Source organism: Perognathus longimembris, chromosome 1 (assembly GCF_023159225.1).
Source record: "Perognathus longimembris pacificus isolate PPM17 chromosome 1, ASM2315922v1, whole genome shotgun sequence".
In the NCBI taxonomy this organism is placed as follows: domain Eukaryota; kingdom Metazoa; phylum Chordata; class Mammalia; order Rodentia; family Heteromyidae; genus Perognathus; species Perognathus longimembris.
In genome coordinates, this window is record NC_063161.1 from 131297587 (window position 1) to 131441765 (window position 144179).

The 144179-nt window shown below is 41.3% G+C and overlaps 2 protein-coding genes and 1 non-coding gene across 3 annotated transcripts; 2 read left to right on the forward strand and 1 right to left on the reverse strand.

Moving 5' to 3' along the window:
- Nucleotides 1–12975: 12975 nt before the first annotated feature.
- Melk (maternal embryonic leucine zipper kinase) lies at nucleotides 12976–86527 on the forward strand. Its single transcript, XM_048334376.1, has 18 exons — nucleotides 12976–13090; nucleotides 18719–18814; nucleotides 20176–20261; nucleotides 22981–23097; nucleotides 25332–25475; nucleotides 26741–26809; nucleotides 29104–29196; nucleotides 35833–35931; nucleotides 47757–47825; nucleotides 49499–49597; nucleotides 59921–60007; nucleotides 64216–64335; nucleotides 68965–69075; nucleotides 72423–72654; nucleotides 75154–75250; nucleotides 76521–76689; nucleotides 83587–83690; nucleotides 86036–86527. The coding sequence occupies exons 2-18, from the start codon at nucleotides 18757–18759 to the stop codon at nucleotides 86211–86213; spliced, it is 1932 nt and encodes a 643-aa protein (XP_048190333.1). The 5' UTR covers nucleotides 12976–13090; nucleotides 18719–18756; the 3' UTR covers nucleotides 86214–86527.
- On the reverse strand, nucleotides 17213–18732 carry LOC125352879 (ubiquitin-conjugating enzyme E2 variant 2-like). Its single transcript, XM_048348279.1, has 2 exons — nucleotides 18703–18732; nucleotides 17213–17687 (listed from the first exon to the last, which is right to left on the reverse strand). Exons 1-2 carry the CDS (start codon nucleotides 18730–18732, stop codon nucleotides 17367–17369), a joined length of 351 nt encoding a protein of 116 aa, XP_048204236.1. The 3' UTR covers nucleotides 17213–17366.
- Nucleotides 86528–91134: 4607 nt separating the features above from the next.
- On the forward strand, nucleotides 91135–91238 carry LOC125341828. Its single transcript, XR_007209090.1, has one exon. It is a non-coding gene; the product is annotated as a small nucleolar RNA U13 (small nucleolar RNA).
- Nucleotides 91239–144179: the final 52941 nt, after the last annotated feature.

The window sequence follows — 144179 nt, forward strand, 5'->3', positions numbered from 1 at the left end:
GCACAGGGCGGGCTGCGGGAGCGACCCGGAGGGCCTGGCTGTGCCCCGGCGCCGCCCTCACCGCAAGCCCCTCTCGCCCTGCCCGTCCACGCAGCGGCGTGCCCTCATCATGCGGACATTAGTCCCCAGCTCCGCCAACTCAAGGACCTGGCGGTGGTCGCGCTCCGTGGAGGACCTGAGCGGCGGGCCCGCGGGGCTCACGTCCATTGAGGAGCGCATCCTGCGCATCACGGGCTACTACAGTTACCAGCTGCAAAAGCGAGTGAGGCACACACACACACACACACACACACACACACACACACACACACACACACACCTCTCCTCTCTCTCTCTCTCTCTCTCTCTCTCTCTCTCTCTCTCTCTCTCTCTCTCTCTCTCTCTCTCGCTCCCTCCCCCCTCCCTCCCTCCCCTGTCATTGTCATCGCGGGTTTAGGCGGGGAGCTTCGGTGGTGAGGGGCCCACAGCAGATCTCCGAAGTCTGCATGTCTAAGAGGCCATCAGGCGCTGCTGCTGCTGGATTGCACGCTACCTCTGCAGACTGCACCTCAACAAGGTTCTAGGTTGGCCTCTTGGCAAAGCTGAGCCAAAGGCCGCGTGTGTGTGTGTGTGTGTGTGTGTGTGTGTGTGTGTGTGTGTGTGTACTGGGGCTTGAACTCAGAGCCTGAGTGCTGCCCCCTAGCTTTTTCACTCAAAGTTGGACCTCTACCACTTGAAGCATATCTCTACTTCCAGTTTTTTGCTGGTTAGTTGGAGATAAGTGTGTCATGGATTTGTCTGTTTAGGCTGGCATTGAACTTCCATCCTTAGATCTCAGCCTCCTGAGTAGCTAGAATTATAGGTGTGAGCCACTGGTGCCCAAATTCTAAATTTACCTTTTACTAAAGCTAATAATACCTCTGTGTACCTCAGTTTGACAATAAAAATTTAACAAAAAAGCTAATAATATTTGCTTTCCTGAAAGAGAAAATGCTTTGAGCTGTTCAGAGACTGTGGCTTCTTCGACCCATCCACACACTGGTATTAACTGAATCAGGTAATATTTAAAAGCCAGAGCTGCATTAATTTCCCAGCAGAATTTCAGCAGACCTCAAAAGGGAGAGTCAAAATGACCTTGGCTGAACAAGATACGTTAGAAGATCAAACTGTAAGCCAGGTCTGGTATTTCATGCCTGTCATTTCAGCTATAAAGGGAGTATAAGTAGAAGGAGAGGGGCTAAGGCTAGACCGGGCAAAAATGCAAGGCTCTACCTGAAAAATAATGAAACCCAAAAGGGCTGAGATTGCGACTCAAGTCTATCAAGCATGAGCCCTGAATTCAAAACACACCAGTTCTGCCTGAAAAAAGGAAGTAAAGGAAAAGAAACATTCTAGACATGTAAAAGACTAAGAAATATATATATATATATACATATATATGTATATATATATAATCTCAAGCCACAGATGTCTGGGATACATTTCAATTTCTAGAAATTTAGCACAGTGATAGAAAAAGAATGAGTTTTAGAGTTGGAAATCCTGGTTTCTGCCCTCACAAGCTTGACCTCAACTTGACCCCACTCCATTTTCCTGGAATCTATAATGAGGGTGGGAGCCATTTTGCAAAGATCATATACATTAACATATGCTGTCCTTTTAACTATAACATGCTGTAATGATGAGGCAGTTATAAATTACAAATATTTGCTATTTGGGCAACTTCTTAACTCCTTCCAGCCCATGTATACAATATTTGCTATGGATGATTATTTTGTTTACTATAATTTTGTAGTATTTATGTATTTTTTAATTGTGGAAACTTCAGTCAGGCACACAGTGGGTGCTTCTCAAGTTTCAATGTGCTTATGGATCACCAGGGATCTTGTGACTGGATTTCTCAAAACCTCCCAGATGACACTTGGCTGCTAGTCTGCTGATATTTTGAATAGTAGGATATAATGAATTTCCACATAGCCACAACTCAGCTGCAATAATTATTCACTTTTGGCCAATTTCATCCCCACATTCTTATCCACCTCTCCCTTCAGATACAGTAAATAGCAGACATCCTATCATTATGTTTGTATCTTATTATGTATCTTTAAAAATGTTTGAAATCAATTCATTTTTCCAAAGACCCTTTTTGTGGTTTGAGTAGAAGTAATCTGGCACTAGGGTTTGCAGAATTCTAGGCATGGTAGTTAATGCCTATGAACCATATTGTTGATCATACATATTCTGTTTCCACTGAGGCTTGAACTCAGGGCCTCATGCTCTTGTTTTGAGACTGGTACTCTACCCGTTGAGTCATGTCACCAATTCAGCATTTTGCTGCTTAATTAGAGATGGAGCCTCTCAGGCTTTTCTGTCCAGGCTGGCATAGAACCTCAGTCTTCCAGGTCTCAGGCCCCTGAGTAGCTAGGATTATAGGTGTGTATCACCTGTGCCCAGCTTCCATAATGTTTTGCTTTTTAAAATTGATATAAGTACCAAGTACAATCCAGCCGTGTCTCTATATGTATGCTGTGTGTGTGTGTGTGTGTGTGTGTGTGTGTGTGTGCTTGTACTGCAGATTGAACTCTGGGTCTGGGCACTGTCCCTGAGCCTTTTCACTAGCTAGCACTCTACCCTGTGAGCCACAGCTCCAGTTTCAGTGTTTTGGTGATTAATTGGAGATAAGAGTCTCATGAACTTTCCTGCCTAGGTTGGCTTTGAATCATAATCCTCAGATCTCAGCCTCCTGACTATCTAGGATTACAAGTGTGAGCCACTGGTGCCCAGCATGTATCTTTTAAAAATCATTTCCAAATATTTTCTTGGAAGTATATAAGCATACTACCTACATCATTACCCTCCAAACTTAACAGTTCCTTAATGTTATCTAATATCCAGTCAACATTCACATTTTTCCCATTTGTTAATTTTCCTCTTTAGTCTTTTAAAATCTAAACATTCTTTCTTCAACTTTCTTGTATTAGCACAAAGGAATTGTGCAAAGGAATTCCCCAAGTGATGTTTACAGCAGGCATATAATGTACTTTGCTTACCCTATCTTTCTTTTTTTTTTTGGCCAGTCCTGGGCCTTGGACTCAGGGCCTGAGCACTGTCCCTGGCTTCTTCCCGCTCAAGGCTAGCACTCTGCCACTTGAGCCACAGCCCCGCTTCTGGCCGTTTTCTGTATATGTGGTGCTGGGGAATCGAACCTAGGGCCTCGTGTATCCGAGGCAGGCACTCTTGCCACTAGGCTATATCCCCAGCCCCCCTATCTTTCTTGATCCTGCTCTTCATTTCCTGTTTCTTCTCCTTCTCCTTTTGTTATTAGTTGTATCATATTCATCTTGTCACTCTCAAATGTTCCTTCCCTCATGTGCTGATTCCCCATAGTCTAATTGTCTAATTTTTCTTTTAGGTCTAGATTACCAAACATGGTAAAAATATGTGATATTTGCCTTTCTGAGCTTAATTTATCTCAGTTAACATGATTATCTGCACTTTCACCCATTTTCTTGCAAATGATATAATTTCATTCTTCTTGATGGTTAAATAAGCTCCATTATGTCTATGTACTACAATTTATTTATCCAATTACTGGTTACTGGGCACTTAGGTTAGTTTCATACCTTGACTATTGTAAAAAGTGTTTCCTATAAACATGGGTGTGGCTATAGCTTTCATATGTTGATTTTCTTTTTTGGGAAAAAATTATTTTGCAGTTACTCAAGTTTGAACTTGGCTTTAAGCTTTCTAGGTAGGGCTCTACTACTTGAGCCATACCTCCACTCCTTTTGATTTTAGTTTTTCTTTTTTTCAGATATAGTTTTGGATTTCTTCCTTGGGTCTACCTTGGACCACAGTCTTCCTACCCATGTCTCTTGACTAGCTGGAAATACAGGTGCACACTACTACTCCCAGCTTGTGGATTTTTTATTTTGTCGGTCATCGGGCTTGAACTCAGGGTCTAGATGCTGTCCCTACACTTTTCTGCTTAAAGCTAGTATTCTACCACTTTGAGCCACAGCCCTACTTTTTGTTTTCTGATGATTAATTGGAGATTACTGACTTTCCTGCCCAGGCTGGCCTTAAACTGAGATTCTCCGATCTCAGCCTCCCAAGTAGCTAGTATTACAGGTATGAGCCACCAGCACCTGGCATCCTAGTTTTTTGCTTTTTTCTTTAATAGTTTTTACTCACAAGGACAAAGTACAGCTACAAATAACTGCATGAAATATTAAACAGAAAATAGCAACATTTTGGGTTTTTTGGGGGTGGATTTCACTGTTGTTTTTTTTCTGGACCAGTTTTGAACTGGCCTTTTGAACTGAATCTTCTTGATCTCTGCTTCTTGAGTTGTTGGGGTTGCAGTTGATTTCAACTCAGGGTCATGTGCTTGTCAGGTAGGCACTTGACGACTTCAACCATGCCTCCAGCCTTTTGTACTCTGGTCAGTTTTTGTTTGTTATTTGCTGGTCCTAGGGCTTGAACTCTGGGCCTGGGAGTTGTCCCTGAGTTACTTTTGCTCTAGGCTAGCACACTACCATTTGAGCCACAGCTCCACTTCTGGCTTTTTTCTGTGATTAATTGGAGATAAGAGACTCACAAACTTTCCTGCCTAGGCTTGCTTCAAACCATGATCCCCAGATCTCAGCCTCTGAAGTAGCTAGGATTACAGGTGTGAGCCACTACAAGTTCCTGGCAAGTTTTTTTTTTTTTTTTTGGCCAGTCCTGGGCCTTGGACTCAGGGCCTGAGCACTGTCCCTGGCTTCTTCCCGCTCAAGGCTAGCACTCTGCCACTTGAGCCACGGCGCCGCTTCTGGCCGTTTTCTGTATATGTGGTGCTGGGGAATCGAACCTAGGGCCTCATGTATCCGAGGCAGGCACTCTTGCCACTAGGCTATATCCCCAGCCCTCCTGGCAAGTTTTTGAGATAGGGTCTCACTTTTTGCCAAGACAGCCTGGATCATGATTTTCCCATTTATACTTCTCATGTAGTTGAGACAACAGGTTATCACACCCACCTTTGTTTTCCCTGTCTAGATGGGGTTTTGCAAACTTTTATGTTTTGCCTGTGCTTGTTTGGAACTGTGATCCTCCTGATCTCAAATCTCCTGATTAGGTAAGATTACAGGTATGAGCCACTGGTACTTATCAGATGATTCTTCTTCTTCTTCTTTTTCTTTTTCTTCTTTCTCCTCCTTCTCCTCCTCTTCCTCCTCCCCCACCCCTTGTTTCTCCTTGTTCTTCACAGAAACAAACCAAATTTTGTGCTATAGATCTTTCCATGCTATAGTTTTTGCTAGTTATTTCCTAATGTTATTTACCACGTCTTACTTTCTCTTGTATTTCATATGAATGTATATTTAAATACAGAACATTAATCAAATTCAAGATTTGCTTATTTGTTTATCTGCATTATTATTATTATTATTATTATTATTATTGGGGTGTGTGTGCGCGTGCTAGCTAGCATACTAGGCAAATGTTCTTCTACTGAGGTACACTCTCAGCCTTTAGGTTTGATTTTTTTTTTTTAGGAGCATGGCAAAGTTACTTCAGAGGTGGTGCTGTATACTACTAGGAGTTATCTAATTAATGTATCTGGTTGTCTTTCTGTCCATAATGGTTTTAAAGTTCAATGAGATCTGTAGTTGGAGTATGCTGCCACCAAGTGGTAAGAGAATGTCATAGCTACAAGTAAAAAACAGAAAATTGCTGAGACCCTATCAAATGGGACCTGTCCTCATTAAACCTACAGTAAGTTATTGTACTCACAAACGTAATACATACATGATGATAAGCCAATGTTGATACAGGCACAGGAGACTCATGACTGTATTCTAGCTACTCAGAAGGTTGAGATCTGAGATTTGAAGCCAGCTCTAGCAAGAAAGTCCATGAGACTCTTATCTCCAATTAATCACAAAAAGTCACAACTGGAGGTGAGGCCCAGGTGGTAGAGTACTAGCTTTGAGTGCAAACGCCAAAGGAAAGCACCTTAGATTAAGTTCAAACTCCAGTACCAGCACAAAAAATTAATAGACTAAAAGACAAAACAAACTAATGCTGCATCTATGTTATTGAGCCCCCACAAGCTTATGCCCATGCCTTTATTTAATTCTCACAACATCTGGGGCTATTAAATCATGTATTTATAGTAAAACAGATAGCCTTTAATGGCAAGACTTGTTCTCATAAGCATTTCTGTGTCTGCTTCCTTTCTTATAGGTTTGTGGTAGAATCATCTGTACTACTTGTTCCCACTCCAGCTAATTTTCTTTTCTGTTTGTCTTACTCTCCTCTACCTATCTATTCTTTGTCCATCTCTGCCCTGGGAGATTAGCTTCTCTGCCCCCTATCACCACAGCTTCTTAAATTGAGTCCACTTTATTGTTTTTGCTTCTTCCAACTTTGCCGTTAATTTGAGCAGCCACTTTCTTCATGGCTTCTCACCCAGTTTCCATTAATACAATTTTCTCCACTTGTCCCTCAGATCCATCCTACCTACCTCACGAACTAAGACATTTCTTTTGGGCTGGGAATATGGCCTAGTGGTAAAGTGCTCGCCTCGTATGTGTGAAGCCCTGGGTTCAATTCCTCAGCACCACATATATAGAAAAAAGCCGGAAGTGGCGCTGTGGCTCAAGTGGTAGAGTGCTAGCCTTGAGCAAAAAGAAGCCAGGGACAGTGCTCAGGCCCTGAGTTCAAGCCCTGGGACTGGCAAAAAAAAAAAAAAGAAAAGATATTTCTTTTTTTTGTTGTTGGTTATGGGGCTTGAACTCAGGGTCCTGTCCCAGAGTTCTTCTTCTCAAGGCTAGTGCTCTACCACTTTGAGCCACAACACCACTTCTGGTTTTCTGGTGGTTAACTAGAGATAAGAGTCTCACAGGCTTGGAACCTTGATACTCAGATTTCAGCCTCCTGAGTAGCTAGAATTACAGGCCTGAGCCACTGGCCTCCCAGCCAGGAGGTTCCTTAAAGACCCACTGGAGAGTTGCCATCTGTTTTGTGCTCTGGGGTTCACTCATATGCTTTATTCCTGGTCTTACAGTTTCTCCTCAGCACTTCACTGAAGGGCAACATAGTCCCCACTTTTCCTCCACCCCTTGTGATTTTTCAGTCCATTAACAACTTTTAATGTCTTCCTCCTTGAAACATAGTCCCCACTTTTCCTCCACCCCTTGTGATTTTTCAGTCCATTAACAACTTTTAATGTCTTCCTCCTTGAAACATAGCCTTTGCCAGCCTTCCCCTGTGGTATCTTCTCATGGTGACATCTTTCTCCTCTTGTTGCCCACATCATGGTAACATGACTCATGTTCAATTCACAAATCTCATCTCCATCTGTATTCTCTTCCTGTTTTGCATGATAGGCAAACACTCTACTACCAACCCACCAATTCCCTATTTAACTTTTTATTTTGATATAATTTGAAACATTGGAAAATTGTAAGACTAGAGCAAGAATATATATATCCTTTTTTCAGATTCACTTAAATCACTTTTTTTTTAGCGACAGCACCAGAATTTGAACTTGGTGCTTCATACTTGCTACGAGGGCACTGTGCCAACTGAGCCATGTCATCAGTCCCCTTTTTGGCCTTTAGTTTTTTTCCTAGGGTGTCAAGTTTTTGCCTAGGGCAGTCTTAGGCTGTGATCCTCCTACCTGTGTTTCCTGAGCAGCTGAGATTACAGGTGCATGCCACCATTCTCAGATTAGTGAGATGGAGCCTTACTAACTTTTTGCCTGGATTAGCCTCGTTTCAATCCTTCCAATCTCCATCTCTTGAATAACTGGTGTTAATTTTGTCTGTCTGTTTATTTATCTGTTTTGTGTGTATTATATTTGTGTATATATTATATATGTAGAATATGTGTATATACATGTATAAATTATATCCTGAACTATTTGAAAATAGATTGTGGACAAGTGTGTTTCTCTCATGATTAAAGACATTCTTTTGTTTGTTTGTTTTGCTGGACCAGGGCTTGAACTCAGGGCCGGGGCTACTTTGTTCAAGGCTAGTGCTCTATCACTTGAGCCACAGCTACACTTCTGGCTTTTTGGTGTTTGAGGTAAGAGTCTCATAGATTTTGATCTCAGCTTCTGGAGTAGCTAGGATTACAGGCATGAGCTACTGGCACTCAGCTAAGGACATTCTTTTATAGTTACTATAGTTCAATTCTCAGAACCAGAAACTTTCACAACATTATGAAGTAGTTTTCAAATTCCTGAAATATTTCAATATCTTTTTTTTTTTTTTTGCTGGTTCTGGGGCTTGGACTCAGGGCCTGGACCCTGTCCCTCTTTGTGCTCAAGGCTAGCAGCACCTTACTACTTGAGCCACAGCACCTCTTTGGGCTTTCTTTGCATAGTTTGTTACAGATTAGAGTCTCATGGACTTTGCCCAGGCTGGCTTCCAACTGCAATCCTTAGATCTCAGACTCCTGAAAAGCTAGCATGAGCCACCAGTGCCTGGCTGTATTTGTTATTGTTGAGAAAGAGTCTCCTTTCATGTCTAGGCTGGTCTGGACTGCAATCCTCCTATATATGTTTCCCCATGTTGCTGGGATAACAGGCATTTGCCACCAGGTCCAGCTCTTGTGCTTTCCTTGTAGTCATCACCTAAGCATTACATTAGCCACTGGAGGAGAGATGGAATCTGGTCAATTTTTATGACTGGATTGGCCTCCAACCACAATCTTGGGCTGGAAATGTGGCTTAGTGGTAGAGTGCATGCCTAGCATGCGCAAAGCCCTGGGTTCCATTCCTCAGTACCACATAAACAGAAAAAGCCCGAAGTGGTGGTATGGCTCAGTGGTAGAGCACTAGCCTTGAGCACAGAGAGGCTCAGGGACAGAGCCCAGGCCCTGAGTTCAAGACCCAGGACTGGCAAACAACAACAACAACAAAACAACCTACAATCTCTGCTTTTCAGGTACATAGTAGTATGGGCTCCATACCTGGAGTTATATTATCTCCTATTTCTCTCTCTCTCTCCTCTCTCTCTCTCTCTCTGTCTCTCTCTCCCTCTTTCTCTCCTTCTCCCCCTCCCCCTCCCTCCCTTCTTCACTTCCTTTCTTCTTTCCTTCTGTTTTAAAATCACCTTTTTATAACAGGACTATGACCCAAAGCATTCTTTTGTATGGCTTCCTACTTGTAGTTGGACTGGATGTGGGCAGGTTTTATAGCCTGAGGTCAGCCAGCAAAGAGAGTTGCTGTAAGAGAAGCCTTCCAGGCTGGATTGCAGCCTTCAGTTTCCTGTTTCACTGATGACTCAGCTATACATAGTTTGAAAATTCATGGCCTCCATTCTGCCACCAGCCATGTACAGCTCTCCCCTGCCTTGGTAGACCTAATACTGTCCTTCCTGATGGAGTGGCTGCTCTGACTTTACTCTGAAATGCAAATCCATTCATCACCCTGTCCTGATCAGCAGGCCACAACTCTAGCTTGACACATAAAATTCCTCCCATTAAACCCCTGTATCCCAGAGCTTCCTTCCTTTTCACACCCCTCCCTATATCCTGTGCTCCACCCAACTTGCCTTTGTTCACAATTGTGCTTGTGTGTGTGTGTGTGTGTGTGTGTGTGTGTGTGTGTGTCTGTCTGTCTGGGTAATTGCTTTCTTCTATAATCAATTCTTTTTTAAAGGCTGAGTTCTAGATTATTTCATTCCCCTGGTCAGGATGGATTGTTCCTTCTTTTGAACTCAAAACTGCATGGCTGCATGCACTTGTATATAGCACTCTGACGTGGGTCTTTATTAGAGTTTGTTGTCTATGGGTTTGGCTTCTCTTGTTTTTGAGCTCCCTTGGGCAGAAGCTATGTCTTTTCTTCCTTTCTTTGGTATTGCTTTTAAGAGGGCCTGGGATAGGGTAGACATTGGTGACTGATGGTGGAATGAATAACATATATTATGCTGTGTGAGAGGGACAGGCTTTGGGTATAGAGATGGTGCTTGTAAGTGTATTTTAATCATTCAAAAAAACTGTTATGGGCTTTATTATTGCTGCTAATGGTATTATTGTTACATCTCATATGGCTTGACCGGCCCAGTTAGTGACTCTTGGATCAGGGAGCAGCAGAATCATAATCTAACCTCCTTATTGTTCATATGATGAGATAGGTTTACTTCAGACATCTTGGTTTGTGCTCCTGCCTGGATGAATTGGGTTGTTTTCTCTTGCTATATAATTACTGTCTTTAACTCAGCATATTCAAGCTGTTTTGAATATGCACACTCAAACTCATTCTGAACATTTTAAGTAAACATCCAATTTTTGTTTTTGTCTGACATGGGGCTTGAACTCCAGGCCCAGGTGCTGACTCTGAGCTCTTTTGCTCAAGGCTAGCACTGTACCATTTTGAGCCACACCTTCACTTCTGATTTTCTGGTGGTTAGCTGGAGATAAGAGTCTCATGGACTTTCTTGCCCAGGCTGGCTTTGAAGTGTGATTTTCAGATCTCAGCCTCCTGAGTAGCTAGGATTACAGGTGTGATTCACCAGTGCACAGTGACATCTCAAGTTTTGTTTTTGTGTTTTGTTTTGTTTTCATCAGTCATGGGGCTTGAACTCACCCTGGGCCCTGTCCCTGAGACTCTTTGTGCTCAAGGCTAGCACTCTACTACTTGAGCCACAGCACTACTTTGGGCTTTTCTGTGTAGTTTGTTAGAGATTAGGGTCTCATGGACTTTTCTGCCCAGGCTGGCTTCAAACCATAATCCTCAGATTTCAGGCGCCCAGATCAAGTATTTAAATCATAATTTGGAATTGTTGCAAAGACTATAATTTCTGTGTGTTCTTTTTAAAATAAAATCTTTCTATACAGCTCAGATCTGACCTGGAACTTGCTATATAGCCCAAGATGGCCTTGAATTTGTAATCTTCCAGTCTCAGTCTCCCAAGTGCTGGGACTATAAGCAAGTACTCAAACAATGAATTTATAATTCATGCCCAGCTTGCATTGTATATATTTTTAAAGGACTGTTGTAAACATTTTAAAATGAAGCAATGTCACTCATTGGAACTATGAGGGTGATTTGATACTTACCATTGTCTACTTCAAAATTACATAAATAAGGCAGCATGCCTGTAATCTCAATACCCCTGTAATCCCACCACTTGGGGATAGAACCAGAGGGATGTATGTTGGAGATGGACTGTACTTTATAGTGAGTTAGTTCAAGGCCAGAATAATCTACATAGTAAAATCTTGTGGAAAATTCAAGGGTTGTGAAGTATTTAATTAATAGAGCATATGCTTACTATGTGGAAGGGCCTTAGTTTCATCTCTCAACACTACAAAAAATTTCCCCCAAATAACCTTTTAAAATTAATTAATTTTGGTGGTGCTGATGATTAAACTTAGGCATGCCCATATAAACCCTCTACCACTGAGCATATACAGCCCCAGCCCTCTTTAAGCATTGACTTATTCTCCTCCTTCTTTCTCTTGTATCTCCATTCCACAGAATACAACCTCTCTCTCTTTCTTTCTCTTTCTTCTTCTTGGCAGTACTGGGGGGTTTGAACTCAGGGCTTTGCACTTAATAGGCAGGCACTGTATTGCTTGAGCCACATCTCCAGTCCTTTTGGTTTTAGTTATTCATTTTTTGCCAATCCTGGGGCTTGAACTCAGGACCTGAGTATTGACCTTGAGCCTTTTTTGTTCAAGGCTAGCACTCTACCACTTGAGCCACAGCACCACTTCCGGCTTTTTCTGTGTATGTGGTACTGAGAAATAGAACCCAGGGCTTCATGCATAAGAGCAAGCACTTTACCACTAGGCCAAACTGCCGGCCCTGGTTTTAGTTATTTTTGAGATAGGGTCTGTTTGTTTACTCCAGCCAGCATGTACCTTGATCTTATTTAATGTTTATTTTTATTTCATGTATTAGCTTCTTCTTCTTCTTCTTCTTCTTCTTCTTCTTCTTCTTCTTCTTCTTCTTCTTCTTCTTCTTCTTCTTCTTCTTCTCCTTCTTCTTCTTCATGGGTTGGGGGCTTGACCTCAGGGCCTGGGTGAAGTTGCTGAGTCCTTTTACTCAAGGCTAGCACTCCACCATTTTGAGCCACAGCTCTACTTCCACTTTTCTGGTGGTAATTGGAGATGAGTCTGATGGTGTTTCCTGCCTGGGCTGGCTTTGAACCATGGTCCTCATATCTCAGCCTCCTGAGTAGCTAGGATTACAGGTGTGAGCCACCAGTGCCCAGCTGTAATGTTAACATAATTTTGTTTGCTTGAAAATAATTTACCCAGCACTTTATCATAGGTCACTTCAATAAAAAAGTATAAATTCAAATTTTTCTTTACTGTAGCTGTAATTAAAAATTATTTTCCTCTAGTTTGAGCTGTCATTACAAAAATAAAAATTGATCAAAGTTACATGAATGACAGAATAGTAAAATGTGTCAGAAAACTTCTCTTGTGATGCAGGGTCAGTGTTAGAGGGCCCTGAGTTATCTAATTGACAATTCATTCGGCACTTTGGGGGTTTTACTCCTCGTGGCAACAGATTTTAGTTAAGATTCAGTTTTCTGAAAGATTCTGTAAGCAGCTTTCGGTAAATTCTCCAGTCTTTTGTAGGGTGGGAAACACGCCATTGGTCAGGGGGGGGAGAAACATTAAGAACTGTGCATCCTAGAGACTTTTAGGAAAGAAGAAAGCAGAGCATCTGGAAACTTTGCAAGTTAATCCACTTCGGAAAAAAAAAATCTTCACATGTCCCTGGAGACCGTCTAGGACAGTTGTAAGAGGGTGACATTAAGTTACTACCACGGCAACCCAAGAGGGCGGCACAGCCACACCACGGACTGCCCCAGAGCGACCTACTGTGCGTGCGCCCCGCCCTGCCAGAACACACCGAGAGCCCCGCCCCCAGCCCCGCCCGAGCCCCGCCCCTCACTGGGATTCGCCTGTGTACAGCCCGCCCCTTCCGGTTTGGGAGTTTGATTCCTTTGGCGGGCGGAAACGACTGGAGCGCGGCGATCAGGAAGATTTGCCGGTCTCTCCTCACGCCTCATCTTAGCTCCGGACGTCTGGTCGATTCCTCTGTTTTTCTGTTCAGCCTGCCCGTCCTTCCCCTGCCTTCACCCCTGCCTTCGCCCCTCAGGTCAGTCCTTCCTCCTGCCTGCTCTCTTCAGCCCTCGGTGACGGCCGGGGTTTGGGCCGTGCGGGGTGCGAGCAGCAGCCGCTTCATCCCGGGGTTCAGCGCTGCGGTAGCCGGAGTTCCCGGAGCCCCACCCCGCCATCCCGTGCCCTCGGTGGGGTTCGGTATTCTTTCCCACTCAGGTTTTCTTCTCTCGGAGGACAAACAGTGCCTACTCAGGGGTAATGATGAGGTATTCGGGCAGAGTATTTGCCACCCAGGAGGGCTGCCATCCGGGTGATTGCCATTCCCACTCCGTGACTCTCTCTGTATCAGGGGGGAAAAAGTTTAATGTCGGCTTTTGAGTTATTTTCACAGGGTCCTGAGGGTATTTAGCTTAGGGAAAACAAGAAACGTTATCAGTCCTTCTTCAGAGTCCAAGTCCTCTCCCTTCATTTCTTCAAAGTTACCTGCCCACATCAGTAAAAGGAGCACCCTGAAGCCTGTATGGCAGAGGAAAATACCCCTGAGAAGTCATCCCAAGACAGCGATCGTGCCCCTTGCACGTAGGATAAGCAATTATTTTATCTTTGGTTTTTCTCTATAGTAAGTTGAGTAAGAAGGGAGGAGGATTAAGATAGCCTTATATTCCTAACTTTTCTTTCTTTTTTTTTTTTTTTTTTTTTGGCCAGTCCTGGGCCTTGAACTCAGGGCCTGAGCACTGTCCCTGGCTTCTTTTTGCTCAAGGCTAGCACTCTGCCACTTGAGCCACAGCGCCGCTTCTGGCCGTTTTCTGTATATGTGGTGCTGGGGAATCGAACCTAGGGCCTCGTGTATCCGAGGCAGGCACTCTTGCCACTAGGCTATATCCCCAGCCTATTCCTAACTTTTCTAAAAATGTTTGTTTCTAGTTTCCTATGAGGTGTGGGAGAAATCCAAAAGCCCTTATGGCACTTTCATGGCTATCAGTGGATTTTTTTTCCTTGCATTCAGCTATTATAGACCAACTAGATAAGCATATCAAGTTCTTTATGCCTTTAGAAACGAATGAGTGCCCCTAGAAACCCGTGCAAAAGGGCAGGACAAGATGCCATTTAACTTTTTTTTTTTTTTTGCCAGTGCTGGGTCTTGGACTCAGGGCCCGAGCACTGTCCCTGGCTTCTTTTTGCTCAAGGCTAGCACTCTGCCACTTGAGCCACAGCACCACTTCTGGCTTTTTCTATATATGTGGTGCTGAGGAATCAAACCCAGGGCTTCATGTATATGAGGAGAGCACTTTACCACTAGACCATATTCCCAGTCCTGCCACTTAACTCTTTTGTAAAGCTACTTCACAAACCATTGTTTTATCATCTTTTCTTTTTCTCGTGTGTGTGTGTGTGTGTATGTGTGTGTCTGTACTCGAGATTAAACTTGGGGTCTACCACTTGAGTTACTCCTACCATTATCTACACCCCCCTTTTCCCTGCGCCCAGCCATTATGTGTTATTATTTGAAATTATGCTCACATTTTTAACCCTAGCTGCTCATGAGGTTAAGATCAGGGAGACTGAGGTTTGAAGCCATCATGAGTAGAATAGTCTTTAAGATTCCATCTCCAAAACAACCAGTTGGTGTGGTTAAGTGGTAGAGTGCCAGCTGAGCAAGCTAAATGAGTGTGAGGTCCTGGCTTTGAACCCTGGTACCAGCAAAGGGGAAAAAAAAATCTTTTGTAGACCTTGAAGTTCTGATAATTATGTTCAGGTTTTTCTCCACCAGATTTAAGAAGGTGACCTAACTACATTATTATAGGACCTACCTTATTACACTGTTTTCCTTTATGAGCTCACCACACTTCTGAGGGTATACTCTAGGTTTTCAAAATTCATGACCATCATTAAGGTTTGGTAATATGCTGGTTACTCAGCTCTGGAATAAGATAGGATGTACAGAGAACTTGAAGGTAGTGAATGTTTTGCCCTATCACTCATCAACCATGGGTTTTTTTTCTTTGTTAAGTGTATATTAATTATGCAAAGGAGTTTGTTTCATTGTGGTATTTCCATATATGCATATGATATACTTGGGTACATTTACTCCCTATATATTACTTTTTAATTCCCATCTCTTTTAAGAACATTTGTTTTAGCTTTTACTCATTTTTTTTCATTTTTTGAACTTCAAAAGTTGTACTAAGTAACATTTTAACATGTCCATTTAAGTGTCAGTGCTACTTGGTAAGTCATTTCTTCCATTCTTCTTTTTTTTTTTTTTTTGGCCAGTCCTGGGGCTTGGACTCAGGGCCTGAGCACTGTCCCTGGCTTCTTCCCGCTCAAGGCTAGCACTCTGCCACTTGAGCCACAGCGCCACTTCTGGCCGTTTTCTGTATATGTGGTGCTGGGGAATCGAACCTAGGGCCTCGTGTATCTGAGGCAGGCACTCTTGCCACTAGGCTATATCCCCAGCCCTCTTCCATTATTCTTGAACCCCCATCCCATCTGTTACTTTTCCCTAGACTCATTTCACATTTCCCACTTCTTTATCATGTAGGAACTTTATATATATATTTGGTCCAAGACTGGGATTCGAACTTGGTACCTGATACTTTTGTTTTTTTGTTTTTGTTTTTATTATGTGGTACTGAGGAATTGAACCCAGGGCCTCATGCATGTTAGGCAAGCCTTCTGCCACTAAGTCACATTCCCAGCCCTGTACTTGATACTTTTTATCACTGGCTTACCCACTGAGCCATGCTTCCAAACTGAATACGCTTGCTATATTTGTCCTGTTCCCTTTTTCATTCACCCTCTGCCATTAGACCCTCCCACTTATTTTCAATTTCCTGGTATTCATTTTGTTAAATTGTCAATTGCTTGAAAGGTTTACTCCATGGAGTTTTACTCCTGCATATCCTATACCTCAGTCAACTAAATTGTGCATGTAAGCATGTGTGTGGTTACATGGGAGGTTGTATCTTGTGTCTAAGATCCACATATGAGAATAAAACATTCGCCTTTTGTCCTTCTAAGCCTGGATTACTAAGGTTAGTACGCTATTTTCCTGATCCATCTATTTCTCAGAAAATGACACAATTCTTCCTGATGGCTGCATAAAAATTTATTATATATCTGTATCTTTTTTTTTTTCCCTTAGGACAGTTGCACATTTTATTTACATTTTTTTTTTTTTTTTTGGCCAGTCCTGGGCCTTGGACTCAGGGCCTAAGCACTGTCCCTGGCTTCTTCCCGCTCAAGGCTAGCACTCTGCCACTTGAGCCACAGCGCCGCTTCTGGCCGTTTTCTGTATATGTGGTGCTGGGGAATCGAACCTAGGGCCTCGTGTATCCGAGGCAGGCACTCTTGCCACTAGGCTATATCCCCAGCCTTTATTTACATTTTTAAGACTACCTTTAGGGCTGGGAATATGGCCTAGTGGCAAGAGCGCTTGCTTCCTACACATGAAGCTCTCGGTTCGATTCCCCAGCACCACATATATGGAAAACGGCCAGAAGGGGCGCTGTGGCTCAGGTGGCAGAGTGCTAGCCTTGAGCGGGAAGAAGCCAGGGACAGTGCTCAGGCCCTGAGTCCAAGGCCCAGGACTGGCCAAAAAAAAAAAAAAAAAAAAAGACTACCTTTAATCTCAAAATCACATATCCATACACTTATTTCCTTTTTGTTGACTTAAACATAAATGCATGGTTTATTAAACAAAGACTGTAAACAAATATTTGTCATGTCTGTTACATGTAACACACAGGAACAGCTTTTAACAAATTCATCGACCCCCCCATCATCTTTTTATTATAAATACAGGTATCAAAACAATCCTGAACATATTTGATACTACTAGTAGTCAGCACCCACACCATTTCAAAAATTAACACAATTTGTGACAATATTCACTGTACCTGCTACTTTAACCAATTTCAACTGTAGCTTTTTCACTAAGTAAGATGGATAAAGCATGCCACTTCCATTTTTCCTTCTGGAGATTTTGTTTCAGAAGCACACTCATTTTCCACCTGCCATCTGACTCTTCTCGCCATACCTTGAAAACCTGAGTTCTAATTCGAGTACTCCAGGTTCATGTTTAAGTGACAGTGCCTTAACAAGAGAAAGAAAAATTCTGCATTTTTCCTCCTGTAACCTGAAAATATAATGGGTGTACATATATTAAATATATTCTTACAAATGTCCAGGTCATGTTTACCAGCTGGAATTCTCTTACTTAATGTGTAGGTATTTTGCATTGTGATATTTAATCAAGACATTAATATGAGTAGAAGGTTGTTGATGTAAGACAAATCTGAGATTCACTACAATTAATTGTTGTATGTTTGTCCTTCGGGTGGCTGTGGAAGCGTCATATTCTCCTTGGACATCATTAGTCGTCTCAGCTCTTGAAGTACAACTTTGATGCTATAGGAATTTTGCCACTTTGCTAACACTGGTATGCTCCGTGCATCCACCATTCCACTGGAATTGTTTATTCCATTCATATTAATTTTTGTTACAAATCTAACTGATGGAGGAGCTTCTGGATATTTAGGCCCACATTCTACTTTTAGGCTATATATTCTGTTTTCATAATTTGTCTGTGGAGACCGCCATCTTCTCCTGCAGCCCTGCGCAGCCGCCCGCCCCTGGCGCACGGACGCACCATATATCTATATCTTGATCATCTCTAGCCCTGTATCTATCTATGTATATTCTCCCCCACCTTTTTTTTCTTCTTGCTTCAGGATTTGTTAATACAAATCCATTACATGTATTCTCACATTAATGGTTTTTGTTTTCTTTTTTGTTGGTCGTGGGGCTTGAATTCTGGGCCTGGGCACTGGGCTCTATCACTTGAGCCATAGTGCCACTTCTGGTTTTCTGGAGATAAGAGTCTCACAGATTTTCCTGCCCAGGCTGGCTTTGAACTGCGATCCTTAGATATCAGCTTCCTGAGTAGCTAGGATTATAGGCTTCAGCCACCTGTGCCCAGCCAATGGTTTTCTTTTCTTTCCGCCAGTCTGGGGCTTGAACTCAGGGCCTGAGCACTGTCCCTGGCTTCTTTTTGCTCAAGGCTAGCACTCTACCACTTGAGCCACAGTGCTACTTCTGTTTTTTTCTATATATGTGGTGCTGAGGAATAGAACCCAGGGTTTCATGTATGCAAGGCAAGCACTCTACCACTAGGCCATTTTCCAGTCCCTGATTTTCTTTTTGAATAGTATCTTTTGAATGTAAAGAATTTCTTAATGTACACACACACACCACAGACACACACACACACACACACACACACATATTTAGATGAAAGTCTTCCTGTGTTGCCTAGGTTGAACTGCTGGGTTTACTTGGTCCTTCTGCCTCAGGTCTCTCAAGCTACTGTGCCTATTGGTTTTTTAATGATTAGCACTGTATTTAAAGATCCTCTCATATTATGAAATCATATTCTTTTAAAAGTTTTGAAAGTTTATCTTTTATGTTTAAGACTTTATCTAGAATTAATTTGTATGTGTGATATGAAATAAGAACTCTTGTGTGTTTTTTTTTTTACTATGGCTAATCTATTTTTCTAGTATCATTTTTATCATTTATATGACTAACATTTGTATTTGTTACAAGTGGAGGAGATAATCTGGATAATATTCCTTGTTGACCATGTACTATTTCTGCCTTATAGGTTCTTTCTATCATTTTGCATAAACTTCTAAGTGGACTATGAAAGATTATGATGAACTTCTCAAATACTATGAATTATATGAAACTATTGGAACAGGTAATTGCTATTTTTTTTCTTGAAGACAAAGGACCATCAACTGTTTGGGAGTATTTGGGCTGTAATGAACTCTGGTTAACATAAACATATAACATTTTTCTCCTTTACTTGAGTAGGGAAAAGTAGAGCAAAGATAGAGATTAGTAGGAGGTTTGTAGGTCATTGCAAGGTATTTGGCGTTTATTGTAAATTCATCTCAGTACATTCTTTTCTTTTTTCTGGTATGGGGCTTGAACTCCGTGCCTGCACACTGTTCCTGAGCCTCTTTGTATTCAAGGCTAGCACTTTACCACTTGAGCCACAGCACATAGTTTATTGGAGATAAGATTTTCACAGATTTTGCTGCTTGGGCTGGCTTTGAACTGCGATCCTCAGATTTCAGCCTCCTGAATAGCTAGGATTACAGGCAGGAGCCACCGGCACTGGACTTCCCTGGTAATTTCTGAGCCAGGGTATCTGACCTATGTTTTCTTTCATGGGGTCACTCTGGCTGCTTAGTGATGAAAAGATTGTGTGGGAGAGGGTTAGTGTAGAGGAGAGGGAGAGATATTAGCGCTATTCCAGCAATTTAGGTGGCTTGGATAAGAGATGGTGGTGAAAGTGCTGTGGTAGTTACTTATGGAGGTATATGTCTATATATAACATATAGTAAAAGTATGCAAAGTAGGCAGATCTCAACATAGACCATATATAAATGCTCAGATAAGACAAGCTATTTCTTTATAGTTAGTACCTGCTTCCTTTCCCCCATTGTAACTAACCATTGGTTTGTTTTACCCATGGTAAGCCCATGGATTGGTTGAGGTTAAGGTTGGTTCCAGGGTTTGGGGCTGGGCATCTAGGAAAATAAAGTGGCTCCTTACAGAAATAAGAAAGTTCTCAGAGACAACCAGGAGCTTCTTTTTTTTGGTAATGTTAAATTGAAGATTTATATGTCAATATATATAATTCAGCTTTGACCTAATTTTGAAGTTAATTCCATATCTTTACAGTTTAAGAACTGGTGGAAATTTTTTATATGATTTGTCTTTTGTCTGTGCAACTTAATGTTGTAGCCTCTCATTGTTAATTATAAAGTAAATTGAATTTCATGGTTAATCATAGAGCATACCTCTAAAGAGTGAATACTGCTCTTCTACTTTCTTACAAAATTAGAGGAATCCTGTTTTGATAGGAAAAGTAATCTTCAGCTAGACACTGAATTAGAAGAGGTTGTAATCATGGCTAACACTTTTGGAACAACAAAAGAAAGTATGCAGACTTCTCAGAAAATGTGGTTCAGTAGAGCCTTTTTAGAAAATATGAGGTGTCTGTGCTTGGGTCATTGCTTACCGCTTTTTTGTACATTTTTCTTTACTTAGGTGGCTTTGCAAAGGTCAAACTGGCCTGCCACATCCTCACTGGAGAAATGGTGGCTATAAAAATCATGGACAAAAATGCACTAGGGGTAAGTTTGAAATTTTTTTTTTTTTTTGGCCAGTCCTGGGCCTCGGACTCAGGGCCTGAGCACTGTCCTTGGCTTCTTCTTGCTCAAGGCTAGCACTCTGCCACTTGAGCCACAGCACCACTTCTGGCCGTTTTCTGTATATGTGGAGCTGGGGAATCGAACCCAGGGCCTCATGTATACAAGGCAAGCACTCTTGCCACTAGGCCATATCCCCAGCCCCAGTTTGAAATTTTTATTAGTGTTCTTTTCTTTTCTTTTTTGTGCCAGTGCTGGGGCTTGAACTAAAAGCCTCAAACTCTGAGCTTTTTTTGCTCAAGGCTGGTACGCTATCATTTGAGTCATGCTTCTACTTCTAGCTTTCTGCCAGTTAATAGGAGATCAGAGTCTCTTGGATTTGTCTGTCTGGGCTGGCTTCAAGCCCTGATCTTCAGATCTCAGCCTCCTGCATAGGTAAGACTACAGGCATGAGCTACCAATGCCTGGCCGAGTTTTTCCATTATTTTTGTTTTGTTTTGTTTTGAGACAGGGTTTTGCTGTGTAGCCCAGACTAGCCTGAAACTATTGATCTTCTTGCCTTATTTTCCTTACTGCTGGGATTACAGGTGTATATTGCCATGCTTGACTTCTTTTTTCAATATTGAGTATTGTTTCACTGTGACATTTTCATGTATGTACATTATGAAACTTAAATCAGATTCATACCCAATGAGATTGTTTAACATTCTACTTGTGAGTCAATTTTGCTTCGATGTTTTAGTTACTGTTCTTTTCTAAGAGTAATTATTTAAAAAATGTAAAGATCTATGTTTTTAAAGTATTTTGGGGGAATGGTTATTTTGTCCTTCACATTTCATTTCAGGGAAATAACACATAATGGCACTGGGTAGCGTCCATTTTTCAGTGATTCTCTTACAGCCCTATAGATATTTCTGGGTATTAATATATTTCATCTTTACCTTTTCATAATACTAAATGATGATCTATTTTGTGTTATAGATAGGTTGACCGATAGGTGGATAAATCTTTGTCCCAGAATTTTATTCAAAGTAGCTTTAGAAGTTCTAATTCAATCCTTTCCCTCATCAACCTCTTTTTCTCTATGAAAATGCTTCTAGGATTGATTGTCTCCTAAAACAGACTATTCAATTTGTGCTTTTGATTAAAATGTACATAAACTATTTTTATACTGCAGTAAAACCTGGGTTAGTTTTCTAGTGTTGGAAGTCACTCTGAGTCATCTTCTTAATTCAACTATCCTTCCTGTGGTTTATTTTTTTTTTTAAGAAAAACATTAACATAGATTATACAAAGGCATTTGGTATGATATTTGCAACATGCATATACTTTGATCTCATGTGGCCCACCTATATTATTCTTGTTGTTTGTTGTTTTTTTTGAAGATAAACTTTAAAGAATTATTTTCCTTGACTAAAAGTCTCTTAAGTGTTTAAAAGGAAAACAGTTTTTCTTCTGGATTGAGTTAGTATTAGTAGTACACACTGTGTAAACCAACTTAAACATTTTACAGTTCTTAATTATCAAACATTAAAAACATTGTAGAGCTGGCAGCTCACACCTAAAATCTTAGCTATTCATGAGCCTACAATGCAAAGGATTAAGGTTTGAATCCAGTCTTGGCAGGAAAGTCCTTGAGATTCCATCTCCAAAATAATCAGCAAAATGCTGGGGTAGAGATTTGGCTCAAATGCTAGAGTGCCAGCTGAGCAAGTCAGGAGGCCCTGAGTTCAAACTCCAGTACTGACAAAACAAAAACACGTTATAAAATATTTTAATGATGGTGTTGAACACTAATTACTGCTTTGTTTTCATTTTTAAGTAAGTACTGATTGACACTTAAATCAAAGGACAAATAAGGAGTTATTGCAATGTCCTTCACTTTTTTATTGAAGTCTTTTCAAAATATATGCTAAAACTCACCATGACCTAATTTGTGAAAATGATAAATATTTTTAATTTAACAAATAGCTCAGATTCTTTTATCTATCTATCTATCTATCTATCTATCCATCTATCTATCTATTTACTTATTTATTTATTTATGGCCAGTCCTGGGCCTTGGACTCAGGGCCTGAGCACTGTCCCTGGCTTTTTTTTGCTCAAGGCTAGCACTTTGCCACTTGAGCCACAGTACCACATCTGTCCATTTTCTGTATATGTAGTGCTGGGGAACTGAACCGAGGGCTTCATGTATATGAGTTGAGCACTCTTGCCACTAGGCCATATCCCCAGCCCCTAAAGATTCTTTATTTTTTATTATTGCTAAATAACATTTATTATTCTCGTAAAAGATTATTATTAATTAATTGCCAGCGGCCCACATCCATAATACTATTTACTCAGGAGGTTGAGATCTGAGGATCACAGTTCAAAGCCAGACTGGGCAGAAAAGTCTGAGAAACTCTTATTCTAATTAAATACCAAAAAGACAGAGGTGGAGGTGTGGCTCAAGTGGTAGAGAGCTCTGTTCTTGAGTGAAAAAGCTAAAGTAAAGCACATAGGCCCTGAGTTCCAGCCCCAATACTGGCGAGTGTGTACACACACACACACACACGAAAATTCTGATGTTTTTTGTATGTTTTGAATAATTTGTTTTAAAGTTGTTGATAGCTTTTGCTGTTTACTCTTAAAGTTGTTGATATTGACAGTTAGAACAGTCCCAATAAATTTATTGCTCACTTGAAATGCTCTTTTGTCACAGAGTGATTTGCCCAGGATCAAAACAGAGATTGATGCTTTAAAGAATCTTAGACATCAGCATATATGTCAACTCTACCATGTGCTGGAGACCGACAACAAAATATTCATGGTTCTTGAGGTTAGTAGTATGTTCCTGAGGACTAAAAGTATTTGGTCATTTTATCAATTGTTAAGTGAAAATTATGTTTCATCTGAAAAATTGGAATAATTTAACTAGCTTATTACCTATTTTGAATTCTGTAATGATTTAGATCATAAAAGTAGACATCTATAATACATTGGAGACTGATTACAAATGAATATTTCTAAGATCCTTCTAATATAGTGGTATATTTTTTATTTTGTTTTGTTTTGTTTTTTGGCCAGTCCTGGGGCTTGAACTCAGGGCCTGAGCACTGTCCCTGGCTTCTTTTTGCTCAAGGCTAGCACTCTACCACTTGAGCCACAGCGCCACTTCTGGCTTTTTCTATATATGTATGCTGAGGAATCGAAGCCAGGGCTTCATGTATGTGAGGCGAGCACTTTACCATTGGGCCATATTCCCAGCCCCTATAGTGGTATAGTTTAATGGATAGAATCTGTTAGAATTTGTTTTAAGGGGAAGTTTCATTTGAGTTTTACATCCTATTGCTAATTTCCTATGGCTAACAAATGACTAGTTTAAACCACAAAATTTTATTCTCTCAGAGTTTTGGAAAGTCCTCCAAAATCAAGGCATAGACAAAATTGTTTTCTTATATCCATTCTGTAGGAGAATATGAATATACCTTTTTCAAAGCTCCTGGTGGCTGTTGGCAAGCTAGCCTTCCTAGCTTACATATGTATCACTCTCATCTCTTCCTCCATCTTGAAATGGCATTTTTCCTCTCTAAATGACTCTTTGTCTATTTCTCACTTTTCTATTGCTGATGATTGTAATTGGGTGTACACTTTCTAGCCCCCAGGACTAAGAGCAGTAAATTTTTACTGTTTTAAAGTTTCCTGTACTGGGAATGCGGCTTAGTGGTAGAGTGCTTGCCTAGCATGCATGAAGCCCTGGGTTTATTTCCTCAGTACAAAATAAACAGAAAAAGCTGGAAGTGGCACTGTGGCTTAAGTGGTAGAGTTCTAGTCTTGAGCAAAAGAAGCTTAGAGACAGTACTCAGGCCCTGAGTTCAAGCCCCAGCACTGGCAAAAAAAAATTAAGTTTCCTAGTGTAAGGTATTTGTTATATAGCACCATGAACAACTAAGAATTATTTCTAGTCTTTTGCTTTTTAAACAAGACTGCTTCAGTATATAACCATTAATGTGTTCCTTTTTTATGTTAAGTAGTTCTACTGGGACTATAGTGGAACTATGCGGTGCATTTATACTTTTTGCTACAATGAAATAAAATTTGAAATGAAAACTTAGTTTACAGAGAGCAGTGGTGTTGCTTTGGATGGGAAGCCTGGAGCTTTGTGCTCTGGTCCCTCTTTCCTCCTCACCATTGAGATACTTGTTTACCTGAGCCCCTGATGCAGAAGGGAAATTGGTGGTCTTTGGACAGTGACCGACAATAATTATTTTTTTAAATTAATTTTAGGATACTGTACTAAATGTGAGTACGTTAATTTGGTTTTTAGTGCTTTGCTATAAAAGTTTAAAACCCTGAGTAAGCTTTTTAAAATCACAATAGTAGTAGGCTCTTCTTCTGTTTATTAGTTATAAAACTGTTCTAGGTTAAGAGTTATTGTCCTCATTCCTGGAATAATTATTGCCTTGTTTGATCCTGAGAGTTTTGGGGTTTTTTGGGGTGGGTTTTGTGTTTTTTTTTTTTTGTTGTTGTTTGTTGTTGTTGTTTGTTCCAGTCCTAGGGATTGAACTCAGGGCCTGGGAGCTTTTTTGGGTCACAGTTAGTGTTCTACCACTTGAGTCAAAGCTCCACTTTTGGATTTTTGGGTAGTTAACTGGGATAAGAGACTCCTGGACTTTCCTGCCTTGGCTGGCTTCGAACTGTGATCCTCACATTTCAGCCTCTTGAGTAGCTAGGGTTACAGGTGTGAGCCACTGGCACCTGGCTGAGAATGTATATATGTGTGTGTGCATGTGTGTGTACACACATATATACATATATAGTTTATTAATTAATTTTATTGTTATTATAGAGGTGATATACAGAGTGGTACATTTACATGCATCAGGTAATGAGTACATTTCCTTTCGTATAGTGTCATCTGTTCCCTCAGTCTCTCAAGAGTATATTTTTTAATATACTTATGCAGTTCCTTTGCTTTTAAGTTTAGTGTTTGGTATAATTTTTTATTTTATTTTTCATAGAAGTGATTTCTGGTATGATGTAACAATATCTGTGTGCTTGTTATTGTTTAAGTACTGCCCTGGAGGAGAGCTGTTTGACTACATAATTTCCCATGATCGTCTCTCAGAAGAGGAGACCCGAGTTGTCTTTCGTCAGATAGTATCTGCAGTTGCTTATGTGCACAGCCAGGGCTATGCCCACAGAGACCTCAAACCAGTAAGTGATCGTACTACATTTAGATGTTTACCTGAGAGTTCAACAGCATCTACTTGTGTTTTCATTTCCGTATATGTTTATAATTCTTAGTTTTGCTGTTGCTGTGCTTTTTTCTCTTCTTCCTCCTCCTTTCCCCTTCCTCCTCCTTCCTTTTCCTACTTCTTCAGCTTCTGCTCCCTTCTCCTTTTTCCCATCTTCTATTTTTGTTCCAGTCAGAATATATCATATTCCTTTTTCTTTCCTTTTGACTTTGGTAGCCTTTTGGAATAGATTTTCATTCTAATCATCTGTCAATTTTATGTGATGTTATAAATGTCTTTGTAATCAGGATTTTATTTCTGGATCATTGAGTATTTTTTATTTAGCCCTTTTCCTACCCTCTTCCCTTTTTTCTTGAGCAGTGTCTCCTGTATAGCCAGGGTAGGCTTGTATCTCACTATCCTCTTGCTAAGTGCTGGAGTTACAGGCCTATGCTAATTTTAAATTTACTACTCTTTAAAAGAGAACTGTTCAATAGAATCTACAGATTCCACTTATTGAGGACTGAATAAAAATGTGAATACTTTTTTTTTTAATGTGATACTAGTGTTTGAATGCAGGGCTTTATACTTGCTAGGTATAGTCCTAAAAAGGTGAATACTTTTTAAGTCTGTAGGCTGTGAACTAATGTGGGTAATAGTGAATGTGGATCTAATTAATTAATGCATCAATTATTGTTACTACTGTGCTTTGAACTCAGGGTTTTGTGCTTTCCCTTAGCTTTTTCACTCATGGCTAGCAGTGAACTACTTGAATCACACCTGTACTTTGGCTTTATGCTGGTTAGTTGAAGAGTTGTTATCAGAGTTGGAGACCTAGATTTATATAAGATAGGGTGCTATTATTATCCCTTTTCATCTATTTATACCCAACTTTTCAATTTGAGCTCACTGTTTAAAGTTAAACTTGCCTTTAGAAGCAAACAATTACAGCTTACAAATACAAGCAGACAAACTGGTTTGTGCTAGTATGTCTTGAGGGTGAAATGCTATAGTTATCAGCATTCTATTTTCCCCCTTTTTACTTATTTATTTTTGTAGTACTGGGGATCCAACGCTACCAATAAGCCATGTTCTGATCTCTTTTCTTTTATATTTGTCTCTTCATTGGTTTTTAATCCAAGCTCTCAAAAATAAAAACCTTCAATCATTTTTAGAAGTGGCTATAGGTGAGATGTCCTATAAGGAAGTCACAATATGGTTATCAAAATGTCTTTGTTTTCCCAGGAAAATTTGTTGTTTGATGAATATCATAAATTAAAGCTGATTGACTTTGGTCTCTGTGCAAAACCGAAGGTAAGTGTAGATACTAAAATACCTTCATTTCTATATAAATGTACCTCATAGTGTGTTATCTTGTATTGGTTTCCACATTTTGTTTTTGTTTTTGTTGGTCTTAGAGCTTGAACTCAGGGCCTGGGTGCTGTCTCTGAGCTTTTTTGCTCAAGGCTTCACCACTTTGAGCCACTGCTCCACTTCTGGTTTTCTGGTGGTTAATTGGAGATAAGAGTCTCAAGGGTTGTCTGGCCTGGCTTTGAACTTCCATCCTCAGATCTCAGCCTCCTGAGTAGCTAGAATTATGAGCACAAGCCATGAGCACCTGGCTTCTACCTTGTTTTTTTTTTTTTTTGTCTTTTCCTTTTTGGTACTGGGGACCGAACCCAGGATGTTGTACTTGCTAGGCAAGCACTTTGCCACTGAGGTACATCCCAGCCCTCCACCTTGTTTTTATTGCGCTTGGTTGCATCTATTCTGAAGAATGTTAAATTTCATCCCTGGCACCAGTCATTTTTGTACATTCTCTACATGGTTCTAATATGTAGCCGAAATTGAGAGAATTGCTTGCAGCGTTGGTCATATTCAAGATTCCAGGGTTAAGCTGTGAGAAAATTTGTAGTATTGAGGTCCAGGAAGCCATTGCATGCAGTATGAATTGAATTGTCCTTGCAGTTTGAGTATGGTGCCACTAGATGATGCCTTTGTACATTTAGATAGGAGTTGAGAATCAAGTAAAAGTTATCCAAATGGTTATAGAACTAAGTTACATTTTGTGAGATAATCTTCCTTTCGAAGGAAGAAGGAAAATGTCCGTATACAGTTCTAAATTTATACTGTTGGGCATTTTCCTAATTTGTATTCCAGTTAAGTGCTGGTGTTTTCCAGCATAACTTCTCAGTGAGGTGACTTTGAACTTCCTAGCTTTGCTGTCTGCAGCAGTCTCCTGTGTGGCTGCTATTGGAGGCTTCCTCCTGAGTTCTCTAATGATGGTATTCAGAATTTCTAAAATGAGCTGTCTACACTCATTAAGAATGTTGAAATTACAGACTTGTCTCAGCCTTTTGTAGTCCCCTGATTATTTCCTGCCCCCATCAGGATCAGTTAGGTGCAAGGGGAAGCAGGTATTGCTTTTCAGTTCAATGTCTGATTCTTTTTGATTCTCTTCCTTCCATGATTCTTCAGGTTGTCAGTGGATCCTTGTGTCTAAGAAGCAAATGCCATAAGGCAATTTTGTCATTCCCAGATATACCAAAACATCAAGCTCATATTGGAGTAGATGAGCTGCGTTAAATCATACAGGAGGCAGTAGGGGAAATGTTTCCATTAGCTCAGCTTAGACTCCTAAGAAAAGGGTGGCCTGGGAGAGGATTGCCTCAGCTTGGTGCAGAGCTCACTTTCAACATGTTTCCGTTGTAAACGAAATTTCACAGTTTCTCAAGTCATTTGCTCGTGATAGGGCTATACATAGGAGTTAGACAGAAACTTCATTTTCAATATATCTTGGGTTTCTGTGTGTGAACAGAGAAGGATGAGTAGATTTCTCATTTTACCAGCTCTTGAAGCCAAGGTGGTGATTTTTCTTAGAACTGAGTCCAGGAAATAGCTTGTCGTGGCATTGTTCTATGTGCCATGTTGCTTTCTTCCCACTAAGAAAAAAAGAAGCTCCTCTGTATTTGTAAAGATTTGATATTAGTGGAACTTACAAAGAAAAAATCCTTTTTCCTTGAATACTCGGGACTGTGAAACAGGGGTACTTGGATGCATGCTAGGCTGATTGTTATGCAATGGATATCTAGGGCAGTATGAACCTGGCTTTACTGAACTAAGGGGATAAAGGTAAATTTTTTTTTTTGTCAGTTGTGGGGATTGAACTTAGGGATTAGGTGCTATCGCTGAGCTTCTTTCTGCTCAAGGCTGGCGCTCTATCACTTGAGCCACACTACCACTTCTGGTTTTATTTTAGTGGTTAATTGGAGATGAGAGTCTTATGGAAACTTTTCTGCTTGGATCAGCTTTGAACCATGATCCTCAGATCTCAAACTCCTGAGTAGCTAGGATTACAGGTGTGGGCTACCAGCAACAGGTGGGATAAAGGTTTTATTCACCCTCAGGTTATAGTAGTATTGGAAATGTGGAAATGAGAAGTCACCTGTGCAGGTATGCATGTAAACAAAGATTATTGGATTGGCCGCCGAAGTCTGATTATTTGGGGTGTCTCTTTATCTAGCTTTTTGTATTCAAAAAGTTTTTACCAAGATTTAATACTCCTAAGGGCTATAATTGATAAGTGTTCATTTTTATCTTATTGGCAGGGTAATAAGGATTACCATCTTCAGACATGCTGTGGGAGTCTTGCTTATGCAGCCCCTGAGTTAATACAAGGCAAATCATATCTTGGATCAGAGGTAATAATTCATTGATTAACTCAGTATGTAGTCAACATCCATTTATTAGAGACCTATAATGAATCACACTGTATATTGGGGATATAACATTACAATAAGAAATAATTTAGTTAAGTAAGGAGTTTATTATAAACTAATAGAGTAAATCACTTATGTTAAACATAACATACAGATTTTTTTTACTGTTGTTGTTGATTGTGGGGCTTGAACTCAGGGCCTGGGCACTGTTCCTGAGCTTTTCTGCTTAAGGCTGGCACGCTACCACTTTGAGCCACAGTTCCACTTTTGGTTTTCTGATGGTTAATTGGATTTAAGAGTCTCATGGACTTTTTTTTTTTTTTTGCCTAGACTGGCTTTGAACTGTGATCCTCAGATCTCAGCCTCCCGAGTGGCTAGGATTTAGGTATGAGCCACCAGTACCTGATATATATAGATTTTTTTTTGAGGGAGGGGGGAAGAATAGGGTCTTGCCATATAGCCTAAGATGTTCTCAAATTCACAATTATCCTCCCTCTGTCTCTTGAGTGCTAAGATTATTGGTGTGCACTACCATTGGCTAGATAAAAGGCATACGTTTCAAAGCAGGAATGTATTTCTTGGAATGTATTTCTTGTGTGGATATATGTATGTATGTACACAGACACATATACACACACACACACACACACACACACGCACGCACACAGTGCTGTAGTTTGAACAGGATAGTCTAGATCGAGTGCCACCTTGGCCTGACATCTTTGGTCTTGATTAGAACAAACCTACCCTTTGTCTATAACTGGCTCTCAGGCTAGAAGTCCTGCGTAAACATCCGTGTTCAGAAGGCGGGAGCGTACTCTCTTTCTACTACCTGTGGCTTCAAGTTGGCTAGCTCCTCTTCTCTGGAGTACTAGTGTTGCTAATGTTAAGGTCCTAAAGTGAAAACAAAACAAAAAAATCCTCAAACCACTGAATTGTCAAAGCTCAGGAAGTTCTGGGCTGAACAGTTTTCTTATTTTAGGACATCTCCAAATCTTTTATATGCTCTGGTACAGTTTGATCTTTTGGGCAGGGATATACCACAAGTAGCAACTAGTCCTGATTTTGGCTTCCTACCAAGTATATTTTTCATGCAGAACATCTTCTGAAACTAGTGCTATGTGGGAGAGACTTTGGGAAGTATTAGTTATACACTTGGTGGCATGAAAAGATAGGATTTAACTTGTTATTAGATAACAAGTGACCTCTAATTTTGATAGGATTTCATATTTAGAATGTAAAATAGAATGAAGAATTTGGATTTATTTTTGTTCAAATTCAGTTATTTATATTTTCTTTCTTTGCTTTATTTTTTGAATATATACATACATATGCACATATTTTTGAACTGGAAATGTCATATCTCTTTATACAAAACACATACATTTCTATAAACAAGGCCTTTCATAACCATTCATAACTTTAGTTATCCAAGTCAGGATTTAATATTTAACTCATATCCATACTGAAATGGCATTTCTTGTACCAGTGATATCTTATTTTCTCCTAGTCCAGATCACACATTTCATGTAGTTCGTATGTATCTTTAATATTCTTTATCTGGAAAGCTTCCTTAGATTCTGTTTTCCTTAACTGTAATATTTTTCAGTTACTTGTTTTTATAGTCTCAATTTGAGTTTAGTACTCCATTATGATTGGGTTTATGCTATACATTTTTGGCAAAAATACCACAGAGGTAATACTGTGACCTTCTTAGTTCATTATAGAAAAGAGAATGAACAGTCACTGTTGTGAAAGTTTATCATGATCATAATCATACTAGATACTTCTTATCTCCCCCAGAATTGGTGATAATACTGAGGGCCATACTCACACAATCTGGACAAGTGCTCCATCTCAGCTCACATTTTATTTTTAATTGTTAAATACACATAACATACAATTTCCTATGTTAACTGACCATTTTAAGTGAATAATCAAGTGGTATTGCAGTCACATTGTTATGCAATGAGCCTCCACAGTTCTTTTCATCTTGCAGACTGAAAATTCTACACCCTAAACAATAAGTCTACATTCCTGCCTACTCCATTCCCCTAGCTATTGTCTGTCTACTTCCTGTGTAATAGAAATAGAATTTTATGACCTTTGTCTTTTTGCGACTAGCTTATTTCACTTAGTGTGTCTTTAAGGCTTGTTTTTTTTTTTAACATAAGTCAGAATCTCTTTTAAGGCTAAATAATATTCCATTGTATGTATATGCAATATTTTGTTCATTTATTCATGTTGATAGACACTTGAGTTGGCTTCTAGCTGTTGTGAATAATGCTATAGGAATGTAGTTGTGTGAATATCTCTTTTATTTTATTTTATTTTTTTGCCAGTCCTGGGGCTTGGACTCAGGGCCTGAGCACTGTCCCTGGCTTCTTTTTGCTCAAGGCTAGCACTCTGCCACTTGAGCCACAGCGCCACTTCTGGCCATTTTCTGTATATGTGGTGCTGGGGAATCGAACCCAGGGCCTCATGTATATGAGGCAGGCACTCTTGCCACTAGGCCATATCCCCAGCCCTGAATATCTCTTTGAGAGCCTCTTTTTCATCCTTTGTATATAAGTGAAAAGTGGAATTGCTGGTAATTCTATTTTTAATTTTTTTTCAGTAACTTTCATACTATTTATCATAGTGGTTACACCATTTTATATTCCTATGAAGTAAATTCCATTATCCCATTCTGTAAGGGTAAAAAAGCAGAAAAACTCAGGTCCAGATTAGGTATGATTGCAGAGTCGCACAGCTAGTTCAAGATTTGAACTAAGAGAAGCTCTTTTTCTGTTGTTCCATCTAGTCTTCGATAAGGAATGTACAAGTAGACTGAACTCCCTAGATTGCTAGAAGATTGGTGAGAATGACTTCCCTGTTGGTCTGAATGGATCTGACTTTTTCCTATGTGATCTTTTTTCTTAAAATTGTATATTATCTTAAAGTAGTTGTACAAAGGGGTTACCATTCAATAAATCATTGTACTCATCCTTTTTTTTTTTTTTGCCAGTCCTGGGCCTTGGACTCAGGGCTGAGCACTGTCCTGGCTTCTTTTTGCTCAAGGCTAGCACTCTGCCACTTGAGCCACAGCGCCACTTCTGGCCATTTTCTATATATGTGGTGCTGGGGAATCCAACCCAGGGCTTCATGTATGCGAGTCAAGCACTCTTGCCTCTAGGCCATATTCCCAGTCCCTATTTGTACTCATCTTGATTGATGTCACCCCTTTATCATTCTCTTCCATCTCTCTTAGCTCAACCCCTTCCTAGTTTCATTGGATATGCATTGAATATTATGACTGCATTCCTCCTCTTCCCCCCTTTTTTGGCCAGTCCTGGAGCTTGAACTCAGGGCCTGAGCACTGGCCCTGGCTTCTTTTTGCTCAAGGCTAGCACTCTACCTCTTGAGCCACAGCGCCACTTCTGGCCTTTTCTATATATGTGGTGCTGAGGAATGGAACTCAGGGCTACATGTATATTAGGCAAGCACTTCCCACTAGGCCATATTCCCAGCCCCCATCCCTCTTCTTATTTGCGTTAGTTTGGCTTTTCATCCTTCTATGACTCTAGTTAACTTAGTATACCAAGAAATCATCTGGGACACTTTTCAGATATCTCTGGAGATTTTTTGTCAGTCCTGGGGCTCAGGGCCTAGGCACTGTCCCTGAGCTTCTTTTGCTCAAGGCATGCACTCTGCCACTTGCGCCACAGCACCACTTCTGGCTTTTTCTGTTTATGTGGTACTGAGGAATCGAACTCGGGGCTTCATGTATGCTAGGCAAGCACTCTACCACTAAGCCACATTCCCAGTCCCTTGGGTTTATTCTTTAAGGGGAGACTTTAAGAACCTTCATTTAAAAATAAGCCATTTAGGCCCAGAGCAGTGGCTTATTACCCCAGTAATCCTACATACTTGGCGGTAGAAATTGGAAAGATCATGTTTTGGGGGTAAAATATTTTTGAGACCTCATTTCAGCCACTAAAAAGTGGGATATAGTGGCAGAAACATTCCTGTCATCTCATCTATGTGGAAAGCATAAATAGGAGGCTCTTAGTCCATGCTGACCTGAAAAATAACTAAAACAAAAAAGGGTTAGGAGTGTGGCTTACGTGGTAGAGTACTTGCCTAGCAAGAGCAAGGCCCTGAGTTTAAACAGCTATAAAAATGGTTTAGATAATTCTAATATTTATTGTTTAGATCCTGCCTTAAAGACATGTTTCATATTACTATTTAATTTTGTAATTTCTTTTTTTTTTCTTTTTTCCAGCCCTGGGCCTTGAACTCCAGGCCTGAGCACTGTCCCTAGCTTCTTTTTGCTCAAGGCTAGTACTCTGCCACTTGAGCCACAGTGCCACTTCTGGCCATTTTCTATATATGTGGTGCTGAGGAATTGAACCCAGGGCTTCTTGTATATGAGGCAAGCACTCTTGCCACTAGGCCATATTCCCAGCCTGTAATTTCTTAAGTAATTTCTCATAGGAAATAATTTGAAGCCCTTTTTTTCCCTAGTTATTTTTATTTGGCACTTGGTAACTATGGATTTACTTGCATTTGTTTTGGCTTAGAATTTTACTGGTTATCATCTAGTTTGAAATGGTGAAGTAAAGGTACTTAATGAGTTACCCAAAGAATACTTATCTCCTCTCAAGATTAGATTTATAGAGATTTTTCTCTTTTCAAGTAAATTACTCTTTTCAAGTAGATTTCTTTTTCTTCACAGATTTCTAATGGAGTCTTACTCTTACTTTTTTCATCTTTTAGGTTTTTAAATTTTAATTTAAACCAGGGCTTTGGGCTGCAGGTACTTTACCACTTAAGCAACATCCTTAGCCCTTTTTACTTTTAATTATTTTTAAGATATGATTTTATACTCTTGCCCAGGCCTTGAATCATAATCTTCTTTTCTATGCCTTCTGTGTGGCTGGGATAACAGGCATGTAGCATCATGCTAGGCTTGTTTATAGAAACTGGGTCTCACTCTTTGCCTGGGCTAGCCTTAAGCCATAATCTTCCCAATCTCTGCCTCCTGTGTAGCTAAGAACATAGGCATGTATCACCATACCCCACCACTTAACTTTTTCGTTTATAGCCACATATATAATCTCTTTCTTGACCTCAGATGATATTTGGTCCTTTTTGTTCCTCCTCTTTGTTTTGAATTTAATATCCTTGCCTTGAGTATGGAACCATCATGCCCTTATTTATAGAAGAAATAGTCACATCTCTCAGACGTAAGTGGTTAATTTCTGATCTACGACTTGAAACAAAAATCAAGTATTGGCTTAAAAAGCAAATTATTCACTTTAGGTATTATAATGGAATTCTAGCAATTTGGTATGATTCTGTAGACAGGTCTGAATTACCTGAGTTATTAGTTTAGGTACTATCTAAATGTGCAGTGCTGCCTAAGTTATTTTAACTGTCCATACCTTTGTTCCCTTCAAAAATGACTATTTTTCTTATCTCTTAAAAATTTCCTAAGAGCGGGGCTGGGAATATGGCCTAGTGGTAAAATGCTCATCTCGTATACATGAAGTCCTGGGTTCGATTCCTCAACACCATGTATATAGAAAAAGCCGGAAGTGGAGCTGTGGCTCAAGTGGCAGAGTGCTAGCCTTGAGCAAAAAGAAGCCAGTGCCAGTGCTCAGGCCCTGAGTTCAAGCTCCAGGACTGGCAAAAAAAAACCAAAACCAAACAAAAAAATGATTCCTAAGAATAAAATGAGTGTAGGGAGCTATGATTTCTAATTTTGACCCAGGCCAAATGCTGCTTGACTAAATAGTTACTGCTTAGGACTCATAGGGCACCTAGATATCTCATGTAAAGGTTAAACTCCTTTTGGATTTTACAATTTGTAAGGCTGTTTGTGCTGGTAGGCTAATTTCTAGCCTTATACTTGAAAAGCCAATCATTGCATATTATTAAGATTTCTGTACCTAGAGAGGATTTAGCAGTGCAGCTTAGTCACATTTTCCAGGTCATCAAGTTGTTTTCACACCCCCATACCTGTTTATATACTAATATATAATGTAAACCTTTAGTAACCACGTAGAATTGCCTTTCAGAAGCAGAGACCTGGCCTCATTTCCTTATTATGCCCAATTTAGCCCAGCTAACTGGAAATTATCTTCTGTCATGTATTAGTGTGTAGCCAGAGTGTACTGAACCAGAAATGAACCAGGATGCTTTCCTTGGTGGCCTGCCATTGGCTGACTTTCAATAAGTCATCCTTTCTGGGCTTCATGTTCCTTGCCTGTAGAATGAACAAATTGAATGACACAGTCTCTAAGCATTAGTCTAGGTTTGTGAAAATTTGTGGTTCTTCTTCTTTTTTTTTTTTTTTTTTGTGATAGTCTTAGGGCTTGAATTTAGGGCCCAGGTGTTGTCCCTGAATTTTTCTGCCCCTGGGTAAATGGTCTGCCCCTTGAGGCACAGTTCTACTTGTGACTTTTTTGTGTGTGTGTGATTAATTGGAGATAAGAGTCTCATGGACTTTCCTGTCTGGGCTGGCTTTTGAACCACAATCTTCAGATCTTAGCCTCCTAAGTAGGATAAGTGGCATAAGCTATATTTTCCCAGCTTCTCTCTATTTTCTAATGAGTTCCCCCCCCTTGCCCCCAGGCAGATGTTTGGAGCATGGGCATACTCTTCTATGTACTTATGTGTGGATTTCTACCATTTGATGACGACAATATCATGGCTTTGTACAAGAAGATTATGGTGAGTAATATTAGGCATAGAATTTTAATATGAAAGTTTCCTATGCTGCCTACATATGCTTCCATTTATAAAGTGTAAACACAGGCAAAAGTAATCTGTGCTGTTACAAATCAAGACAGTGTGTGAGTGATTAAGAGGGAGTGGTGGTGGCTTCTGTTTCTTGATGTGGGTGCTATTTATAATTACATATATTAAATTTTTTTGTTTTGATGCCTATACTAGGACTTTGAGCTCTCTTGGCTCTTTGATTCATGGCAGGCACAAGAACCAAAGTGGCTGCTACTTGAATTATGCTTCCAGGTCCAACGTTTTGCTCATTAATTGGAGATAAAACTCTTACTGATTTGTCTGCCTGGGCTGGCTTTGAATATCAATCCTCAGATCATGGCCTCCTGAGTAGGATGATAGGCAAGCCACTGGCACCCAGCTGTATTCAAATTTAGGAAACTTAGTAAGGTGTGCTCTTCTGTGCATTTCTACATAGTTTTCAATTAAAAAAATAGAGAATATGTTTTTGGTTGTCCCAAAGTGAGGTGAGTAAGCATGTATGATCACTTTTTGGTAAGAGTTTTTGTTTTATAATCAAAAGTAATACCTTAGTCAGTTGCTGTGTTAAACTACATTTTCCTATTAAGGTTATGGGAAATAAGAATCTTAATTTCACCTGGTACTGGTAGCTCATGCCTGTAATCTTAGCTACTTAGGAGGCTGAGATCTGAAGATAGCAGTTCTAAGCCAGCCTGGGCAGGAAAGTTTGTGAGACACTTATCTTCAATTAACTACCAGAAAACTAGAAGTGACTCTGTGGTTCAAGTGGTAGGGAACTAGCCTTGAGCTGAAGAGCTCAGGAACAGCGCCCAGATCTAGAGTTCAAGCCTCATGACAGTACAGAAAAAAAAAAAGGAATCCCCATTTCTCTCAATTTTGGGGAAAATAAAATTTTGGCTTTAAGGTATAAGATTAGAGTTAAGAGTATTATTGTTGCTAGACTCATGGCTCAAGAGATAGAGTCACTACCTAATAAGAGTGAGACCTTGGGGCTGGGGATATGGCCTAGTGGCTAGAGTGCTTGCCTCGTATACATGAGGCCCTAGGTTTGATTCCCCAGCACCACATATACAGAAAATGGCCAGAAGTGGCGCTGTGGCTCAAGTGGCAGAGTGCTAGCCTTGAGCAAGAAGAAGCCAGGGACAGTGCTCAGGCCCTGAGTCCAAGCCCCAGGACTGGCCAAAAAAAAAAAAAAAGAGTGAGACCTTGAGTTCAAACCCTAGTTCTGCAATAGTAAAAAAGCTAGAAGAGTACTTATATAAGTATTGTTAGAATCATCTGTATATTAGAAACAAGTGATCACAATGCGAGGGGGTAAGGAGTGACTGCTCGTGGTAATGAGATTTCTTTTGAGCTGATGAAAACATTCTGGAACTATGTAGTGGTAGTGGTTGTCCACTTGTTTATTTTTATTTGTTGATGCTGCCTATTCAACCCAGGGACTTGTGTACACTAATAAGCATGTGTTCTATTGCTGAACTATAGCTCCAGGCTTGGCAACTTTGTTAATACTAATATCCTTTAAAAAGGGTAATTTTAATTGATATAAGAATTATATTCAGGTAAAAAAAAATTCAGAAAAATCATATATGGCAAAGAAAAACTCGTAAAGAGTTAATTCAGCATTGTATTATTTGCTTCTTAGCAAATAAAGGTTAGCCAGCCAGCAGACCTTTTCATTTTGAACATTTCAAGTTGATTTTTTGTTTCTCTCTCTCTCTCTTTCTACATATATACATATATATGTGTGTATATATATAGTGCTTGGCTTCAGTTGTGTCTCTCTTCCTCTTCCTCTTCCTCTCTTTCTCTCTCTCTTGTCTGTCCATACCTACTTCTCGGGGGAGTAAGGTGAGACTGTGTAAATCATAATTTAGGGCTGGGTGGGAAAGGTCTGCCCTATTTAGCAGTCAGCATGTTGAGCCAGGAGACAGGCTCTGGGCAAGTAAGTACTTTGCAAGCCTCAGACTCAAAGCTCTCATTGCTGTGACCTCAGGAGATTGGATTCTCTCCTGATCAGGGAGTAGAGGTATGTTCAACTGCTACACTGATGCCATCAAGGTTCTAGCTGCCTCTGATGGGGCCTCTGCCAAGTGTTTTAAGCCTCAACTGTGCTCTGTGATAGGTTCTTCTAATGTCGGTCACACCAGCATCTCTATGGCATGACTCAGCAGGGGATCTCTAGCCTCCATTGTTCCAGAACTGCTGCCTCTGGCATCTAACCTGACGATGTAACTTCCTGTAGTTTAAAATTTGCTGTGGGGTCGCGTTGGATATTCTTCTTCTTCTTCTTCTTCTTCTTTTTTTTTTTTTTTGCCAGTACTGGGCCTTGGACTCAGGGTCTGAGCACCCTCTCTGGCTTCTTTTTGCTCAAGGCTAGCACTCTACCACTTGAGCCACAGCACCACTTCTGGCCTTTTCTATATATGTGGTGCTGAGGAATCGAACCCAAGGGCTTCATGTATATGAGGCAAGTGGCATACTTTTGCCACTAGGCCATATTCCCAGCCCCTGGACATTCTTCTTTTTTTTTTTTTTTTTTTGGCCAGTCCTGGGCCTTGGGCTCAGGGCCTGAGCACTGTCCCTGGCTTCCTTTTGCTCAAGGCTAGCACTCTGCCACTTGAGCCACAGCGCCACTTCTGGCCGTTTTCTGTATATGTGGTGCTGGGGAATCGAACCCAGGGCCTCATGTATACGAGGCAAGCTCTCTTGCCACTAGGCCATATCCCCAGCCCCCTGGACATTCTTCTTAACCACCTTTTATGACTGATTTGTACCCAGATTCTATGGCAAGGTGTCCTGTGACTCCTGGAGCCATGATTGCTCCTTTTTCCAGACCTCCAGACTAACTGTTTCCAAGAAAAGGCATTCTTTCAAGTTGATGTCATATTGTTTCCCTCTGAGAATGAGAGAGAATACTTGTCTTTGCCAATGCTAGTTTCTTGACTCCAGAGCAGTTGCTACCTCACATATCCCTGTTCTGGGATTAAGGGTTGCTGATGTGTGGGTTTTTCTACCATTAAACTTGGCAGTCTGTCAATAGCTCATCTGTTTTACCTTGTCAAAGTGTCTTTATCTTCCTCTCCCCCAATCAGGGAACTGGAGACTCAGTTGGAACTTCTTGCTGCTATTTTTTTCTTCTTCAGGGTTTCTCTGTAGTTTTTTGCCTCCCCACTTCTCTCACCTTCTTCCTGATCTCTTTTTTTTTTCTCTCTCTTTCTCTCTCTTTTTTTTTTATTTTTATTTTTTGCCAGTCCTGGGGCTTGGACTCAGGGCCTGAGCACTGTCCCTGGCTTCTTTTTGCTCAAGGCTAGCACTCTGCCACTTGAGCCACAGCGCCACTACTGGCCGTTTTCTATATATGTGGTTCTGGGGAATTGAACCCAGGGCTTCATGTATACAAGGTAAGCACTCTTGCCACTCTTGCCATATCCCCAGCCCCCTCTTATTCTCTTTTTGAGAGAGTAGTGTTATGTTATCAGAATCTTCTCATTCATGGAGTAAAAATGGCAGATACTCCTAATGTAGTTTTTTGTTTAATTAGCTTTTCTGTGTTACCTACTGGAAAAGCCTTTAAAATTAATGCCTCAACCACAGAGAGTAATTTGGGGAAGATATGGAATTGCTGTAGTTTTGAGTCTGAAGATTGAGGAGCTTTAATTCTACCATGTTAACATTAAGTAGTGTTAGCAATAGCTGTTAGCACTGCCTTGGAAGCTATGTGCACAGTATTTTTATTGATCTTGAGGGGAGATAGATGGGCATGTAGCTGGAGGCCAGCATCTTAGATTCTTGAGATATAGCCAAGATAGACTTCCATCCTTTCTAGAGTCTCCTCTAAGCTTTCCAGATAGTAGTAGTTGCTTTGGTTCCTGCTTGTTGACTGTAACAGCAGTTCTTGTCTACATGGAGTCACACACTGTGCGAGCAGCAGGATACAGAGGAGAGTGTTAGGATTGCTCTGTAGCTTCAGCTTCTGCCCATGGGAAATGAAGCCGTGGTCTTTGGGCATTTTTCCAGTTTTACTTTTAATAAATATTAGATTAGTCTCTTGAATTCGTTCCTCTTTTTTGCTACTGTTTTTCTGTAAGGTAGAGCTGTGTTTCTTGTTTTGGGAAAATAATTTTAGTTTTATAAGTTACTAGGATACCTTATTTTTTAAAAGATTTAAAAGTTTTTTATTGTGAAGCTGATGTACAGAGTTGTTACAGTTACATAAGTCAGGTGATGAGTACATTTCCTTTTGAACAGTGTCACCCTGACCCTCATTCTCTCCTAGATTTTCCTCTCCCAACTTCCTTTGTTTCTCCCCCACCCCCAAATTGTATAGTTGATTTCCAATAATGTCCAGTAGGCTTCACTGCTGAATTGGTTCACCCTTTGTCCCACTGTTCTGTGCTTCCCCTTCCCAAATCAGATGAACGTATAGACAAGAAAAAGAATACAGAAATCAAAAATAGTGACAGAGGGAATAAACTGAAGAAAAAAAAAGGAAAATGTTTGTTGTAAACCAACTGAACAACTCATGGGGGGAGAGGAAAAGGGGGAGGGGGAAATGAGGGAGGAGGTAACAAACAGTACAAGAAATGTATCCAGTGCCTAACGTATGAAACTGTAACCTCTCTGTACATCACTTTGACAATAAATAAGAAAAAAGGGCTGGGAATATGGCCTAGTGGCAAGAGTGATTGCCTCGTATACATGAAGCCCTAGGTTCGATTCCCAAGCACCACATATATAGAAAACGGCCAGAAGTGGCACTGTGGCTCAAATGGCAGAGTACTACTAGCCTTGAGCAAAAAGAGGCCAGGGGCAGTGCTCAGGCCCTGAGTCCAAGGCCCAGAACTGGCAAAAAAAAAAAAAAAAAAAAAAAAAGAAAAGAAAAGAAAAAAACCCCAGATGTATCACAACTATTAAAAAAAAAAAAAGAAAAAAAGGAAAGAAGAAGAAAAGAACCACAAGCAGAACAATAAAAAATCTCTTGTTTAAGCTGGGCGCTCGTGGCTCATGCCTGTAATTGTAGCTACTCAGGAGGCTGAAATCTGAGGATTGCAGTTTGAAGCCAGCCCGGGTAGGAAAGTCCAGTGAGATTCTTCTCTCCAATTTAACACTCAAAAATTGGAAGTGTGCTGTGTGCTGTGGCTACAAGTGGTAGAGCACTAGCCTTGAGCAAAAGAGCTCAGGAACAGTGCCCCAGCCCTGAGGTCATGCCCTACAACAACAACAAAAAATACAGAACAAAAAAACAAAAACCTCAACTCTTGCTTCCATTTCTTGGAGTTCATTTTGAAAAGCATCATTTTATATGATTATCTGCACATAGCTATTGAGCCCTAAATAAAGGATACCTTATTCTATTGGAACTCCATATCAAATTTATAAAGATTCTCAAAAGATTAATTGAATCTCCTAGCTAGTATAATACAGAATTTTACACCCCCTGAACTCCCAGAATTCTAGGTAAATACTTCCTTCTAAGCTATATTATCTACTCTCACCTCCCAGAATTATAGGAAGACATAATCATAGAATTTCCCTGCTTATAATGATCATAGAAATCATGTTTTCTTATCATTTCTATTTGTTTCATTCTTAAATCCTTATTAAGAAATCTCCTGCCTTGGCTATGTGCTTGTAAACTCCTTTATTTACTGTGGGGGAAGCTTTAGGTAATGGATTTAGAGCTAATATTCACATTGCTAGTTGTATGGTAGAATACTTGGGGAACTTTAAAAAACAGTGATTCCTACTCTTAGAGCAATTGAATCAGAATATCACTGATTTAAACATATATATATATATTATTTATTTTTTATTTTTTGCCAGTCCTGAGACTTGGCCTTAGAGACTGGGCGCTGTCCCTGAGCCTTTTTGTGTCCAAGGCTGGCGCACTTGAGTCACAGAGCCACTTCTGGTTCCTGGTGGTTAATTGGGCATAATAGTCTCACAGGAACTTTCCTGCCCAGGCTGGATTTGAATCGTAATCCTTAGATCTCAGCCTCCTGAGTAGTAAGGACAACAGACATGAGCCACTGGCACCTGGTATGTCCCCGAGCTTTTATGCTCAAGGTTAATGTTCTACCATTTGAACCACTGTTTCATTTTGTCTTTTTGATAGCTAATTGGAGATAAAAGTTGCACAGATTTTCCTGCCCAGACTGGCTTTGAACTGAGATCTTCAGGTCTCAGCCTCCTTACTAGTTAGGTTTACAGGAGTGAACCAGCTCTTGGCTAAGTATTGGGCTATTCTTATATTTCTTAAATGTCTCTAAGTTATTGATTTAAAAAAATGAACTAATTTTTGCTTGGTGCTGCTGATGGATGTGGCAGTCACCTTCAGAACCCTTGTGAAGTTGAGATTGTCAAAAAGAGGACCAATCAAACAAATATGTCAAACTTAAGCATAACTTATAGAAAACAAGAAGTATTGATAACATGGGTTAGAAAAGAGTCAGGTGTTGGATCTTGATGGACATTAGTTATGAGTAAAAATAAGAAAACAAAGCACTCACTGCCTAGTGTCTTCCAAAGTTCCTAAATCACAGTGTCAAGGAGCTGGAATCACTGTGCTGAGGTTGCTCATTTCCTCTAAAAACTCAAAGCCACTGAACTCATCAGAGTGGCCATTTCCAATGCCAAACTGTATGGTGTAGAAAATGAATAGACAGCTCCTGCATACTTTTTATTATTGTTTAAATCAAAGCATAAAAACTGTTGGAAAGGAAAAATTGAATAAAATAGGACCACCCCTAGGTGTTTTGATTTGGCTTTTAGTCTATATTAAATATACCTATTACTTCTGTAGTCTTATCCTCAGATAAAATAAGCAATTCTTCATACTTTCCTGAAGTTTATATTATCCTCATGGTATTCCTGATTTACTTCATTAACTCTTAAGTTTTGCAATGGTTTTTACTTATATATGCTTTAAACTGCTATACTGTTTGTCTTCATTTGCATTTGCTGCAAATGTCATAGTCAAATGACATATTACTATTTCAATATGTAAGCATTTTAATAATGTTTCACCAATATATTTATAGGAATGTATTAGAGGGTCTTGAATTAATACTTTGGGGATAGGAGCTTACTTTAATATAAAAGTATTAAATCCTAATAGTAGATGTTAGATCCAAACTTTAATGTAATTTTTTTGGCAAATCTAGTATTTTTGCAGTGGAATGAATATGATGGAAAATGTCTAATTCTTGTTCAGTAGAGATTTGGCTTCCCTAATTAATATTATTTATTAACACTGTATATTCTTTGTTTCTCCTACTCTGAATTTCATTTTTTAGTTTTTCATGTATTTGCAAGTTGAAAATTGATTCAAATTAGCACTTTTATGCATTATTGTGAAATTTAATTTCACACATTATAGATTTTGAAATTTATTGTAATCTTGGCTCAGAACTATTGTTCCGAGTCACAGTGTAATACAGTCTGCTGGTTGAATCTAATTAAGGTGTCGTATCACTTGCATGCAGTATGTATCTTTGCCTAGAATGTTCTAAAATTCCTCACTTGGGAATAACATTTCCCTCGGTTCTTGGCTTGATTGAAAAACCCAGCAGTGTTTGACACACTGTATGTAACTCTTGTTTAAGAGGCACACTTCGTTTATCTTTCGCATTTGTTGACTATTTAAAAAAAATGCTCAACTTCAATTTCCAGCATGGTTACTAGTAGATTATGTATTGATCTTATTAATGTTACCTATATTCATTTGCTACCACTATTCAGAGGGAGACATGACCATACTCCAGTTCTGGTGTACAATATATAGAGTAGTGTAAATAATTAGTAAATGAAGTTGAGTGGCTTGAAGGTAAATTTTTTTTTTTGATTTGTTTTTTTGCCAGTCCTGGGGCTTGGACTCAGGGCCTGAGCACTGTCCCTGGCTTCTTTTTGCTCAAGGCTAGCACTCTACCACTTGAGCCACAGCGCCACTTCTGGCTTTTTCTATATATGTGGTGCTGAGGAATCGAACCTAGGGCTTCATGTATATGAGGTGAGCACTTTTACCACTAGGCCATATTCCCAGCCCTAAAATTGCTTTTTAGAGTTATTTATAATTTGAAAGAATTGAGCAAGGTGTCTCTGAGATTTTTACAGTTCCAGAGGTGACTGTAGTACTATGATTATGTGTTGGAGAGATCGCTTGCCTTTCTTAGAGCCATATGGAGGATGAACGTTTCGTGCCCCCTAGAATCCCTAGAATTATCTTGCTTAATTCCATAGATCTTTTTTTTTTTCCTTTCCTACTTGGCTTTTGCCTGCTGTTGTTCTTGCTCTCATTTGTAAGGTAATTTTCCCTTAAATAAAGAAACAAGAATTTGCTGGTGGCACGTACCAGTAAATCCAACAACTCAGGAGGCTGAGATCCAGAGGATTATAGTGTTAAGCTATCTCTGGCTATCTCCAAAACAACTACCAAAAAGTAGGGCTGGAGGCATGGCTCAAGTAATAGAACATCAGTTGAATGAGCAAGCTGAGGAAGCATGAGGACCTGTATTCAGACCATAGTACCGAGGGAGGGAGTAGAGATGCGCTTCTCCAGCAGAATTTTTCCCTGACATCTTTTCTAGAGACCTTTTTCATGTGTGCTATTCCTGGGGCTTGAATTCAGGGCCTGGATGCTATCTGTGAGCGTTCTGAAGGCTAGCACTCTACCACTTGAAACACTGCTCCATTTCTGGCTTTTTTTTGGGGGGGGGGGCGCTGGTTAATTGGAGATAAGAGTTGCACAGACTTTGCTGCCTGCCCTTGCTTCAAACATATTTCAGCCTCCTGAGTAATTAGGATTATAGGCTTGAGCCTGTAAGTAGCCCTTGTCTTCTTGTCAGCTTCCTTAGATCTTCTAATACAACATAGTAGAAAAAGTATCTCTTTTCTGGTCCTGTCTCTAAAGCTATTTCTGCTCTATAATAGTGTATTTCAACCTCATTTTGTTGTTGACATTTTAGACCAGATAATTCTTTGTTGGAGGTGGGAGAACGACAAGGCATTGTGCACTTGTACATCTTGAGCATTGTATGGACTTGAGCAGCATTTCATGACCTTCACACACAGTAAATGCCAGCAGTAGCCCCAAAATTGTAACAATCAGAAATGTCTACAGGCAGTGTCAGAGTCTTATAACATTCAATAAATGTTTAATCTCCTTTGCTATGCCTTAGTTTCCTCATTTGTGTAATATGGTTAATAATTCCTGCCTACTTCACAATATAAAATATGTATAAGAGTGTTCTATGCATTTAAAAAGTACTGTATTCAGAGGCTGGGAATGTGGCATAGTGGTAGAGTGCTTGCGTACCATGCATGAAGCTCTGGGTTCGATTCCTCAGTACCACATAACAAGAAAAAGCTGAAGTGGCTCTGTGGTTCAAGTGGTAGAGTGCTAGTCTTGAGCAAAAAGAAGCCAGGGACAGCTCAAGCCCTGAGTCTCAAGCCCCAGGACTGGCCAAAAAAAAAAAGAAAAGAAAAGTATATTGTTCAAATAAACGGTTGGGTTATGCCTGGCAGCAGAAGTCAGCACTGGTCGTTCTTTCTGCTGTTAACTTGGTGCAAAGAAAGAAGCTGAGAATGTCAGGACATAGTGATGAGTCCCAGGTTTCATGGCTTGCTTGTGGACAAGCCATGAAAAAGTGTTGTGTGCAAAAAGGAAATGTGAGTAGGTTTACTTTAGGAGGTTGTGTGGCTAATTGTGTGTGTGTGTGTGTGTGTGTTTGTGTGTGTGCGCACGCACGCACGTGTGATTACTTGGGATTAAACTCAGGGCTTGTCATTGTCCTTTAGCTTTTGTGCCACAGTATGCCAAGTGTTTTATCTGTATTAAATTATTGGATGTGCAATTTTTATCCTTTTTATTTTATTTTATTTTGTCAGTCCTGGGGTTTGAACTCATGGTCTGCAGTCTGTCCCTAAGCTGTTTTGCCCAAGGCTAAGTGCTCTACTATTTGAGCCACAGCTCCACTGGAGCTTTTTTGGTGGTTGTTGGAGATAAGAGTCTCATGGACTTTCCTGCCCACCTAGCTTCCAGCTGTGATCCTCAGATTTCAACTTCCTGAGGAGCTAGGATTACAATGTGAGCCATCAGTGTCTGGCTTATAGTTCTCTTTATAGAAGAAGAAACTAAGGCATTGCAAGGCTAAATAGCTTGTTCAAGGTCTCATGGCAAATAATTTTAGACTTTAAATTAGACCTTGGGGAGTCTGCTGAATCTCCTCTTAGGAAAGAATGTCAGAGAGATTAAATAATTCATGGAATTTAGTGAGAGGCAGAGCTAAGAGTCAGACATAAAACAGGATTCCCAATTCATTGCTGTTTCTAACTCCATACTTTCATTTGTGCTCTTTGATTCTTTCTGGACAAGACTGCCTGGTCTTAGCAAAGCACAATATCCCTGAAAAGGTACTTTGTGAATTCACAATGGAATGATAAACAGGGTTGGTAGAAAGGCAAAGAGGAATTGGATGTCACTTTAGTCAAGCTCTCTTTATTCATTGCTTTACACCTGTTTTTTATTGGAGTATTCCTACTGTTCTGGATGGTAGTTTCTGAATTTAAAAACATATTTCTTTTACTTTGCTAGGTCTGGTCATGGGCCTATTATATGTTTATTAGAGAGATCAGAAAGGGCTACAACCTGGAACTTGGGGTGATACTAATGGGAAGAAGTAATATGAGGGAGCCAAATCCTTATTCCTGGTTTATGAGTCTTCTTGGGCTGCTAGAGCCCTAGAGTGGTGACTTGAAACAAAAAAAGTCATTCATATTTTTTTGGTCATTTAAGAAAACGATTTTCTTCAATTTATTGTTATTCTGGTTAATGGTGTTTTGCAATACAGAAATGTCAGGTCTTTTGTTTGGTCTTATGTTAGTCTTTATAGTTTTGGTTTGTGGTCATGTCTAGAAAAATTCCCAAAACATTCTCCCTTGTTTTAAGTATTTTTATGGGTTTATATTTCCATTTAATTTGGATGAAGTTAATTTTGGTGTATACTGTGAAGTACAGTCCAGCCTTAATTTTTCTCAAATTATTAACTTGTTATCCTAGCATTGCTAAACAAATTGTTCAACAATTAGATCTCCACTGTGAGAAATTATTGTATCATTTCCTCTGAATTGAGAAAAGAGGAGTGTGTGGCAGGCTCTGTAAAAGAGTATGTTAGCATGCATTAGGATTTAACAATGCCCTGGTTTTATCTTTGGTTAATGGTGTAGTGAGCATAATTTTAGTATAGTAGGTTGTATACATTGTCTCCTAAGTCTCCTCTATACTCCAAAATTGAATTTCACTTAGAATGTTGCTTTTATCGGTATGTCTCAATGATTGTGAATTCTGCACTATGAATCATATGTTCTTAACCACAGTCTTGTCCTGATATTAAATATACTTTTATACTGCTTCATTGTGCCAACTGACAATTGCTCTAAAATATAAACTCCAGTGTTCTTTGACATACAAATTGGGTAAAATGATACATGTAGATATATGTGCTGTCCATGTAATCTTACCATGGATTCCCAAACCCTATAACTCATGTTTTGTATTAGTTTGTATTTTATTTAGTCTTTCTCTGATATATGAACAACTTAGAGATAATAGTAGGATTTAATTTACTGGATTTGTTTTCTTTTAGTTAGTAGATTTATTATTATAACAAAACACTCACTGAATCTTTTCAGATGAAGTCATCAAGCTTAGAACTAAATTTGTCTCAAGGCTGATTGAACCTAAATCTCTTAGATATTTTCTTTGCTTTTATTTGTAGAGAGGGAAATATGATGTTCCCAAGTGGCTCTCTCCTAGTAGCATTCTGCTGCTTCAACAGATGTTGCAGGTAAACTTTGTTATTTGTTTTTAAATCATAGAAGTCTGCTGTTATTGTTTGGTCCAACTTTTTTTTTTTTTTTTTTTTTTTTTTACTGTACTGGGGATTGACCTCCAGTTTGCAAGGCAAGGCACATCTCTATTCACCTTGGGCTGTGATACTACTTGTGCTTCTCTGTGTCACTATGGGTAGAGACACCTTCTCCCAGCCAGTGTGCTTCCCTTATAGCTGGGAAGACAGATATGGCCCACCATGCTCACCCACTGATTGAGATGGAGTCTCATGAATTTTTTTATACCTGGGCTGGTCCAATCTTTGCCTCCCAAGTAGCCACAATTACAGGCTTGAGCCACCATGCCTGGCTTATTTGATCCAACCTTTAAGGTATTTATGGGCCTTTTACGTTGACTATTTATCTGTTAGCTTGAAAAGGATTCCATTTATCCTGTCTATCTTGAAAATACCCTCTACTAGATCCTCACATAATTATGTTATAAACCTGTTTTTATTTTAGATCAGGATGGTATCTCTGTGAATATGAGTGTTTGGAGTTTTTGTTGTTGTTGTTTTTACTTTGTCTTGAGCATTGTCTATTTTCTCTAACTGGCTTATTCTACTCTCTCCCTTTCTCGTTACCATTCTTGCACATTAAGTGTAAAGTAGATACTGAATGAATTGATATCTAATTGATTGGGCATTTCTCAAACTAGCATGTGTCCAGAATTACCAGATGGTTGTTAAAACATAGCTTGCTAGACTCCCTCTCCAGATTATCTAGTTCAGTACATCTGGGCTATGACTGAGTATTTGTATTTCACACAAGCTCCAGGATGTTGCTGATGCTGCTAATCTTATGAGGATGACTCAGTCAATGGAATGAGGGTGAAAGGAAGGAATTCTGGAGTCTAGGTATCTACCTTACCAATCAGGGTACTTATGACCTATAAAATGGTAATGTTATGAGTATAAAATGAGGTTGATAAGTAACACTTTGAAAATATAAGTACCTTTTTAGATCAGTGTTTGGTCATTATGTATTCAGAATCTCTTATAGTTTTTCCATCTGTTAAGCTTTCTCTCCTTTTATTCAAACCTTACCTCAGGCTCACCCACCTCGATTAAGTAGGGCCAGACCACCAAATCTCCATAATGAGATTGAAAATGCCTCACTCTTTCTTCTTGACTCCAAAAAACTTAATCTTTGTTGATTAATTTTTCTCTCCTCACATTTGAAAAGTACAAATGGAAAAGAAAGGTATGCTTTTCAACTTGTTCTATGTGATTGTAAGCTCATTGGAGGTAGAGATTGTATATTCAGGATGAATGCCCTGCACTGTGGCTGCTTGAATATTAAATTGGTGAATATTTCCTGTGAATAGGTTTTCCAGCAAAAAGACTATTACATCATACAATAGATTGACTGAACTTCATGAATAATGTCCATACCAATGAAGTTCATGTTTGTTAAACATTTATCTTCTAAGCCTGTGTTGGTCGCTATAGTTTTCTTGCCCCTATTACCTTTTTGAAAGAATTTATTCCAAGGCCATTTTAAGGTCTTTGACAGCATTTTTGTGATGATAAAGTTTACATCTGTTTTGGTGTATTTTAAGTTCTTAGTAGGGGAAGATGTTCTGTTGTGTATTTGAAATGTTAATCTCCAACTTCTTAATGGCCACTAGGTGGACCCAAAGAAACGGATTTCTATGAGAAATCTATTGAACCATCCCTGGATCATGCAAGATTACAACTGTCCTGTGGAATGGCAAAGTAAGAATCCTGTAAGTAAAATGAAACCCAGTAAAATTTTGTTTCTAAAACTTGATGTTACTTGAACTTTAGGACCTATAATAATATGGCCTAAATATAAATGAAAATGCATTTTTTTAGACTTACTCATCAGATTGGTGTTTGGGAGATTTCAAACTAATCATATACTTGACTGTTAATCTCTAGGACATTGAGTGGCTGCTTTACCTGAGCCATGAGAAAATCACCCAGGATCTTAAAAAGCAATGCCTGTTCTCATCCTGAAATACTTACATGACTCCTTTAAAAGCTCCCAGTGTTTCATGTGTAGCTGTGGTTGTGAATAGGACTCTGAGAATTTTGGACAAGTGACTTAACTTTGCTAAACCTATTCATTCATCAGTAAAAAGTAGATTACATCAGTAGTCTAAGGATCCTTTCAAACACTTAATATTTATTAATTTAGTAACTGCTTGCTGTGGCTGTATACACCTGTAATCCTTAAACTTGGGAGATTTTTGAATTCAGGTCCAGCTTGGGCTACCTCCCCTCCCCCACCCCCCCCAAAAAAGAGTAGTAGTAAAATAAACCGTGGCAGTACCACAAATAAATATATTTATGAAAAAAATTCATTTGAAAATAAAATTAGCAAAAATAATGACATTTTTATCTTCTTCTGGTTTTGTTAGTCTAATTAGGTTGGGAACTCCACCTCAAGCTTGTTAGACAGGTACTCTACCAGTGACTAGAGCCACATTTACAGTCTGATTTTTGCTTTAGTTATTTTTCAGATAGTCTTGCATTTTTTCCCCCTGGGACTGGTCTTGAGCTGCTTCCTGTTTAGCTGCCATCACAAGCATATACTCTATACCTGGCTTATTTGTTGAGATCGTATCTTGTGGCTCAAGGTGTGGCTTAAGGGGCTGGGGATATGGCCTAGTGGCAAGAGTGCCTGCCTCATATACATGAGGCCCTGGGTTCGATTCCCCAGCACCACATATACAGAAAATGGCCAGAAGTGGCGCTGTGGCTCAAGTGGCAGAGTGCTAGCCTTGAGCAAAAAGAAGCCAGGGACAGTGCTCAGGCCCAGAGTCCAAGCCCCAGGACTGGCCAAAAAAAAAAAAAAAAAAGGTGTGGCTTAAGTGTTAGAACATCTGCTTAGCAAGGCTGGGGCCCTGATTCAAACCATAGTACTGGGAGTGAAGAAAAAAAGATGATGTCTTGCTAACTATTTTTACCTAGTCTATCTCTGAGCTATATTACTTGTGATCTCTACCTCTCAAGAAGCTGAGATTTATAGATATCACTCACTATGCGTGGCTAAAGCTTTCTTTGATGGGCTGGGGATATGGCCTAGTGGCAACAGAGCTTGCCTCCCATACATGAAGTCCTAGGTTCGATTCCCCAGCACCACATATATAGAAAACGGCCAGAAGGGGCGCTGTGGCTCAAGTGGCAGAGTGCTAGCTTGAGCAAAAAGAAGCCAGGGACAGTGCTCAGGCCCTGAGTCCAAGGCCCAGAACTGGCAAAAAAGAAAAAGAAAAAAAATAAAGCTTTCTTTGAAATCTGGTTTGGTAGAAGATACCTATATATGGTCAGTTGCTTCTGTATTATGTCTGTTAACTTTGATTTATAAACATGAATAAAATTCAGTGACATGAAGACATATAGTAGGAAAAGGGAGAAATATTTTAAATAAGTCATTAAAACTTGAGAAGTTTTTCTTCTTAAGGATTTGTTGCATGCAAAATCTGAAAACATACCATGGACTTATAAAATCTAGTCTGTCCATTAGCTATTTTCCCTTGTAACATTATGTGACTTGTTCATTTTGTTGTGCAAATCTTCCAGATGGTAATACATTTCACTATGTAATTCTAACAAACAAAAAACCCACATTATGTATTGGAAAGCAGTTGGTTTTATGGTGGCAGATACAAGTTTTCTAAAATGTAATTTTTGATTGAAAGACCGAACTATCTCTTTGGCAACAAGTACTGTTACTTGATTTCCTTAAGATGTCATGTTTACTTTGTTCCTCATTTACAAACTATCTGCTAAATATCCCAGTCTAAATAATCACAGCTTGTTGATATTCTTTCAAGTAAAAATTGTATTCTTTTGAAAAAAAAAAAGGCTAGTTGAGCTTGATTCTTTTCCTCTAGATTTCTATCATTCTTTGATATGCACTGTTGATATTTCCTATTTTGTCACATAGCATAGTAAGGGCACATGTACTCAAAGTTGAAATTTAATGAAATTACAATTGTTTACTGCTTCAACAAAGACTTAGAAATACCTGTGTTTTGAACTGTGAGTGCATGTGAATGGATACAATATCTTTGATACCACTGGATGGATTTGCAACAAAGTACCACTTTACTCATTGCTTTTCTGCCACCAGTATAAATGTCACCACTGTGAAAATGGAAAAGATTTATTTATTTATTCATTCATTCTTTCCAGTGTTGGAACTTGAACTTAAGGCCTTGCACTTCTTAAGTGTTTCACCACTTGAGCCATGCCCCCAACTCTTTTTACTTTAGTTATTTTCCAAGTAGGAAATACTTGGAAATAGATTCAGTCTATCCTATTTATACTTCCTATGTAGCTGGGATATAGTGTATGCTACCACACCAGTTTTATAGTTGAGATGCACTTTTTCCCTGGGTTAGCTTTGTAATATTTACCTCCAACTAGCTATAGACATGAGCCTCAACACCTGGCATGAAAATTAGTTTGTTAATCTTGGAAGCCCTCAGGAGCCTGTATACCATACTTTGAAAATGACCTAATACGTATGTGAAAGTACATATAAACACAAATACTATTTATTTAAGCAGTTAATTTAATATTCTTCCCACACCAATGTCTAGAAAATACTTACATATTACATATGTAGTAGTTACACAAGAAAGTAAATGGCAGTAAAATGCAGACATTACTAAAGTATATGTAAAAGGTATATACACAAAAGGTATATGCACAAAAGGTAATCTTGAAATCTAATGACTTAAATCAATGGTAATTTATAGTTTTGTGAGCTAGCAGTTTGGGCTAGATTCAGTTGGGCAGTTCTTGTGTGAGTCTTGCCTGGGTTCACTTATGTGTCTGCAGTCATCTGGTAACTTGACTAGAGGCGAATGTTCTAAGCTAGACCTAGAAGATGATTGGCAGTTGTGAACCATGTATGCAGCAAGCTACTCTGGAACAATGCATATGGTGTCCGGATTCCAAAAGAAGGAAGAAAGTGGGCAAGCCCTAAAACCAAGTATTATCCAAGTAGTCAAAAGTCACATGGCTGGGAATGTGGCTTAGTGGTAGAGTGCATGCCTAGCACACATAAAGCCCTGGGCTCGATTCCTCAGTACCACATACACAGAAAAAGCCAGATGTGGCACTGTGGGTCAAGTGATAGTGTGCTAGCCTTGAGCAAAAGAAGCTCAGGGACAGTGCCCTGGCCCCGAGTTCAAGTCCCAGACTGGCAACACACACATACAAAAACACACACACAGATGTCACATGGCCAAGGCCAGAGTCACTATGGAAAGTATATCCTTTGAGATCGCCATAATTCTTATCTTTTATTGTAGATGAGGAAATGGAGTCTGGGGTGGTACTGGGGAAGGGGGAGGTTGGAAACTAAGGCCTTGTACTTGCTAAGCAGATGTTGTATCACTTGAGTTATGCTCCCAACCCATTTTGTTTTAGTTATTTTTTTAATAGGCATTCACATTTATGTCCAAGCTGGCTTGGACCTTGATCCTCCTACTTACATTTAACACATAGCTAGGATAATAGCATGTTGTGCCCAGCTGTTGGTTGAGATTAGAGTCTGGTGAACTTTTTTCTAGGGCTAGTCTTGAATCTCAAGTCCTTGTATTTTTTACCTCCTGAGAACCTAGGCTTAGGTCTGAAAATTAAGAAATAAATTTAGGGAGAAGAGTGGTATTCTTTACATCTTTGCAAAATTCTTTTGCTTAATGGAAGACACTTGAAATCTTTATCTACTTCTTTATTCAACCTGTTTTGATTTTTGTCTTTTGTTGTTTTGGATCAGCATCTCACTGTATAGTTCAGGCTGACCTCAAACTTATAATTCTCCTACCTCAGTCTTCAAATACTAGAATTACTGGGCTGGGGATATAGCCTAGTGGCAAGAGTGCCTGCCTTGGATACACGAGGCCCTAGGTTCGATTCCCCAGCACCACATATACAGAAAACGGCCAGAAGCGGCGCTGTGGCTCAAGTGGCAGAGTGCTAGCCTTGAGCGGGAAGAAGCCAGGGACAGTGCTCAGGCCCTGAGTCCAAGGCCCAGGACTGGCCAAAAAACAAACAAACAAACAAAAAAAATACTAGAATTACTGGCATGAGCCACTATGTCTGACTCTTGATTTTTTTTTTTTCCTGGTACCAATGCTGGAACTTAGGACCTTACACTTGCTCGGCTCATAGCTGACTCTTTGCCTTTGCCACTTGTGCCACGCCCTCTAGCTCATCCTTTTTCTGGTTAACTGGAGTTGGAGTCTCACAGACTATTCTACCTGGGCTGGCTTCAAACTGTGATCCTTCATAACTCAGCCTCCTGACTAACTAGAATTACAGCTATGAGCCACTGGCAGCCATCTTATACATTGTTTTGTCTGAAGCATATTAAGACAGTAGTCTCACACAGATATATAACAGAAAAGAGAGAAGTATTTTAATAGTCATTAGGTAATTGGAGATACTCTAATATTCCATCATAACAGCGATAGTGGAGCGCAGTATGAACCAGGATCAACAGAATAATTTGCAGTTGTGTCTCAGATAGTGAGGTATTTCCTTTCCAAGCTAATCACAAAGAAACAAGTAATTTTCCCAGTGGCTACCTGGTCTTGAAAGAAGACTTTACTTGCTTCAAGTCTCTTCTTTCTTTTCTTCCTACTAAGAAAGCCATGTAACCTGAGCTGAAATCATTCCAAATCTCCTTGACTGCTTACCCCTAAAGCGTCTCTCCTATCCCTATTCCCCCTAGGCTTCCATGATGTACTTGTGTCTAGTGAGTACATAAAGCACTGAGAGTGTGGGTGTTTGAGTAGTGCAGTGTAAAGGCCAGGAAACTGCTGTGTGAGATGGGTGTTGCAGATGCCTGTATTCAACCATTGGGGGTCATTGTTTCCCCATGTGTGGAGGACTTTTCATGCCTTTTCAGCCATGATCTTAATAATCCTAAGGATAGAATATGCTATTGTGATAAAACAGAAATCCAGATGAAGAAAATCTGATTTTAACACGCCAAAAGGTTTTGCTTTGACCAAGGAACAGTATAAAGTTTTATGTTTTGGTATAGTATGAAGTATAGCAAAGTTTCAGTGTTTCTTGAGTGTACAGTTTCCCTTACATCTTTTTTTAAAATTTAATTTAATTTATTTCAAATTTTTATTATCAACCTGATGTACAGAGAGGTTACAGTTTCACACGTTAGGCATTGGATACATTTCTTGTACTGTTTGTTACCTTGTCCCTCATACCCCCCTCCCCCCTCCTCCTTACCCTTTCCCCCCTGAGGTGTTCAGTTCACTTACACCAAACAGTTTTGCAAGTATTGCTTTTGTAGTTGTTTGTCTTTTTTTACCCTGTGTCTCTCAATTTTGGTATTCCCTTGATGTAATTATTGCTGGATGTGGTAGCAAGTATCTCTGTTCTCAGCCATTCAGGAGGCTGAGGTAGGAGGATGGCAAGTAGTAGGCTAGCTTGGAAAATATAGCAAGATCTTGTCAAAAGAAAAAAAGAAAAGAATAATTAATGTAAGAGTGAATATTTGTTGCGTACTTAGAACAGTATACCATTATAGTAAGGGCTCTCTTTATATTATATGGAAAAGTAATATAGATAGAGCTGTTGGGATAGTACTTTGAGGAGGGCAGTATTGGGACTTAACTTGGAGCCAGGGCTCTCTGCCTTAGGAAACTATCACTGTACCACTGCGTCACAGCTCCACTTCTGGCTTTTTGCTGGATAATTGGAGATAAGAGTATCACAGACTTTATTGCCTGGGCTGGCGTGGAACCTTGGAACCACAATCCTTAGCTTCCTGAGTAGTTCAGGTTAAAGGCACATGAGCTACCAGCTCCTGGCTTAGGCCTTTAAGTTAGGCACTGGGTTTGATTTTTCCCCCCCTCTTCTAACTCATTTAATCCTTACTGTATCTCTGAAGTAGATACTACTGTCCCTCCATTTTACAGATGGAACAGCTGAGAGAATTTTTTTTTTTTTTTTTTTTTGCAGTTGTGAGGCTTGAATTTGGGGTCTGGGTGCTTTTTTCTGAGCTCTTTTTTTGCTCAGGTCTAGCTCTCTACCACTTTGAATCATAGCTCTACTTCCAGTTTTTGAGTGGTTAATTAGAGATAAGAGTCTCATGGCGACTTTTGCCCAGATTGGCTTCAAATGCTATTCTCAGATCTCAGCCTCTTGAGTAGCTAGGATTATAGGCATGAGCCACCAGTGCCGAGTGCCTGAGACAGAATCTTTAAGTAACTTGGTCACGGTTAAATGACTAGGAAGTGTAGAGCCAGGATTTGTATCCCAGCCAGTCAGGGATAGATCTGATAGGTCTTGCTCAGGGCCTAATCCTGTACATCCTCAGCCCTTTTAGCAAGCATTGTTTGTCTTATCCCTCCAGGAGCAGAGTCATAGTGAGGTGGCATTGTGGTGTGGTAAACAAAAGCCCTGGGCTAGGAATGAATCATGTCAGTTTGGAGAAGGTAACAGTAACTTCTGAGCATTTTATCACCTCTAATATGAGTATTTTACTATCAGTCTCCTGTGTATGTTTGGATCATGTCTTGCCTTTCATAGAACACCTTTACATATTGGGCCACTTACCTATTTTGCCTGCTTTACAGAGCTATTGCAGGATATGTTATATGTAGAAGAGCATACAGGATTATTGTTGCTTTTTGAAGTGCTAGCCTTTTTCTTTCAGTGTTTTGCTATAAAAAAGAATTCAGATTTACTTAGATATTTAAGGCATAGATGCTGTGATAACATTGCACAGTCTCCTCCTGTCATTTTCATGTACAGCTCTAGTACCCAAGTATTGTATCAAATGGAAGTAATATTCAGTTCCATTTTCTGCCCCAGTGAACAGGAAATGTAGCAGGCACGGGTAATCCAAAATAATTGGCTAGATTTGGGTATGCATTTTTTCGCCCTTAGCCTAACTTGAGTGGGTGAGAATTTAGAACTTACAAAACAAGTATTGAGCCCCTTTGGAAAACTCAATTTGAGATAGTCATAATTTTAAGACTTTGTCATGTTTGTTTCCCTACTCTTTTCAGTAGAACAGCTAGTACCTCTTTTCTACCTTTTCCTGCTTAAGATTCTACAGGGAACCCAAATATGTTTCTCTTCTTACTTGAGCAGTGATGATATCCAACTGAGTGTGAAAGTGGTCTTCTGAGGTTAAGATCATTCAGATGAGGGAATCTACAGTTCTGGGTCAAAGTCAAAGTAATGTTTGGAGAAATTTCCACAGTATAACCAATATAAACCTTTGTGGTCTCTACTTTCCCTGTATCCCATGAATTTGTGCTTATGCCAGCTGATAGTGCCTGTTTGTTTCAGTTTGTTCTGTCTGCTATAACACAATACTATAAATTGAATGGCTTAAAAACCTTTATTTCTTACAATTCTGGAGGATAGAAATTTCAAGATCAGGATACTGGTCTGTTTGCTGTCTGGTGATAACCATCATTCTTTTATTTGGGCGGGTGGGGGGGTGGGATCTTGGGGTTTGGGACTTAGGGCCTGAAGATTGTCCCTAGCTTCTTTATGCTGAAGGCTAGCACTCTACCACTTGGGCCACAGCACCACTTCTGGCTTTTTCTGTTTATGTGGTGCTGAGGAATGGAACCTAGGGCTTCATGCATGCTAGGCAAGCACTCTGTGGCTAAGCCACATTCCCAGCTCCAGTCTGCATTCTGATTCATAGTTGTTCCTTTGAATTATATTCTTCTGTGGTAGAAGGGGTGAGGAATCTCTGTGGATCTCTTTTTGTCAGGGCACTATTCCATTTGTATCCTACAGATAGATCCCATTCATAGTCTATAATCACTTGCTAAAGTTCCCTCCTAATACTACACCATTGATGATTAGGTTTCAAGATAGGGATTTTAAGGGAACACATTCAAATCACAGCAAGTTCATTAACTTTTCTAGTTTTTTCCCATTTTTATGACAGCAGGATGACTGTCTTGAGCGTACTGTTATATGTGTAGTGTCCTGAATAAGGGAACATTGTGATACTGCTCTGTCTTGTACTGTGTAAACCTCTTTCTTATATTTAGTTCTAAATATCTCACTTTGAAGGTCAATGGCAATCTGTGGTATATATGATCTATGGAAAGTGGCAGAATAGTGAGAGGACTTAATCATTAAAGCAGGTTGAAGAAACTGAAAAGGAGAATACTTGAAGAGGAAAGCTGCCTATAGTTGGAATATTTAAATATCAGAAAGGTTCTAATATAAAGGAAGAAACAGAATTTTGCATATTAGTAAAAATAGTTAACTATTTTTGAGGCCCTAGTTTGTTTAGATGTACTGTTTCTCATATTACATTTATTGCAATGCACAGAGCTCAGAGAGGTATGACATGCTCAGAGTCCTGTGGTTATAAAATGATGTTACAATTAAAACTGAGGTTTGTCTCTGGTCTCAAAGCCTGTTAGCTGTCAGGCTGCACTGATTCACAGTGGATAGAGATCACAGGGACACAAACCTCAGCAACAGGGAGAAGCTGGCCGTCCCAACTGTTCTGAGTTCCCTGCAGAGGAGGACTTGAAGCAGAAAGTAAAACATCACTTCCTGGGGCTGTTGTGAAGAGAATGTCTTACTTTGGAAAGGCGAACTTTAAAATAACATTCCTTATGATTATATTTTTGTGTAGTCTTTTGAACGCCTTTCCAGGTCCATCCTGCCATTCCTGCCATTTCTTCTGTGATCCTCACTCAGTTCATTACTGGCCCCATTTTTAGTGAGGTCCCATCATAGAGTGATCTGAATACCAGGATGGTTTCTATCCTTAAGTGCAATTAAATTTATATAGGAAGTCTCAGTGTTTTTAAAAATTACATTTTGTTATACCTTCTGCATAATGATTCTTGCTCAGCATTTATGGTTCTGTCATAAGGGCTCCTTGGACTGTGCTTCCCTGATAACCTGAGATGTAAATGCTGCAAGTCTAAGCTGCTCTTACAATTTGAACAGCCACTAATTTTCAAGACCTAGGTGACTAGTGTTTGGTGAAAGTGCCAATGCAGATTTTGTAATAGGGAAGGAGTAAGGGTCTCTTTTCTACACAAAGTCACCTTTAAATACAGATCAGGCAGTGTAGGATATGAAGTGGGAACACATCTTCTTGAAGTGATCATTGTCATCTAATTACATCTATAAAAAATTATGAGGAATATTGAATTGAGAATTTAACTCAGTGGTAGAGTACTTGCCCAACATGACAGAGGCCACAGTTATGTAAGTCTGTAAATTGTAGCTACTAGGGGCTGGGAATATGGCCTAGTGGCAAGAGTGCTTGCCTCCTATGTATGGAAAATGGCCAGAAGGGGCGCTGTGGCTCAGGTGGCAGAGTGCTAGCCTTGAGCGGGAAGAGGCCAGGGATGGTGCTCAGGCCCTGAGTCCAAGGCCCAGGACTGGCCAAAAAAATAAATTAAAAAAAAAAATTGTAGCTACTCAGGAGGCTGAGACCTGGGCAGAAAAGTCTGGGAGGCTCCGTATTCAAAATAACCTGCAAAAAAATTTGGCTGTAACTGGGTACCAGTGGCTCATGCCTCTAATACTAGCAACTCAGGAGGTTGAGATCTACAGATTATGGTTTGAAGCGAGCCTGGGCAGGAAAGTCCATGAGACTCTTATCTCCAATTAACCAGCAAAAAGCCAGAAGTAAAGCTGTGGCTCGAGTGGTAGAGCACCAGGCTTGAGCCCTGAGGCTTAGGTCCTGAGATCAAGCCCCAGTGCCAGCATACATGTGTGCATGTGCACGCGCGCATGTGTGTGCATGCACACACACACATACACACCCCTCCCTGCTGGAGGCAGGCCCAAGTGGTGGAGTGCTATCTAAGCAAGCAAGCTGAGCAAGTGCTGGGCCCTCAGTTCAAATTATAGTACTGCAACCCCCACCCCATAGTCCCCAAATAACAAAACACAAATATTATAAGGAATGCTGATTTGTATCCCAAAGTTGACAATCTAATGTTGTTTTTGAAGATTGCTGTTTGATTTTAAAAAGTAATTTTTTATTTTCAAAACAATTTGTGAATTTTATTAATAAAAATTTGTAATATTCTTTTTTTTAGTTTATTCACCTTGATGATGATTGTGTAACTGAGCTTTCTGTCCATCACAGAAACAACAAGCAAACAATGGAGGACTTAATTTCATTGGTAAGAAATACACATGAATTTGAGAGTAGTGTCTTTTGTTTTACTGTTCTTTATCAGTACATTACAAATAATATAACACTTTTCAGACTTTATTTTATCATGAATGTAAATATTGCATATTACATTTATAAATGATTTTAACATAATTCTTTTCTAAATTTTACTGCATGTCTTTAAACATAAATTCTACACTTAAGACATTGATGAAAGATGTTTATGACTGAGAAACAGTAAAGTAGTTACAGGGAATGGATAGTTTAAATTTTGACTACTTTCAAGATTTTGAAATATATATTTATAGATGTAATATTAATTTATACAATTCATATTGAAAATTCCTTTCTGTTACTTTTTATTTTTTTTCCTTTTCTTCTTTTCTTGAAATAGGGTCTTGATATGTTGCCCAGGCTGGCCTCAAACTCAGCATTTTGTCTCAACCTCCAGAGTACTGAGATTATCAATAGGGACCACCATATTTGGCTTGTAATTTCTAGTTGGTATAGCCAAGAAAAGCCAAATTTGTAATCCATGAGGATCAATTACAATTTTTTTTACGTTCTCTTGAGACCTCTGCCTTTATATTTGGGGGTGGTTTGATAGGACACAGAGGGAGATCAGCATACTTCATGCTAGAAAAATGCTGCTAATCTTTGTGCAGACAGAAATAATAAGATTCCCAAATATTCAACTTCTTTTAATATGTATATGTGAGTACTCTTAAATGGCCTTATTTATTTCTCTTTGTGGTAGCTGAATTTGAACTCAGGGCTTCATGTCTTTTGCTTGCTCTGTTGCTGGCATTATACTAATTGAGCATGCCTCTGGCCACTAAATTACTCTTTTCTTTTTTTTTTTTTTTTTGGTGCATGAGTGACGGGGTTGTGGGAGCTTTTTTTTTGTTTGACCATCCCTGTGATGTAGACACCAAGATGTTTAAAACTGAGTGTCTTGGGAGGAAGGTCAGGTAGGAGGATAGTGGGCTAATTTTGTTTTTCTAATCCTTTGGTACCAGTGGTTGCCTCTTTTCAGTCCAGGTTCCTATGGACCTAAGATTTAACTGAGTATCTGAAAATATTTTTCTTTTCTAGAAATGGAAGCTTTTCTAGAAATGGAAGTAAACCTAAGACACTTTAAAAAGAGGGAATTGCCTAAATGATAGGGGAGACATTAGTGTATTAGACTTGTGGACTGACCTTAACTGAAAGCATAACTAATGTGTTGATTTATTTGTCATTGAACACAAAATTCCCTTGTGCATCTTATTGTAATGAGAAGTACACAGTAACTATGGCAAAAAAGTTATAAAGAGGATGTTCCCCATTCTCCCCAGCAAGGGAATAAGGAACAATTTACTGGAGAACTTTCCAAGAAATAGCTCTTAGGAATTTGAACAGAAACAAAAAGCTCAATAGTAATGCTTGAAAATGATGTTAATGCAAAATCTTCCAGAAGTAGAACACAAAGACAGATGTAAAAATACCAAAGAGGTTGTTATAAAGGTCCAGCATAGAAATAATAGAAGTTGCAGGAATATAAAACAGAAGAGAGGAAGAAACTGTCAAAGAAATATTCCAAACAAGTATATGAGTTTTCAAGAATGAAACAGAACTTAAACAAGGCACAGTGAATGCAAATATATCTGTACCAAGGCCTCTTCTAAGCTGGATGTTGATAGCTCACACCTGTTACAAGGTAGCCTGTGCAGACAAATCAGAGAGACTATCTCCATTTAATCAGCAAAATTCTAGAAGCAAAATTGTGGCTCAATTGGTAAAGTGCTAGTCTTGAATGAAAAAGCTCAGGGATAACACCTAGGCCCTGAATTCAAGCCCCAAGACCAGCATCAGAAACAAAACAACAAAAACCCTGCACCTCTAGTAGAATTTCAGAAAATTGTGTGGAAAGATTCAGAAAGTTTTCAAAGATAATAACAAAAGATCATATACAAAGTCTTAAGAGTCAGAAAGACTACTTTACTTTCCCATACTCAAAAATTATTTATCTTAGGCTGGAAATGTGGCTTAGCAGAGAGTGTTTGCTTAGCATGTGTGAAGCCCTGGGTTCAATTCCTCAGCATTACATAAATAGAAAAAGCTGTTAGTGGCTCTGTGGCTCAAGTGGTAGAGTGCTAGCCTTGAGCAAAAGGAAGCCGGGCCCCGAGGTAAAGTCCCAGGACTGGCCCCAAAAAAACTCCAAAAACAAAAAAAATCTCATCAGAAAGTTACCGGAGGATATATTCCATCAAAGCAAAAGTAGGAATACTTATGATCTATTAAATTGGGGCTACATTATAGGATACAGGTGAAAGGAATTCCTAGATTGAGAGTTGTGTAGCTGGCTGTGTTCTAGGCTGAGAAGCCTGACCAGGATGGAGCATGGAATATAGTCATGTAATATCTCCAAGAAGGAGGCAGGTTAGTACTGTGAATATGTTAAGGGAGAGTGGAGTGGAGCCAGGGGAGGCAGAGACAACTAGGGAGGGAGGGAGGGAGGGAGAATGTGGTTTGAATTAGCAAGAATGATAATGGACTCCTTTAAAAAATTTTAAACTTCAGTAAAACAAAGGTCAAAAAGAAAGAAATGTGAGAATGCTGAATCTTCTTGAGTCTAGGACCTAGTTCAGGGCCTAGTTGCTATCCCAGAGCTTCTTTTGCTCAAGGCTAGCACTCTACCACTTAAGTCACATCTCCACTCCTGGCTTTTTTTGGAGGGAGAGGTAGTTTTTATTTGGGCATAAGAATCTCATGAATCTTCAGATCTCAGCCTCCTGAATAGCTGCGATTATAGTTGTAAACTACTGGTGCCTGTCTGAGACCCTATCTTAAAATAAACAAGCCTGGTGCTGGTGGCTCACACCTGTGGTCCTAGGTACTCACGAGGCTGGGATCCCAGGATAGTAGTTCAAAGCTAGCCTAGGCAAAAAAGTCCGTGAGACTCTTATTTCCAATTAGCCACCACAAAACTTGAAGTGGAGCTTTGGCTCAAAAGTGCTAGAGCATTAGCCAAAAAGCTCAGGGACAGCACCCAAATAATAGAGTTCAAATTATACAACTGACATCAAAAAACAAAAACAAATAAAACAAGTGGGATTCCAGTGGCTCATGCCTAGAATCCTAGCTGCTCAGCAGGCTGAGATCTGAAGATCATAGTTCAAAGCCAGCCAGGGAAGAAACTGTATAAGACTCTCCAATTAACCAACAGAAAGCTGGAAGCAACCAGCAAAAAGCTGGAAGTAGTGCTATTGTTCAAGTGGTAGAGCTGCCAGCCCGGAGCAAGAAAGCTTTGAGAGAACACTCAGGTCCTGAGTTCAAGCCCTAATACTCACACCAGAAAAAAAAAAACCCAAAACAAATGAATAAACAAAAACAACACATAAGAATGTGTGATCTTTTTAAACTTTTTTCTTCTGTTTTTTAATCTTTTGTCTTTAGCCCTGTGTCATTCAGCTGTTAGATTGATACTCAATCAGTATGACTGTATCCAATCACTATAACTGTATTGGTTGTTAAAATATTAACATATTTCGATAAGTATACTGTGTCAGTACCCTTCTTGTTGCCTCTATTAGTCTCCATTTAATTTTTTTTTAAATGGTAGGGTGTTGGGGGTTGAATCCAGGACTTTGCATAGAGCTGGACAAACACTCTACCACATCTCCTGCCCTACATTTTATAGTAAAAAATGTTAATAATTGACCTGGCAGAAGCCTTCTAGGACTTACTCATTTCTTGGCCTCTATTCTCATTATGTGTCAGAATACCAATTAAATATTTAGAACATTGCCCTACTTGGTTATAAATACTATTTATATACTCATTGATTTAGTTAACAGTTATGATAAAATTACACTTATGGTAAAAATGCGGGGAGGAGATGTGTAGGAAAGGAGGGAGTTTTAGGGTTAAAGTCTCATTTTCCATGCTAGAATTTCTACAGACAATATCTCGCTGAAAAACTTAAGGTTGTATGAGCAAGTGATGTAGAAATATCAGCTCATAGAAGAGATAGCCTTAGACATTCTTTTGGTGAAGTGGCAATTGTAGGTGTGGAAAGATGTTTAGAGGATTGCTTTGTCATTGTATGTTTTTGTAAAGCTGCTAATCTATAAGATTCTGAATTCTCTTATAGTGAGAAAAAAATAATGAAAACAATATTATTTCAACAAACAAGTTTAGCCTTCTAAGCAGATTGGTTTCCTTTTCCTCCAGTGGCAATATGATCACCTCACAGCCACCTATCTTCTGCTTCTAGCCAAGAAGGCACGGGGAAAACCAGTTCGGTTACAGCTCCCTTCTTTTTCCTGCGGACCTGCCAGTACCACCCCAAAGGTAAATGCTGGATTTTTTGGTCTGAACACTTGCTACTCTTACCAGGAACCACTGTGTTCTTGAGGGGACACATCGTCTTGAATGTTAACTTAGTGTCAAGGAGGCAAGGCAAGACATTTTGTCTTTTAAATATTTTGTTGTTATTAATTTGTTTAGAGAGAGTTTTGCCTGCCTCGGCCTTTTGAGGCCTGGGATTACAGGGGTGCACCACCAGGCTGATTTCAACTTTGTCAGTGAGAAAACTTGAACTCTAAAAGCTTGAATGGTTAATATGGCATTAAGTAAAATTCCTTTCCATTTTCCCCTTTTTATTTTTCACTAAAGTACTTCCTAGTTATTGTAGAAATAGATAAGCTATAAAAAAATTAGATTTGTCCACAAATTTACCACTTATAGATTACATAGTAAATATTTTACCTTGTCTTCCCAGTATTTTAAGTACTACTTCTGCTTTTTTTTTTTTTTTTTTGGCCAGTCCTGGGCCTTGGACTCAGGGCCTAAGCACTGTCCCTGGCTCCTTCCCGCTCAAGGCTAGCACTCTGCCACTTGAGCCACAGTGCCACTTCTGGCCGTTTTCTGTATATGTGGTGCTGGGGAATCGAACCTAGGGCCTCGGGTATACCGAGGCAGGCACTCTTGCCACTAGGCTATATCCCCAGCCCCTACTTCTGCTTTTTTTCTGAGTATGTATTGGAGGTAAGAGTCACATGGACTTTCCTGCCCAGGCTGGCTTCAAACCATGATCCTCAGATCGCAGCCTCCTGAGTAGATAGGATCACAGGTGTGAGCCACTGACATTCAGCTCTGTCATTCTTTTAAAAGTATGTATTAATTGTACCAAGGGGTTTCACTAGGGATTTATAAGCTATTTTAATGTCTGCTTTGATATTTATGTTAAAGGTTTTTGCAGTATCTGTAGCTCATGCAATTCAAATTCCTTCGAAGAGTGGATCATATACAAGTTATTAACCTTTACTTTGTCTTTATCTCCGTTTCCTTTGTCATGGGCTTTCTTCCCTACCCCTATAGGAACTGAGCTCAAGACTTCACATGAGGTATATCCTCAGTCCTTTCACTTTTAGTTTGTTTTTCAGATAGGATCTCAAGCTAAGTTTGCTGGAGCTGACCTCAGACCACAAGCATCCTACTTCTACGTCCTGGGTAGCTGGGATTACAATCTTGATTCACCATACCCAGTCTTGTATGAATATTTGCAATGGAGAAACTTTCTACATTGGGAGCAATATGTCATTCCTAAATGCTTGCATTAGTTAGTGTTCTGTGTGATTCCTTATAGCTCCCAGTGGCTTGAATCAGCTAACCAAATATTCTGTTAGAAGGGTATGGGAATTTGTAATATATGTTCCCTCAGATTAATTCAGGTTATAATTTAAAGAATCCAAAATATTCAAATGATTATGTGGATGAGGTGATTTTTTTTCACTCAAAACTGTGAAAGGTATTAAAATGCCACCTCTTAATGATCTTAAGTTGAAAAGCTCTCTGCCCAAATTCCTTTAACATCCCATTTAGATCTCTCTTGGGCTCTTGTCAATCACGTTATAGGTGTAGTGGGTCTTATGTCCCTGCCAGATCAAATCTAAAGGACATAATGTTAATATCCCATTTTCTCTCCCAAGTTGGTCTGTAGCAGTGCAAGTGGCTTTTGTAGAAGAAATCTCTTAAGTGAGATAATCTTATTCCTATAATGGTATTCTAACCTGTCCTTGGAGAGTTTTATGGGCTGGTAAATACCCCAGGCTCAGGAAGATCTTTTGCCCGTGGGCTCAGCAAATTAACCTATCACTCTTGTTGCCCCTAGTCTCTAACTTTTTAAACTTTCAGACTTAGTTGGGTTCAGTGGGACACAAAAGCATGTGCTTTGCTTCTGATCAAGGTAATTGAATAAAATTGGAAACTCTCAAGAATAATCACCTTAGCTATATTTATAACACCTCAGTTAAAAGGTCTAAGACATTTACCTGACCCTTTGGGTTTTCTTATATCTGAACTGATTTGGTCTCAATCGAACCACTTGTGTAATTTGTCTTCTATCTACTACATAATAAAATTTTACCTAATAATTTCATTATTTGGCAGTTGTGTTATTGAATCAACTTTGATAGCAGAAGAGAGACATTTTAATTTCAAGAAATGAAGGTAGAAGATTTTTAAATTTTAGGTTCTTTTCCTATCTTTGTGTAGGCCAGCGAGCTTTGAAACAAGCCATATGATGTTTTTATACTGTCCTCTCCCTTGATAGAGTCACCCTGTTTTTGGTGGGTATTGCTTATAAGAAAGTAATTCTGAATTATCAGTCACTTGACAGTGACTTCAGTGAAACAGTGCTTTCAGTGAAACCGTGTATCTACTCCAAGAGTCACAGAAGACCACACAATCATCAGCGGCAGCAGCATTTTCAGGCTCCATGCTGAATCTTGGGAAACAAATCTGTATAAAGTGGGGTTCTTTGGTCTTTTCCTAGTCAAGTTGAGATAATTCTTTCTCTTTCTCATAATAGATGATGGATATCAGAGAAGTGGCTAGTGGTGAGTCATATCACTGTAGAAAAATAGTGGTCATTGCTGGAGATGCAAACCAAACCAATAGTTGAGTTTAGAAAAATGGAATAAAAAGAGCATAGTGTTCAGAGCAAAATAAATGGAATTAACAAAAGGTGTGTCACTGAGTTGTACTTGACACATTCTGTAACCATGGATAGACTTGCTTGGTTAAAATGAAGAGTTCAAGTAGGGGAAGTAAGAGAGAGAAGAGTGTGTTAGAACAGTAGAGAAGAGCTACAGAGAACCTTGAAATACCATGTCTGAATTTTAGTCTTTGTGCTTTAGATAATGGGAACCTCTCATGTTTGAGCAAGAGAGAGAGAAGACTTTTGAAATGTTTCTTTAATGGTATGTGTGATATGAGTTCCTGCACATTGTCATGACCACCATCACTCATACAACACTGAACTCTCCTCCATCGAGTCTGGACTTAGCTTTAGTATTTTTCTCAGCCTACCACTCCATGCAGCCATTTCTGGTGGTTAGTAATGCTATAGAAGTGTCACCTGTGGTTGAGAGGGTGGGAATAAAGTGTCAGAGACCATGTATTCTTTGATTAGTTCAGGTATGAAAAGATTTGTCCTTTTAAGATCAGTGGCAGTGGGTCTGAAAAAAGGATGAGGTATCAGAAATTTTTGGTAAATTTTCTGTCTAGGTTAATAAGACTTTGAGGCAAAAAGAGGTAGACATTTTTTAAAAATCCAATAATATCCCACTGCCTTAGACTTCAGAGTATACAGAGGGGGAAGAATGAGAGCAAATAAATTAGTTTGGTGGTAGGTTTAGCACTGGACCTCAAGTGTCCTGTCTTTGGGAGGCTTTTATAAGGCAATTTTTAAATTTTATTGTCAAAGTGATGGCAGTTTTTTTTCTTGGTAGAAAGTTTGTATGTTCTTACAACTAAAAGACCTGAATTTCAAGTTATTTTCTTTTTATCTTTCCGCTTTGTGTGAGCTTTTTTCTTTGTAAATTTGTAAATGAGTTATATGATTTTTACTGAGTGATTATAATTAGCTAAGTATGTCATATAACATAAGAACGTTCCCAGATACACTTAAGAGTCAAAGTTTCCTGATAATTTGAACTAAAATTTTTTGACTTCCTGATTTCTGTACTAGATAGTAAGTTCAATTCAGTATCTTGTCTGTCATTTGCTTCTGCTATCAAAGCCTTGCCTTGTGCCTGTAATTATAAAGTCCACACCTGGGAGGGCTCCATGCAGATGCCCCCCACCTGTTTTAAGTCTGCACTCAATATCTGAGTTACCTAGGTAACTGGCGCACCTGGAGGCAGTTACCTCTTCCTTCTCTGAGGTCACATCTAATTCATCTGGTCATATCTCCCACCTTTTCCTGTATAATCTGGCTCAACACAGTCTCTGCTCTCTTTCCTTTTCTCTCTCACTCTTTTCTCTCTTTTTCCCTTCTTCCGTCTCCTCTTTCTCCCCATGCTTCCCATCTTATATGGGCTGGCAGTTTGCTTTCCCCCCAATAAACTCCTTTCTGCCTGAACCATGTGATGGGTTTCCTTTCTGGTGAACCTTACATAATATATTGTTTTTAAAAATGTGAATCATGGCGAGGTGCCAGTGGCTCACTCCTGTAATCCTAACTTCTCAGGAAGCTGAGATCTGAGGATTCAAAACTAGCCTAGGTAGAAAAGTCTCTGAGACTCTTTATCTCCAATTAACTACTCAAAAACTGGAAGTGGGGTTGGAAATGTGGCTTAGTGGTAGAGTGCTTGCCTAGCATGCATGAATCCATGGGTTCGATTCCTCAGCACCACATAAACAGAAAAAGCCAAAAGTAGTGCTGTGGCCCAAGTGGTAGAGTGCTGGCCTTGAGGAAAAAGAAGCCAGGGACAGTGCTTAGGCCCTGAGTTCAAGTGCCAGGACTGGCACAAAACAAAACAAAACTGGAAGTGGCGCTGTGGCTCAAAATGAAAGAGCACTAGCTTTGAGCAAAATTGCTCAGGGACAGCACCCAGCCCTAAGGTCAAGTTCACAACCAAAAAACAAAAAATCTTGGTGCTGTTTATCACTTTTTTTTGTCTTTTAATTGAATAGTCAAGGAATCTGAGTTTGGAAGATATGACAACAAGTGATGAAAATTATGCAGCTGGACTAATAGACTGTAAATGGTCTGAAGACAGTTTATCAACTCCACAAACAGCACAGGTTGGTGATGTTTATTACTATTTAAAACGGCATATATTATTCAACTACAGAAACATCTAGACTAACATGAAATCTAGTGTGGGCTTGCAAATTTATTGTATCTCTAAACCATTGGAAACATTGAGATTATTGGTGTGTGAATGAAAGGGAGACAACTATTTCCAAGTTTAAGAAAGTCAAATTTTTGTTTTGGAGCACTTTATTGTTCCTTTATAAAAACAAAACAATACATACAATTTACATGTAGTTAGTTAATCCTTTTTTTTTGTATAGTTCTCTGTATTTTGACTATATGTAACTCTCACAAAAATTAAGCTATAGTACAGTTTGTTGCCCCTTCCCCCAATTTCCTGAAGCTCTTTTGTGGTCCTGTCTCACCCTTCTTAACTCTGGAAGAAACTTTCTTTCCTTTAAACAATCTTTTAATCTTAAAGTTTGTTGAGTTTCTTGGGTTCTTTCAAATAGTCTCTCATCTTCTGGGACTCCTGTTACAAGTATATTGACATCCTCGATGGAGTCATTCCATTCTCTGAGGATCTTACACGTTTTTTTTTTTTTCATTTTAATTAACTATTTTCCAGTTTCTTCATTTTCTTTCTTACTGTTGGAAATGCTGTTGAACTACTGTAATGGATTTTTCTTCATAAATATTGTACTTCTCAACTTCAGAATGTCTGAATGGTTTATTTAATTTTCCATACTGACACTTTTCATTCGTTACATCATTGTTCTTACTCTTACTTCAGACATGCCTTTCTCTTGTTCTTTGGATATATTTTAAAATATATCCAAAGTACCACAGTGGTACTCACTAGACACTATGTTAAAAATGAACTATACAACTTATGGGTGAGGATAGGAGGGAAAATCTGGAGAGTGAGGGAAAGGGTAATGTTGAAAAAGAAATGTACTCTTTACCCTTGATTATGTAAATATAACCCTTCTGTATATCAAAAAACTTTAAAAATTGACTTAAAGTCTTTGCCCAGTCCAGACTTCAAGCTTTACTACAAAATATAACAAAAACAGCTAGCTACTGGCACAAAAACAGGCCCAAAGACTAATGGAGCAGAATAGAAGCCCCTGCAATAAAGCCATATATGTATAGTTATCTGTTATTTGAGAAGGGAGCCAAAAATATACATTGGAACAAAGATTGCCTCTCCAATAATTGATGTCAGGAAACTAGACATCCATATGTAGAAAACTAAAACTGGGGGCTGGGAATATGGCTTAGAGGTAGAGTGCTTGCCTTGCATGCATGAAGTCCTAGGTTCAATTCCTCAGTACCACATAAACAGAAAAAGCCAGAAGTGGCTCTGTGGCTCAAGTAGTACTAGCTTTGAGCAAAGGCACTCAGGTACATTGCTCAGGCCCTGAATTTAGGCCCTGAATTTAAGCCCTGTTATGGGGCCCGGGGTGGGGGGAGGTTCCATGTCCCCCCAACAGTCCTCCACTCAGAGACAGTCTCAAGCAAAAAGATGGGTTTATTGGGGAAGCAAGGAAGCCAGGGATGCAGCACAGACTGGGGAGCTGAAACTATGCCCCTGAAAAGCGGGCTGACCGGCCAGGGGCACAGTGCAGACTCAGGAGCTGCCACTGTGCCCCCAAGCAGCCATCAAATTGGGGTTTATAAAGGTAAAAGCGTAGCACAGATGTAGAGGCTTGACACAAGGGGTAGAGCACGCAATAAGTTCACAGATGTAGGAGGTTAATGCAGGGGGTAGAGCATGCAACAAAGCAAGTGTGGCACAGATGTAGGAAGTTGACACGGGGTAGAGGAAATAACAAATAAGCAAGTCATTTGCAGAAGCAGAATTTGGAGGTCAGGTTGACCTAATAATCAAGATGGAGTCAGCTCTATCTCCCCGCCCCCCACCCCATTTCCTACCATGTTTCCCTAATCAAGATGGAGTCAACTCTACAAGTCCCAGGACTGGCAAAAAAGAGAGGGTGGGGTGGAGCGGGGAGAGAAGAGAGAGAGAACTAAAATTGGATCCCTGCCTTATAGCCTAGTGTGGCCTTGAACTTGTGATCCTCCAGTTTTGTACTCCTGAATACTGGGTGTGCAATCCTTTTAATATTTTTTATAGGCTCATTTTTCTTTTCTTTTCCTCTTCTTTGTACTGGTCCTGAGCTTGAACTTGGGGCCTGGGTGCTCTCCCTAAGCTTTTTTACTCAAGGTTAGTGCTTTACTACTTGAGTCACAGATCTTAGCCTCCTGAGTAGCTAGGATTACAGGTGTGAGTCACCAGTACCTTGCTCAACTGAATTTAAAGAATTTTAAAAAATGTATTTATTTCTGTTGAAGAATATTGTTACATGTTTTCTGCCCTGGTCACTAAATAAACTTTTGTTTTTGCTACATACTAGAGGCAAACCATAACAGTCTAGGTACTGGAAGCATTTTTAGGAATTATTTGGGGCTCTATTTCTTAGGATTCTGGGTATGCTTAAATACTTAGTCAGAAATATGTTGAAAATTACCTGTCAACGAAAGAGACTAAAGTGGTCTACCTGTGTTAGAGAGAACTGAATATACGTTTTTTTTGTTTAGTTTTTTTGCCAGTCCTGGGGCTTGAACTCAGGGTCTGGGCACTGTCCCTGGCTTCTTTTTGCTCAAGGCTAGCACTCTGCCACTTGAGCCACAGTGCCACTTCTGGCTTTTTCTGTGTATGTGGTGCTCAGGAATCGAACCCAGGGCTTCATGCATGCTAGGCAAACACTCTACCACTAAGCTACATTCCCAGCCAGAAAGAAAGTTTTTTTTTTTTTTTTTTTTGGCCAGTCCTGGGCCTTGGACTCAGGGCCTGAGCACCATCCCTGGCTTCTTCCCACTCAAGGCTAGCACTCTGCCACCTGAGCCACAGCGCCCCTTCTGGCCGTTTTCCATATATTTGGTGCTGGGGACTCGAACCTAGAGTTTCATGTGTAGGAGGCAAGCACTCTTGCCACTAGGTCATATTCCCAGCCCCTGAATATACGTTTTAAAATTTTCTGACATTTCCACTAATATACTCTTTGTAGTATTCAATTTTGTTTTGGTTTGTTTTTTTGCCAGTCCTAGGGCTTGAACTCAGGCCCTGGCTACTTTTTGCTCAAGGCTAGCACTCTGCCACTTGAGCCACAGTGCCACTTCCGGCTTTTTCTATATATGTGGTGCTGAGGAATCAAACCCAGGGCTTCATGTATACGAGGTGAGCACTTTACCACTAAGCCATATTCCCAGCCCCGGTAGTATTCAGTTTTAATAAGAACAACTTAAGGTAATTTGCAAGTGATTAGGTATGTTATAAAGAAATTGACTTTTCTTCAGTGTGCTTTATCTAGTAACTTTATTTTTCCAGTTTACCAAGCCGTGGACAGAATCAAATGGTCTGGAGTCGAAGTCATTAACTCCAGTATTATGCAGAGCATCTGCCAATAAGTTAAAGGACAAAGAAAATGTATATACTCCCAAGTCTGCTGTAAAGAATGAAGAGCACTTTGTATTTCCTGAGCCTAGGACCCCAGTTAATAAGAACCAACATAAAAGAGAAGTACTAACTACACCAAATCGTTACACTACGCCCTCAAAAGGTATTGTATTTAATGATTAAGAAGCTTCAAATTTCATTCTTCTTACTGTATTGAATATCATATACTGGGTGGGAAATTACTAACAGTACTGTTTCTAGAAGACAGGTTGCCTTATTGCGTTAGTTTGAAGTATATTAGTTAGCTTTAAATTTTTTTAAATGAAACTTTTTCACATTGCCATAGTTGAGTCATAGCACCATGGAATATTAAAACTGAAAGGCAAGCTAGAGCTTATCTATTTCAACTTCTATATTCAACAGTTTAGAAATGTGAGACTCAGGGAATGCAATGACTTGCCCAATGTCATGTCTCCAGGTTTAGGTCTTGCTTGCCCATTTACCCCCACGTAGAATGACTCAAACCCAAGACTCTGCTTTAAGTAGTTGTATAAAGGACTTACCAGTCAACAAAGCAGTTCATGAATATAATGCATCTTGACCAATGTCACCCCTTTCATCATTTCCTCCATAACTCCCAACCGTATCCCTCCTCCCTTGTTCCTTTCATTTTAGATGGTTTTTATTTTTTAAGTAACTATGAAGGTTTTGAAATGTACATAGTTTGGATTTATTTTGTAATCTTTGAAGTACTATCAGTTTACATATCTTGTTCTTATAATACTATGTCAGCCAAAAGCAATTACTGGCCATTTTTCTTTAAATACAAGAGCTGCCTCAGGGAGCAAGTGTCTGAAGCTATAATTGATAGCTTTCATTAGTTCATTTTACTTTTTTCTTACTGTATTTTTTGCCATTCTGGGGCTTGTACTCAGGGCCTGAGCACTGTCCCCTGCTTCCTTTTTGCTCAAGGCTAGCACTCTACCACTTGAGCCACAGCACCACTTCCGGCTTTTTCTGTTTATGGTGCTGAGGAATCGAACCCAGGGCTTCATTCATGCAAGGCGAGCACTCTATCACTAAGCCACATTCCCAGCCCAGTACATTTTACTTTTGCTGTGAGGTTTTTTTTTTAATTTTTTATTTACTTTTTGCCAGTCCTGGGTCTTGGACTCAGGGCCTGAGCACTGTCCCTGGCTTCTTTTTTGCTCAAGGCTAGCACTCTACCACTAGGCCATATTCCCAGCCCCTGTGAGTTATTTTTGACATAAACTTTAATTTCATTTTTGTGACTCCTGTGTAACTCAGTGGGTACTAGTTGTATCTCTGTACACAGAGGTGAAGACTTTTACATAGGTGTTTCTGATTGCTGTTACTCTTTACATTTTTTTGCGGGGGGGCAGTCCTGGGCCTTGAACTCTGGGCCTGAGCCCTGTCCCTGGCTTCTTTTTGCTCAAGGCCAGCACTCTGCCATTTGAGCCACAGCGCCACTTCTGGCTGTTTTCTATATATGTGGTGCTGAGGAATCGAACTCAGGGCTTTATGTATACAAGGCAAGCACTCTTGCCACTTGGCCATATTCCCAGCCCCTTTAAAATTTTTGTAGTGTTATTATAAAGGTGATATACAGAGGGTTACAGTTACTCAAGTCAGGTAAATGCTGTTTTTTTATTGTTATAAAATTTTGAAGAACAGACTTTTATAGTTACAAACTAAACCCTCAATTTCCTTTTAGAAACATGATATGAAAGCTAGGCATTATTGGTTTACACATGTAATCTTTTTTTTTTTTTTTTTTGGCCAGTCCTGGGCCTTGGACTCAGGGCCTGAGCACTGTCCCTGGCTTCTTCCCGCTCAAGGCTAGCACTCTGCCACTTGAGCCACAGCGCCGCTTCTGGCCGTTTTCTGTATATGTGGTGCTGGGAAATCGAACCTAGGGCCTCGTGTATCCGAGGCAGGCACTCTTGCCACTAGGCTATATCCCCAGCCCTACACATATAATCTTAAGCTACGCAAGAAGCTAAGATCTGAGATCATGGTTCAAAGCCAGTCTGTACAGACAAACCTGAGTGAGTCTCATTTGTTGGTTGTGGGGCTTGAACTCTGGGCCTGGGTGCTATTCCTCAACTTTTTATCTCAAAGCTAGTACTCTACCACTTTGAGCCACAGTGCCACTTCTGGTTTTCTGGTGGTTGGAGATAAGAGTCTCATGGACTTTTCTGCCTGGGGCTGGCTTTGAAACGCTATCCTCTCATCTCAGCCTCCCCCCTCTGCCCCCCCCAGTAGGAATACAGGTGTGAGTCATCAGCGCTTGACAGAGCATAAATTGAGCCCTTTCAAATTACAAATTGACTTTAATTTATAGAGGAAAGCACTAATCATGAATTCATATTTATATGATCTATATTTATATAAAGTATTTATAGTATAGTATGACCTCAGTTTACAGTAGAATAAAAGAGTCCTATACATGAAAGGCAAAATAATTTTGCTTTTGCTATAATTCACATGGAAACATTTCTTTAAATAGGTCTTTTAATTTCACTGGCCAAATAATTACAGCATTTCTGAGTCATTGAATGAGGTGATGTGTTCATTATTGACAGAAATTTGGGGACTACAGTATGCCAACTACATATAGTTTGTATTTGTTTTCTAATAGCTAGAAACCAGTGCCTGAAAGACACCCCAATTAAAACACCAGTAAATTCAGCAGGAACAAACAAGCTAACGACAAATGTCATTAGCCCTGAAAGGCGGTAAGTGTTGTTTTTCAGACTCTTTGTTGTTTAGTATGTGTAATGAGATTTTTTTCTTTCACCTGATTAGAGGAGAACCATGACATAGCTGTTGTTGAAGACTAGAGAAATGTCTGTCTGCATGGAGACAGTCTGTGGTCATTACCAACAACATTGCCCCTGCTTTTAAAGGGTAGAATCATGAAATGGAGCATCAGTGCTTTTGGCATGTTAAGAAGTAGTCTTGCCTCCTCCTACTTTCTGCTGTATAGTATAGGCATCTACTTATAGACGACATTCCTTAAATAGTAGAGGCACTGTCCAGTTGATCTTGATTGGATTGAGAAGTGTCTAGATTAGAAAAGCGTACCCCTGACTATGTCTATGAGGACATTTCCTGAGAAAATTAAGAGAGAAAGAACCACCCTGAATGTGGACCATACCATCACATAGTTTGGAGGCCCAGATGGAATAAAAGAGGAAAAAGAAGAAACTGGCTACTGTAGGCTTTCAATGTACTTCCTAGCTACTAAGGTGAGCTTCTGTGCTATTATATCACACCCTCCCTGCCATGATGGACTGAAAACTGAAATCGCAAGCCAAGATATAATTCCTTTCTTCCTTTTCTCCCTCCCTCCCTCCATCCCTCCATCTATGTTTCAGTTTTTGGGGTTGTGCTTACTAGGAAGGCATTGTTCTAGTTGAGTCATATCCCAGTCCTTTTTGCTTTAGTTGTCTGCCACTTGAGCCACAGCGCCGCTTCTGGCCGTTTTCTGTATATGTGGTGCTGGGGAATCGAACCTAGGGCCTCGTGTATCTGAGGCTGGCACTCTTGCCGCTAGGCTATATCCCCAGCCCGACCACTTTCTTCTTAAGCCTTACATATTGCTAGGATGTCCGAGCCCCTTTCACTGTTTGGGCTGTTCTTGAACTGTGCTTCATTTTCACCTCCCAAGTAACAGAGATAGCAAGTATTAGCTTCTATATCCAGCCTTTCTCCTTTTAAATTGTTTCTTTCAGGTTGTCATAGTGATAAAAATGTCTGACTCACACAGGTACTAACTGTGTTAAACATGTTCCTTTTGGATGAAAGTTCCAAGGTATCAGTGATCCTTCCTTGTCTTTTATAACTTTTAAAGCATGATCCATTTTGGATCTACTCTAGTGAGAGATGGCTTTAGTCTTCCCTGAGGAGGAATGAGATGATTGAGTGTAAAGGGTCACAAGCAGGGTCTGTGAGGGCTCCCAGTAGGCAGAAGGCCCAGTGCTATTTGTGCTTTGTTGTTTTAAGGTGCCATTCAATGGAACTGGGTCTCAACCAAGCACATTTGGAGGATACTCCAAAAAGAAAAGGAACCAAAGTGTTTGGGAGCCTTGAAAGAGGACTGGATAAGGTTATCACTGTGCTTACCAGGAGCAGAAAGAAGGGCTCCTCCAAAGATGGCCCAAGAAGGCTAAAGGTAACTAGACTGTAGTTCTTTAACGTGAGTTTCAGAAAACCGCCAATTCTCTTCCTCCCTCTCTCCTCTCTCTCTCCCCTTCCCTCTCCCCATCCTCCCTTTTCTGTCCTTTCCTCCCTTCCTTCCTCCCTCCTTTCTGTCACCTCCCTCCACCTTCCAGTTATAATCTTGCTCCTTCTCGCTTCCTTTTCTCTCTCTTTTCTTCCCTTTCCCTCTCTTCCCTTTTATTTAACAAAAGTTGGTATTATTTTTAGTTTACTTATTCAGTTAATGTCCATTTGTGTGTGTGTGTGTGTGTGTGTGTGTGTGTGTGTGTACGCATGCGTGCTGTCTTGGGGCTAGAACTCAGGGCCTGGTCTATTGTGAGCTATTGTGCTCAAGGCTAATGCTCTGTCACTTTGGGTCACAGCACTATTTCTGTTTTTTTGGTAGTTAATGGGAGATAAGAGTGTCATGAACTTTCCTGCTCCATCTGATTTCAAACCTTGAGCCTCAGTTCTCAGCCTCTTCAGTAGCTAGAATTACATGTGTGAGCCAGAGATACCTGGCTAATGTGCATGTTTGCTGTTTGTTTGTGTTTTTTTTTAACATTACATATATGCCTATTCCTATGCAATGAGCTTTAGGAATGGTCAAGTAGTCTTAGTGTGGTGGTTCACACCTGTAATTGTAGTTACTTACATACTGAGACAGGATCATGGTTTAAGACCAACTCTGATAGAAATGTTAATGGGATCCAATCTTGACCAATAAAAATCTGAGTGCATGCCTGTCGTGTCACTTACATGGAAAAGCAAGAATCTATTTGAAAATAATGAATGCAGTAATGGATCTTAAAAAATGTGAGTGTAGGGGCTGGGGATATGGCCTAGTGGCAAGAGTGCCTGCCTCATATACATGAGGCCCTGGGTTCGATTCCCCAGCACCACATGTACAGAAAATGGCCAGAAGTGGCGCTGTGGCTCAAGAGGCAGAGTGCTAGCCTTGAACAGAAAGAAGCCAGGGACAGTGCTCAGGCCCTGAGTCCAAGCCCCAGGACTGGCCCCCCCCCAAAAAAAAATGTGAGTGTATGGCTCAAGTAAGTAGAGCACCTACCTAGCAAGCATAAGGCCCCGAGTTTAAACCATAGTACTATTAAAAAAAAAAAAAAAGGAAGAATGCAGCAGTAAATGGGCCACTCAGTTTTAAGAGTATGTAGTTGTAGTTCACATATTCAAGATCAGATGGAGGAATTAATCACCGAGGCAACATGGAGGTAAGCTAGCATTCAACATGTATGGGGAATTGAGAAGTGCCTTAAGGATGGAAACTTGAGCTTAATGTTTCTATCTGGCATGCAGAAGAGTTCCTGACAGATAGATACCTTTGTAGGCTCTTATAGAATATGTGCACACCTGGAAAGCTATTAATCTGTGTGTGAGGAAAATACTGAGTGATTGGGAGGGTAGCCTGGGAGGTCTTCAAGGACTTGGCTAAGAGGTTTAGATTTTGTTTAGTAGACTAGACCTCTTATGAATGAGTATGTCAGCCAAGCGCCTATGGCTCATGCCTGTAATCCAAGCTACTCAGGAGGCTGAGATCTGAGGATCCCAATTTGAAGCCAGTCCAGGCAGAAAAGTCCCCATGATTCTTAACTCCAATTAACCAGTCAAATACCAGAGGTGGCACTGTGGCCCAAGTGGTAGAGCACTAGCCCTGAGCACAAAGAGGCTCAAGGATAGCTCCCAGGCCCTGAGTTCAAGTAATATATTTGTTTGGGAAGGAGAGGAGAAATAAGGTATTGTGCCAAGTCACGAAACGACCACCAAGACGGCCTGAAATGCAAAAGCAAGGCAAGGCTTTATTTAAGCGAGCTGCAACTCAGGCCACGTCCTACCCACCGACACAGCGGAGGTTAGGAGGAAGCCCCCAGCTGCGATTACACAGAGCTTATAAAGGCAAAAGACAAAGTTACAGCAATCAGGTGTTTAAACAAGCAAGATTACAAGTACAAATCTGATTGGCTCAGGGCTTGAGGCATTCTGGGGCAGTTAGAGTTAAGCATTCCCAGTTAGAGTTCTTGACCGGCTGGGCCCTAATAAGCTTCTCTTGGGTTTGCTCACAGGGCCTGCTTATCTCAGGTCGTGGTAAAGTGGGGTTCGCGTGGTAAAGTGGGGCCTGACTTCAAAGTCTGGCTCTTCATTTCCCCCCTTCAAAGGTATTAGTAGATATATAATACTCCTTCCCTCTTGCATTCTCTCTGAGCATTCACTCAGTACTTAAATGAATGCCATTTTTGTTTGATGTAAGTGGAGGAAGTAAGAGGTAAATGGATAAATAAGATAAAGCTCATGCCCTTGAAGAACTCAGAGTGACCGTGAAAACAGACCTGCTAGGATGAGACATTGCTTTAACACTCTGGGCTCTGTTCTGTAAAAAAAACCATGTTCCAAGATGATGGCTTCCAGAGGAGAGAGAAGATAGTGGTATTATGATTTGGGGACTAGGTCTGTGTTTTTCCAGTTTTTAACACCAAGACTTGGAAAATTTGGAGTGGTTTGGGGAAAGGAAAATGCTGAGCTGCTATGTAGGGGAGTTAATTGAGAAGAGAATGTTGTGAGAGCCTACTTATTCCTTGTCTTGAAGTAGAAGATGGCACCTATCCATTAGTATTTGTTGCCTTGTTGGCTTACCCAGTGCACTGGGATGTCTTATATGTGGCTATCTATTGGGTATATGTTACCTTTATTTCTGAGATTTTTTTCCACTGGACACCTGAAGTATTCAAACCATAACATTGGGATTAATAATAAATAAAATTAAAGGACTTGTTGAACTGTGTACATTATTAAGAATGTAAGCTGAAATGCTAAAATGGTAAAAATGTTTACCTATGTAAATTGTTTCGAACCTGAATACATTGTTCAATACGGCCTGCTGTGCTGTTACGTTGGCTTTGTAGGTAGTTGCTCAGTGTTTTCCAAATGTTGGAGAAATGTCTAAAAGACTGAGAATCAGAAGGCCCAGAGCCTAGTTCCAGGGTTTTTTTGTTTTTTGTTTTTGCTAGTCCTGGGGCTTGAACTCAGGGCCTGAGCACTGTCCCTGGCTTCTTTTTGCTCAAGGCTAGCACTCTGCCAACTTGAGCCACAGCACCACTTCTGGCCTTTACTATATATGGGGTGCTTGGAGAATTGAACCCAGGGCTTCATGTATGCGAGGCAAGCACTCTTGCCACTAGGCTATATTCCCAGACCTAAAATGAGTTTGCCAGCATTTTTTTTTTTTTTTTTTTGCTGGTTTTGGGGCTTGAACTCTGGGCCTGGGCACTGTCCCTGAGGTGAAGAGCTGACGAGCTCAGGGTTAGCACTCTACCACTTGTGCCACAGCCCCACTCCAGTTTTTTATACTTGATTTTCATTTGTGAAATCTAGTGATACTGATGTCATGGTCTCCTTTGTATAGATAAGCCTAGAAATAAGCTCTGGAAATGGGAGGATGCCTTATTGATATAACGTATCAATATTAAGGATCATTATCATCAATGTTCAGCATTTTAACCACAATGTAGCAGAATGATAGTTTTAATTAGCACAGATTTAACATCTGAAACGACCTAATTGTTTATTTTTTTGGAGGGGATAAAGATTCAGCATCTTACTATGTAGCTGTCTGGCCTTGAACTTTATAATCTATCAGCATTCTGAATGCTGATGTCACAGATGTGCACCACCATACTGTGTGTGTGCACGTGTATGTGTGCGCATGTGTGTGCCAGTCCGGGGTCTGGAACTTAGAGCCTGGGCTCTATCCTTGAGGTTTCTTTCTTTCTTTCTTTCTTTTTTTTTTTTTTTTCTTCTCAAGGCTAGCAGTCTACCACTTGAGCCATGGCTTCACTCTGGCTTTCTGGCTTTTTTGATAGTTAATTGGAGGTGAGTATCTTATGGACTTTCCTACTTGGGCTGGCTTCAAACTGCAACCCTCAGATCTCAGTCTCCTGAGTAGCTAGAATTTCAGGCATGAGCCACCAAGGGCTGGCTTTACTTTTTAAAGAACTGAGTCTATAGAATTTATTAAATATCAACTTAGAATTATGCTTTGTATTGCACACACATGCACAAAAATCTTAACACAATCAAGAGAGCTAACTTTCTAAAAATGTAAACTTACCTTAAATAAAATTACATATAATGTTTTGCTAATTATATCTTTATGTACTTATGTACATTTATATCACTACGGCAAAGTCTATCTTAAGAAATTTACATCTTTTAGGGGAGGAGTCCAAAGGTGTAACTCCTCTGAACAACTAATGAACAGCTTATTGAAATGAATTCCAGAAAGTAGAAAGATGTTTTTGTGGAGCAATAAAAAGAAGAAGGCTGAGCAAATGCAGTCATTACAGTCAATGTGCATTATATAAACATTGAACTATATAACTTGAAGATAGAGTTGGGAGGGAGAAAGAGGGAGAACTACGGAAGGCATTACATTGATCAAGATGCATGGTACTTATAATTGACAAGGAATTGTAACCTCTTTGTACAAGTACTTAATATTAGAACTTAAAAAAAAAAGAAACATCTTCTTGAAGCCACAAGTTCTTATTTTTAAAAGTAAGATAGCAGGGTCCTTTCTTATCTTCACATTTTGTTATTTATAAAAGGAATTCAAATCTGAAAGACACAGAAACTGATTTTATTTGACAGTGAAGGAGCTACTAGGAAGAAGGAATATTTTTCCTCTAGAATTGAAACAGTGCCTGGCTCACAGTGAGTAGACAGAAAGTGGTTAGTGACTTAATGAAGGACGAAGACCATTAAGAATAAAATTAGAGCCATGCACTTGGTGGCTCATGCCTGTAATCCTAGCTACTCAGGAGTCTGATATTTGAGAATCACAGTTTGAAGCCAGCACAGGCAAAAAGTCCATGAGATTCTTATCTCCAATAAACCACTACCCCCCTCTAAAAAAAAGAAGGGAAGAAAGAAAAAGGTTGGAAGTGCAGTTGTAGCTCAAGTGGTAGAGCACTAACCTTGAGCAAAAAAATCTCAAGAGACAGGGCCTGTGCCCTGAGTTCAAGCCTCAGGACCAACACTTAAGAAAATATATATAATAAAAGAATAAAATTAGCTTAATGGGTTAGTACACATCTGAAATTCCAGTACTTGGGAGGCTAAGGCAGGAGGACTTGGAATTGGAGCAAGTATAGTCAATATCTGGAACCCTGTTTCAAGGAAAGGAAAAGGGAAAAAAATGAAATTATTTCTTTTTTATATTTTGGGGGTTTTTGACCAGTATTGGGGTTTGAACTCAGGGCCTAGGCACTGCCCCTGAGCTTATTTGTTCAAAGCTAGCACTCCCTTGGACCATAGCTTCACTTCTGTTTTTGTTTTCATTGGTTAATTGGAGATAAAAGTCTCCTGCTTCAAACTGTGATCCTTAGATTGCAATCTTCTGAGTAGCTAGGATTACAGGTGTGAGCCACCAGCACCCAGTATCTTTCAGAGTTGGTTGTCAAGGAGAGGAAAACAAATAGACATATTTTTTTTTACTTTAAGTTACTACATGTATTTCACAGTACACATTTTAACTTTAACAATGATGAAAATTACCATTCTTCTCTACATAGCTTACAAAGTCTGTGAACTTTAACAATAAAATCATTTCCTCCATTTCAGGTGATATATTACTGTCCTTTTGTTTAATAACATCTGTTCCCTCTTTCACTGATTCCTTCCTTCCCATCCCCACCCATGAATTGCTTAGTTCACTTTTATTAGTGTCCAATGTAGTGATGGTCCCTTCTGCTATATTATTATTATCAATTTCACATACTTTCTACTTATTCTGTGTCCTCTTTTCTTTTCACTGTATTTTGGTATCTTGAGACCTGTTTACTTTGTTCTGTAATTAATTCTAACACCCGTATATCAGGGAGACTATACACCATTTCTCTCTTTTATTAGCTTGTCTCACTCAACATGATTTGTTCTAGTTCCATCCATTTTTCCAGCGAATGCCATTGTTTTGTCCTTTCTAATGGCAGTGTAAAATTCCATTGCATATAGGTACCACATTTTTAAAAATCCATTCATCCATAGTGGGGCATCTGGTTTGTTTCCATATGTTGGCTATTGTGAATAGTTCAGCAATGAACATGGAGGTGCAAGTTTAGACATTGCTTTTAAAAAGGCATGCCTGTTACATTCATTCCCTTATAGAATTATCGAATCTGCTTCTGGAACTCTGTAATGGTCTTCATAAATAATCCAGAAAGCATTAAGGAAACATGCGGAACTAGATACAGAGAAAAAATTTTTTTTTTTTTTTTGCCGGTCCTGGGCCCTGGACTCAGGGCCTGAGCACTGTCCCTGGCTTCTTTTTGCTCAAGGCTAGCACTCTGCCACTTGAGCCACAGCGCCGCTTCTGGCCGTTTTCTATATATGTGGTGCTGGGGAATAGAACCTAGGGCTTTATGTATGTGAGGCAAGCACTCTTGCCACTAGGCCATATTCTCAGCCCGCAGAGCAAACTTTTTTCAGCATTTATTTCATGTTCCCATAGTTTCCATTTCAGGGCTACTACTGGTATGGGAAGAAAGAAAGAAGTAGAGTTCTAGCACATGGACAGGTTGATGCTACTTAGTAGCTATTTCCTTGAAAAAGATTGGTAGGAGAGGAAGATGAAAGTATAAAATAGATAATATAGGAATAGTTCCTACTAAATATTATTTCTCCTGACTTTCCCAATCACCCTAACCCAATTAACTAGCTGAGTTGGCTATCAAGTCTTTCAGTATTTCCTTGAACTTTTTTCTTTGGAAAGGTATTGTATTGAGGAGTTTTAGATCTGTAGGTTGGGGAGGGTGGTTTTGTGTGGCTATAGATTTACTTCTCATTTCTTCTTTTTCTTTTTAAGCTTCACTATAATGTGACTACAACCAAATTAGTAAATCCTGATCAGCTCCTGAATGAAATAATGTCTGTTCTCCCAAAGAAGCATGTTGACTTCATACAAAAGGGGTAAGAACCACTTTTTACTTTTTGCTTTGAAGAAATGTACACTGATTTGTTTTCTTCTCCTAACTTGCTAGTTTTTAAAAAAATTCCTACTACTTTCCAGAAAGCTTTTATAGTAATGTCATTGCTCATAATTTTTTTTTTTTTTGTCTTTTCTTTTTTGGTACTGGGGATCGAACCCAGGACGTTGTACTTGCTAGGCAAGCACTTTGCCATTGAGCTACATCCCAGCCCTCATTGCTCATAATTTATTCTCTTCATTTGGTTTGACTGTTAAGCACCAGTATTGTCACCACTAAAGGAAAATCTAGACTTTTAGTTCTCCTTTAATTAAAAAAATATTTTTATAAGAATATTTGTAAAGTATAATTAAATGAGTGAGACACTTGGAACAAATCAGTGATTTATAGATAATCCTTCTCTTTGTGACTGGCTGTCTTGCAGGATTAGGTTTTCAGTACATAAAGGAGGTTATTCTACTTAAACTTCCCTTGCTTTTGAGTGAACAGCCCTCAGAAGCTTCTTGGCGACAGTCTAGCCCGATCTCTTGTCACAGACTTTGGGTGATCTTTCCTTCAGCATGCAATTTCTCTTTCTGGAGATCACTAACTGGATACTAACCAGTACTTTGTCCTCCTGAGCAACCAGAGGACTCTGTCTTGACTTTTTCTTTTCCTTTACCTTGTTTTTACCTTCTTATGACAAAGTTGGAAAGCAAAAGTTGATTTTCCGTGGTTTGGTGTTGGTTTTTAAGGGATCATACCCTTCCTCAAAACATAACTAAATAAATGGAGAATATTTTGTTTGACACCTCCTTGTATATAACAAATACAAAGTAATTTCTATACACTTTTGAGAAAGAGTACCCAATTGAATGCTCTGTGTGTGTGTGCGTGCACGTGTGTGCGTGTGCATGTGTCTGTGTGTCCATGTGTCCCAGTCCACATTGGGGCTAAGGCTTACTCAGGACCTGGGCTGTCCTTAACTTTTTGCATTCAAGACTGTCATTATACCACTTGATGCTGTCCCTTAGCTTTTTCACTCAAGATTGGCATTTTACAAAGTGGATCTATACCTCTAATTTTGGCTTTTTGGTGGTTAATTGCTAAATAAAAAAAAAAAAGTCTCACGGACTTTCCTGCCCAGGGTGGCTTCGAACTGTGATCCTCATGCTTCAGCCTCCTGAATATCATAGGCTTTTAATTATGTAGAAACTGATATGTAAAATCACTCCTAGTATTTCTTGCTTGGGTTTGTTATTTATTTAAGATCAATATGACAAAACTATAATGTAAAATAATTTTATTTATGTGAATTAAAATTATGTAATTTTCCCAGTGCAAAATTTGTGTGTGTGTGTGTGTGTGTGCACACGTGCACATGCTAATATTGGGGCCTGAACTTGGGGCTTTGAGCTCACTTGGCTTTCTTGTTCTTGGCTAGTGTTCTTCTACCACTTGAGCCATGTCTTTAGCCCATCTTTTGCTTGGTAAATCAGAGATGTAATCTTATGGACTTTTTGCCTAGGTTGGCCTTGAACTAACTGAGATTCTCCAGGTTTCAGTCTCCTGAGTAGATAGGATTACAAGCATAAGCCACATGCTAAGCTATTAATCTTATTTCTTAAGATGAGCTTAAAGCTTCACTTGACTGGGCCTGCCCATTGTCAGGGGAGGTGATGTGCAGTTGTGACTATGAATGCCGTGTGTTACAATTATGAGAACTCTACCATCTTCTTGGATTTTTCTTTTGCTTTGCTTTCTGCTATAAAGTGCTCCAGTAATTATAACCTCTTACTATTCTTTTTGAAAAAAAAATGACAACAAAGATGCAAGAATAAATGTCTTTCTGATAGGGTAATAGCCTTGGCTTTGTTTACATGGAATTTATATTTCAGATGAGGCACATGAACACAAAATATTCTTAATCTCTGTTCTTTCCTTTGTTATGAGCATTGTGGAACTGGCCTGATGTTATTGGATTGCACTGTTAAAAGAGTCCCATCAGAAATGCCAGATTTCATGAGTGTGAATGGCATGTTCTGCTATGAAAGAAGAGCTGTCCTTTGGAGCAAGGGAGAATTTTGGCAACACCTTTCATCCGTACTCTTTCTTAGGATCCTCAGCTCAGCTTGTGGGACAACACTGGTCATACTTTGGTCACAAAAGCATATCTAGGCCATTTGGAAACTAAGCAGTAATACATTGCTTCATGTGAAATAATGGCTCATTTCCCCTACTGCCACCAAGAAGCTTAAAACCTCATCTGGTATTATCCAGAATATATTCATGGTTCTTTTACTAACTGGTATCTTATCTTGTTTTTTTTTTTTTTTTTTTCTTTTCCAGCTATACACTGAAGTGTCAAACACAGTCAGATTTTGGCAAGGTGACAATGCAGTTTGAACTAGAAGTGTGCCAGCTTCAAAAACCCGATGTGGTGGGTATCAGGAGGCAGCGGCTTAAGGGTGATGCCTGGGTTTACAAGAGATTAGTGGAAGATATCCTGTCTAGCTGCAAGGTGTAATTGATGGATGGTTTCCATCCTGCCAGGATGAATGTGGGGGTGAGACTGGGTGATTGGTTTGATTTTCAAAGTCCATTAGAACTACAAACTCGTTTCTAAAGACCAATGCCTTCTTGTTTTTAAACAAAAAGTATTATTTCCTGGGTGAATCTAAGGCAAGCCCATCTGTCATTATCTGTTACTGTCTTTTTTAATCAGGTGGCTTTGTATACTAATAACTGTTGACTTTCCTAGATTCACTTCTATAAGAGAATGTAAGCTCTTATCTATGTCTCCTTTTGATGTATGATTTCTTTCTGAAATAAAACCATTTGTGAATATAGCAGGCTTCTTTTCTTTGTATTTGATTTCAGTCCAAATAAAACCTCCAATGGCTTCCTGACTATTAAATAGAGACTATTTGGAGTATGTTTTATCTGTTATCAGATATGCCTTGGGCAGAAAAACAGATAAGAATTCATTTGCATAATTTTTTCCTGTCTCTGATTTAAGTAGGATTTATTGAGATCGTTAACTAAGTCACAGCTGTGGTTACCAGAGTTAAACAACACATTTAATATGTTGAATAAAAGAGTATTGACTTCAGTAAGTATGTTCAGTCAACAATGATAAGTATCTGAACTATGAACCCCCATGAAATGTTACTTTATGGTAATTTTCTAAGTCTCAATGTTGGCACCAAATTTGTATTTTTATTTCATTTTATTGGTCTCTAAAGGCCAGAACTCAAGTTACATTTGTATGGATTTTTACCAATTAAACTAGTTGGAGGAAAAACAGCACAATTTCTGGTCAGTAGTGAGGGAGTGTTTTGTCATTCATTTATTCAATAAACACTTACTAAGTGCTTTACAAGCATTAGATCATGGAGCTGAGGGTGAGACTGGCTGTAAATGCAGGGAGTTCAAGGGTGCTGGTAGGGCAGACATATAGATCAGTATTCACAGTATACACAAGATTGAAGGTAGAAATGGTTTCTTGGGAGGAACAGCAGTTGTTCTTGAACAATAGTAGTTTGCCAGAAAGAGAAGAGGGGAGAGAAACATTCTTAACAGTGGCAGGATTCTACTTAAAGGTCTGTGATCATCATTAAGTGTTTGAGATGACTTAGTGGTGTAGTCAGGAAATAAGAGATAAGTGGTTGCATTTATTTAGAAATGCATGACCCTCAGTGCCCAGTTAAACTAAGTGCTTTGGTAAAGGAGAGCTAGCAAAGGATTTCCATTGTTTAGTAACAGCTTCCCTAGTTACAATTCACATACTATATGATTCACCTTTTAAAATGCTTATAATTCAGTATTGTTCTTCCCCCTCCCCTTCCCTTCCCCTTCCCCTTCCCCTCCCCTCCCCTTTCCCTCTCCTCCCCTCTCTTTCCCTTCCCTTTCTCTCCCCTTCTTCTCCCTTCCCTCCCCTCCCCTTCCCTTTCCCCTCCCCAATAGCTTGAATTACAGGCATGAGCCACAAGACTCACCTGTCTACTCATATTTCTTGCCCATTTTCAGTTGGATTATGTTTTTATTGTATGAGTTCTTTAAATATTCTAAATGTAAGTATCAGCTATATCATAGTACATCATATACATGAGTGATATGACAGTAAATATGCATGCAAATACTTTTGCCAATTCAGTGGGTTTTAGGCTTGATTGGTAGCGTGGTATATTTTGAAGAACCAAAGCATTAATTATCTGAAGTCCATCTTCTCTGTTTTCGTCAGGCATAGGCAAGGATCACTTTTCTGACTACAAGAGATGGCATAGTCTGGACCAGTGAACCTCAGCTTGGTGGGGGGGGGGGGGGGGGGAGTGGCTATGGGCCACAGCAAGTGCATGTAATGTTAAGCACATGTATATTAATAGCACTTCATTTGGGTTTTTACTTGCATTTCCATATTGCAGAGCAAGGTGCTGAGAACATAAGGATAAGAAAGTGTTTTCAGTGCATGCACAATAATTTTAAGGATTCCAAGGATTTGGGATATACTTTGCAGTATTATAGACTATGGAGGAACATACCTAGATTGAACCAAGTCCAATTCCCAAATAGAACAATTATACTTGTATTTGCTCTCAAAATTTTATGGGTAAAATTTGTATCTTGTACAAATCTTTAACATAAAATTCATGTTGTACTATTTCATCTAAAGTGGACTACTTGTCAGACTTTGTGCATTTCTTGAATGGATTGACTGAGGGCTGGAAACACCTATGTAATTTCAGGATGAAGGCTGGTCATAGGAAAGATCAAAGAATTATTAAAGGGTTGAGATCTACCTCCAAACTTCAGGAAGGGAGAGTAGCTGCAGGTTAAATTGATCACCAATAGGCAATAAGTTAATGAAATATAGTTATAAAATGAAGCTTTCTATGAAAAAACGGACAATTTTGGGGGAATTTCCAACTCTTGAGTTGCCTTATTGTGCATACGCTTTTTTGTAACCTTACAAATGAATTGGTTAAAAAAATGGTCAAATGTTTTATAAACACAGATAATATAGACATTACCTAGCTGTACTATAAATTATATTGTTTTCTATATATTTACTTGAGACCTAGCCTCAGTCTATAGACCAGCCCCTCCTTCCTCAGGTCCTGAGTGCTAGGATTACAGGCATGTTCCACCATATCCAGCTAATGATAGCTTCTTTGTTTTTATGGTTGTCATTGCTATTGTGTGGTATAAAGGGGTTGAACTCAGGAGCTTGTGCTTGTTAGGCACCTGCTGCACTACCCAAGCCATATCTTAAGCTGAAAACTAATGATTCTTTTTCTATTTTTCTTTTAAAGATGCAGTCTCTCAATTATCTAAATTGGGCTATTAAAGTCATTTTAAAATTTAAAAAGTTAGTATTGGGTTTATTGAGATGTAACTTACATATAGTAGAGTTGGCTTTTTTTGTGTATACAGTTTAATGAGTTGACAAATAGGGGTAGTTGGGTAACTATCCCCATAATCAGGATTAGGAGATTGTCGTCACCCCAAAAGGTTTCACCTTGTTCATTTCCCCCCTTTCAGTACCTAGCCGTCTGATCTGATTTCCATCTCCTTAGTTTGTTCCATTCAGAGCATAATATAAATGGACTTAATTGCTATGTAGAATGTTATAGGTAAATCTTTCACTTAAGATGATGATTTTGAGGCTTATTCATAAAGTATCTCTATTAGTAACTTTTTGGTGGTACTTGAGTTTGAACTCAGCCTCACACTTCCTAGATAGGCACTCTACCACCGAGCCATGCCTCCAGCTCCTGCTAGCATTCACTGTTTTTGTAATAGAGTAATGCTTCTTGCCCAAGCGTGTACCAACTCCACTGTGCCCAGCTGTTGGTTGAGAAAGGATCTCTCAAACTTTTCTCCTTGGACTGGCCTCACACAGCAATCCTCCTGATTTCACCTCCCAAGTAGCTAGGATTTTAGGGGTGCCCAACTTGTTTTTTATTGTTGAATTATTGTCTACCCATTGGATATTCTAATTAATTAAGCACTGTTGATTTGAACATCTAGAATGGTCTGAGATCTGAAAAGTTTTTAATATCATTTCAGTATTTAAATAGTTTTGGATTTCAGAGCACTTCAGGTTTCTGAATTTGGACTAGGTATAATTATCTGTGTAGTCTACGCAGATATTCCACATACACCCCAGCCCCCCAAATATGAAAGGGTTCTGGAGCCAATCATTTCAGATAGAACTCTCAACTGGTACAAAAATGTGTTTATCTACTTGCACACTGAAAGACCTCTGAGCTTTCATTCTTGAGATTTTTATAGACTTCAATAATCATTAATGTGCAGGTTTTGACATTTCACTTGGGTATAGAGTTAGGAATGGATTTGCTGAATCTTGTGGGTCAGTGTACGTGTGTATAAGCAACCATCAAAAAATTACTTGGAAATATGAGATGAAACATAGTTTATAGTGGGAAAAACCACAAAGGACCCTAATACCCTGATAAAGTATTAGCAGAAGGAATTGTGACAGTGCAGTGTTATCTAGCTATAAAAAGGAATTAAGAAGATTTTTACTGATACAGAATAAATTCCTGAGATGTATTATTAAATGTGAAGAGCAGGAATAAAACAGTGCTGGTAATGTTGCTTGCATTAACTTTTTGAAGTTATGGAGACTAACACGCATATATACACAATCAAAAAGGAAGTGTAAATATAAATGTAACTAGACACATATTGTATGCATGAATAAAGCTGAAACAAACTAATTGGTTGCCTCCGAGGAGCAGAGCGAGGCACTGGGGACATGAGGATAAGAAAGTGTTTCCAATACATGTCCTTTCCCTTTTTGAATATATTTTTTCTAAAATGAACTATAAATTACAATTTACCTCAAAAGAGAAAATTTTACTGAATTGTTCATTCCCCAGTGATGATATCATTTATTTGCAGCTCTATCAGCAATGTATGAAAATTGCCATTATACCACATCCTTGTCAGCACTTGGTATTGTCTGTTTTATGCAGTTTACCCATTCTAGTCAGTATATAGTAGTATCCAATTCTGATTTTAATTTGTGTTTTCCTAATAATAATGTTGCACATTTGAATGCATGTAAGCTGAGTTCAAACCCTAGAACTGCCAAAAATAAAAAGTAAAAAGGTCATTCATAGAAAAAAAATATTGAAACAAAACACATATGTGCCACGCACTGGTAGCTCATGCCTGTCCCAGCTTCTCAGGAGGCTGAGATCTTGCAGTTCACAGTCAGCCCAGGCAGAAAAGCCTGTGAGACATTTATCTCCAGTTAACCACCAGAAAACTGGAATTGGAGTGCAAAGTGGTAGAGTGCTAGCTTTGAGGGGGGCAAAAGCTCAGGGTCAGTGCCTAGGCCCTAAATTCAAGCCCCACAACTTACAAAAAAAAAAGTGATAATAGCATATATAATAGAATAATTTTAAAAATAGGCAAGGATCCTTTTCCAATTCATAAACATTATGATTGGGTTCTCACATACCTGCAGGACATGTGCCTCCCTCAAACTTTGTTACAATGTGGGGACATTACTCATCTGCTGAGAGAAAAAAAATATTTTTAATGGGCAAAAGCTCTGAATAGATGGTGCTGCATCGAAGAAGATACATATAAGACAAACAAACATGATCAGATGCTCAACACCATGTGTCAGAGAAGTCCAAACAATGACATGTCATTGTGGACTTAAAATGAAGTCAAGACAAAACAAAGACCCAATGGTACCAAATGTAGACAAGGGTATGAAGCATCAGGTACTCATTGCTAGAGAGATAAAACTGTGCTTCTGTTTTGGAAGGCAAGTTTTAGAGTTCCTCACAAAGCAAAGCATAATTTAATCATACAGTCTGGGTATTGTGCTCTTAGATCTTTGCCTCATTGATTTGAAGGGGTAGGTCTGCAAAAGGTTTGTATATGCAAATTTTTTAACGAATTTAGAGTGGCTTTGTTTATAATTTCAAAAAACTGGAAGCAACCAAAAGTCCTTATGTTGGTGAATGGATAAGTAAACTGTGGGACATTCACACAGTGGAACAGTGCGGCCACTAGGGAAATCAGTACAGAGGCTCACCAAAAAGTCAAAAATAGACTCCCCTATGACTCCACTCTACCACTCCTGGGCATATATCCAAAGGGGTGTATACCACCATACAAGAGAGACACCTGCACATGCTGTTTATCACAGCACTGTTCACAATAGCCAAGCTATGAAATCAACCCAGGTGTCTAACAATTTATGAATGGATAAAGAATATGTGGTGTATATACACAATGAAGTATTAGTCAACCATAAAGAAGAACAAAAGTGTGTGTGTGTGTGTGTGTGTGTGTGTGTGTGTGTGTAACCACTAAATAGTTTTTGAAAGGGAAAGGGGAGAATAAAAGGAACCTAATAGAGGGGACAAACTTTTCAAAGTACATTGTAACAATGAAACCCTTTTGTACAATTAACATGATGTTTTTAAAAGACAAAACAAGCTGTCAAGTCACAAAAAGGCATGGGCAAACAAATTGATTACTTTAAAAAAATAGAAGTATTGAGGTTTTGACTTGGAGCCTTTCACTTGCTAGGCATGGATTCTTCTGCTTGAGACACATCACTAGATCTTAGGATTTTTAGCTCCTTTGTAGTTTGGATCACAGGCACCATACCAGGCTTCTGTGTTTGACATGGTGCTCTTACTAACCTTTTGCCTGGTTGGCCTTGTACCATGATCTTTCTGATCTCTTGAGTAGCTGATGTTATACGTATGCATCACCTTAGCTGGCTCTAAATGAAAGAAGCCAGCCTGAAAGGTGATTCCAGTTACTTAGTATTCTAGAAGAAGCAAAACGTCTAGACATTAAAAGATCAATGGGCTGAGGATGTAGCTCAGTGCTAGTGTTTGCCTAGCATACTCAAGACCTTGAGTTCAGTATCCAGCCCTGCCCCTGCTTTTCAGTGATTTTCAGTGATTCAGTGATTTTCAGTGGTGGTGGTGGTGGTCCATAAGTGATGCACAGGTACTTTTTAGGGTTGTAAAACTTCTGTGATACTATGTACATGGCATTTTTCACCATTAGATGGTAGATACTCATGTCAAAACCTATAGAACTTTATAGCAAAAAGTAAACCATAGTATACACAATTTTTTTAAGTACCTTAAAAGGTTGGGAGATCTCCCAGGAAGGAATGACAAGAGAACCTAGCTGTGTATAGATCAATTTACTGAAGGGGGAGGAAAAGATACAGATATAAGTAACTTTGGAAAATGAGTCTAAGGCAAAAGAAGCCTGTGGTTGATAACGCTTCATGAGAAGCCAGGTTAACAATTCTGACACATATCTAGTGGAACTGAGTGAAGTATACAGTAAATAGGCAGCAGATGGTAGAAGCCAGGATACTGTTAGGGTGGGAATTTATAGATAACAAGGGAAGAGGCTAGAATGTTCCCTGGGGATGATAATCAGAGTGTCCATATTACTAAGACCACATGTTTAGATTGATAGGTATATGTATGCCTATCTTAATATATAATATAATATATAATATATCTATCTATATATATTACACCCACACATATTTGCTTTCTCTGGCTGCAGACAGGGCTTATCAGACATCCCAGTAACAATAACCACAATAGCAATAATCACACCCAAGTGACTAGATGTTGGCTTCTAATACTGTTCTGAAAACAAAAGAAAATAGGGATCCTTGGAGAAATGGCAAATTCTAGGATTAAGACAGGAAATATGCCAAGTAAGTCTAAAATATCTTTTTGGGATGCCAGCAAGTAGGGAAGTGATAAAATAGCAGTTACAAAAGGACCCAGATTGGTGGGAATGTGTCAGAAGTGGAAGAGAACTTGGATTGTTGCCAGGTGTTTAACATTTTAAAATGATTGAAATACAGATAATGTAAAGGCTCTGTTATATCTTAGCAGGGTAAATGAGAAAGTTGTATGGCTTCTTAATATTTCAGATTATCAACTTTGTAATAGAAAAAGCAGTGTCTTCTTAAAGAGAGGTTGTGAGAATATGTGCAACTCATGGCACAGGGGTTCCCAGAGCTTGCTAGAAGATCACCTCTCAACTGCAGGATGGTCATTACCAAACAAATTGAGTATGTATTCCCATTTTAATCCTTTCATTACCAAACTTAACTGCCACTAAGCCATTAGCCATTTATTTAAAATTCCATTTTTTTCTTCCTATATGTCTCCCTTTCCCTTCCCTTCCCTTCCCTTCCCTTCCCTTCCCTTCCCTTCCCTTCCCTTCCCTTCCCTTCCCTTCCCTTCCCTTTCCTTCCCTCCCTCCCTCCCTCCCTCCTTTTCTCTCTTTTTCTGTCTCTGTCTCTCAGACAGATAGGGTCTTGCTATGTAGCCTAAGCTGTCCCTCGATCTTCTTGCTTCAGCCTCCTGAGTTTGGGGGTGGCAGGTGTATGCTAGTACACCTCGTTTGACTCATTTCTAGCTTCATCTATTCAGTCAACATTTATTGAATTTAAGGTGAGACATGAAAAGGAATGCTTGAATTATCCTGTAATCAAAATCCTTAAGAGCCTGAGAAGGAAAGATACTGGGAAGCACCAAAATATATGTATATTCCCACAGAGCCTGCTCTGCCTCCATTCTAAACAATCCTCCCTCTAAGCCAACTTTCTAAGAGATATTTGTCATAGTGTATATGCAGAGAACATTTTGGGGGTATGGCTTCTTACTTGGAGGAGCGGTAAAGAATTCTCCAAGATCAGCTGTTGTGTTTTGTCCATGAGATCGCAGTTTAGCAGGAAGAGCAGGATGTGGGGTCTCAAGTACATAGACCGTGAGCCTTGTTCTGCTACAAGACCCTGGATACACCACTGCTTATTTCCAGGTATGTTTCTATAAACATGACACATGCGCAAACACGTACACCATCTCAGGTGACACTGTACAAGACATCAATAATTGAATTCAGAGTAATTTGGAATGACAGATCAAAATTTCAACTAACATGAGCTCCAACAAGGAAACTCTAAGCACCTTCCAGGTGACATAAATATACACTCTACACAGGCTTCCTTGCAAGGACGTTCCGGCTGGGATGACGCACTTCCACATGTAGTATCCATTCTGCGGATATGCTTGCTATTCTGATTTCCCATTTGGGGTTATATACTTTGAAAACCCCTTCATGGAGAAGAATAACTCGCACAGAAGCACAGTCTAAGTCACTAAACATAGAGTCAGAGAGCAGAAAGATTATTTCATAGGAGACTTTCAAAGAAGTGTTATAAATGGGACATTTCTCACACTTGTCCTTACAGATAAGAGCTGTCCAGAAATTGAGGGTCTCCATTAAATCTGAAAAGCCAGGGTTTCCCTTAAAAGCTGAAAATTCTCTGCTTCAGTATTTTAATGTCAGAGGCACACAAAAAAAGGTCTTTTGTGGAGAGATCTATCAGGGTTTAATAAATAAATGAATTAACTAATTAATTAATTGTGAGACCGAGGCTTACTCTGTAGCTCAGGATGGCGGGGACCTCATGATCCTCCTGCCTCTACCTCCAAAGTGCTGGGATTATAGGCCTGCATTACCAGGTCTGAATTTCATTTAAATTTTCCATCTCACTGTATATTTAATGACAAATTTGGATTTGTTTGTGGCTAGATGTTAGCAGTAGGACTTCAGAGTCAAAAGGGACCCTTGAGATGAAAGTTGCTTTTCTCACTCTCTCCTGTCCCTGCCATGTCCTTAGCTGAGAGGAAGTCTTTCTTTCTTTTTTTTTTTTGGAGAGAGAGAGATATGGAAAGAAATCATAGGGAACATTGTCCGGGGTGACAAGAGCCACTATCCATCATGAGTCCTGACCACAAACAGTTGGAGCCTTTCTCTTTCCTCTGTGGGTTTTTTTTTTTTAATTAACCTTTTTTTCATTTTTCCTAGTTTAGAATTTCACATGATAGTCCTTTGTTCATTCTCCTCTTTTCTCTAGATAATGAAAATGGATATAATATGAACTTAAACTCACTTGCCCTGGGTCATTGCCAGTGCTTAATAAAAGTGTATTAGTATTTGTAGTAATGATAATAACCCACAGATAATGATGTCGCTAAAGACCAAAGGGTCCCCTTGCATCTGACGCACCCCCGCCACCCACCTAGCCTTGCCAGATTTAACGGAGACCTTGACTGCTTCAGATAGTCATTGTCCCCTTTAAATTATGAAGGCTTCATGGAGACGAGCATTCTTCACTTAAGGGTTTTCCAGACGTTCTGATATGCTGGGCTCTGCATAACCTTGTTCCTATGTCATCATATGTCATGCTGCCTCTCTGCAATTGTTCCCTGATGTTTGCAAATGTGAACTACTCAAAGGAAATGAAAAGCAATTCCCATTGTACACACACACACACACACACACACACACACACACACACACGGCAATGGTGGCACTTAGGTAAGAGGGGCAGCCTTGTGTAGATCTGAAGCTGTGAGGAAGGCAAAAAGGCCAGCATTCCAGAGCTGCGGCTGAGAAACATGTGGCCCCTTCCAAGCCTGAGGAAGTTTACAAGAGGAATTTGGCCTCTTCTATGCAGGCCCATTGGAAATAAAGAGGACCAAACACAAGGGCGGGGTGGGAATGGGGAGGGGCCAGGTTGGTGCAATCTGAGCTTTTCCCCAGAGCTAGCTAGAAAGGAAAGATTTTCTGGACTTGACCAGTCTCTGTCCCTGGTACTCACATAAGTGGGAGGGTCCCTCTATATGGGGTGTTGAGAAGGGTTTGTAAAGCATTAGAGGGTGTTTGGACTACAATCATTTGAGGTTTCCCTTGAACCTTAATAATAGTTATTTGAGGTTAATTTGGTTTTGTGTATGCTTTGTTTTGAGATAAGGTCTCCCTGTATAATTCTTCTTCTTCTTCTTTTCTTTTTTTTTGGCCAGTCCTGGGCCTTGAACTCGGGGCCTGAGCACTGTCCCTGGCTTCTTTTTGCTCAAGGCTAGCACTCTGCCACTTGAGCCACAGTGCCACTTCTGGCCGTTTTCTATATATGTGGTGCTGGGGAATCGAACCCTGGGCTTCATGTATACGAGGTAAGCAATCTTGCCACTAGGCCATATTCCCAGCCCTCCCTGTATAATTCAAGCTGGACTCAAAGTTGAGGTCTTTATGCCTCTTCCAAGTGTTGGAATTGCAGACATGTACAGTGGTACCCAGTTTACTTGAAGTATTGGGATTTGAAATGAAAGTCTTGCACTTGCCAGGCACGTGATTTACCACTTAAGCCTTGGTCCCAGCCCTTTTTGCTTTTGTTATTTTTCAAATAGGGTCTTGTGTTCTGCCAGGACCTTTTTGCATTAAGATCTTCCTATTTATGTTTCCCAAGTAGCTGGGATGATAGGCATGAACTACTAAGCTCAGATTTTTTTTTTTTGTCTTTTCTTTTTGGTTCTGGGAATCAAACCCAGGATGTTGTACTAGGCAAGCACTTTGCCGCTGAGCTATATCCTAATCCTAAGCTCAAAATTTTCAAATTGATTGACATGGAGTCTTGTAAACTTTTTGTCCTCAAACTGAAATCCACCCAATCTCAGCCTTCTGACTGGTTAGGATTACAAGCATCAGTTGTTGTGCTCAGTACTTTCACCTTCTTAACATTTCCAGGCAGAGTTTAAATCAAATCAAGGGGCTGAGTGTGGCTTAGTGGTAGAGTCTTTGCCTGGCATTCATGAAGCCCTGGGTTCTATTCCTCAGCACCGCATACACAGAAAAAGCCAGAAGTGACACTGTGGCTCAAGTGGTAGAGTGCTAGCCTTGAGCAAAAGAAACTCAGGGATAGTGCTCAGGCCCTGAGTTCAAGCCCCAGGACTGGCAAAAAATAAATAAATAAATAAAATCAGATCTTACAGAATCATGGTAACATGTTTACCTTCTTAACATTGTCAGACAGGTAAAATAAAATTAGAGTTCATAGCATATCAGGTGTTAAGTTTTTGTATGTGTGGTGCTGGAGATTGAGCCCAGGGACTTGTATATGCTAAACAAGTGCTCTAGTGCTGAGCTGAATTATATACCCTATAGTGTTCTTTTTTGTTTGTTTCCCCATTATGGGTGTTAAGCCCTGGGCCTTGCTCTTGCTAGGCAGGCACTCTACCACTCAAGTCATACCTCAAGCTTCCATGGTTTTCTTTCTAAACTAAGAAGCAGAAGTTTGCATGAAACATATGATCAGAATAGCTACATCTCAGTGGGTAGCCACAATATAATTCATTAATGAACTGCTTGCTTCATCTGATACTTGAGCATTGACAGATAGGAGGACTTAGGAAAGAGGCTTCTTCTGCCTGGTTGCTATTTTGTTTTTGTTTGTTTTGTTTTTAGAATACTAGATGTGGGCTCTCTCTCTCTACTTCCCCTCGCTTGGGGGGGGGGGGGAGAAGGGGCTTGTCCGCCCCTTCCTGGGTGGTCCTTTATTGCTCTCACAGGAGTGATGGCCACAGGTAGCCTCTTCTCTCTCTCGACTTCCTCTCGCTTGGGGGGGAAGGGGTTTGTCCGCCCCTTCCTGGGTGGTCCTTTATCGCTCACATGGGAGCGATGTGGTCGCAGGGTGCCCCAAGAACGACACGGACGCGTGGGCCCCTGGAGAAAACCTCTAGGGTTTCTGTTTATTCAAATGAGGAGCCTCCCAGATATACCCCAAAGGCGGGCACAAGAGAGGGGCCCCTGATTGGTCCCAAGGAGCTGTCCCTCAAGTGATGTCAGGAGACTTCCTTTGTGGGCAGAGGTCCAGCCCCTCAAGGATGGGCCCCTGGGGTACCCCTCCGCCATAGCATACGTGCTAGCCCCAGGAACAGGGGCTTCTCTTCCTGTTAAAGACAGGAAGGGGAGGGACAGGCCGAGGTCAGCTGTGGCCCCTTAAAGGTACAGCTGACCCCAACACTAGATACTTTCACGGCTGCTTCTATCCCTAAATACCAGCATATTAAAGTTTCTTTTCCCATTGTTTGAGAAAACTTCTACATTCATGTCCACCATTTCTATCTCTAATCTATGTCTACCTACCAATATAGATACCAATATATAATATAACTATCAAAATCTGTATCTCAGGCTGGGAATTTGGCCTAGTGGTAAAGTGCTCGCCTTGTATACATGAAGCCCTGGGTTCGATTCCTTCAGCACCACATATATAGAAAAAGTCAGAAGTGGTACTGTGGCTCAAGTGGCAGAGTGCTAGCCTTCAGCAAAAAGAAGCCAGGGACAGTGCTCAGGACCTGAGTTCAAGCCCCAGGAAAATCAAACAAAAACAAACAAACAAACCCCCAAACATCAAAATCTGTGTCTCAGCTTTGTTCTTGTAGAATATGTACCTATCCTCTTCTTACACTTGCTACTTCAATTCATCATCCCTTAGCTGGCAAATCTTTTCTCACTCTAATAAAGCTTATTATTTCACCCATTTATATTTAACATTAAACTTTAATCATGAAGTTGTTAACCATAGAAAATTATTAAATAAGTGAGTTTGGAACGAGCTAGAAAGAAATGAGTGAGTATTTCAGAACAAGCACTTTGGAAAAGAAATTTATGCATAGAAAACAATGGAGAATTACAATTAAGAGCTCTAGGGAACTCAAGCTGATTTGTCCAGCTATTACATAGTCATTTCAATTTAAATTAAAATTGTAACTATTTTCTAGTCTACTAAAAATATGAGGTGTCTAAGAGTTTTAATAGTGTATTCTCCAGAGAATACAAACACACAAGAATGTAGGACATAAATAACTATATGGTACAGAATGAATAAATTCTCTGCCAAAATGAATATGATAAAACCAGAAATGACAGTGGATTATTTTATTCCCTCTAGTGAAGTACAAGCCCACATATTAGAGCAAAGAAACAGTTCACAGGGTATCTAACTCCATATCATTTTGTGAGAGCTCATAGAAAGAACAATACACAAAAATTAACTGGCAGATAAACTCAAGCTTAAGTGAGAACAAACATTTTGTTCCTAAAGTATTTTTTATCACAAAAAGTAAGTTTATATTAATATTTGATATTTCTGATTATAAAGTTAAATTAGTCAAGATTTTAACCACTTTAGAACATGTTTAAGGCAATCAATTTTTCTTCACCTGAAGGAGAGGGGGAAAAGATAAAATAAAAAGCAGAATGTGGCCAGGCACTAGTCTGTAATCCTACCTACTGTCTGTAATCATAGCTACTCTGGAGGCTGATTTCTCAGGACTGAGGTTTGAATTCAGCCCAGGCAGAAAAATCCCTGAAATTCTTACCTCCAATTAACTAGCAAAAAGCTGAAAGTGGATGTGTAGAGTGAAAAGCTGAATGAGAGCATGAAACCCTTAGTTCAAGACCCAATACTGGCATACAAAAAAAGAAAAAAAAGGAATATATGGCTTTCATGAGTATGGAGGGGGAGGGGCATGTGTGTTACAGGGTGTTCTGATAATAAGACACAGACAATTTGGGATCCTTTTGGAATATAATGAACTAAGATAAAGCAGCATCTGAATATCTGGAGAAAGAAAAGATTAATTAATTCATGTAAAGACCTGACACAAAAGTGCAGAAATTCTATTTTGTGTGTGAATCTGCTTTATGTCCTAAAATGTCTAAATCCATAAAACAAATATAAAAATTGATTTTGTAGAAAGTTTTATGGGCTGTTGAGAAGAATGTGTATTGTGAAGCTGCTGGGTGGAATATTCTGTAGTCTTGTTTAAGTCCAGTTGATCTATCGTGTCAATTCTGAAATATCTTTGCTGGTTTTTTCTGTTGTTGTTTGTTTAAATGACCTATCTATTGAAAGAAGTTGGGTATTGAAGTCTTCCACTATTATGTGAGGTCTGTCTATGCTTATAAGTCTAGTCGTGTTTGTTTAATGAAATAGGAGATGCCAGCTTTGGTGTGTATACGTTAACAATTGCTATATCCCTTTGATGTTCCCTTTCTTAACATGAAGTGACTTCCTTTGTCTTTTCTGAGTAATTGTGGATTGAAGTCTGTTTTATTAGATATGAGTATAGCTACTCTCCTGATCTGCTATGGTAGGTATCCTCTCCTTCTCTTCCATAATACTGTAACCGTCATTAAGTGACTGTATTATCTGACAGCAGTCTTGTTCACTGCCTTATCTCTGGTGCCCACCACTCACTGCTGCTAGTTCTAGTAGGTGCTCAGTATGTTTTTTTGGGATTTGTTTTTGTTTTTGTTTTTGTTGGTCATGGGGCTTGAACTCAGATACTTTCATGGCTGTTCTGTTCCTGAGCTTTTTCACTCAAGGCTACTGCACTACTACTTTGAGCCACAGTGCCATTTCTGCTTTTCTGGTAGTTAATTGGAGATAAGTTTCATGGACTTTCCTGCCTGGACTGGCATCAAATTGTGATCCTTGGATCTCAGCCTCCTTAGTAGCTAGGATCATAGGTGTGAGCCACCAGCGCCTGGCTCAATATGTTTTTGAATGAAATGTATGTCTCACCACAGGCTAAGCTATACAAGTTTCCCAGCACTAATTCTCTAGTGTTCTAAAATTCTTCTAGGATTATTTCTAAGTTTCCTATTTTATGTTCATGGGTATTTTCAATGATAATTAGTCCTGAAGTGGGTACCTGGGCTATGAAAGAGAGAGAGAGAGAGAGAGAGAGAGAGAGAGAGAGAGAGAGCTACCAGTCGAAGAAAGGAAATAAAGTGGATATCCCTTTCTGAGATTTGCACCTTTTCTAGGGTTCCATAGATTTTCTTTCTTTCTTTATAATAGCTTTCTACTATTTGCTTAAGCTCATTCAAGTTTGTTTTCTATTAGTTGGGAATCTCAATACAACATAAAAAATAATATCATTATTGAGCATGGATCAAGTAGAGAAGGTAAAGGATGTAGGACATTTGGGTTGGTGAACATACATGAAGCAGTGAGCAGAGGGACTGACTGAGCTGAATTCAGACTGTGTGAACCAAAACTCAAGAACTATGTTCCAGACTCAAGAGAAATAAATGCTCAGTCTGTTTACATACAAGGTGGTTTTTGTTTTTTTGTGTTTTTTTTTTGAGGTATTTTCTTTTCTTTTTTCTTTTTTTTTTTTTCGTATTGCAAAGTAAGCGCTTTGCTGCTGAGCTACATCTTAGGCCTTGCTTATTTTTATTTGTTTTTGGTCGGTCATGGGGCTTGAACTCTGGGCCTTGAGCTCTTTAACTCAAGGCTAGCACTTTACCACTTTGAGCCACAGTGCCCCTATAGGGTGGTTTTGAGGATCGAATGAGTTAAGAGGTATAAATGTGAGCTGAAATAGAATAAGGGTAAAACTGAAACAGAGGGGAGTTTACATACACCTAAAGATTAGCTGATGTGGTGATGGGGAAGGAAGCAGCAAGAGTGTGGTTAAGTTCAGGGCCAGCCTGGGCTACATAGTGAATCCCTATCTCATAACAAATAAATAAATAAATAAATAAATAAATAAATAAATAAAGCCAAATAATCCTTCTAGGAGCAAAGACTATTAAAAGACCAAAGCACTAGCATCGCAAAGAACTGGATGTTCACATTCTGTAGCTGTCACTGTCCCCTCTAATGCTCAGACCCCCTCTGCCTTCTCCATGAAGAGCCCCATGCTGCCAAAGCACCTGCTCATCTGCATTCTGCAGGTGTGTTCAAAGTCATTCAGCTCCTTGTTTCTTATCTGTCCTACTTGGAGACACTCTCAGACAGTGTGAAGGACACTAGCAGGCCACTGTAGGGTGACTCTTGTGATTGAATAATGCATGAAACCAGCAGTAGCCAAGTGGGAGCCTCTCTAAGTGGGTGGTGAGTTGAGAAAAGGGTCTGGCCTCCATCTGTGGGGCCCCGACTTTCCCATCCATGGGATCTTTCAGATTGATGGCTTGGGCCATATGGATGAGTGTCCTTAGCATGCTTCCTCAAACGTTTCTTAGCTGGCTAGAAGGGAGCATGGACTGATGAATTAGATAAGAGAGTGCTTCATAGATTATGAAGGTTGCTTATGTGGGCCTTGTGGTAATGCAGGGAAGTAGAGGGACTATTACCTACTATCAATGGATAAAGATACTGGGACTTCAGAAAGTATGACCTGATTACCCCCCCCCCATTTGTCTATCTCTATCTTTCTATCTCTATCTTTCTATCTCTATCTATCTATCTATCTATCTATCTATCTATCTATCTATCTATCTATCTATCTATCTATCTATCCATCTATCTATCTATCTGTCTGTCTGTCTGTCTCGTCTGCCTGCCTGTTTATCAATCTATCTCTCTCTCACAGACACACAATCTTCCACTCAGCCAGCCCAGGCTTGCTTCAAACTAGATATCTTTCTGACTCTTTGCCTCCCAACTTCTTGAATTACAGGTATTTTGCATCATACCCAGTTTTTGTCAGGTGAGGGGCTTGAACAAGGCTAGTACTCTAGCACTTGAGCTACAGTGCTGCCATTTGCAGTTTTCTGGTGGTTAATTGGAGATAACAGTCTCATGGATTTGCCTTTCCTGGCTGGCTTTGAACTGTGATCCTCAGATCTCAGCCTCCTGAGTAGGTAGGATTACAGGCATGAGCCACCAGCACCGGCTAATAATACTTTTAAGGAGATTGATTACTGTGATCCATTTCTGGACATTCGAGTATGGTCTGGCTAGGGTCTTGGAATCTGTATTATTAGTAGTCTCCCCAGGAATTCCTAATGAGCAGTATGGTGTGGAAACCACTGGAAGCTGAGGGAGACTCCTAGAAGCCTTGGCTCTCACTTGCTTTGTTCATGTAATAAAGGGATCAGCATGGAGTAGGTGACCTCCAAAGTCTCATCTAGGTCTTACATTCTTTTTCTTTTCTTTTTTTGTCAGTCATGGGTCTTGAACTCAGGGCCTGGGTGCTGTCCTTGGACTTTTTTGATCAAGGCTAGTGCTCTACCACTTGGAGCCATAGCAACATTTTCTGGTGGTTAATTGGAGATAGAGTCTCGTGGACTTTCCTGCCGGGGCTGACATTGAACCATGATCCTCAGATCTCAGGCTCCTGAGTAGCTAGGATTGCAAGTGTGAGCCACCAGTGCACAGCTGAGTCCTTACATTCGACGTGTCTTTTAAGAGTTGCTCACCTCCACAGAAATGCAGGTACAAAAGGTGAACAAGTGCAGCAGTGAAACTCACTAGATACTATGTTGAAAATGAACTATACAACTTGTGTGTGGGATGGGAGGGAAAAGCTGTGAGAGAGCAAGGGAAGGGGTGACATTGTTCAAAAAGAAATGTACTCATGGCCTGACTTATATAACTGTAACTCCCTCTGTACATTGCCTCTGTAATAACAACAAGCAAAAAGGTTGCCCATCACTTGGGATCCAGTGGCTTATCACCAATTAACCACCAAAAAGCCAGAAATAGAGTTGTGGCTCAAGTGGTAGAGTGCTATTTTTGAGCAAAAATGCTCAGGGACAGTGCCTAGGCTTTGAGTTTAAGTTCCTGGACTGGCATGCACACATGTGTGCGCACACACACACACACACACACACACACACTCTACCAAAGGGTGAACTTTTCAAAGTTCTGAGCCCTTGAGGCTCTAGAATAAAGAAACCCCTGATTAAATTGTTGCATTTTAATGTCAGTTTTTTCTTCTCATGTCTAATGAAATTCTAATTTTGTTCAGATGTTTCTTTCTGTCCATGTAGCCATGTGCTCAGGACATAAATTGACTGGCTCTGAGCATGGGGCTGACAGTGGTCATGTGACCTATTTCTGGCCAATGAAATAGGAAGGGCTTTGCCAGGGGCTTCTGGAAAATGAAAGTTCCCACTGTTCTTGGACAGCTACTGCAAGTGACTCTCTTTATGAATACTGTAAGGAAGGAAGCAGACAGCCTTTGCTTCTCTCAGCAGGTGTCCTGCAACCAGCTTTCAGATGTAGCTCACTGGACTTCAGAACACAGTAACAGTGCATTTGTCAGGGTCATTGTTCTTAACTATTTAACAACAACAACAACAACAACAACAACAACAAAAATCCCCAAACTCCAGTGTCTTAACAGGAGTTTATTTCTTTTTTTTTTTATTTTTTTATTTTATTATTATTATTTTTTTTTTTTTGCCAGTCCTGGGCCTTGGACTCAGGGCCTGAGCACTGTCCCTGGCTTCTTCCCGCTCAAGGCTAGCACTCTGCCGCTTGAGCCACAGCTCCGCTTCTGGCCGTTTTCTGTATATGTGGTGCTGGGGAATCGAACCTAGGGCCTCGTATATCCGAGGCAGGCACTCTTGCCACTAGGCTATATCCCCAGCCCCAGGAGTTTATTTCTTGATCATAGAAAGTCTAGAAAAGTCCTGTCATGTGGTGGTGTAGACTGAGCTATGTTCTCAACAAATTCATGTTGAACTCTTTTTTTTTTTTGTGGGAGGGGTGGGGGGTGGGGGCGGTCAGTCATGGGGCTTGAACACAGGGCCTAGGTGCTGTCCCTGAGCTTTTGTGCTCAAGGCTAGCATGCCACCACTTGAGTCACAGTTCCACTTCTGGTTTTCTGGTGGTTAAGAGTCTCAAGGCCTTTCCTACCTGGTCTGGCTTTGGACTGTGATCTTTAGATATCAGCTTCTTGAGTAGCTAGGATTACAGAGCCACCATTGCCTGGCTCTTCTGTAGAACTCTTAGCCTTTAATACTTCTATATGGGAGGTCTTACATATAAGGTCTTTAAAAGGTGATCAGTGGCTGGGAATATGGCCTAGTGGCAAGAGTGCTTGCCTTGTATACATGAAGCCCTAGGTTTGATTCCTCAGCACCACATATATAGAAAAGGCCAGAAGTGGCGCTGTGGCTCAAGTTGGAAGAGTGCTAGCCTTGAGCATAAAGAAGCCAGGGACAGTGCTCAGGCCCTGAGTTCAAGCCCCAGGACTGGCAAAAAAAAAAAAAAGTGATTAGTTTAGAATGTGGCTGTTAGTCTGGATTCTACCCTGTATAGCTGCTGGTGTGGGCACAGGAGGGAAGACCATATAAAGACAACAGTGAGTGGGCAGTCATCTGTGAATGAAAAAGAAACAAATACTCCAACACTTTGATCTTGAACTTCTAGCCTCCAGACTACAAGAAAACAAACTTCTGTTTTCTAGACCACCCTTGTGTGGCGTTTCATTACTCTAGCCATTGGTAGCTAATGCATGTGGTGATCCAGGGAATCAAGCTCCTTCCTCCAGGGAGTTCTCCCACTCCCTGGAGTGTGGGGTCTCTGATCTGGCTGGCAAACAAGGGAAGGCAAAATGTATGGGGAGGTTTCTGTGTGCCAGGCAGGGAGGTGGTGCACTCTTGTACCTACCCTGTATTTGTTGGTATTCAGTCTCAGGACCACACTCAACCACAAGGGAGACATGTCCTCTAGCTGTGTGGAAAAAGAGAAAATGGATGAGTGATTTCCCACTCTCCACCAAAGATAGATATGTCTGCTGCTCTAAATCAACCTCTGTTCCTCCTCCAGATTCTAGTGTTTTCTTGTTCAGCCTGAGCCAGCTTCCCTGTTCTTTTTCCACTGAAGAATCTGGACTCACACCTATCCTCCCTTCACTGTTTTCCTCTTCTCTGTTGGCCAGAATAGGTTTTGTGGCCACATTGAAGGACTGGGTGGGAGGGGATTGGTTAGAGATCCAACAGTATGGGCTTTTCCTTCCCTAGTAAATTCATAAGGCTATGCAATATCTGACAAGATCATAAAGCCAAAAAGAGGAGAACTTACTTATAAGTTTAAACCTTTATTTTTTTATATCATTCTCTCTCCCACGAATCAAATATCTGACACATCATTGTTAATGAATATTTCTAGAATATTTCTCTTCCTCCTTTCCTGTACCATCCACTCCAGCTAAATGGTGTTTGTCAGACCAACCAGGATCTTCCTTTTTGTCTGCATTCTTTCTCTGTAGGGAGAGCCTTTCTCTGCTCATTTAGGCCAGGTTTTGCCTGTCCTCTCTACATAGCTCAAGGTTCAGATCCTCTCTTTCAGCCCCTCCTCAGCATGTGGAGGATACCTTCTCCCTTTCTAATGCTGCCTTCCTGGTTCTGCAGAGTCCTGTCATTCTTGATGTTCTTTAGGCATGAGCTTCCTCTAGGAGAAGAGGAGGGCTGGGTGACTACATTTTGGGTTGGAAGCAGCAGATGGACTGGAAAACCTTTTTTTTTTTATCATTCCACATAGATACTTTATGCTGATTAACAATCACTTTCCATTCTTGTTTCCTTGAGATCATTGGCAACTAGCCTTCTATTTTTTTGTGTCTTTGAATTTGACTACTCTAGGTACCACATGTAAGTAGAATCTTACAATATATGTGTTATGATTGGCTTATTTCCCTGAGCATAATGTCCAAGTTCAGCCACATTGTAACACCATGTGTCAGAATTCCCTTCTTTTATGTAATGCTGAATATTCCACTGTAACGACATACCATATTTTGCTTATTTTTTTTGTTTGTTGAGGGACACTTGGGTTCCTCCTATTTGTGAATATTGCAAATAGTGATCCTGTGAACATGGGTATACAAGTATTTGTCTAGTCCCTGCTTTGTATTCCTTTGGGTTTATACCTAGGAGCAGAACTGCTGGAGTTATGGCAACTATGTTTAACTTTTTAAGGGGCCACCATACTGTTTTCCATAGTGGGTACATATTTTTCCAATTCTAGTCTCCTTTTCCTACTTTTAAGCTAGAACTTACCTTCTGCCACAGCAATCCAGCATCACCCACTCATCTCCACCCCCACCCCACCCCCAACATCCACCCTGTGTACAAAGTGGATGTGCCTGTCCCACTTACTCGAGGAAAAAAAAGTTGCATTAATAGTTAAAAGTGTGGTATTATGGTTGGGTCTGGCAGTAGGTGATTGATGGCCTCCATTACACCCCATTAGATATTTTATTCTTGTTAAATGAAGAGCAGCCAACTTTGTCAAGTATTTTTAGTTCCCTCTGGTCTTCTTGGTCCGATCTATTCTTCAGGATGGCCTGTAAATGGCCACATATGGCTGAGTGTCTGCAGGACGGATGGTCGTGCAGCTGGCGTTCATTGGCCACCAATTTACCCCGGCCCCCTTCATTGTGAGCCTGACAGCACTGGGGAGCCTTGTAGATCTAACCAAATATATCTATTTTCTAATTGTCTATTTATCACCTTCTGGGGATTTGTGGGCCTCCCATCTGAAGGCAAAGGGGGGGTGGCCTTGAACAATGATCCTTGTCAAGGTTCTCGCTTGCTCTAAATTAGGGCCTAGTTGCTAAATAACTAATTTAGTCCTGCTATCAAGCTGAAAAAGTGGGTATTCAGCGCAAAGTGCCAGCTGGGGAATTGATTATGTCTTCTCTCAGCAAGCGTGATAAACCTGCGGCAGAGCCACTGTGTAAGGCTGGAGACGACTCCCGCGGGGCGTGGGTTTCATCACTGAACAGTGCCAGGCCCGTTTCCTATGTGGCAGCTGAAGTCTGGGGGCAGTGGCCTGTCCACGACAGCAGCCATGGGAGCCTGCCCCTCCTTGCACCTTCCTGTTCTGTAGCCTTTGCGTGGAGCTGTAGGGGATGTTTGCATCTGTCAGAGATGAGGACCAAGGTGAGGACTGTGGAGGGAAGATGAAGGTCATCCTGACAAGCCCCAATTTCCAATTAAGAGTCAGATTATTGAAGGTGGCCCAGGCCTGAGGCTGGGGGAAGGGATGGAGGAAATAAATGGGACTAGGAGGTGCTTCAGAGCCTATATTCATAACAACAGCTGCCACATTTTGAGCAGAGTAGAAAGGTGGTAGCTGAAAATAGAGAGTTCAGGTTTACTGCTTGAGGAATCTCATAATGAAGACAGCAACCATCGTTACTCAGCCCTCCCCCCTGCAGGCACTGGTACAGCATCCCCAGGTCCCAGGTCTCCTCTCAGCCTCCAGGCCAATCAGGATTCTGTGCGGATTTGTGCTTAGGGAAAAGGAATTTCAGAAATGTTACCTAATCACCTTGTCAAAGACTGAACTCTCCCCCACTCGAATTCTTTCACAAATCCCAGAATGTAATATCATTCTTCACCCAACTGAGGGCCAGAGGCCATAATGGTGAGCACACAACTAGACCAGGCTCTGCCTTCATGGAGCCGATCTGGAGCCCCAGAGAGACTAAACAGTTGGTTCCCATAACCAATTGGACCACTGATAACATAGGTTTTTTTTTTTAATTTCCCCTTTAACATTCTGAAATTAAATTCATAAATGCCATATTAATGTAAAAAGGAGATTAATTTGAATCAAAGAATATGTATTTCAATAGTTCAATGCTTGGTTGTAACTACATAAGAGAGCACAGTGGAATACTCAGGGGGTGACCCTTACTCACAGTGGATGTTTGAAGTTAAGAAAAAAGAGACACTATCTACTGGCATAGTGATGACATTTTCTCTTCATCTTTGACATTTGGAAATAAGGACTAAAAAAGTATATTGGTAAATACGGATATAGAAGTAGTATCAGTGATTTAAAGGCCATGAGTGGTGTTGCCAACAATGGTGATATTTTCCAAAATGATGAAACTCCAAGTTGGAGGAAATAAAATGATTTCGGGGCGGGGGTGAGGTGGGGGTTGTGGTGGTGGAGAGCCAGTTTCTATGCTGGTTGTATTCCTACAAAAGTCATTATAAATGAAATCAACCATACTGAAATACCCAGTCGCAAGAAGACCACCAAGGAGACCATTGAGAGCCAGACGTTCTAAAATGCAAAAGTAAGGCTTTATTCAGGCAGGCCGCAGCTCAGGCCTCATCCTACACTCCGACACAGCAGAGGTTAGGAGGAAAGCCCCGAGCTGAAATTTCACAGGGTTTATAAAGGCAAAAATTACGAAGTTACAGTAATCAGGTGTTCGAACAAAAGCATGTGGGAAATCTGATTGTTTCAGGGCTAGAGACATTCCGGGGTGGTTAGAGTTAGCAGGGGGCTTCCTGTAAAGTTACAGCAATCAGGTGTTCAGACAAGAGGATACGGTAAATCTGATTGTCTTAGGGTAGAGACATTCCTGGGTGGTCTGGAGGCTTCCTGGCCAGTTGGGTCCTGATAAGCCGTTCTGCTAGCTGGGACAATTGTATCACAGGGCCTGCTTATCTCAGGCTAGCATAGTCATGTCTTAGAATCTATGGGAATCTAAGTCAGCCATAGTACAAAGTGGAGCCTGATTTCAAAATGGCTTTGTCAAGTAGTTTATGGTTAGCAATTTTAGCACAAACGGTTTAGATTCAGCACAACCAAGTCAGTTACTGGAATTCGGGGGGGCTCTGGGTTACTCCTAGGTTGAATAAACAACCAAATGGTTGCTGTCTCGAGTTGGGGTCATTTTTTGGCTCTATACATACTAGCTGTTGTGTGTATGTGTAAGATGGAGCTATAGTCTAAGTTTAGATAATTATATATCATTACTTATAATTATAAAAGATCTTTAGTTTTTGGTAGTGCTGGGGTATGAACTCATGTGGTTGGTTCTACTCCGCTGGAAGTAACTGAACTACCTAAAAGACAAGTAAGAAAATAAGTAGTAATAATTACAATAATCAAAATAAAATTGCCTTCGTTCGCTGCAGATGTAGCTCTGTGGTGCAGCCTAACTTGCCTAATATGTGTGAGAGAAGCTCATCCCCAGCACTGAAAACAAGAGAAAGAAAACAGAGAAAGAGAAGAAAAAAAGAAAAGAAAACAAAGACTGGGTGGTAGGCTAGAGAGAGGATGAGGAGCTGCTTTGAAGGGGAGGCCAGTTTCTGGTTTGGGCCGATGGTGTCCCCTCTCTCCCCCCCCCCCCCCCCCGGCTGAGCTTGAGAAAGAAGAGTCAGTGGTCCATTCCTCCATGAGAACAAGCAAAGGGAGGTCAGAAAGTTGCCATGCTGGGGGCCCAGAACACTCATTGTTCTTTTCTTGGCTTTTTTCTTTTCTTTCTCTCTCTCTCTCTCTTTTTTTTTTTTTTTGGTCTGAGACTGGTGTTTGAACTGGGTGCCTGATTGGCTAGCACTCTACCAACCCCTGGGTTGAACTTAGGGCCTAGGCACTGTCCCTGAGCTTCTTGAACTTAGGGCTTGGGTGCTGTCTCTGAGTCCCTTTTAGCTCAAGGCTGGTGCTCTATCACTTTGAGCCACTGCTCCACTTCTGGCTTTTTCTGTTTAAGTGGTACTAAGGAATTGAATTCAGGACTTCATGAATGCTTGGCAAGCAGTCTACCACTAAGCCACATTCCCGGCCCTGTATCACTTTTTAAATAAGAGAAGTCACAAACATGGCTCTGTCTGTCTGTGTGCATGCGTGTGCTGGTCCTGGAGCTTAAACTCAGGGCCTGGGTGCTGTCCCTGAGCTTTTGTGCTCAAGGCTAGTTCTCTACCACTTGAGCCACAGATCCTTGTCCAAATTTTTTAATAGTCAATTGAAGATAAGAGTCTCATGAACTTTCCTGCCTGAGCTGGCTTTGAACCATGATACTCAGATCTCAGCCTCCTAAGTAGCTAGGATTGCAAGTGTGAGCCACCAGTGCCCAGACAAAGATGGCTTTTTTGAGATAGGTTTGGCAACGTTGTTCAGGCTGACTTTGAACTCTCTACATAGCCCAGGTTGGCCTTGAATGCTCCATCTCCTTGTCTCAGTCTCCCAAGTAATGAGCAGAAACTCAGAACCAAAGTGTGGCTAGTTGACTGTAGTTTTACCTGCACAAAGGTAAAAAGATGGTTTCTCACTGTCCTCCCAAGGAACAACAGGCTCCCTTTTTAATATTATGTTCTCTGCTCTCTGTTCATGAGTCATGGGGCTTCAGGTTCTTGCAGGCGGTGCTTATGATGTAGTGACTGCCAGGCCACACACGTGTCATTGTCTTAATGATTATTTCTGGGTGTGGTGGTGGGGATCAAATCCAGGGTTTCATGTGTCCTAAGCACTTCTCTTTCATGGAGCTATACCCCCAGCCTAGGTATCACTATTTTAATCCTTATGACAACTTTATGATATGGGCATTATTACCCCCATGTTATAGGGAACAAAAGCAGAGCTGGGAAAGATGAAATTACCTTTTACTGACCATACATTTTGTAAGCCAAAGAACAAGGATTTAAACCCAAGATATCTCACTCCAAAGCTAGCTCTGAGACACTGGGCAGAACTTTGTAATCACTTGGGAGACTAATTTTTGGCCAGTTTTTCATATCTCTCTAAAGTAGTTGAAAAATGGCAAAAAGCAGAGAAGCAGTGTCTTAGCAGGGTGGTGGGTCAGCAGGCTCCGGTGTACTACATGTACAGAGGAAGCTTCAGGGGACCACTGCTGTTTTTCCTTGGTTTAGGGCTGGGTAGAGACTTCAGCTCTCACCCCTGGCCTCTGCCCAAAGCTGAAGTCCAGTGTGTGCTCAGGATAGGCCACTGGGGGGACAGCCCTCACTAAGCCCTATCCTTGGAGGGCTGTTCTACTCTTTCCTTATCTCTCAGAAAAGAGACATTTACTGCCTATTCAAGTCCTTACTAAATCTCATGTTTCTGGGCTTATAGTCCATCACTTAATTTGGACTCACAAATACCACTATTGGGGGGAACAACCTCTTAGTCCAAAATCACTTCAATCAATGCTATGTTTCAAATCCTTAAAAAGGTCACTTGCTGAAGCAGAAATGGGGACAAGAATGCTAAGCACAGATTTAGTCATTTTTCCTTATAATTGTGAGTGTTAGATGTTGTAAACAAACCTTTTAAAGTTCCCTTTAAAAAACAATACGCTAAGTGGTTAGTTTGCAGAGTTCATGAATAGAGAATGGGTACTTGGGGCTGGGAGTATAATTTCCAGTGACAGCATCATCGAGGGATGTAAAATGTCTGGTATCCTAAATGGCTTAGATGGAGGCCAAGATGATGCACTCAGAAAGCTGTGCTAGATGACTAGCAGCGGTTCTGGTGGTGACAAGAATATATTGTCAAAGATGAGAGTGAATAAATTACTTCCTGAAAGTTTACACATGCAAGTTGGTCAGAAGCTTTATTTTGGAATTTTCCATTGGGAAAGGTCAATCTGTCTATATTTGGGGCTGTTACATGGTTAGGCATATTTTCTCTAGACCTACTATGTGCCAGGGGTTGCATCTGATTTACAGCAAGAGAGCTTGGGTGAAGGAGAAATCAGTGCTCAAACTGACATATGAATCCTCTTTGGTCATTGTGGAAAGAGGTCTGATGGGTCTGACCCCCTTCATATCTAAAAGGGAAAAGAATGTTCATCTAGGGCTGGGAATATGGCCTAGTGGCAAGAGTGCTTGCCTCATATACATGAAGCCCTGGGTTCAATTCCCTAGCACCATGCATATAGAAAACGGCCAGAAGTGGTGCTGTGGCTCAAGTGGCAGAGTGCTAGCCTTGAGCAAAAAGGAGCCAGGGACAGTGCTCAGGCCCTGAGTCCAAGGCCCAGGACTGGCAAAAAAAAAAAAAAGAAAAGAATATTCATCTAAGACCACACAGAAGAAAGGCCAAGTTTTCTGTCAAGTAAAGAAGGAAAACAGGGTGACAGGCAAATCTAGTCTGGTAGCCAAAGCCCATCCTTCCCACAGAGCCTCATTCCTTCCTATAAGCCTGAGCTTGGCCAGAGAAAAGCAGAGAATGACTGCCCCACAGGAGACCTGTGCTCTGTGCAGAGACTGTGGCCGCTGCTGGGTTATGCTGGGGTTTAAAATAGGGTGACAACATCAGTGGGGTTAACTCCTCTTGCTCAGTGCTGTTGGAAACACTTTTGAAAATCGACATCACTTCTTTTTTCCCCTCTTAAGAAAGCATCTTGCTAAGTACCCCAGGCTGGCCTTGAACTTCCAGTTCTTCTGCATCAGCCCCTAGTCCCCAAGTGCTGGGAGTATAGGTGTCTACCACATGTCTTGCTCAATGTCCATTCTTGAACATTTAAAAACTGACATCTGGAATATTTTAGACCATTTTAAAACAATTACAAAGCTGTAGTGTCTAGTGCATTATGATATAGACTTTAGAACATGCTTCTTATATAGCTATCTTAAAGGTATCCAGTGATATACAAATGTCAGAGTAATTTGACACCATCTTTAAAAAAATATACAAATGAGCTCTTATTTAACAGTAGGAAATTGTATTTCCAATCTACTTCCCCACAGAATTTTATCCTAATGTAATGTATTTTTATGCTTGAAAGTCTTTTATTGATTTTCCTATCATGCCTCTCTACAACAAAAGGATGTATATAAATTGGATTAAAAAATTCCTCTAACCACAGGTCTCTCAATATTAAAACAAATTCTTCTGGATTGAGTTATCATCTCAAGAATTAGTAATACAAATAATAAAAATAGCACAAAGTTACTATAATTCTTGACAAATAATTATTAAACAGTTAAAATTTAAACCTGGGCTGGGGATATAGCCTAGTGGCAAGAGTGCCTGCCTCGGATACACGAGGCCCCTAGGTTCGATTCCCCAGCACCACATATACAGAAAACGGCCAGAAGCGGCGCTGTGGCTCAAGTGGCAGAGTGCTAGCCTTGAGCGGGAAGAAGCCAGGGACAGTGCTCAGGCCCTGAGTCCAAGGCCCAGGACTGGCCAAAAAAAAAAAAAAAAAAAAAAAAAAAAAAATTAAAACCTATCTCCTTATGAGATGAATGGGGGAGGACATCTCATATAAAAACACAGACTGTGAGCTACAAAACTCAAGAGAAAGCCAGTCACAAAGGCTTTGATGTAAATAGTGACTTCTGAAGTGTTTCAGTGGACAGCCTGCACAACTGTATGTGGCGACCTTGGATTTGAAGAGTAGAGGTTATAGTCTCTTAGAAGTAACATGTAGAGCTGTGCTCCAGGGGCTCATGCCTATAATCCCAGCTATTTAGGAGATTGGGATCTGAGGGTTGCAGTTTGAAGCCAGCATAGGCATGAGTCCATGACAGTCCATGAGACTCTTTCTTTTGGTTAACCACCAAAAGAAAAACTAGAAGAGCAGCTGTGGCCCAAGTGGTAGAATGCTAGCCTTGGGCACAGGAGCTCAGAGCCTCAAGGCTGCCACATACACACAAAAATACCATCAAGAAATGCCATTTGTGTTTCTCTCTCTCTCTCTCTCTCTCTCTCTCTCTCTCTCTCTCTCTGTCCTGGGGCTTGAACTCAGGGCCTGGGCACTGTTCTTGAGCTTCTTTCACTCAAGGCTAGCACTCTACCACTTGAGCCACAGCGCCCTTCTGGCTTTTCCTAGGTAGTTTATTAGAGAATAGAGTCTTAGGGACTTTCTTGCCTGATCTGGCTTTGAACTGTGATCCTCAGATCTCAGCTTCCTGAGTAGCTAGGATTGTAGTCATGAGCTACCAAGGCACAGTAATGAGTTGGGGTGAAAAGGTGGAAAAGATGTAGGACTCTCTGTATAGTAGAGGAAGGCAGGCATGGAAAGGGAGCTATAGTACAAATAATGAACTGGAAAAACTGGTCTGATGTTTCCACCACAGACAGATCAGCTTTAGGAAAGAATTCAGGTGAAAGTTGAGAATCAGGGGATTGATTACTTATGTCCTCTGTACTAAGTGTCCCCTGAAAATGCTCTGTGAATGCCTGGAGCAACTCCACAGCCAGGGCTGGTGGAGCTGTCCCTGACGCCAATCAGACCAGGGGCAGGGCGGGGCTTTCCACCATTAGCAACACCCTCTGTTTCTTGGTTTTGGCCATTCCTCTGACTCAGAAATGCTCAGAGCCCACCACAAAGCCTGACCTTCATGTCTACACCCCATCTCAGGCTAAGGGAGAGAGCATGGTAGCAGTGGTCATGAGTGTAGACTGAATGAGAACTGGGGGACCTCCTTGGCATTTTGGGTTAATCCTCTCGAAACAATTTAAAGTAGTATTCTTATCTCCAGTCCATAGTGGAGAGAAAAAGAGGCTAGCAGACATTAAGTAATTATACAAAATCATTCAAGAACTTGTGGAGAAAAGAGCTTTCAAAACTAGTCCCGCCCAGTCTAGCATGGAAGCCTGAGAACTTTTCTGTGTCTGTGTGAGACCTTTTTTGCACTGTGTCTCCTTAAAATGTGAAAGGGGAATGAGCCTATTATGATCCAGGTGCCTTCAATATGGGTAAGTTTGAATCTACTCTATCCTGCAAAGTTAATGCAAGTATGTGCTTGTTGCACAGGAGGAAACCGAAGCCCATGGCTGTCAGCCGTAGGGCTGGAATTGGGCCCAACGTCCGTCTATCGCCACAGCCAGGTCTCCTCCCTCCTGGAACCAGCCCTGCCGAACCCATCACTCAATTCAGAGCCCAGGACCTTTTGCTGTACATCTCTTTGATGAAACAACCTTGGATTTCTCCAGGAGGAGTATGGGATATTAAAGCAATAAAGCTTCTGAGTCCATTTGACTCAGCTCCATATTTCCCACAGTTATTTCACTCCAGGAATGCTCCTGAGCCTTGGTCATGTATCAGGTAGCACCTATCCCCTGCTACTGCTAGGTAATGCTGAAGGTGCTGGCTGCCACTAGACATGAAGCTACATCTTAAATTCTGGAAAGACAATGTGACCATTGCCTCATAGAGTCCTGTAGAGCTGAAGAAGCTGGAGGAGGCAGGTCAAGATTTAGCTTGTACTATTGGGAGAATATCCTACAAGATGGCACGATTGGAACTGGAATGTCACTGCTCTTTACATGGCCCAGTCACAAGAGGAAGCTTAATCTGAAGGGTTAGACCTCAAAGCCAGTGTGCAGTGCAGAGCTTGGGCCCATGTGGGTGGCTGACAAGGTGAGTCCTAGGCTAGGACTCTGCAGATCTCTAAGCTTAACTGTTTACTGGGCAATAAGCAATTAAGCTGTTCATGTATTATTTTGTGAAGATAATTCCAGCTGAGCACAGTTTGGCTTCTAATCAGGTTAGAATACGTCTTGACCAGGTTAACGTCATTTCCCTTGCAGGCAGCAGAGCTTAGGGTCACTGCTAAATGGAGACACTCCTGAGCTACTGACAAGGAGACTGAGGCTCAGAAAGGTAGAGTGATTTGCGAGGTCACTGTCAGACCCAGGATTGGAGCCCAGGTTTCGCTGGATGGTCTCTACATGGTGGACTTTGAGCAATCTCTAGGTCTCTTCCCTTCCTTTCAGCACCCTCTAAAATGCAGCACTGGTCACTAAAAATTCTAGACCACATAAACGTATGTGACTCCCATCTTTCTGTTCCATTCATGCAGAATAAAGTCATGTGCCCACTATGCTGTGTGGCCTTGGCCAAGTCACTTAATCTCTCTGGATTGGAGGCTCCATTTCAATAGACAAATCTCATGGAATGGATGATTTCTCAGAGACTTTGTGCTTCAAATGCCTCAGGAAGTGAGGGTCTTTGTTGGAGCTGCAGCTTATCCGATTTTCTCCCCAACTTGACCTTTTCTTAAATTCATTTCATTATTCTCTTATTCATAAGAATGCATTTTCATTTCATGGTTCCTATGTTTAGTGCTTTCTCCTGATGATGCTCCTCTTCCCCGGTATAATTTTTTGTTCCATTAATTTCCAAGGACCATTTTGCCAGATCAGAGTGTTAAGAATCATTCACACCTCTTCCATTTGTCTAACCAACCGCTCATCCATTTCTCTCCAGAAATAATTGTATATGGTTCAATAAGTTTATTGTTCAAATCTGTTTACACTTCAGGATGCATCTCATCAGGATTTTCTATAAAGGGTGGGAGCCAATTTCCAATGATCATTATTATATCTATTTCTCTAAGATTTCCAAATATCCATTTTATCTTCAGGAGTATTTTAAAATATATTTTTCTTAGTTATTTCTCCTTTCCCTTGAAGACAGACAGAAAAGAATAAAGCACTACTTATTTGAAATATTTTTTGCCTCTGTTTCCCCACTCTACCTGGGCTAGTGAACCATGTTGGCATGATGCTGGGCCTTTTCTGTTTCTTGTATGAGTCTGTCTTTATTCTGTGGTGTTTCTTGCCTGTCTTTGTGATTCTATCAGTCTATGGACATAATGGGTGGTAAGAGCTGAGAATGGGGAGAGGAAAGAACAGAAAGAATCAGAAATGTAAGTCCAGGAGAGATTGTCCTGTACAGTTTCAGGACAGAAAGCAATGCCCCTGCCAAACCAGACTCAGGTCTGCTCTTGAATTGCCAGGGGACTCAGTGGCATGGTGGATAAGAGCTTGGGGCTGAGGGGCTAGGATAAGGAGGTTTTCCTGTTCAGTTCTACTAATTAGTAGCTGAGCACTGTGAATAAATGTCTTAATCTTTCTGTGCCTCAATTCCTTGACTATGAAAACAGAATAACTATAGTTTCTGTTTCTTGTGGGGATTTGTTTTTCTAGTCATTGATTCTGTTGTTCATTAGGTTCCTAGAATAGGCACAGCTGCATATGAAACACTGGGGATACAATAGATGGCAAGGCCTATGGTATAAATACAGACCCTGTCCATATTTCTGGGGTTGTGATGAAATTAGGGTGACAGTGCCATTTACTAGCCATGTAAAAATGTACAAGAAAGAGAGGCAGAAAGGGAAATCCAAGATGCTGTTAATTAATAGGTGATGCTATCAATTGTATGTTGCACCATGATTGATCTACTGCTAAGAGGAAATACGTTGCTAATTATGTTTGGATTTGTCACATACCAATCTGCAATCCTAATTTCAGAGTTGTTAAAAAATGTCACCTTAGAATCAAAGAACCAGGTTCGATGTTGGAAACGTCAGGGGCCACAGTAGTGAATGAGACTCTCTACTCCATCTTGTTTCAAAAAACTCCTGAAGTGTATGTTCTCAGGCCTCCTGGCTGCCAGCTTCAGGACTCTGTGGGTGTCAGGATGGCAGCGGATGCTCCTTTAGTTTCAACAAGAGCTTCCAACCAGTCACTCATCTGACAAGGGGACAGTGCTACTCACTGCCAGATGTGTGGCAGGGGTAGGGCAGGGCAGCTCACACACTGTGAACGCTGCTGGCACTGAGTGGGTACCAGTGACAATATCTTGCTGGCTCACTCTCTTCCATGTCCCCTCCATCATGGTTTCCTCACTCTCTTCTGTGTCCTCCCCCTCTCCCATCATGATTTCCTTTGTGAGAAAAGACCCTTTGTTGAGCCCCAGTTACTTTGAGCTCCACCTAGTGTTCTCTTGTGTGCAACTCTTAACAGCTTCTCCTCCACTCCGGTTGTGCTCAGGTCTGCTCCAAAAGAGGCTCTGGAAACATCAGGTTGTGGGCTGTTCCCATCCTGGGGTCAGGGGTCAGAGCTGGTTTCTACCTAGTGCCCAGAAGCCTTGTTGAGCTAAGTGCTCAGGGAGCAAACCCCAAGGCCGAGAAGATGTTCACTAGAGATCATTCCCGGGACCCTCAGAGCTGCTTTGAGTATCAGTACTAACGCTGAAGCCTGGAGGAGCTGCTCCGGGAGCCACTTAGTGTGTGCCGAGGGTGGAGCTGTGTCCCCCAGGTCCCTTGTGACACAGGTCTGCGTTTGGTTGTGGGGGCCTAAACAGAATTAGAAATGTGTCCCAGAACCCTGGTTGAAGGTGGAAAGTCATTCCAGGTTAAGGTGGTGCTGATGATTGATCTATTGTGAGACTTGAAAATAGGCATTTATTGGTGTACAGAATCTAGAAAAATACAAAGAAAAAAAATTAAAGAAAATGAGTCCCATAATCAAATCAACCTCCCTTTTTCTCTAAACATTGGCCCAGGCAAGAATATATAGTTGGAGTTCCATGTACTATACATTAATCATTTAATATCTAACTCTTCTTTTGTTGTTGGTGGTCATGGGGCTTGAACTCAGGGTCTGGGCATGAGCCACATCACCACTTCTGGTTTTCTAGTGATTAATGAGAAATAAAAGTCTCATGGACTTTCATGCTCTGCCTGGCTTTGAACTATAATCCTTGGATCTCAGTTTCCTGAGGAGGTAGGATTATAGGCATGAACCACCAGTGCCAAGCCTAAATCATTTTTCTGAAGGGCTGTTTTAAAACAGTCAACATTTATTTATCAAAGTGAAAATACAAAATTAATATTACAATCAATAAATATTAAACAATTAAATCAATGTTATTTCAGTAAAGTGAGATTTTTACATTTGTGTTTAAACATTTTATTAAACCTGACAAAATATTAAAAATACAAAACTATACAATTTGATTGCCAGGGTCCATCTGGTTTACAACATAAAGGACTGGTATCATACTTCATGCATATTAGCTCTAGATCTACGTGTAGACAAATTTAAGAGTGAAATTAATTGTTTACTATTGAAAAATATTCCTCAGCTGTTATGTGCAGCTGTTGCAAATACCCTGCTAATTAGGGAGTACCTTTGGCACCAAGCATTGGAACTTGAAGAAAACAAGAAATGGACATTTAGCTCTACTGGGAGATGCTATTTTGTTATGCAAAGAAATCTTGCATTTTACACTATGTGAGAGGAGGTATTTGACAAATTAAATTGTCTTTTAGGTACTTAAGCACATCCACTGCTCAAGTCTTCTCTGTAATCTGAAGCTACATTCATCTCTGATGTCATTAAAGCTCAAGCCACACAGGGCTGTGGCATTGGGATTTGGTTCACCTTTGTCTGGAGAGCTGCAGGCACATTTGTCGGGGTGGTGGTTATTCTTGGTTGATGTTTAGAGCTAATACTTTGCAGGGTGACACCAGATCTCAAATTGTAAAAGGGCCCCTGTTTTCTGTAACACTATGAGCCTTAACACCCTAAGCAGGAACTGTACTTGTCCAGGTCTAAGGACTAAGGGAATATGAATATGCATACATATAGTTTAAAATACACATATATAGTTTTAAATACATATCTGTTTAAAAATCCTATGGGTTACATTTTAACTAGTGCTAATGAATATATCTGGATACACACACACAAACACATATAGACAAAAATACACACACATATATATAAATACTTTGAAAAGAATTGGACTGTGCTAGATATATTTCCCCCAAATTTCTAGTGTGAATATTCTCCTTATAAATGTTGTTTAAAATTTTTGTTTAATGAACTGTGCATGATGGTTTATGCCTATAATTCCAACTACTTAGGAGGTAGAGGTAGTAAGATTGAGGTCTGAGTATGGACTCTGCATGAGATCCTTATCTGAAAAACAAACTAAAAAGCCAAAAGAACTGGGGATATGGCTAACGGGGTAGAGCAATGGCTTAGTAAACTTGAGGCCCTGAGTTTAATCCTCAGTAGGGTTCAACACGTTTTGTTTAATGATTGTACAATATTTCATAAATCAGATATACCACCATTTGTTAAGCCAGCCCTGTATTGTTTCCAAGTTTTAAGTTTCGAATTTTCCTCTCCTATAAACAATATCACAGTTAACATCCTGGGCCACATCTGGAAGGCACATCGGTAAGTCAAAGTAGAGGTACACTGTGTACATGTAGATACATCAGAGTGGGGTCTCTCTCCCCATGCTGAACTGAGAAGCTCTTTGTATACTAAGGTAGTTAAGAGTTGGTCCCGGGGAGGGTGTCTCCTGCAGGTAAGCTTTAGGACTAGGGGATCAAGTCTAGAGGTCTGGGTCCCAACTCTGTAGGCTTGGCAAACTCTTTCCTGTATGGGCCTCAGTTTCTCCAGCTGCACAAAGAAGAATTAGAATAGCCATTTCTTTAGCATCTTTGCAATGAGAAATGCTCCGATTCTGGCAATCTGCTTGATGCGAGTGGAGTCAAGTATCTCACTGGTACTCTGTTCCTGAGCCCACTCTGCCCCATTCTGATGCCAGATACCAGCTGGTACCGGATCCCAGCCTTGTTCCTGGTTTCCTCCTGGGGAATCCCCAGAAACCTGCTGGACTTAACAGCAAGTCAAATGTTCACTGAGAAACCAGCAGTTTGAGAAGTGAGGGCCACCATTGCTACCAACTGCAGCTTCATTCCCCAAAGTTACATTCTTTTTTTTTTTTTTTTTTTTTTTGCCAGTCCTGGGCCTTGGACTCAGGGCCTGAGCACTGACCCTGGCTTCTTTTTTTTTTTTTTTGCTCAAGGCTAGCACTCTGCCACTGAGCCTCAGCACCCCTTCTGGCCGTTTTCTATATATGTGATGCTGGGGAATCGAACCCAGGGCTTCATGTATAGAAGGCAAGCACTCTTGCCACTAGGCCATATCTCCACCAAAGTTACATTCTTCCTGCTGCATTCTTCAATGTCTCATTTCATGGTGCTGTTGTTCTTGTTGTTATCAAATGTTTCCAAGCTTTTCCCAAGAGGGGCTGAGGACTCACTCAGGTTGTGTTCAAACTACAAGGGACAGAAGAACTAGCCACAGGTTAATACTATATGGTACAGAAAGAAAAACATGGAGACTAGGCTTCAGATGTTTAGTTATTTCACTGGGCTTACAAACCCATGCTACTCATTGTTTGGATAAAAGTCCCAAATAGCTATGTACTGGGTTGGATATTGTCCTCCTACCCTGAAATTCTTTCCCACCTAGAGTCTATGGATGTGATGTGAAGCCATTGCAGATGTAATCAAGTTAAGATGAGGTCATACCAGGACCCTAATCCCATGATTAATTACTCCTCTCACGAGAAGACAGGGTCATGGAATGATACAGGGACGAAGCCATGGGAGGACCAACGCAAGAAGACTGGAGTGACAAAGCCATAAACTAGATACACTAGGAGCCCTAGAAGCTAGGAGAGACCAGGAAGGATTCCTTCCTTCATCAGCTGGCTGACACATTGCTTTTGGACAACTGAGAAAAAGCTTCTGTTGTTTCAAGCTGCCTGGCTGTGGTAATTTGTTACAGCTGCCTACAGAAGTAATAAAACAAGGACTTTCTGAGGATTCAGGTTAGTGAATTTGCCATACTATGAATCTGGGGGGGTGAAGGGAGGGGAGGGAGTAAGGCCTGAGTGGAAGCTGGCCACGTGGTTTGGGGTGAGTCTTTCCCCTCATTAGATATTGGTTGTTGGTTTTTGCCTTCATGTTTTAAGGTGTATTTTATTTAAGTGCAATAATGCATGTTACAGACAGTAACAGATGATACAGTTACAAATAGTAGCTGATAACTCCATTTTCATTAGACATTTTTAAAAGTCTGGATAGCAAGGCATTGGATTAGCCCAGTGGTGGGGGGAGTTTGAATTCAGGGCCTGGGTGCTGTCCCTGAGATTCTTTTGCTCAAGGATAGCCCTCTACCACTTGAGCCACAGCTCTGCTTCTGGCTCTTTTGGTGCTTAGTTGGAGACAAGAGTCTCCAACTTTCGTGCCTGTTGGTTTCAAACCTCAATCCTCAGATCTCAGACTCCTGAGTAGCTAGGACTACAGGTGTGAGCCACTGGTGTCCAGGTATCCCAGTGGTTTTTTTTTTTTTATTATTTATTGCACTGCTAATTAACTTCCTAAAGTGACATTCTTTATGATGATGTCAAAACCAAGTTCTTTATTTTAAGAATCAGGATGATGGTTGTCAAGCAACAATAAATATAAGGCTCTAGATAAAAACAAAACAAAACAAAAAGCAAAAAACCAAACTACAGATACACTGTACCAGCCAGAGGGCTTTGGGTTTGGCAGAGCCCTTTTGAGAATTCCTAACACTACTATAAGTTCTGGTTCTCTGGCATCAAGTAGAATGGAATTTTCTGTCACATGATTATGAGCACCAGTCCAAAAGCGTAAGTCTGGAAGCTTTGCACCACTCTTGTGGTTTATGGAACTTTCACATGGGCTCAGAGACTGTGGATGTATTGGTTTTCTGTGGCTGCTGTAACAAATGGTCACCATCCTGGTAGCTTCAAGTAACAATTCTAGAAGCCAAAGATGCAACAACCTTAGCTTCACTAGGTAGAATTTAAGGTATGAATGCAACTTTGGCCCTTCTGGAAGAGACTCTCCTTGCTTCTGCCACCTGCTTGTGGCTGCTGGCATCCCTTGGCTTGTGGCTCCATCTAGGCAGCCTGTATCTCTGTAAGCACTTTCCTTGTTTTTGTCTGTGTTTTGTCTGTGTACTTTCCTCTTTCTTATATAGACACTGTGACTATCTTTAGGCCAACTCCAGGAGGAGCTGAGGAGGCTCAAAAGCTTAGCCAAAAAGGTTACTTTACTATGTAAGTTAAGATTTACAGTCTTAGGGGATAGGGGTTTGGGAGGGGGAAAAATGGGAGATGAGGGAGTGGGTAACACTATTCAAAAAGAAATGTTCTCATTACCTGATTTATGTAACTGTAACCCCTCTATACATCACCTTTACAATAAAATTTAAATTAAAAAAAGAAAAAATACTCAAAGTCTGGCCTAGAGATGAGGATTTGATATTTGAGGGAAAAGGGGCTCTTTTCAACCTATTATAGAAAATTATGCATCTACCTGGAATCTTTAGCAGATACCTGTTCCATTAGCCTCTCTCTTTCTTAGTGTTAGTCCCACCCTCCACGCTGTCCAGTAAGAAACTTCTAGAAGGAATCTGAGGTCCTTTTGTGGGTGAGGAGATAGGAGGTAGGGAGGAAGGAGGAGCTTCCATTGTCTATCAACCTTCTGGGCTACTCTATGAGCTCAGGGCACATGGAAGGGAAAAACGTTCTGTGGATTAATAGGACCCAGCCGGTAGCCATGTCTCAAGGAAACCCTTTGCCAAAGGTTCATCCAGCCAGAAAGAGAAACTAGATTCTGACCTGAGTTCCCATAGAAAGAGATTTCCCTCTCTGATAGATCCTCTCCATGACCCTTGGAGACAGAATGATGACCACTTTTTCAGATGGATAACTCTGAGACTAAGAGGCAGAGAGTGACTTCCCCAAACCTACACAGATAGAGGCTGGCAGTGCTGCAATCAAACTCAAGAAGCACTGTCTGAAGGCTTCTGAACCCACTTGCTTCTGAGATTCTACTGCTGAGTTAGGAGTCTACTATAAGCTCAGAGTGGTGTACTTGAGTCAGAGAGCACCTCGTTCCAGTTCTCAGAGCTTTTAATTTCTTATCTGTGTCATGTAGCTAAAGTCCTTGACCTGCCCTTGCTTAAGAGGCTTCAAGAGTAACAGACCTAGAGAGCCTTTGAGTACCACTGACCATGGAGGAGGGGAGGAAGTTCAGGTATTATTGGCCCAGCAAGGCCGCAGGTGAATGAATGATGCTCAAGAGCAGAAGCTATGGATGGCCTGATGCCTCCAAAGGTTCCCAGCAGGCAGGGGTATATCCAAGGCCACCTAGCTTTGTGGATAGCTATTTGAGCAGGTATTCTATGGGTAGTGATGGAATGAAGGCAGGAGATGATGGCGAGTACAAAGACTTCCAATTTCAGTGACCTCCAAGGCCATGAGGAGAGATGGGGGCATAAATGACTCTAAGATAAGGCAGTACCTAGACACACGAATAGGGTCACAGGAAGGAGAGGGGAGGGCCAGCGGAAAGCTAAGCCTGTATGGGCTCTAGTTTCCTCAGCTACTCACACTTACCCTCAGGAGACAGAGAAAGAAAAGTTAGTATTACCATCAACAATTCTCCTTCTTTTATAAATTAAAGATGTAGTGGTCATCACAGTATGCAGACATGATACACATAGGCAAAGAAATAAATGAAGAGAAAGAAAATAAAAATGACTTAGAGGATAACTAAAGGTGTGGCTCAAGTGGTAGAGTGTCAGGCTGGAGTGAAAAAGCCAGTGAGAACACAAGGCCCTGAGTTCAAGCCCTCATACCAACATGCACGCACGCACACACACACACACACACACACACACACACACACACAGAGAGAGAGAGAGAGAGAGAGAGAGAAACCAATCCCAATGCCCAGTTATCAACCTCATTCTTCCAATATTTCAGTATATTTCCTTCTGGTAAATCTCACCCCCACTTCCCTATTCCATTCCACATACTGTCTTTTTTTAGTCTGCCTTTCAGGAAAAAAACGATGAATATTTTTGTGTCTCTACTGGTTTTGGAAAACTAAAGATTTAAGTTATACTTATAACATTACATTCAACAAGCTGTGACCTGCATGAGCTATGGGCCAATCTCCAACAGTGAGATGCTTTGCTTTTTTTTTTTTTTTGTGGTGTTTGAGATTGAACCCAAGGTCTAACATTTTACCACTGAGCTACAGCCCCAGGCCATCTTTTTTCCTTGGGGTGGGGGGGGGGAGGAAGCCAAAACTATAAGTAAAATCTGGGATATTCCCAGAATTCTTATACATTTGTTTACACAGTTCATTATGTTCTTCAGATGAATTCTTGGATTTGGAATTGTAGTGGTAAAAGGTCATGTTTATTTTAGCCACAAATCTGTGCCCACCAATGTTGTTATGGTCTCTGTTCCCAGCCGTGGTATTTGGGATATCCATAACTCTCCACGTTCATCAAGGCTGGCTTGGATCATTTTTGAACCTCTGTCAATTTGAGTAGTAAAAATGGTCTCCATCTGGTTTCCTACAATTGTTAGGAGTTTGGCATATTTTTTTTCTGTGTTTACAGCCCATGTGGATGGTTCTATTTCCTAGGGAGAGTTTCCTTTTTCCATATCAGTGAGTTTAGATGTCCCTGATGGGTTTACCTGGTGTGCCAGGACAGGAAACAGTGACTTTACTTCCTTGATGAGGAAGCTGAAATGTAATGAGGGCAAAGGATATGTCCAAGGTCACTTGGGCAAATCAATGCTGGTGCTGAGACCTCAACCCTGATAGTCACCCTGCTTGAGTCACCCTGATAGATGGCCCTCTGCGTTGGCCTGCCTGGTTTCCATTTAGTCTTGATTCCTAAAATAATCTATCCTGTAACATACAGTAGAGTTAGCAGAGAAAATATGTTCTGCCACTTATTGCTAAAAGAGTTGGGGATCTACGGTGGGCTGTGACCCTTTAAGAGCGTGCCCTCCATTCTGATAAATCAGGTCCTGGAAGGGAGATTAGTGCTGACGTGTGTGGAGTTGGTTAGTTAGGTTATTAACAGGCCAACATGGGTCGACATGAGCACCTGGATCCAAAGGAAACAAAGGTCTGGCCTCTGAGAGCAGCCTGCACTGAGGGTTGTCCACCTACCCAGCCACAGGCCCCTAGGATAACTCGGTGTGCCATGCTCTCTACCCCACTCTGTCCTGCAATGCTTGGGGTGTGTGTGTGGCATGTATAAAAAGAACTGGGATCTAACTTGGCTCTGCATAGGTTTATTTCCTGTTTTGCTCTGCCTCAGCTTCCCCACTTGTCCAGCTAGAAGGATACAGTAGTCTCTGAGGACTCTTCCAGGTTAGGTCTCCCTGGCCTCTCTATCACTCTGCCTCTGTCTTGTCTTGCTTCTTGGCTGCCTGAATATCTGGAAGACAGACCCTCAGAATGAGGTGTTCAGGGAAAGCTCCCCATCCTGTTACCAAGTTCTGGGCCACAGACCTAGATTTGTGAGAAGGTGTTTCACTGGCAGGCCTCCTTTTCTCTTTTGAGACCAGCACTGCAGCAAGGTCTTCTCAGAACTGCAAGTGATCTCATTGACCTGGGAGAGGGTCTTGTCCCACTCTTCATCTGCTGCATTGTATCTCAGTTTTAGGTGTGATTACACACTTGCTGTCTTAGCAAGAGAGCCAGGGGCCTCCTGTGGTCTGGGAGACCACAGCTCTTCAGCCACAGTGCTGCTGGTCCTCTGGGCTGATGCCTTCAGGCGGCTGCTTCCCAGATCCTCACACCTGCTGTGCCATGGGCCTTCCCAGCCTCTCACAGCCATTTCTATTCCACAACATGACTGGTGCATGGGCATTATTCCAGAAAAGGCTCCTCAAACCAATGGAGACTTCTACTGTAGGCCCAAGCTCTGCCTGGGAAAGACAGTGCAGGGTCATTTACAGGGCTCCGCTTCATGCTTAACCTGACTTGGCTCTCTCCCAGCTCAGGAGCTCCTTCTTAGTGTCTTTTGGGTGGAAAAAAGTGATGCTAAGAAATGCATTGCCTCAGTCCTTTGTCTCATGCCCTATCATTGTGTATTCATGTTCACCGCTCCCTGATTCTACTGAAAGAACAAAAGTTATAAGAAGAGAACACAAGAGAACTCAGCCTAGTGATCACAGTCAGCTAGACTGGGATGCTGGGTGCTGCAGGGCCGAGCTGTGACTGACCCTTGGATTTCCTAGCCTTTCACTGTAGCCATGCCCAGGGGCTAGAAGCCCAGCTTTTCTTCAGGGGAACCATCCTCCCATATGGGCTTCATATTCTTCTTGCTTCTCACCTAATGACCTAAGACTATACCCTGGGTTGCCAGGGAAGTTAAAAATAGTTGGTCATGGTAGCTCATACCTGTAATCCCAGCATCTGTAAGGTAAGAGCAGGAGGTTTATGTGTCCTAGGCTAGCTGAAGCTACAAAGTTTAAGACCAGTCTGGGCTACAAAACAAGACACTAAGCCAGGTGCTGATAGCTCATGACTATAATTCAAGTTATTCATGAGGCTGAGGCTCTGAGGATCATGGTTTGAAGCCAGCCCAGGCAGGAAAGGCCATGAGAATCTTATCTCCAATTAGCCACCAGAAAACAAGAAGCAGAGCTCCCATTGAGCCAAAAAGCTCAGGAATAATGCCTAAGCCATGAGTTCAAGCCTATGATCAACCAGAGAGAGAGAGAGAGAGAGAGAGAGAGAGAGAGAGAGAGAGAGAGAGAGAGAGAGAGAGAGATACTGTGCTATATTTGAATATGGCTTGTCCCTGATGAAACATATGGTGGATTAGAAGAAGAAGGAAGCAATTCAATTCAACCATGGTGTTTCAAGGTGAGTTTTTCAAGGTGTTTCAGAGGCATTTTTTCATTTGCTATAATTCTAAATTCTCTATGTCTTGTTAAATATACTTATTTCCAACAGCCACACAGTATTTCAGTAGAAATGTAACCAGCCATTCTCCATGGGACAACTTAGATATTCCTAATGTCTTAATTTCATTAAAATGAACATTCTGAAATTTCTAACATTTGATTCTTCTTGGCCTAAGAAATGGCAGTTTTGGTGAACATCCTTGACACAAATCTTTGAATAATTTTTTGATTGCTTCTAACATTACATCCACTTTTTGTTTGTTTGTTGTTGTTTGTTGTTTTTTTTTGCCAGTCCTGGGGCTTGAACTCAGGGCCTGAGCACTGTCCCTGGCTTCTTTTTGCTCAAGGCTAGCACTCTACCACTTGAGCCACAGTGCCACTTTCAGCTTTTTCTATATATGTGGTGCTGAGGAATTGAGCCCAGGGTTTCATGTATACGAAGCAAGCACTTTACCACTAGGCCATATTCCCAGCCCCTAACATTACATCCACTTTTAAGTGGGCTCACACTTGGCACACTGGTGGCACACTGATGACACACTGTGTCTCCAAGGCAAAGCAAGAGCAATAGATGGTGTAGGAGCTGATTATTACAAGGCGCTGGGCTTAGCTGAAGTCTAAACTATGTCTGTCATTACTGGTGGCCCTGGACAGAAGCTGCACAAACTCCCTGGACAGGATAGCCAGCAGAACTGTCATAGGTAGACAACACTATTTGGTTTCAAAGATATTGGTAGTTTAACAAAAATGTTGGCCATTTCAAACCCTGTTTAATTCCTATCAAGTTTTTGAACTCTTTTTCAGGCTTTGGATCCTTTGACCCTTGCAATCAGAAGTCCTCATTTTAGGGACAGGTGAATCAGTAATAAGATGGTTTCTACCCTTCCTGATCCTTACAGATAAAGGCCTCCCAATTGCATCTGTGGTTTAGAATGCTTAAAAATGCCCCTCGGCCTGGAGTGTGGCCCCCAGCCTGGCCGTAGAGGAAGATTCTGATGGATTCCACGGTGGCAAAACTTTCGAACCACCCAAGCGTGCAGGCTGAATTTAAAAAATAATTGTCCTTTTTAATGATGTAAAACATGTCATCTAGATTAAAAAATAAACACACTTTATTACTTTCCCATTCCTTTCTTCCTCCCTCCCAGGGACAGATGGGGATTGCTTGAATATTTCTGGCGTATTTCACATATTTAATAATGCCCTTGGAGGTTCTTCCAGATCTGATGAAAATGTGGGATGGAACTCTGCTTATACACACTGCTTACAGAAAAGAAAGCCTGTGTGTGTGTGTGTGTGTGTGTGTGTGTGTGTGTGTGTGTGTACCTGTGTGTTGGGAGGGCTTCCTATTTTGGAAGCAACTGGACCTCTAAATCCACTAGCTCATCTGCTTGTTGGTTTTTTAAATCTTGAGCAACAAAGGCATCAGTTTCTCCGTCCCCCTCCCACCCTGCCCCATGCCCTTTGCAGGAGGCTGCTAGGGGGAGGTGAGAGAGAAGGAAGGAAAGAAGGAAAATGATCACAGCTAACTGAGCAAAGTGTATAAGGCTTCCGGAGCTCGGATTCCACGGCAGCTTTCCTCTGGCTCGCTCTCCTGAGCAGCCACACAGATGCGAGAACATAATTAAAGTTTTCATTTATCTATGCATCTCCTCTGCAGATAATCTAGATCCAACCCTGGCTGCCTCTTCACTGATGCCTATGGAGTCGTGCAGGAACCTGCAGATGTGGGGGGTACTTGGGGCCTCTGCCTGAGGGGTGGGGGCGAGGACCCCCTCCCTCCTCCTCGAGGTCCTTGCAGAGGGGGCTCTGGACACCCCCCCCCGCCCCCACGCTTACGAGGGCGGGCGGCGGCCCCCCGCGGGCTGGCGGCACCTGGGTGATGGGCACGGGGACTGAGGACCTGACAGGCGCGAGCTGCCTCCTTAATAGACTGCGGGAGCCAGTGCTCTCCGCCAGGAGTCGGCGGCGGTCCCCGAGGAGAGATCATCAGGCAGAGTGGTCCCCGGAGCAGGATTTATTAGCCGACAGGATGGGGAAGTTGATTAGCCTCCGTGGCTGAACGGACATCCTGTCAGACAGGCCTCTTAATCCAATCACTTACCTGTCCAGGGGAGCCCGCCGCCACCCGCCCGCGCGCCCGCAGCCCCTGCGCCCCGCAGCCCACCGCCCCGCGCGCCCGCCGCTCACCTGCAGGACGCCAGCGCAGGCCAGCCCGCCCAGGATCAGGGGACCCGGGCAGGGCGGTGTCCCTGTCCCTCCCAGGCTTCGTGGTGGCTGCTGCCTCCGGGCTGTTTTGTTCTGTGGACCCTCTCTCCTGCAGAAACCTTCACTTTCCGGGGGCCCTCTCAGAAAACGGCCTTTGCTGCACCTTGCATCATCTAACCTTGAACCACCTTTCCAGCTTCGCCCTCCAGGAGTCCTGCTCTGGGTGACCCCTGCTGTGTCCGAACCCAACCATGCTCCGCCTTCCCGAGCCTCACCTGCCTGTGCTCCGGTTCCCGGCCAAGTGACCCCCTCTCTCAAATGACCTGTTTTTCATGTGGGGATAGTAACAGTAAGTTCCTTATAGGGTTGTCTGGAGGCTCAAATGAGAGGATGCCCACAGGGGCCCATGTACTGGCTGATGCACAAAAGCACTAAGTGATCAGCATTTATTGTAACCTGTATACAAATACCTGGATGGTACTTCTACTCCTCTTCTGGGCTGCATTCCCTGAGACCTGGGGCCAGATCTTTACTATCTTTCTCTGCATTCCCAGCTCTTGCCTCTGCGCCTCACATCAAACACACTCCTTTATAGATAACATGGCGGAATGAAGTGTGGAAGCTACCAGCCACACTGTGGACCAAGTACAGCAAATCTCAGCGCCTGGCGCCTGACCCAGCAAGACCTCATCTCTGATCTGACTATGGAGGAAGCAGGAGGATGAGGGACAGGCTCCGGATCTGCTTTCAAGTGGCAGGCATTGAGTTGTGTGTTCTCTTCAGCTCTTGTCAAGTGTTTAGGAATTCAGACCCTATTGATCCGCTGCATCTTCAAAGCCATCAATCATCATTAAGAAACAGGACCTGAGCTCCAGATAGGGTGGCTCTGGTACTAGGTAATTTAGAGGATTTTACACACACACACACACACACACACACACACACACACACACACAGAGCTAAATGAAGTTGGCTGAGAAAAGCACTGAACACTCAGTAGGTATGGAGGGAAAGAACTCAGGGGACTTGGAGAAACTAAAGGTACATTAAATTCTACTCTCTGTTCACAGATTTTTGTGGTTAATTGTGTTTATCTATGAACATTAGACTCTGGAAAACGTGGATACCGAGGTCTCACCCAGGCCCTGCCACTTCCTACTGATGGCTGCTTTTTGCCATTCACATCCATCAGGCTTGCCTGGGTGAATACCAAGGTCACTGGTCTCTAGTTCAGGCCACCTTCCTTTTTTCCTGTTGATTTATTTATTTATAAGACTATTTTATTATATAATATTATTATATATTGATCCGTAGGGATCAAACCCTAGCCCTCATGTATGCCAGGTAAGAACCACTGAGTTGTAACCTCAGCCTCTCATTTTCCCTTTAAAAAAAACAGTACAGTCAGGTACTGGTGGCTCACACCTATAATCCTAACTTCTCAGGAGAATAAGATCCAAGAATCATTGTTCAAAACCAGCCCAGACAGTAAAATCCATAAAACTCTTTTATCTCCAGTTAGCCACCAAAAGCGGGAAGTAGAGCTGCAGCGCAAGTGGTAGGAGTGCCAGCAATGAAGGAAGAAAGGAAGGAAGGAAGGAAGGAAAGAAGGAAAGAAGGAAGGAAAAAAAAGAACAGTATTTTTTAAGGCAAGAGCTGCCAGGCAACTTTCTCATTCCTTGGTATTTTTCAAAGCTCTCTGACCATGACTGAATTTAGCAGTGGAAGGGGGCTAACCAGGTCCTGCTACTGATAAACTGCCCAATTCTGGGCAGGAGGCAGGGAGCTGGGCATTTAATATCATGGCACTTCAGTTTCTTCATCTATCCAATGGAAGTCAGTTTGGTCTACTATCATGGAAGTTGAAATTTAAAGGTAAAGGGGAGTATTAGAAATATGCTTTAAAATACAGTCCTATACAAAATTAGGTCAGGGTTATAATCATGAAATGATTCTTCTGATTTCAGTCACCCTCAGTGCTAATGCTGGGAAGGTAGCAGTCTCTCCGTTTCCCTCCGTCCTCAGTGAGTTCACAGGCTAATGAGGTAGAGAGTGAGACCTGGGAATACAGCCTAGGACACCAGGCAAGAGGAAGTCTGCTCTGAACTGGCACTAGTAAAGTGAAAGAAAGGGCAAAGGAGTCAGGGATGGAATGCTTTCCCTCTTTGCCAGTGAGTGGCAGGGTTTCCAGGAGGAGCCTTCCCTTTTTGGGGTGGGGACTTTGGGTGGGTGGGTGTACCAGGCTTCAGAAGAATTGCAGATTCTGTTGAATTTGTTGTTTGACAGATTTCTCTGTCAGTCACATCAGTAGGGTGACAGAGGGCGCAGAGATGACACTTCGAATGTCCCTTCCCACAGCTACCTGTCATTTTTGTTTTTTCTCTAGGTCTTACTTTGGGCAACACTACTCAGACCTTCAGTGCCCTCTTTAAGGGCCAGCTGAAAACCTTTTCATGCCAGGGAGCTAGAGCTTGCCCCACAGGTACTGCATCTGTCAACTACTGTTTTCTCAATCCTCTCTAAAAGGCACAGGGCATAGTCTTGATCTTGGCTCTTTAGGTCTCCTATGCTATCAACTGGCACAAGTTGGAGTTGGAAGTTCTCTCTTAGTATATAGTATAGGCAATCCTCATCAGGGATGGGAAGAGGGTCTGGATGTGCTTGTCTCAGTTTTTCCCATTCTGCCTCCTCTACCCAGCCTCTGAGTGCTTCCTTAGGTACACAGGAGGTAGCACCAATGAGGAAAGTCAATTTGCTCAGATAAAAATCCCACTGTTAAGGGAAATGGCTGAAGTGTCCAAGATAATAGTGGTTTAAAAATTCAGAATTGTGGTGGCCAAAAGGTCTTGAGTCCATCACGTAGGGGTGGAGTTCTGGAGACAAAAGCAAAGGGTTGGGACTCAGATCTAAGAAAAAGAAACCAGGATTTGTCTGCTGTCATTGGAACGTGATTGAGACCAGGGCCTGGCCTTTAATCTTTATATCTCTTGAGGTGTTAAAGTGGCCCAGAGTGAGTTTAGGACATGGGACTTCTTGGCTGTCTGTGGCAGAGTCCACCAGAACTGCAATCTCTGCCTCTCCATGCTTCTGCCTGCCTGACCCTGTGGTGGCAGGGGAAGCAGCGGCTCCTCATGGCAGGGACAAGGGACAAGGGACAGGCTGGTGAGGCTGGCTGACTGGGCTCAGTGATCCCCCTCTGACCCCAGGGATGGAAGAAGAGGGAGGCATTCAGGTTGAGGTTTAGGAGCAGGGACAAGGCTTTAGGAATCTCTGTCCCAGGGCAGACTAGGGGCTCAAAAATGGGTTGTTGAATCCAAGGACAATGAAGTAGGGGCTCTTCAAGAAGCAGAGAAGGGGACGGACTCCCTCTCCCACTCAGTTTGGAGGATTTTCATGTGCCAAGCCTTAGAAGCCTTGGGGGGAGGTGAGGATGGAGAGGGCGGGTCAGAAAACTCAGGAAAGGACACTTGAGAATTGCCTAGTTTGAGTTCCTTCCCCCGTTAAGTCCATTCTACAGCCTCAGCAGTAGCTTTCCTGAGGACTTTCAGGCCACACTTGAATGCGTCTAGTCACAGCAAGCTCATTCTCCCCCCTAGCATCCCTTGGTGTCTTAGGTCACCCCTGATCACTAAAAAGCAATTTTCTTCAACTAAGAGGGTACAGATTCTCTCAGAACTTCGGTTGTTCCTCAAACTGCCTGCTTCTTTGGTGCCACACCATCCAGAGCCTTGAGTGCAAGGGCAAGGCACTTCGTGACTATTCTGCTCACAGAGGGAGCTATCAGCTGATGATGACAAAGAGGACAATAAATAGGCAGCTGTCATTGGCTAGGAAGATGCTGTCACTGGCTGCGCTGGGCTGAGATGAGTTCTTAGTGGCAGGATACCCTGTGATCTGTATGTTTCTCTCTGTATCTGCTTATACCTTCTGCCTTAATTCATGGACCTTGGGGCAGAAAAGCAGAGATACCTGGTTCTTGTTCCAGAACACACAGGTCCAGGGACCATGAGTACAGCCTGGGAGAAAGCACAATGTGAAATTTTGTGTCTTAAGGTGGTTTTGGAACTGGGTATCAGAGAAGCCAGTGCCCCTGAATCCCCTTTCCCGTCTAGAGCTTGACTTGCTGTGGAAGTGAAGATGGCAAGCAGGTGTAAGAACCTGTTGTGGGTTGAAGGGTGTCTCTGGCTTACCTCTGGCTGTGTGAAGAGAAGCAGCTAGAGGCTTGTGGCTGCTGACCAGGGTGAGGTGGTGCTCAGTGGAGAGGCAGCCAGCCTAACATCAGGGCTTGTGCTAAGGTGAGCCTGTGGCACCTTCACCTGCCGCAGGATCCCTCTTGACCTTTGCATTCTCCAAAAATATTAAGGTAATGACAAGATACATCTATTGCATCTCAGCCATCATTGCAGTTGAAAGATGGGCCTGGAGCAGGTGGACTGCTTCAATTATGATGGATGAGGATGGTGACAGCTCTCGGGAGAGCTGCGGGAACCTGGCAAGTGTTCACTCAGCTATGACTCCTCTGGTAGCAATTTGACAAGATCAGAGCACTTTACGGAAGTGGAAGTTTGGAGACCTCACAGTTTGCTTGGCCTGGGACTCTGGTTGTTGAAACCCTCTACCAGCCACACAAGGTGGGGTGTCCACTGTTGGCAGCTCTTCTAGGAGGGTGCATGTAGGGGGAGGCAAAAGTCACTTGTGGAGAGCTTGTCAGGCCTCCTGGCCTTAGGTATCAAGTATGGGATTGGCCTGCTTCTATTTCCCTTTCCTGTCCTGTCCTCATCTAGGGGACAATATTATAGATGTAGCCAGTTTCACAGGATGATTGGCATCTTGTCCGAGCCATGCACTGGGTGATGATGGTGAACAAGATCATGTCCTGCCCTCATGGTACTCTCCATGGAGACTCTGAGGGGACCCCCACAGCCCTGACTGGGGTCGGACATGTCACCGCTCCTATCCAAGTGCCTATTGGATGTCTGTTTATGAGACAGTAGCTGGGTATTAAGTGAGGGCACAGCTTGTCTCTCAGTGGTCAATGAATGCCAATTTTCCTCCCTCATGGATTCAATTGTTCTTTGGCAATTTCCTAATTCACTCAGCAGATTTGCTTGCCAGGCACTGGATGTGGCTCCCAGGATTTCCATGTGGTTGAAGGTGATGGGGCTGCCAGCCTTTTCTGTGTAGTTGGATGACAGAGTCCCTTGGTCCTGACTCCCTTGTAGTAGTTGCTGGGTAGAGGCATCCATCTTGCAGGTTAATAGCTGGCCACATCTCTGGCTGTGGTCCTCCATGGACTAGAAGATGAATTCCCAGTGGCCCCCTGGTCCCTGGTAGGGGGAGGCTTTTCCTTTTCATTGGTTTAGCTCTGAAACCATGATTGAGGAGGTTTTTTTTTTCACTCCATAGGGTAATCTTCCTAGAACTGGGAAGGAGCCCCTAGGTTGGGTAGATGAAATCCAGAAGTTAATCATATTTTTTTTCTGATCCTGGGGCTTTGAACTCTAGGCCTTGGCTTTGTCCCTGGGCTTCTTTTGTTCAAGGCTAGCTCCCTACCACTTGATCCACAGCGCCACTTCTAGCTTTCTCTGAGTAGTTTATTGGAAATAAGAATCTCACAGACTTTCCTGCCTGGGCTGGCTGTGCCGTGAAGTACAATCCTCAGCCTCCTGAGTAGCCAGGATTACAGGCATGAGCCTGTAATCATTAAATTCCCATTAAACTCCTGCTATCTCTACTGAGGGTGATGATGGACTTTTCCTGCTTCCTGGTTGACTTACCTCTCAGGAGCACCTCCTGTTTATGAAGGGGTTCTCCAGTAGGCAAACAGCCCTTAGCTGGGAGAAGACCCGCTCAATACAAGCCAGATCCCCATGGAACTTAAAGAAGTCCACAGCACCAGGATCACATTTCCTTTGGGCTATTGTCTATGCCTTCTCTTTCTACTTGAGTCTTGCCCTAATGATCCTTTCAGGGAAAACAGCAGAGACCAAAGGCCTGCAGACCAAGAGGATTCTGGTCCAACCACTCTCCCCCTCCCCTTTCCCTCAATTGCATCATGTCTCCTGTCCCTGGGCCAAAGAGCCAGCCTGCCTAAGCCTAAGGAGGAGCCATATTGTCCCTTTCTACTTGCCAGGTTACTGTTTTATGATGGAGGGAAAGAACAAGTGTTTGATGGTGGGTTTGACCTCTGGTTCTGCCTTCTTCTAGTTGGGTATCAGTGGGCAGGTGATTTAATCTAAGTCTCAGTTTCCTTAGCTGCAAAGTGGAGACAAAGCTAGTTCCTTACTTCATAACATGGTTATGAAAGAGAGAGAGAGAGAGAGAGAGAGAGAGAGAGAGAGAGAGAGAGAGAGAGAGAGAGAGAGCATCCTGACTTCCTAACTGCATGTCATGTGGGTGACATCTCAGTGTAGTCATCCCTGTTCTTCCTGTGGTTCCGCCATTGGAGTGAATGCCCACAATTCTCTTTTGGGTTAAGCTGACTGGAGTTGGGTTTCTGTCACTTGCAACTAAAGCATCCCAACAAGCACATATACTTAGCACAGTACCTGGCATAGAGCAAGGGGCCCGTAATTGGTAGCTCTCAATATTAATTCAAGTCATACTTCTAGGTACCTTGGTACAGAGGTGGAATATTTATCTTCATTTGCCTTCAGCTTTCCTGTGGTGAGCCCCTGTGGGCCCTCCTTACTACCTAGCCCCAAAGTCTTTTTGTCTGCCTTTGTCACACTCGAAGCTGATGGGGAACTTGAGGCCTGAGCCTGACTGGTGATAAAAGACAGCAGCCTGGGCCCATGTAAAAGAGAGCCAGGATAGTAGAGGCCTGGAATGCAAATGCCTGCCACAGGACACAGACACAATCAAGCTGCCGACGTCCTTCCCCATGTCGGGGCCTGATAATGAACAAGTAATTTATGTCCAGGAGTCAGTGGAGCCTGTCGCAGGCCAGGGCTGAAATGTTACTACGAGGGATTCCTAGGAAGGTCATTGCCCTGTTCTTGTCACTGTTAAGGGTTGTCTGTAAATGGTGTTGTCTCTGAGACTTCCCCTTGTACTCTTGGCTTCTTTGGATTGGGCGAGTGAAAGCTTGGAGCTTATTCTAAACCCTGCCTTTGAAGCAGGCCCGGAATCTTTGAAAAGTCTGACCTCAGATTGTCCATAGGCAAGAAGGGACGATCCAGGGTGGACTGGCCCTCGAGTGGCTATGTGGGATTTGAGTGAAGAGATGGGACTTTGCTACCTTTCTTTGGGAACAAAGTAAAACAAAAGACAAGAGCCCCAAAGACCTTCTGTCTGAATTAATTTGAATCAAATGCCAGATATGACAGGAAAAGTATTCTGGGAACAAAACAACAGGATATCTATTGAAGAGCATAAAAAGTAGAGAGGGGAAGAAAAATGAGAGGGCCCAAGGCTAGTGAGTAGGTGGGTCACTCACCCCCTTCCTGTGAGTCTGAGCAGACTCAGAGCATGTCTTTTTCTTTCTTTCTTTTTTTTTTTTTGCCAGTCCTGGGGCTTGAACTCAGGGCTTGGGCACTGTCCCTGAGCTTCTTTCACTCAAGGCTAGTGCTCTACCATATGAGACACAGGACCATTTCTGGCCTTTTCTGTTTATGTGGTACTAAGGAATTGAACCCAGGGCTTTATGCATGCTAGGCACTCTACCACTAAGCCACATTCCCAGCCCCTCAGAGTATGTCTTAACAGATCCATTTTATGGATAAGGTAATGGAGGTTGGCAGATAGATCATGTGGCTTTTGCATTCCAGAGTTGGGCCTTTGCATTCCTAACCCTGTGCTTCATCCATTGCCCAGCCTCACCTGCTGTTTAAAGAAACAAAGGGTTGGTTGTCTCTCCAGCAGAGAGAACTCTGGGATCCTCCTCACAAGTAGCCATGGGCTCTGCTTCGTGCCTGAGTCATTTCAGAGTTACTGAGATGACTCCTGAGGCTGGGAGAGAGGAGGCCCAGGACACAGCATTTGCTTTCTGAGGAGATCTGGCCATTGGTGTGTGCATTGCTTCAGCTCACCTTGGCCAGGTTCTGGTGAAGGGTCTGAAAGTGGGTTCCCACATGGAGGATTCACATACCACCAGACCCTCATCAGTGGCTTCCTTCCAGCTCCACTTCTCCCTTCCACATTGGAGGCCGGCTGGCATTGGTGGCCTGAAACATGATCTATCTACCCTGAGTCCAAGAACTGCAGTTTTTCTTTTTCTCCTAGATGGGGGTCCACATTTCACTGTACTCAAAGGTTAAAAAATAATGCCAAATACGCTTTACTTGATAGCTGTGAGCTGAGCCTGCCGGGACACAAGGGCCCTGGTGATCATGTCACAGGAGCGAGGCGCTGTCCATTGGGTGGGGAATGCTGACAGCCTGGTTGGCCCCTGTGGCTTGGGCTGGGTGATCTGGTGGTGATGGTAGGGGATGATGCATCCAACTCCTGTGAGTCTCCATGATGATAAAAAAAAATAGTCATGGTGACTATGAAGATCATCTAGATGGGGACAGTACTGAGAGTGAAGCACTCAATAACAACAGGCATAAGACAGGCTGGCCCTGGAAACCAGGATATGTGAACACTTAGTGGGAATAGAACACGAAGCCTCGGTTGTAGAAGGATGGTGAGATGCACAGAGCAACTTATCTAGAACTGAGAGCCCCAGGACTCAGCATCCATCAGCTTTGTCTTCTCAGGACATAGTATGACCCTCTTTTGAGATGGGGAGAAGATGGGTGGTCTCTTCTGGGATTCCTCTGTGCAGTTCTACTCAACATTGGCATCTGCATTCCCCTCCCCCAAGGCTAAGCTTCTTTGAGAATGATCCCCATGATTTGAAGGGTCCATGACTGGAACTCTCTGACCATGATGGCATAAGTTCATACAAAGTCTCATGAGGTCACTGGCGAAGGCCTTGCAGGGTAAGACAACTTGAATTGGTGATGGAGATCATATCTGTTGGTTTAGTTTTCTGGTTGCTCTTGCCAACACTTCCCCTTGCTTATTATGAGATGTGGGTTGTTATGTTGTGGGCAGATGGTGGGAAAGATACTGCTTCTCAGAATAAGGTTAGGCCTAGATAACCTTTCTGGAATGTTCACTCTTGGGAGTTGGCCTGCGTGAGTATGTGTAGGCATACTTATCTCCCATGGGCTGAGACTGGGCAGTCAGACTGGCCTCTGTCTTGACATAATGCCCTGGAGATGCCAGCAAAGTCAGATGCCAAGGCGGTCCTGACAAGAAAAAAATGATGTCAAAATCTTGGGAATTGTGCTCTCTCTAGGAGTCACCAACAGCTGACATTTGAAGGCAGTTGTGTGGTAAGCGTGGAGTGTGTGTATGGATGGTCCATGGCAGGAAGTGCACAGTTCAGAGCAAGTACACCCACCCCCATGGGAATGGCCTTCCTCCTCTCTGGGTGGTTCTGCTATCCTGTGCTCTTGTTCTGAGGGGTGCAGAAAGTCAATCTAGTGATGTCTCACAAAAGTCACAATTACTCAGGGACTCTGCAGTTCTATGAGTCCACATGTTACATGGGAGCAGGGGTGCATGGAAATTTGGGGCCAGAAACCCACCCAGCGTGGCTGCACCTGCCTCTAACCCCCTCAGGAGAACTCTTCTGGCCATGGACCTTGCACTGACCCATGGCCTTCTGTTCCAGCCAACATCTGTGACCCACTGGGGCACCACAAGACTGTGCTCAGCACCTTCCCAGGAAGTTCTGGGACAAGAGAACTTTTGGTGGGGGGTGAAAGGCAACTCTGGCCCTTTCCCATCTACACATAACTCATTTCCTGTGTACTCTCTCCTGCACCTTCCCACCTGTACAGCACGGGGTATAGGGCACAGGAGCTCTATCTGTCCTGGGGTCTCCACAGTTATCTAGGCCTTCTAGAATCTTCTTCCCTCTTATGAGATTTGGCTCAAAAGGGGAGATGGCAGAGTTCAGGGGTCTCCTACCCAGAAACTGACTACAGCCTCACCTGCAATCCTTCTCTCCAAACCTAGTGCTGTATATGCAGTGTGTGGCAGTGTAATTGATTCCAGGGGGACTATGCCTGTACCCTAACTTGTCTGTCCTTTGCCTAAGAAGTCTTTCTGCTTTTCTCCAATCTTGCTGTGAATAGAAAACTACCCTAAAAAAAGAAAGTCTATTAAAAGGTAGAAGTGCCACATGTATTGAGTTGTTAACTTCTTTTATACATCATGAATATTTACCATTGTCATTACATATTTTTTCTCAGTATAATTTTTAATGATGGAGTCATATTTCATTGTATACAAGTTTCATAACCAACAATTTCCCCAGTGCTGGAGGTTCAGATTGTCTGCCTTTGTTATTACCTCTGAATAAGCGAGGCTTTGATATTTACATGGTTATCTGAGGATGTTCCTATATGATCTCAATCCAGCCTTTGTGCATATCACTGGAGACAAAAGATACAAAGCCACAAAGCCCCTATCTCATTGCTGAGGATGGAGCTCATCTGCTTTGAATCCAGACAAGGGACCACCAGGGAGTGAAGGGATGCTTGCAGTGATTAGTGTTGGGCAGTTGTCACCTTTGCGTGCATTTCACATAGGTGTCTTTACTGGACAGTACAATGATCAGCTCATTTGAGTTTGCCAGGACTTTTATGGTTTTAGCACCCAAAATGCAGAGTCTTGAGATGAGTCTCTGCCACTTGTTCTGGCAAGTCAGGATAGCTGATAACTCTAAAGGGCAGGGGTGTTGGGGCAGGGCCCTCCCCTTCAGAGACAACTCTGCCCTCTCGCAGAATACCTTTCCCTGTGGGGATGGTGGGAGCTCATGGAGGAGGACAAGGTCCAATGGATGGAGGGAAGCCTGAAGCCTGCTGATGCCCTAGTGGAGCGGAAAGGAAACCCAGGTGTTCACAGTTAGCTGCACTCTACCCAGGTGAGCTGACTAAACCCTGTCTTTCACTCCTCAGCTCTGGCTGGGAACTCTTCATCTTCACAGGATATCACTCCCTGGCTGTTCCACCCATCTACATCCTTCCCTCCCAAACCAGGTCCCCTCAAGTCTGCCTCTGTCTAACACCTTCCAGAGCTCCTCACTGCCTTATGGGTACAGGAGGGTGTGGGCGTGGACTTTGGAGTCAAACAGGTCAAGGTTCAAACTTCAGAATTCTTAGTGAAGGTGACCTTGGGAAGGCCCTTGACTTTGCTGAATCAAGTTTTTATCATTTTTTAAATGAGGAAAAAGGTTAAAGGGAGAAGTAAATTAAATAACATAATACAGCAAAGTATCCTGTGAAAGGCCAATTAGAATAAACAGTCACTGTTGTTCTGGTGGCCTATCCACTTGCCTTCACAGCTGAGTTTTGTTTTTTTTTTGGCCAGTCCTGGGGCTTGGACTCAGGGCCTGAGCACTGTCCCTGGCTTCTTTTTGCTCAAGGCTAGCACTCTGCCACTTGAGCCACAGCGCCACTTCTGGCCATTTTCTGTATATGTGGTGCTGGGGAATCGAACCCAGGGCCTCATGTATATGAGGTAGGCACTCTTGCCACTAGGCCATATCCCCAGCCCCACAGTTTTTATCCAAGTCACCTCCATCACCCATCAGCTTTCCATACTTTTTTAAAATGGACTGTAAAGGACCTTAGTTGGGTCCTTCCCTTTACAGCCCAAATTTTTGCTGACTTGTTCTTTTGCCTGCAGCTTCTGTCTCTTGTTGAAACTCTTACTCATCCTACTAGAACCCATGTACCTCCTCCAGGAAGACTCTCCCCTCCTCTCTCAGATGAAATGGGCTTTTGTTTCTTCCTGGCTCACAGTATGGCAGAGTCCAGCATAAGGCGTAGTGCAGGGCCACTATTGCAGCATCACCTGCCCTAAGAGAGTGACAGACACTGGACCTAAAGGGACAGAGGAGAGAAGAGTCAGCTAGCTAGGAAGTATGGCAGGTTTGGGGGAAGGTACCCAGGAATTCAGCTTAGAAAGTGTGGAGAGGTAGGAGACCCCCTCAGAGAGTAGGGAGAAGAGACAATCAAGGCAGGGGAAGCTTGGAGAAGAAGGCTATGATTATAGGGAAAAGTAGTCGATCCTGTTGGGGTGGGGTATTAGAGAAAGACACGTTGGCATCTGGTCAAGGAGGGAGCTGCCCCTAACTAGTCAGGTCTCACTGGAAGCTTGTCAGCTGTGCATAAGCCAGATACACTAGAACAGGCTGGTGGTGGCTCATTAGATAATCTAGACACCCTGTTAAACTCAAATTTCAGATCAATAGTGAGTACTTTGGCCATGTATCTATGCCCCACCTAAATATGGGACATAATTATGCTAAGGAAATTTTTGTGTGGTTCAGATGTAACTGGCTTCATGTTTTTTTTATTTACTAGTCTGGCATGAGGGAGGCAGTAATACTGCGGCATCAGAGGTGTCATTACCATTTTTTGGGCCATTGCTTCATGAGCAAAGACAGATCGAAGTTTATGATTCCTCAGTGCACCTAAATGCAGATAAACATGACAAACGGTAATGGCGCTAGAGGAGCCAGTGGAAGTGTTTCTAGGAGCAGGTGAATGATGGGTGTTAGTAAAGAGCCTCTGGGCACTGGAGCTCAGGCTTCACCTGCCAACCCTAACCTATGAGATTCACAAGGGGATTTCTTTTGAAGGAGCCAGGCTCAGGGCTGGAGAAGCAAGGCTAGAAGTAGTGACTGGGTTCCCAGGCTAGCCCACTTTAAGTTTATTCTTCTGTGAAGGGCAGAGTTTTAGCACTATGAAGAAGGAAGGTGGTGTTGAAGCTAGCTGGGAGCCAGGCTTGTATTTGAAACTCAGTCTCTGTTGTCCCTGATGGTAAAAAAGATGGAGACGCTGGAAGCAAAGCTCCTTCAAGCCCACCTCTGGCTGCAGTAGTCTACTGGGCCATGGCCCATGGAAGTGGAGGTAGAAGATATGCAGAATAATGGAAATTGGTGAGATGGAAAGGAAGGCCTCTTCCTTGCCTCTCTTCTCTAAGGGAGGGGAGATGGACGTCTGAAAGAAGGCACAACACAACTTCTTTTCTTTTTCATTCTTTCTTGCTGACCTAGAATTCATTACGTAGCTCAGCTGCCTTTGAATTCATGATCCACTCGCTGTACCACCATGCCCAGAAACATTATAGATTTTCTAGAGTCACCTTTTTATTTTATTTTTGTGCTGGTCCTGGGGCTTGAACTCAGAACCTGGGCACCATCACTGTGCAGTTTTGCTCAAAATTGGAGCTCTTCCATTTGAACCACTAGCTTTTTTTGGTGGTTAATTAGAGATAAGAGTCTCACAGACTTTCCTGTTCAGGTGGAGAAGGCTTTGAACCAGGATCCTCAGATCTCAGCCTCCTGAATTACTAGCATATGCCACCAATGTCCAGTTTTGTTTTCTTTTTTAGACTACATCTTTGCTTCAGCAAACACAAATTACAGGATGGAACAAACCTGTCCCTGCATTTGTTGAAGTCCTGACAATGAATTGTGGTACCATTTTATGTTTTTAAACAAGCAACAGGAGGGAGAATCATAACTCAGTTCA

Bases quoted from the DNA above. Each gene is read 5' to 3' on its own strand.
- LOC125352879 (XM_048348279.1), bottom strand. From the start codon at position 18,732: ATGATAGAAAGAACCTATAAGGCAGAAATA. The intron at 17,688-18,702 runs GTACATGGTCAA...TCCGTGCGCCAG, and splicing joins GAACCTATAAGGCAGAAATA to GGGCGGGCGGCTGCGCAGGG.
- Melk (XM_048334376.1), top strand. From the start codon at position 18,757: ATGAAAGATTATGATGAACTTCTCAAATACTATGAATTATATGAAACT. The intron at 25,476-26,740 runs GTAAGTGATCGT...TTGTTTTCCCAG, and splicing joins CCCACAGAGACCTCAAACCA to GAAAATTTGTTGTTTGATGA. The intron at 60,008-64,215 runs GTAAGAAATACA...CTTTTCCTCCAG, and splicing joins TGGAGGACTTAATTTCATTG to TGGCAATATGATCACCTCAC.